The 119498-nt window shown below is 41.9% G+C and overlaps 1 protein-coding gene across 1 annotated transcript; it reads right to left on the bottom strand.

Annotated features, from left to right (window-relative positions):
* Positions 1-9896: 9896 nt before the first annotated feature.
* SLC5A1 (solute carrier family 5 member 1) lies at positions 9897-72651 on the bottom strand. Its single transcript, XM_046639716.1, has 15 exons — positions 72328-72651; positions 66195-66266; positions 46711-46815; positions 46042-46101; positions 44760-44864; positions 34062-34167; positions 32833-32913; positions 31515-31735; positions 31138-31273; positions 29424-29531; positions 25083-25233; positions 22719-22887; positions 19230-19445; positions 17578-17683; positions 9897-14551 (listed from the first exon to the last, which is right to left on the bottom strand). The coding sequence occupies exons 1-15, from the start codon at positions 72460-72462 to the stop codon at positions 14334-14336; spliced, it is 1989 nt and encodes a 662-aa protein (XP_046495672.1). The 5' UTR covers positions 72463-72651; the 3' UTR covers positions 9897-14333.
* Positions 72652-119498: the final 46847 nt, after the last annotated feature.

Raw genomic sequence — 119498 nt, 5'->3', positions numbered from 1 at the left:
TACCTTATGTCTTAAATAAAGCCATCCCTACTAAATGCTAGCATGTCAAGCCATTGATGTTTTAAACCTCTTTATTAAAATATAATTCGCGTACTGTAAAACATGTCTGTTTAAAGTATATAATTCAGTGTATTTTATAATATTCAGAGGTGTACAACAATTACCACAACCTAATTTGAGATGTTAGCATTAACTTGTTTATTGGCATTTTTATTTGAATATACTCATTTCTCTGTATTTATCTCTATTTTATTTTGACATTCTAAATGACAATTATCTGTATGTGGAATTATACATAGGTTTAAAAAACATCTTTTTAGAAGTAAATCAACTAATTAAATTGTTTTTAATAAATTACATAAGAAACACTTATCTATCATATTTGTTATGAAAATTCAAACAATGCTTTGGTCTGTAAAATTAAATATAATACTCTGCACTGACAATTCATCGCTCCCATCTGTTCCCACTCTTTCCAAAGGAATAACTGTTAACAGTTTAAAGCATGTGTTAAAGCAATTTTTCTACTAATTTATATACATATATGAACTTACACATATTTTCACATAATGCAATCTTAGTTTATGTATTGTTCTGTAACTGGCTTTTCCATATAAAATTGATATTGGAGATCTTTGCCTATTAGGACATATAGATATCCCCCATTCTTTTTAATAGTTGCTCATTATTCCATAAAATCATTTACCATAATTTGACTATTTTTCTACCGTGGAACATTCTGTGAGTTTCAATTATTTTCTATGATCAACAATACTTAACTGACATATCTGTATATTCATCTTTTTGCTAATTAGTTTTATTTTCTTTAATGATTGATTCCTACAAATAGACTACTGTTAATAAGTATGAACATTTAATATATTGATAAAAATTAAAAATTTGTGTTCCAAAAAGGTTTCACCAATTTACAGTCTCACCGTCACTGTATGAAAGTTCCTGTTTATTCACATCCTTGATTATAGAGTATATCATCATTCTTAATTAATGTTTGTCAGTTTGATGATTGAAAAATAATTTCATTTTTTAAATTTGTGTTTCTGCGTTTATTAACAAGATTGTATGTACTTACATATATTCAATAGCTATTCATATTTTTTCTTCTGTGAATTTCTTGATATATTTTACCAATTTTCTAATTTATTTATAGATATTCTTTAGATAGTCTATTATTTATTATTTGCAAATATTTTTTCTTGAAGTCTGTGTCTCGCCTTTTAACTTTTTATGCTGTCTGTTGTACAGAAGCTTTAATTTTTATTTAGTCAAATTGTTTCATATATTCCTTATAGTTTCTGAGTTTTGTGATTTACTTTCAATAGTTTGTCCTTTGAGGGTTTTGTTGTCATTATTTTGTTCTGTCTTGTCTTAAAGAATGTGCTCAAATCCTACATTATTTAGCAATTTATTTTTCTCTAGTTATAGCACACGGTGGACATCATTAAGCCCAACTAATGTAGATCACATGAATTCATTTTAATTTCTGACTAATAATTTATAATATTAGGTGTATTTGATTTCCTTAACAATTCCCCTTTAGATAGATATTCAGGTTGTTTAAATATTTTGCCACCACAAGTAATGTTGCAATAGTCATCTTTATATCTAGATCCCCACTAATGGTTCTATTTCTATAGGATAGAATCCTCAAAGTGGTATCACCAAGTCATGGATGCATTTATCTATATTTTTAGTAGATACAGACAGATAACTTTCCAAAAAGTTGGAGCAATTCACATTCCCACCAACATTAGGGAATAAATAAGTCTGTTCCCCTTCAGGCTCAGTACAACTACAAGTTGTTACTTTTTCAAAGATTACTAACCTGATTGGTGAAAAATCTTATAGGAGCTCTAATTAATCATCTATTTTAACTTCACTGAGTTGCCTGTTTATAACTTTTTTAAATTTTTCTATTTGGTGCTTTATGGTGGGAAACATTTTTAAGCAAAGCAGGAAATCACCAAAGGTAAAAATACATATTTAACTAAATAAACTATTGGCATTTTTTATATCAAAACAGAAGTTAAAATATGGAGCCAAAAAGATATTGCAACACAATTAAAAGAGAGAGCTCCCCTAAATAAGTTAGAAAAATATGAGCAAGCCTGATTGTTGCACTGGATCTGGAAGGGAAGGAACAGATTTGGGTTTTCTAGATGCGATGTAACTCTTGTAATCTACAATGTAATGTTGCATGGCCAATAAGCACAAGTCCCAGGAAGCTATCCTCACAAGTTACTCCAAGAGATTTTTTCCTTTGATGCCTGACGTCATTTACCCGTGATTTAAATGGAGTACTTCTAATGTAAAACCATTAAGAATTATTTAAGTTTTTTAAATTTTTCTTATTAGGTTAAGGAAGTTTCTTTTAGTTCCTAATTTACTAAGAGGCTCTTTTAAAATTACAAACAGGTGTTGAACTTTATCAAAAATTTTATTGAGTTAATAATGGGTTTTTTTTCTTGAAATGAATCACTGATTTCTGTCTGGAAATGAACATTGACCCCTGCCTCATACTATATGCAAAACGTAATTTGATTTGAACTACAGCCCTCAATATAAAAGCTAAAACCATAAGGATTCTAGACAAATTATAAAGGAATAACTTCGAGTCCTTGGAATAGACCATGTCTATGTAGAGAGGATGCAAAAAATACTAATCATAAGAGAAAAAATGATGCATTGGATAACATAAAAATTGAAAACTTCTTTTTTCCAGCCTTATTGAGATACAAATGACTTATAACGTTGTGTAAGTTGAAGGTGTATGTTATGATTTGATACATGTATACATTAAGAAACATTTACCATAGTAGCATTAGTTAACAAATCCTTCACCTCACATTATTGCCATTTTGTTGTGGTGGTGGTGGTGAGAACATAAAACTCTATTCTCACAGCAAATTTCAAAGTATATGATACAGTATTGTTAACTGTATCTCCATGCTGTATATTAGTTCACCAGAACTTATTCATTTTATATCTGGAAGTTTGTATCCTTTGACAAACATATCCCTATTCCCCCACCCGACACCATTGGCAACCACCTTCTGTTTCTATGAGTTTGATTTTTTAGATTCCATATATGAGATCAGATGGTATTTGTCCTTCTCCATCTTACTTTTTTCACTTAGCACAATGCCCTCAAGGTCCATCCATGTTGTTACAAATGACAGGATTTCCTTCTCTTTTCTGGCTGAATAATATTCCATTGTGTGTGTGTGTGTATATATATATGTATAATCATTTTCTTTATGCAACCATCCATCAATGGACACAAAGTTTGTTTCTGCGTTTTGGCTGTTGTGAATAATGCTGCCATGAACATGAGAGTGCAGATATCTCTTCAAGATAGTGATTTCATCTTCTTCAAACATATACCCATAAGTTGGATTGCTGGATCATATGGTAGGTCTATTTTTAATTTTTGGAGGAACCTCCATACTGGTTTCCATAGTGGCTATACTGATTTACAACCCCACCAACAGTGCACAAGTGTTCTCTTTTCTCCACGTCTTTGCCAGCCTTTGTTATCTCTCGTCTTTTGATAATAGTCATTCTAATAGGTGTGAGGCAATATCTCATTGTGGTTTTGAATTGTATTTCCCTGATTAGTGATGTTGAGCACCTTTCCATGTACCTGTTGGCCATCTGTATGTCTTCTTTGAAAAAAAGGTCTATTCAAATTGTTTGCTATTTTTTAACTGTTTTGGTTTTTACTATTCAGTTGTACAAGTTCCTTATATTTGTAATATTAACTCATTATCAGATATATGGTTTGCAAATATTTTCTCCCATTCCATAGGGTTGACTTTTCATTTTATCAATTGTTTCTTTTGCTATGCAGAAGATTTTTAGTTTAATGTAGTCCCACATGTTGGTTTTTGCTTTTGTTGCTTGTGCTTTAGGTGTCATCACCAAAAAGATCATTGTGAAGACCAAGGTCTGAGAGCTTTCTCCTCATTTTCTTCCAGGAGTTTTATGGTTTCAGGTCTTACATTTAAGTCCTTAACTCATTTATAGTTAATTTTTATGAGTGGTGTAAGATAGGTGTCCAGTTTCATTCTTTTACATGTGGATATCGAGTTTTCCCAGCACCATTTATTGAAAAGACTATCCCCATTGAGTGCCCTTGGTGTCCTTATCAAATATTAGTTGACCATATATGCATGAGCTTATTTCTGGTCTCTCTATCCATTCCATTGGTCTGTGTGTCTGTTTTTATACCAGTACCATACTGCTTTGATTACTATAGCTCTGTAATATAGCTTGAAATTGGGAAGTGTGAGGCCTCCAGCTTTATTCTTCTTGCTTAATATCGCTTTGGCTATTCAGGGTCTTTTGTGGTTCCCCATGAATTTTAGCACTGTTTTTTCTATTTGTGTGAAAAATGCCATTGGAATTTTGATAGCGATTGCAGTGAATCTATAGATGGCTTTGGGTAGGATGGACATTTAACAATAGTAATTCCTGATCCTTAAACATGGTATATCTTTCCATTTATTTGTGTCTTCTTCAATTTCTTTCATCACAGTCTTATAGTTTTCAGTGTACAGATCTTTCACCTCCTTAGTTAAATTTATTCCTAAGTATTTTATTATTTTTGATGCTATTGTAACCAGTATTTTTTCCTTATTTTCTTTCAGATAGTCCAGTTAATGTGTACAAATTCAACTGATTTTTGTACTTGATTTTCTATACTTAAACTTTAATAAATTCATTTATCAGGTATAACTTTTTTTGATGGAATCTTTTGGATTTTCTTTTGGAAAAGATCATGTTATCATCAAACAGAGATATTTTCACTTCTTCCTTTCCAATTTAGATGACTTTTATTTCTTTTCCTTGACTAACTGCTCTGGCTAGGACTCCCAGTACTATGTTAAATAGAGTGGAGAGAGTAGGTACCCTTGTCTTGTCCCTGATGTTAGAGGAAAAACTTTCAAACTTTCACCGTTGAGTATGATGTTAGCTCTGGGCTTGTCATATATGGCCCTTTATACTCAATTTATTGAGAAATTTTACGATGAAAAGATGTCGAATTTTGTCAAATGCTTTTTCTCCATGTATTGAGTCAATCACATGATTTTCTTTCATTCTGTTGACATGATGTATCGCATTTATTGGTTTGCATATGTTGAACCATTCTTGCATCCTAGGTATAAATCCCACTTAATCATGGCATAGAATCCTTTTGATGAGCTATTGAATTCAGTTTGCAAGCACTTGGTTGAGAATTTTTGCATCTATATTCATCAGGGATATTGGCCTGCAGTTTTCTCTTCTTGTAGTATCCTTATGTGGTTTTAGTATCAGGGTAATGCTGGCTTTATAAAATCATTTTGGGAGTGGTCCTTCCTCTTCAACTTTTTGTAAGAGTTTGAGAAATTGTCGTTAATACTTCTTTAAATGTTTGGTAGAACTCACACATGAAGCCATCTAGTTCTGGGCTTTTCTTTGTTAGGAGGTTTTTGATTACTGATTCAATATCCTTACTTATTATTGTTCAATCTCCTTATGTTACCAATAACAAGTAAATCTTTATGATTCAGACTTAGCAGATGGTATGTTTCTAGAAATTTTTCCATTTCTTCTAGGTTGTCCGATTTGTTGGCATATAATTGTTCATTATAGTCTCATATGATCCTTTGTATTCCTGCAGCAACAGTTGTAATGTCTCATGTTTCAGTTATCATTTTATTTATTTGAGTCTTCTCTTTTTTTCTTGGTAAGTCTAGCTAGAGGTTTGTCAATTTTATCTTTTTAAAAAAACTAACACTGAATTTTGTTGAACTTTTGTATTCTCTATTTCATTTATTTCTGCTCTGATCTTTGTTATTGCCTTCCTTATGCTAAAATTTGGGCTTACTTTGTTCTTGTTTTTCTAGTTCCTTGAGGTGTAAATTTAGGTTGTTTATTTGAGACATTTCTTTCTTTTTTTTTTTTTTTTTTTTTTTTTTGGCTGAGGAAGATTCTCCCTGACCTTACATCTCTATTCTCTTCTATTTTGCACATGGGACACCACCACAGCATTGCCATTGATAAGTGCTGTAGGTCCACACCCAAGAACCGAGCCCAGACCACCAAAGCAGAACACACCAAACTTAACCACTAGACCATGGGGCCAGCCCATTTTTTTTCTTAATATAGGCATTTATTGTTATAAACTTCCCTCTTAGCACTGCTTTTGCTGCATTCCACAAGTTGTGGTATGTTGTATTTCCATTTTCATTTGTTTCAAGATTTTTTTCTTTACCTTTTAATATCCAATCTGACCCATTGGTTGTTCAGGAGCGTGTGGTTTAATTTCCACATATTTGTTAATTTTCCAATTTTCTTCCTGTTATTGGTTTCTACTTTCAAAGAATTATTGTTGGAAAAGATATTTGGTATAATTTCAATATTTTTAAATTTGCTAAAACTTGTTTTGTGACCTTACATAAGGTCTATCCTAGAGAATGTTCCATGCGCACTTGAGAAGAATGTGCCTTCTGTTGCTGTTGGATGGAATGTTCTCTACATGTCGGTTAAGTCCATTTAATCTAAAGTGTAATTAAAGTTCAATATTTCCTTATTGATTTCTGGTCTAGATGATCTATCCATTGTTGAAAGTGAGGTATTGAAATCTTCTACTATTATTGTATTGTTATCTGTCTCTCCTTTTAGATCTGTCAGCATTTCCTTAATATACTTAGGTGCTCTGATGTTGGGTGCATATATATTTACAACTCTTATGTCCTCTTGATGAATTGACACCTTTATCATTATTTACCATGTTATATATAATATGTATATAATCATTATCATTATTATATAATGACTTTATTTGTCTCATGTTACAGGTTATGATTTAAAGTCTATTTGTCTGACAGAAGTATAGCTACCCCTGCCCTCTTTTGGTTCCCATTACATGGAATATATATTACATGGAATATATTTTTCCCTCCCTTCACTTTGAGCCTATGTGTGTCCTTGAAGCTGAAGTGAGTCTCTCGTAGGCAACATATAGTAGGATTTTGTGTTTTTATCCATTCAGCCACTCTGTGCCTTTTGATTGGAGAATTTAATCAATTTATGTTAAAAGTAAAAACCACAGGCTAAGTGGCAGCTGCAAGCGTCCTGGCTGCTGGTGTACTTTACTGTGGCCTCTGGGTCTTGCCACAGTCACGATAGAGAGGAAGCCAGTGTCGGGAGTCATGTTGGGGGCGTAAAGGTGCACAGCTGGAGGGGCTAGCTGCAGGTGAGCCCAGTGGTGTAGGCCAGTGACAGGATACAGGGCCAGGCCCACAATAAGCTGTGGGGGCCCTGGCTGTCAAATGCACTTGTGTGGCTGCAGGAACTTGCCAGGTTCACACATGGCCACAGAGGCAGGTGATGAGCATCAGGCCAGCAGCATACAAGTACATAGCTGGAGGGGCTAGCCCCAGGCACACACACACTGGTGTGGATCAGCTATGGAGATCTAGGCTGGTATCCTGCATTCATGCACCAGCCACAGAAAACTAAGCTTGCTACCAGTGTGGTTCCCGGTCCCTGGCGGGAGTCAGAGGGAGCTGGAAATGACTCAAGTGGCTGACAATAGCAAACATGAACACATGTGGCACAAAAACAGTGAAATCTGCAGGGGTTCCAAGGCAGCTGTGCTGGCTGTTGGTTTCTTCAGTGAGGAAATTTTCTGGGGTCCTCTGCAGAGCAGGTCACTGGGAACCACGGCTACTCCCACAGCATTGCTAAAAGTGGTAGTCTCTGCTTTTTTCTCTTGTTCCTAGCCATCAGGTCTAAGCTTTGCTGGTCTCTAAATGTGGTGAAACTGAAGGAGTTCCTTCATGCAATGCCCCAAAGGCTAGGGAAGCTGGTTACTCTCCCAGCTCTCCCTTTCTGGGGGAGGGAACTCTTTCCAGCTGGAGAGTTTCCTCTTGTCACCGAGCAATGCCAGCTTTTGGGGGTGGGATGGTGCAGGCAAGGTGAACCTGTTCTTCCTTCCCTTGGTGTGCAGTTATTCTCAGGGTTTTCCTTTCTGTTCATTGTGTTGCTGAAGTTTCTTAAGCAGACTCCAGAGCTCTCCCAGAGCTGTTTTCGTTCATGGACAGCTGTCTAACTGTTGATCTTTGTGAGGGACTAGAAGCTGGGGTCTCCTAAGCCACCATCTTCATGATGTCACTCTTTTTCCCTCCTCTGTTCACTTTTCTTCATTCTTTTTTCTTTCTGTTCCTCAGACTTCACAATTTTAATTGTCTTATATTCAAGTTCACTGATTCTTTCTTCTGCCCCCTCAAATATGATGTTGACCCTCTCTCGTGAATTTTTCATCTTGGCTTTCATGCTTTTCAGCTCCAGAATTTCCATCTGGTTCCTTTTTAGAATTCCTATCTCCTAATTGATAGTCCCTGACTTTCTTTAGTTTTTTTGTCCATGTTTTCCTTTAGCTCATTAAGCATGTTTAAGGCAGTTGTTTTAAAGCTTTCATCTATAATTCCAACATATGGACTTCCTCACAATGGTTTCTGTCCATTTATTTTTTTTCTTTGAATAGGCTATATATATGTTCCTGTTTCTTTGCATGTCTTGTGATTTTTTTTTACAAAAACTAGACATTTGACTATTATGTGGTAACTCTAGAAATAAAATTCTCTCCTTTCCCTGAGGTTTGCTCTTTTATTGGTTGCTGAAAGGTATAGAAGTCCATTTTTTTAATTGATTTTCCCAAACTATTATTGCAAAGACCATATTCCTTGTCAAAGTAGTCACAGAAGTCTCTGCTCCTTTGTTCAGCTAGTGTTTTGAAAGAGATTTCCTCAAATGCCCAGAACTCTCCCAATCTTTGAAAATTGACTATGTTCAGGGGCCCACCTTCAATGCTTAGCTAGGCTTTCACTGAGCCTAGGGATCAGACGAAGGTGAAAGCTTAGGGTCTTCTCAGTTCTTTTCTTTTGTGTGTGTGTGTGAGGAAGATTGGCCCTGAGCTACCATCTGTTGCCAATATTCCTCTTTTTGCTTGAGGAAGATTGCCACTGAGATAACATCTGTGCCAATCTTCCTCTATTTTGTATGTGGGATGCTGCCAAAGTGTGGCCTGGCAAGTGATGCTAGGTCTGCGCCCAGGATCTGAACTTGCAAACTCTGGGCCACCGAAGTGGAGTGCTCAAACTTAACCACTACACCACTGGGCCAGCCCATTCTCAGTTCTTTTCTGAGCATACGTCTTGCCCTGATCATGCACTTGGCTTTTGTGTAGGCACAGGAGAAGAGAACAAAGCTTGAAAGGAAGAAAAGTATTATATTCACAGGTCCCAGAGAGGAGGTCACTGCATGCAACGTGGGGCCACTAGGGAAGGACCAATGTTGGTTGAGAGGCAGAAAAGAGCAAGGAGAAGGACTTGGCCAGACTTAAGTGGGGTTTCTGTAGGAAAGGGAAGGAAGGACAGAGTAAACAGCTTAGAATTGGCTAGTTTGAGTAATTCCAGCAGGCTTTGGGCTATTGAGGTGGTCTCCAGTTGCCTAGTACCTGGTCCTGGGAGGATTCAGGGCAGGGGAGAAATTGCCTTGGTGTGTGAGAGTTAGATAAGGAGGTGGTTGGGGCTGTAGACTTGGGATTGATTGGTTTGCATATGAGAGATGTGCTCCCAGCCAAGCCTTTTGCTATCTCTAAGAAAGGGCTAGCCCTGGGAAGGGCAGTCCCTCTGTCTTTAAGACCCCCAAATGCCAGAGCATCAAGAATACAGAAAATAAGAAAAAATAGTTAATATAATTGGCCCTGTGATTAATGGATATCAAACAGACAAATGCAGAATCTAGGAAAACACAGAACAGGATCTAATTCCCTTGCAGACTGTATCAGTTTGCTAGGGCTATCATAACAAAGTACCACAAACTGGCTAGATTAAACAGCAGAAATTTATTTTCTCAGTTCTAGAGGCTAGAAGTCCAACGTCAAGGTATCAGCAGGGTCGCTTTCTTCTGAGGTCTTTCTCCTTGGCTTGTAGATAGCCGTCTTCTCCGTGTCTTATGGTCTTCCCTCTGCATGTGTCTGTGTTCTAATCTCCTCTCATAAGGACAGCAAGCATATTGGAATAGGGCCCACTTTACTAATCTCATATTAATTTAGTTAATTCTTTAAAAACCCTGTGTTCAAATACAGTCACATTCTGAGGTACAGAGGATTAGACTTCAACAAACGAGTGAGTGGGGGAGGAGGACACAATTAAGCCCATAACATAGATAAAGTTAATTATGCATTTTGTGGATTTCCAAGTCACAAGTTCTTGTGGGAAAAATAATCTGAAGTAGATATCATGCAGCAAAAGGACATGGAATTACAAAAAGAACATACACAACCTGTGGGTGAGGGAAGGCAGAAGGGGCAGGGCCTTTGGGTGGTCTGAACCACAGAGTTTTTCAACAATGAATCAGTGAGAAGTCATTTGACTCAGGCACCTTGACTCCTAGACCACGGTGTATCAAAAAATACAAGCAAAGCACAAACATTCTGATTTCCATTTTTGCTGATCTGAAATATCTGTTGTTTAGTTGGAGGATTTGGCCTTTGAGTGTGATCTAGAGGAGCAGGTCCATTCAAGGACCATCTTCTCTCATGCTGGGGGTGAAGTAGAATCAGAAACCATGATTATCCATGTCCTAATAGTCTTGGGAGAGCCCTCATGAAAGAGCAGAAGCTGTCTTGACAGAAAAGATAGGTTCTTATCACTATTTGGTCAGGAGGAGATGTCCACTAGGAGTATAGGCTCTAGAGACAGACCCACCTCAAGCAAAGCAATCAACTTCCCTGAACCTTCATTCTTCCTCTGAAAACAGATATAGGGACACTTAATTCATATAATCAAATGTTATAAATTTATAACATTTATTAATATAAATAAGTGCTCAATAGATGCTAGTCTCCTCATTTGTCTACACTCCTCCCCATTCCAGGGTCTTTGGAATTGTGGGAGAAACATGTATCACTGTTGGAAGCCTGCCCTGGGAAATTCTGTGGCAGGGAGGAGGGACTGTCAACCTCTGGCCATGACCACCAAGGTCCTCATCTTGGGTCCCTGAATCTCTGACCCTTGGTTTCCTCCAAATACAATGCAGGCTTCATGGAACTGTTGTAAAGATTAAGTGAGGTCATTCGATGTGGCCTAAAGGGCCTGGACCATAGAAAATTCCCACTAAATGTTAGTGCTCTCTCCCCTCAACACCATGTCTGCAGAAAATGCCTACCTGTGAGACTGACTTTGAGGGCCATGTATATGGTACATGATGAGTACAAAATATAAAATAAAATAAAAGTTAAACTAGTAAATTGTCAGCCTTGGACATCTACGGGGGATGTCAGAATTAAGTAGATGGGCCCTAAACGTCAAAGGGGGGTGGGGGGATTTTTCATTGTAATGTGCCTTGGCCATCCCTACCTGCCTTTGATTTCAGAAAAGACTTTTTGTCCTAAGACAGCACTAAAAATCTCAAAAGAGCACCTGGGAAAGAGATTCCTCCAGGTCTGCTTGCTTTGGTGATGAAATGAAGACCCTTTGGAAATTAACTCTACATAGTTGTTTTCAAAGTGTGCTTCCCAGACCAGCAGCACCAAAATCGTCTGGGAACTTGTCAGAAATGCAAATTCTCAGGCCCTACTCCAGATCTACTGGTTCAGAAACTCTAGGGGTGGGGCCCAGCAACCCGTGTTTTAACCAGCTCCCCAGGGAATTCTGATACAAGCCATGGTTTGAGAACCACTGCTCTAAGGCCTTGGTCTGATTCTGAAATGCACGTGTATGTGCTGCAGGCACTCGTGTGTAAAGAAGGGTCCTTTATCAGGTGGGCATTTAATACCAGTTTTCAAAGCATGGGGTGAATTTTATCGATTTACCTGTTCTTTGAGTTGCTCTTAGGATGACAAAAGCTGGCTGAGTCAGGGATGCAATGTGGAGCTCTGAGACTGAACAACACTCACCTGAATCCCCCAGAGCCAGTCAAACAAGGCTGCCCTATTAGCCTCATCCACATCTCCCTAGTTCCTTCCCCACTAATCCATCAAGGTAATGGTACCTCATTCAAACAACTTCATTCACTGGAATCCAAGTTGAAGGTTAAAAGGAGTTTTCTTGGGGCTGGGTTGAAGGTAATGTTAAGAAGCCTCTCTCTTCCAACTAAGCACCCATATGTTTTCTCCAAAGGTTTGCTTTGTGAAGCAGGACAAGCTGTAGTGGATCTTTTAGGAGATGGTGATTTCAGAAGGGTGGGCTCCAAACGTTAAAAAAACAATTTTTAAATTGTTAAAATTGTAGATTCTAGTCTTAATTGTCCTGACTCCTGCTTCCCAATCCATATCTTGTACCAACTAAAGCTCAATGCAGACACATTCAGTATTTCTCTAGAATCTCTAGAGAATAGGAAATCAGGATGTCACAGTTTGTAAATGTTTTCATTCTTATCAGAGTAGTATATTTTAATTTATGGGACTAAATGCAGCTTAGTATAACATCTGTATGGCATCCTTCTTGTGTGTATCTCCCATCCCCTTTTCAAAGTGCCCTTGTCACACCCAGAGGAGGTAGGTAGATGCTATAAGCACCAAGGTCCCCAATTTTCCAAAGATAAAAACACAGAGCTGAAACAAAATAATTCACCACAATATACACAGTGAATCATCGGCAAAGCCAGAAAGAGAATCTAGGACAATCTAGGTATGCTAAGCCCGCTCCATCTACTGGCTTTCAATTTGTCTCCTTTTATCCTTTCAAAGCTGAAATATATCAAAAACTCCACACAAAACTGAGAACTCTCAGTAGTGCTAGCCATGTGGAACTCTCCACTTTTCCCTCTTCTCTGCCTAGCTTAAGGGGAATATGAGGGCACATCAAATAGTTTCCTTTCCTTTCATAAGAACAAGCCATCCTTTTACCTGTCGAACCATATTTATACCCAGGAACCACACTCAGCTCCACAGAATCTCAGATCCCAGCTTTGTTCTAAACTAGCCTGAAATCAGTAAACACTTAACATCGTGACTTCAATAGGATTATATTACAATATAATTAATATCTCACAGGTGAAATTAAGAGAATTAAATTAAATTCATTAATTAAATTTAAATTAAATTTTTAAAATTTCCCCCTAGGAAACAAACAGATTCAATAAGAAATAAAAGCACTGAGCACTATCACCTGGAACAGAGACCACCTACCCTAACCTTGGCCAATGGATGAGCACCAATTAAGACATTTAAAAGAGGAAGGCTGTGGTCACATGCACTCAAGGGAAGAAGGATCTCAGGCTAATTGTTTCAATGTTTCAGGAGAGTGCACTGCTTTGAGATGACAGATGCCCCAAAGAGTCACATTTGCTCGACTATGTGAGACAGAGTCAGCTTCTAAGCTCGTAGGTCAACATCAGCACCATGAGAAGAGCAGCCTCTTGAAAATGCACTCCAATTCATTATAGTTGCCAGAGTGTACACTTTGTGCAGCCACAAGGAAAGGTTAACTAAAAATAAATCAAGCGTTTATAAATAAATGCCCATATCATTCATTCACTCCACAAACACTGTTGGGTGGCTAAGACATTCCAGGCACAGCAAATGCCAAAATGAGTGAAGTTCCAAACTTGAAGAACTCACAATGGACATTTTTAAGAAGACCATAAAATCTCCTTGATTCAAGATTATCTGCTTTTTCCACTGGCCTGAGGCTGATGTCTTGGTCCATCTCCTTGGGGTAAGTACTGCCATCTCCAGGCTACTCCTTTAAAAACCAAACACTCAAGACAGGGACCCCAACAGGCCCCCATCTTCAACTTCAATGCCTTCACCAGTTTACCACATTGATTTTTCTTGTGCCAGGAAAAACTTGACAGGGATATCATCGGGGGTGGGGAGAGGGCATTTTAAAGAAAAGAAAAGATGAGGGGAAGGTCAGATAGGGACAGGACCAGGAACAAGGGAGACCAAACTCTTAAAATAATACTCAAGGATCACAAACAATGTTGACACACTGAATCTACCTGAGACAAACTTGCATCAGACATCACAGGGCTCCCATTTCTTAGTCTGCCTTTACCTAGGTAGGACTGAGTGGACTTTCCTTCTGCAGCTCTAATCTGCACAACTGACTGTATCACACTGGCCTAAAATACATAAGTTGACAGCAAGTTAATGATTCTTCTCCGGCAAGCCTGTAATTACGCATGTACAGATTTATCAACTGGGCAAAATTTACAACTGGCTGGTTTCCCTTCAACACCATCCAATGGGGCTAAAGTGAGGCAGAGTAAAGAGTCTGGCCTTCATGAGCACAGTCTGCAGCAGAAGGCAGGACTTAGGCAAAATATGCATGGCAGAAGACGGCCACAGTCAGCAGGATGATGCCATTGATGTTCATTATCGTCCGCCACAGAGGCTTCTCGGAGGTGTCTGTCATCTTCAGCTTCATGGCTTCCTCCTCTTCCTTTGTCATCTTGGGGCCTTTCTGCTGATCCAGACCACAAAACAGGTCATAGGCCCTCCTGAAGTATCCTTTTTTCTTCTCAGGAACTTCTGTGACAGGGGAAAGGCATAAAAGAATTGTCGGATACAGAGGCAAAAGGGACTAGAAAAGGTTTCCAGTGAGTACACATTTTCCAATTTTCTCATTTCAGGAATGGAAATAGTTCAAAATGTTTGAGCAAACAATTAATTACAAGATGATGTTACTAGATGGATTCTACGTTCTTATGATCAGCTAGCTTAAGTTTTCTATCAGGATCAATGCAAATGCATTTTGATATAGAAAAGTTAGAATCAAACAGGACATAATAGTTTATGAGAGATAAATGTTAACAAGGGGATGGGGAACTGGTATATACGAAAGACCTGGAAAACCCACCTCTAAAGCACATAAACTCATGTCTGTTTGTTACATCACTGGAAAGCAACAAAACTGGCATGACTCAGGAGTGCATTGGCTGCACCTGGAAATTCGAAGGCTTCAAAACAGATCTAGACATGTGGTAAAGATTGGTCTGAACAGTCCCTGATACAGGGCAGCAGTGATCAACACTTCTAGGGCTTAAGATCTCACATTGCATATCAACACTGCTGAATCAAACCATCTAACTTGCCATGCCATTCGAAGTGGATGCCCACCTAGGGAACTAATTCTCTCCTCTGAGCCCAGGTGTGGCATCAGAGATAGCCAGATCTGGGTTAGAATCTCAGGTCTGTAACTCGCTAGATAGGAAATCAAGGCCTCTGTGGTTTTCAGTACCATGGTCAGGGACCACTGCTCTCCACTCTGCCATCTTTAAGAAACACAGAATTTTAGAACTGAAAAGAACCGTAGTGGTCAAGCCCATATATGTATCAGAACTGGAACCAAAACCAAGTTTTACGGGCTTGTTAATTCACCTCTTATCTTCCGTATCTGTGATTAGAGAAATAATGTCTTCTTCCTTATAAAAAGGAAAGAGAGAGTACCCAGTACATAGTAGATGTCAAGAAATATTAGTCTCCTTCTATTTTCTCTTTCCTCTCACACAAATGAGAAAGAGAGACAAACCTCCTTGTTTCCATCCACTTTGGACCACTAAACCAAGACAGAAGAATGGGGAAGGAGTAGCAGGAGTTGGGCTCACCGACCAGCCCAAGTGTGAAACGCACAGTTATCTGGATCAATAAAAAGCTAGGTGGACTTGAGAAAGTCTCTATGTCTCATTTTCCTCAACTGTAAAGTTGGAAAAATTATCGTTGCATTATCTGCCTTAATAGTAATGTGGTACCAAGATGAATCGCTAGAATAGAGTAAGGTATTCATAGTTAAAATATGTTATAATCATATTATTATCAATTATGATGATGATGGTGGTGACAATAATGATATGGGGATCATGATGCAGCTGCAACTTTCCTTCTGCTACTGATTCTCAGGGAATGGTGAGACCCATTGTCTACAAAAGCCCTCAAGAGATTTTAGTTTATAATACTTTAAGGGCAGGGTGTTCAGTCTGATTTCACCAGGAGTTCAACAAGATTCAAGTGCTGCCATGAACCTCAGAAGTCACTAAGCTAATTCTCTAGCCCATGTGGGAGTCCCCTATATGGCATCCTTAATAGATGCACACTTGATGCTCACCCCTTCCCAGACCAACTCCATTAGAAAACTCTTCCTTAGTAGCAATCACGATGGTGATAATTATAGACAATTCTTATGGTGGAGCATTATCTCGTTCAATGTTTCCAACGGTGCTATAAGGTATGGGCTATCATTTAGAATACTTTTACATAAGGAACCTAAGCTTCAGAAAAATGGAATCACTTGCCCAGGGTAGTAAGTAGAGAAGTCAGGATTCAATCTAAGTTCTTCCTAAATCCAAATCCTACACTCTGCCCTAACCTGCCTCCTTACTTTGAGTTAAAACTGAATGAGTTCTTTCCATCCATCAGTCTTAAGTCTGCCCTCTGGTATGGGAATAATCTCTTCTCCCATATTAAAACATTCAAAATACACCTTACCCATGTCCCTTTTAAATCTATGATATGCTCACTCAATGTGGAGATATTTTTGGAGGTTGGAAAAGTAGGGGGCATGTGCACTCCTGCCTGCTCCAAGAAAGCAGGAAGGGACTGCCTTTTTCAACACCATGGTCAGCTGCCTATGGCTCCAGGTTCCTTCCAGTACATGCAGAGTCGCAAGTTTCAGAACTGAAAGGTCTTTAGAGATCAAGAGCAGATTGTATCAGGGCTGGAATCATAGGTAAAGCCTCTGCCATCCTGGGCCTCAATTTATGTCTGTAAAATGAGGTGCTAAAACCAAGTGATCTTTAGGGCCCTTCCCAGAGCTCAGATTCTATGATGTTTCTGATGGCCAGATTGAGCACTTGTTCTGCTGCATCTGTGCTCACCTTCAGATGGAGTGATGGGACCTCCAGCACCAGGTAAAGCACCTATGACCTTGAGCTCCCACATGTCTGCACACCACACATCTCCACAACCATCCTCCATGTGTGCAGCCCTCCCACATAGGGAGGAAACGTTTCAACACAGAAGCAAGGAAAGAATTTCTCCATGATCAGGGTAAGTCTCTGAGCATTGACTAAGCACAATCTTACTGGACTTCCAGAGAAATTTGATTTTCTAAATCTGAGGTAGTAAGCCAGAAGACACAAGACCCCAAGAACCTCGATCCCATCTCCCTGATGTCACTAGAAGTGACCATAGCTTTGGTTCCATCTGCCTTCAGTTCACAGAGTATGTTGGAGGAGCTCTGACTCTTCCCTCATCCCTGGCCATGCCCCAAATCACTTCAGGGTGACAAATACCTCATCCACACTCACTCATTGAGCATTGTAAACTGTTGGGGGGGGGGGTTGGGATGATTCCATACCTCCCTCCTCCCCTTGACCAGGCCTCAGAGTGATCTTCCCAAAACCCATTTATCCATCTCATCCCCAGCCGCCCCTCACTGCCCTCTAGGAGAAAGATCTGAGCTTTGATGAAGGCATTTAGTGAAGATGTCAGTAAAATCTTCTGGCTGTTTTAGGAGTAATATTTTAGGGCTTGGAAATAGGCTCTTGGTCATAAATCACCTATTTCAATGCTCTCCTCCAAGGTGTCTTGGATATTCTCTTCTCCTGCATCCAGGTCAATACGTTCCTCTTTGCTGTTGCGCAGGCTCCAACACAGGCGGTAGAGCTGTGAAGAAGGCAGAACAGGTTAGCAGAAAGATCCAAATAGTGTCTTGGGCCAAGAAGTTGGGAAGACATAGAGATATACATCAAGAAAGGAAAAGGAATGTGGCCTCTCAGTATCAACAAGAACATAGATAATAGTTTCCATCTACAGCATTATTTCTAAATATGTGGAGAACTTAGATGTAAATCATACACATGTATACACTAGTCAGGGGCTAAGAGACTACCTTAAATATAGAAACATTTGTTGAATGAATGAACAAACGAATTTATTCCTTTTAGCACTGGTGCTGGGAAACAAGATTAGACACCCATTTGTTCACACCAAAAATCTGTGAGATCAGTTTTTTGCACAATATGTTTGTCATATTATGAGGAGAGAATCTGTAGAATCATGAGTCTTTAGAATAGGGAAGAGCTGGAGGCATAGTTTCTATTGATTTGAAACCAGAAACTTGAAGAAGTCTGTAAATTGATGCAAGGTGTTTGTCCCAACCATGCCCCTTTCAGTGACTACCTTGCTTTCTCTACTTCAAGAGGAAATATAGGGTTAGATGCATTTGGGGCTGCAATATTTTCAAAGACTGAGACATAGAGAAGCAACTGATACAACATATAGAAAGCCAGTGACAGATTCGGCCAATAAACATCATGGTGGTCCTCCTGCTATAAAAAGTAGTCTTTCTTTGACATTAAGGTTGGTCACAGCTTTGAAAATTTGGCAATAAGGTTAAAAGTCTCTTAGGCATTCCATATTTGTATATGTGTGAGTACAGAGTTATCAAAAACTTCTCTCTTTCTCTATGGACAAGTATAACCTTGGGTTAATCTCTAGCTCTGTTCTTAGAAATCTAAAAAAGATATAATGCCCACTGTTTTGGGTTACCAGACTATATTGCTCATGGAAAAGAATGGCCCACAATTGGTCATCTTCATCTGCACTAGGAGGGCTATGAATAAACTCTAAACCAAAGGCGATGTCTAGAGCTAAAGAAGAATACATGCCATTCTTGAAGTCTTGAATCAACTGGACTTTAATATTATTTGAAACATCTTGAATTCTATGGACAACTGTTTGGTGGCTTAATTGGAAAATATATATAAAGGGTAAATCATACTTCAGATTTCCCCAAGTGTGGTGATTTTTTGTAACTAAGTATGTCCCTTGCTGGGACCGCTGGAAGCTCTGACCATGGGACTGTTATAAGAAATAGAAGTTCCTATTTGGGACATGAGCATCTAAGCCATGTGCCCACCCGTGTGATCTCCTTCCCTCGCACCTGAGCTGTCACTTGGGGATCAGGATCCAGAGAACAGCCCCTGGACTGAAACGTGGACTGCTGTGAGGACTCTTGCTGAAGAAACATGCTTGATGCTATCCTGCTGACACACCGTACTTCCTGTCCCATATCCTTCTACAATGGCAATTGTGGACAGTTTTAGTCATATGAGTGTGAGATGTCTAACTGAGCCAAGGCCAACCAAGATGGGTGTTTCAGCAAGAACACGAAACAAAGGCAGAACAGGCTTCCCAAATAGATACTCACATGCACATCTGGAATGGGCTTGGTGAAGAGGGAGACGACCACAATGGTGATGACACAAATGGCAAAGAGGATGATGGCAAAGTACAAGTAGTGCACACCACAGATAATCGTGGGGCAGTTGCTGGGCTCCATGCAGCTCCCAGTTCCATAGGCAAATTCAGTAATCATACGGGCCAACCCAACCAGAAATCCTAAGATTAGTCCCCAAAAGGCTCCCTGTGAAAGAAAACTCTGGGTTAACTGATGCCGAACATGCAAAACAGCTGAGCATTCCTGGGGGGACAGAGGCAAAGGAATACATATAAGAGCAATAACAGCTCCAGGCCATCTGAAGCCAGACACTGGAGTTCAGAATGTGGGGAGGAGCGTTACATCAGGCCTTCAGTGGATGTGTTCATCATATTGCAGTGATACGACTTTCCCTGGGTCATAAAACAAGGACTCATAATACAATGGGGTAAAGTGTCTAATAACCGGTACAGAATGTCAACCCAAAGCCTCAATTCCAAAAATTCCCTTTAACTTTAAAAATATTTTCTTCTGCTTTATCTCCCCAAATCCCCCCTGGTACATAGTTGTATATGTTAGTTGCAGGTCCTTCCCATGTCCGCGCCCAGGATCCGAACCATCAAAACCCTGGGCCGCCACAGCAAAGCGCGTGAAATTAACCACTCGGCCATGGGGCCGGCCCCTAAAAACAATTTTAATCTCTCTCTACCTGCAAGTACTATCACCATCAGTCTCCAGATGTAGGTACATTCAAGTGTAAAGTAATTACTTGTGAAGGAAATTGTATTCCTTGAAGACATGGGAAAAAATTGGGGATGAAAGAGCAAGAAATGAACTTTTCCATCAAAATATAAATAATACTTCCTTCTTTAACTCTTTTATACATCCAAAGTCATTGTTTTCGAGAACAGAAAATTATACTACGTTTTTAAATTAAATTTTGGGTTTGCATATTAGAAATATGGAAAGCCTCTAAAAGACTAGAAATGCAATTCCAAAACAAAGCAAAACAAAAAGACTAGAAATATTGAGGGACAATTTTTCAGCTTTTTAAAAACCCTTTCTTCCTTTATTTCATTCATTCTTTCTTTCTTTTTGCTCAGTCCTCACCTGGAGGACCAGGTTTGAGTCTAGAGGCCACAGTTTAAGAGGACAAAGTAGAGTGAGCATTCATGTCAAGTGTTGATCTGAATAGCCCCTCTGCTAGCCACCAGTGCCTCTACACTTTATATTCCAGGTGTGCTAAATCACCAGCTATTCTTTAAACACGTCATGTAGGTTCACGTCCCATGTCTTTGTGCAGGTAATTTTCCCTATCTGGAAGAACACAGGCTCTTCCCTTTCTGGTAACTTTGTTCTAGCTTAAATGTCCCCTCTCTTCCTTCCCAGACAAAACTGGGTGGGCGCATCCTCCTTGGTGTGGCTGCAGCACTGTGGACACACCTCCACACCAGCACTGACCACAGTGCTGTGTAGTCACTCATTCATTACTCTGTCTCCCCATTGGAGTTGGGAGCCTGCCCAGGAAGGAACCAGGATTCATTCTCGTTGTGTTGCTAGTGCCTGGGCCCAAGTCTGGCATCTGGAAGTGTCTGCTAGATAAATAAAAGAATAAGGAAAAAGAAAAAACTGTTCCCCATTCATCCCCTATACATGTCTTAAGTCAAAAAAAATATTTCTTGACTTTAGTTTGTATGAATAGTATTGATAAAACTTGCTAGAGTTTTCCTTCTCTTTTGGCAATTAGCCTCTTCTTATTACTGTAGACTTTATTCCCAAGAAGCTCTTGAAAAATCTGGGAACCTTTGACATTTTCCTCAAGACTTAGAGTCACCCCTCAGCAAACACAATGCCTGACCAGTCCTGAGAATCACCTTGCAATCTCTAAATGCTATACTCCAGAGACTCAAGGCCAGGGTTTCTCACCCTCAGCACTGTGACAATTGGGCTGGATAATTCTTCGTGGGGAGGGAAGGCGCTGTCCCGTGCATTGTAGAATGTTTGCAGCATCCCTGGCCTCCACCTACTACATACCAATGGCATCCCCTGAGTCATAACACTCAGAAATGTTCCCAGACATTGCCAAATATCCCCTGGGGGAGCTCAAAATCACCCCCAGTGGAGAATCTTCCCAGCCTATCCAGCTCTTAGCCTTATATTTTGAAGGCCCTGGTCCACTGCTGGATTGAATATGCTGATATCCCACTGCAATATCCAACTGGGTTTCTAGCCACACTTTCCTAACTTGTATTTCAGAAATCTCCCAGTGAGCCAGCTTCTGCCAATCCCTACTGAAACATATCCCAAGATGTGTCCTCATTTCTCTAACCAGTTGAGACCACTTTCAGGCTCAATTATGACCTCTCAAGGGCATTTATCTATGCGCCTGGTTTTTGTCACCAGCAAATCTGGACTATCTTCCTAATAGCAAATGGCAAATGAAGAGGGGCACATGTGTTGATTTATGTACCTCAAAGCTGGGTCACTCTAGTGATGTATTTCACTGGTATATGTTTGTTTCAGACCTTTTGGGAGAAAAGAGGTGTTTCCAAACAAAAAAAGTCATGATTTATATTGTTTCAGACAATCAGCTAAATAGTCAACACCCCTGCTCTTTCCCAACCCTCCCCAATCACACAGATGGTCGGATACAGAGACCGCTGAGCAACACCCCAATCAGAAAGTATATCCAAAGATTTTTTTTCATGGTGCTTCAAAATCTGTGATGTCAGCCCACCAATGACCCAAATTCTTTAGACTAGTTTTCAAAGGGACCATTCCTCAACTAACTTTAGCCTGCCTTTCCAGTTGTGTCTTCCATTATACACACACACACACACAAACTTCCTCTCAAGCCAGGAGAGATTCCTCATCCTCACCCTTATCCTTCCACTTCCACGTCTGAGTTCTGGACAGTGCTAGTCTCTCTGCCTTGAACGCCCTCTCTTCCCTCTCAGTTTCATCCCATGCTGATGTAGCCTTTCTGGGAATCCCTCCCTACTTAGATTTTGTGCCTCATTTTACCCCTCAATTGTTATCTACCTTACATTGTTTTATACATAAACTGCTTGAGCACCAGGACTTGGTCCTTCAGTGGGCCCTGAAAAGTGCTGGCTGGAAAGTCTTGCTCACTGCAGAACTGCTGGAAGCAGTCTGTGCTAGGACTTCTTCCAGAGCTGCTCACCCAGGGGCTACAAACGTTCCAGAGAGTGCCATGCAATCGGGTCAAAATCACCAAGTTTGGATGGAAAAATGTACATCATTAGTTTGGAACCTGCAGCAAGGAGGAGAGTCTGACAGAATATGAACTCAGGAGAGTCCCATAGTCCCCAGAGGCTTTCCAATACAAACCCTCTGTGACACACCCATTCCTGCTTAAGAAGTCTGGGAAATAGAATCCTTCCCATAGAGAATACGTAAACCCACATGGGAACTTCTGTGCCAGAATGGCTTTTCTGGACATGCCAGAATGATACCTACTGACTCAGTGGTTCTCTTCCAGAAAATAGCAAGGAGGAATACAGCTGCGATGGGTGGTCCCAAGTAACTGGTGATGGACTGGATGTAATCGAAGAGCTGCCCACTTTGTGCTGACTGCACAATGGGCACCCAGGCGATGCTGACGCCAATCAGCACCAGGATGAACAACCTGAAATCAAAGCCCCCAAAACAGAGTGTCAATAAACGCCTTTACTTGAGTAAATATATTTCACTAGGTATCATATATATATAACTATCAAATATATATACACACATAAATGTATATATTTTAAGATATAATATACATATATAAATTTTACGTGTGTGTGTATATATATATTATATACATATAATATGACCACAGCATGGAAAAATAATGAGCAAATTCATCTTGAGGCTTTTTTCTTCCGCGTTCTGTCTCTTCAGGAAAATCATCTATGCTTATGAGTAAGTGAAATGCCCTTGACTTTCAGTAGCAGTGTGGACCCAGTCACTAGCATAAGAGATTCCCACTCTGAGAGGCAGGAGAGTTTAGGAACAAGGGTATGAGCTTTGGAGTCAGACAGTCCTGGATTCAAATTCTTATTCTCTCCATGTGACACTGGACACGTTGCTTAACCTCTCTGAGTCTCAGTTTCTCCATCTGTAAACTTGGAATAATACGACCAACCTTGCAAAGTTGGAATAAAGATTAGTGAGAGTAAAACACTTAGCAAATAGTAAACACTCAATAAATACTAAAGACTATAATTATTATTTTCTCCTCTTTCTTCTTCTTCATAATAAAGTTAAAAACACAAGCCAAGAAGAGTTTCTAAAGAAACGGTCTAAATAGAAAGGCACACTACCAGGTGTTTTCAGCTCTCCTCCTTTTGAGTTTCACTTCAAGTCCTGAAAAGATTGCAAGGTTCCCTTACAAGCTCTTCTTACTTATCCTTTTGATTTAATTAGAAAGAAGGCTGTGTTTCCCTTACCTCACTGACCTGAATTTAAGGCAAATGAGTCTTAAACTAACCCTCACAAAGCAGTGTTTTCACCCACATATTTCTCCTTCTGGAATGCCCTTCCCATTTCCCCATTGACCCAAATCCTACCCATCACTTTGGACTCAGCTGAGGGTCTCCCTCCCAGAGGAACCTTCCCAACTACCACATGCCACACTTACCTCTCCCTTCTCTGAGCCCCTGACTGCTCTTACAGTCCCCACAGCAAAGGATAGAATTGTTTCATGTAACTGTAGCTTATCCAGGGCAAGGACAAGCCAAGGGCAGCAATTGTGGGATGCACAAAAATGTGAGCCCTGACATAATCTCAGGGCCAAGGAGTCCAGCCCTGAGCCAAGCAACAAAATGGGTCTCTTCTTATGTTGCATCCTGAGCCTTACAAATAACAGAAAAAGCCAATAAACTCCTTTCAAAGGAAAAACCAGTCAGGGTAACAGTGCTGCTTCCTGTGAGGCAGAGTAGTAGACTCTGGCCTGGTCAGACTTCCTCTGGGTGCCAGGAGTCTTGTCACCTGAGAGTGGTCTGTCACTTTTCTTCCACTTCCTTTGCCCTAACTTGCTGATAAGACCCATGAGGTAGCAGCCCATACCCCTCCTGCACTCAGTGGGAACCCTTCCCTTGACTGACATCCCAGGGACATGTCCCACCTGCCGTGAGGAGGTCGGCCTGCCTTGGTCCTATGGAGAGACACAGCAGAGCTTCTGCCAGTCCTCTGTCCAGAGCATCTGCTCCATGGATAACTGTGATCACGAGCACTCCTGACACATGTGTCAATGCTTACTGCTTTCAGGACCCTGTTGTGTCAATTAACCCACATGACAATAACAAATGTGCACATAGCCTAGTGTTTTAGACTTTACAGAGCATGCTCACAAGCACAATATCGCCTGACCCTCACAATGGTCCTGCAAAATGTTGCGGCAAATGGTCAAGGCATTGGAGGCACCTGGGCCTCAAAGATGGCCAGTGTGGAGAGCCACAGTGTGGAAGCTGAGGAGGACAGCATGGGGCAGTGTAAATGGCCTTGGACAAGGACTCAGTTGGCCATGAGTTCCAGTCTTGGCCCTGCCGCTGTCCAGGTTGCCTGGATTTAGGCAGGATAAACCTCATTTTGCTCATTGATAAACTGAGAGTTAGATTCGATGATCTCTGATGTCACTTCTTTCTCCAGAGGGGCATTGTTTGATGATCTCCAAATGAAAGTTAAATGCCATTCAAGGGCAAACATAACCAGCTACAAAGATAACTCTCATTCTATGCAGACATCTACCAATCTTCCCTCGCTTGAGGGCTAACACAGATGGAACCTCTCTGATCATTCAAGCTTTCTTAGTACGTGGTATGAGAATGCTGCATTTACCTTCCTACAAGCATGAGCTCTTTCTCAGATGCTCTCTTCCGGATCTTGGTGTAGATGTCCATGGTGAAGAGGGTGCTAGCACTGTTGAAGATGGAGGTCAGGGAGCTCATGAGGGAGGCCAACATGACTGATAGCATCAGGCCTCGCAATCCTGGAAGAGAAGGAGGTTGTGAGTGGCACACACAGCGCCTCAGCTCTTTTGTGCTCAGAAAGCGTGAAGCCTCAAAGTTTGTTTGCCTTCTGAAACCATGCCATGTTCTCTGATTTATCTCTCCAGAAAAAGTAGAAGTTTTAAAAAAATGGACTATGGCTTCAAATTATATTGTAAGCCCATAGCAGTCAATGAAGAGCTAGAATACAATATATATAAGGTAAATACTTTATAACTGGATGATAATGATCATGGTAGTAGTGGTGGTAGTGATGGTGCCTGTGTGTTTCCATATGAGGGGACTTTTATGAAAAAATAGCCCATAAAATGGGAGAAAATATTTGCAAATCATACATCTAATTAGAGTCTAGTATACAGAATACATATGTAAAGAACTCCTACTACTCAATAATAAAAAGACAAATAACCCAATTAAAATGGGCAAAGGATCTAAATAGACACTTCTCCAAAGAAGATAAATAAATGGCTAATAATCACATGAAAAGATCTTCAATATCAGGGAAATTCAAATCAAAACCACAATGAGATACTACTAGGGGCTGGCCCGGTGGCATAGTGGTTAGGTTCACATGCTTCGCTTCAGCGGCCCAGGGTTCGCAGGTTCAGACCCCAGGCATGGATCTAGCACCGCTCATCAGGCCACACTGTGGTGGCATCTCACATAAAATGAAGGAAAATTGACACAGATGTTAGCTCAGGGCCAATCTTCCTCACCAAAAAACAACAACACACACACAACGAGATACTACTTTGCACCCTCTTGAGTGGCTATAATTAAAAAAAAAAAAAAGACAGATAATAACAAGTGTGGGTGGAGGTGTGAAGACATAGGAACCCTCATACATTGCTGGCAGTAATGTAAAATGATGCAGCTACTGTGTAAAATAGTCTGGCAGGTCCTCAAATAGTTCAACATGGAGTTACTATATGACCCATCAATTTTACTCCTAGGTATGTACCTAAAAGAAATGAAAACATATGTCCACAGAAACATTTGTACATGAATGTTTGCAGCAGTATTATTTATAATAGTAAAAAATCGAAAAAAAACAAATGTCCATCAACTGATGAATGGGTAAACAAAATGTGGTATGTCCATTCAATGGAACGTCATTCATCAATAAAAAGGAACAAAGTACTAAGACCTGTGACAACATGGATGAACTTTGAAAACTATGCTCAGTGAAAGAAGCCAGACTTAAAATAACAACTACTGTATGACCCCACTTATATGAAGTAGCCAGAGTAAACAAATCCATGGAGACAGAGGTAGATCAGTTGTTGCCTAGGTCTGCAGTAGGCCCTAGTGGGGATTGGGGTGAAATACGGGGTGATTACTAGTGGGGACAGGATTTCTTCTGAGGATGAAATTTTCCTCCTCAAAATTTTCTAAATTCGTTGTGATGGTTGCACAACTCTCTGGATATACAAAAACTGTTGAATTGCACACCTTATGGTATGTGACACATAACTCAAAAAGTTGTCAGTGAAAAAACTCTGACCTAAGCAAGTCATGCCAACATCTAGGCCCCATTTTTTGGTTTGTTAAGTGGGGATAATACTACACCTGCCCAAATCAGAATAAGGGATTGTTGCTTTAAAATTTTTCCCAATCATGGCAAGCATGGTTGGCTACAAACTCTATTACTCCTTCTGTACCAAGGCAAGTGCAAGGTCGTCCCTGCTGAAGCTGGAAGGACAGGCCATGATGAGGGCCCGCCATTGAGAGTACAGTCTCAGAAGTAAAAAGAGTAAACTTTGGGGTCACCTAGGCCTACCATCCATCCGATACATGAATCCCGTCCAACCTTTTCCTCTGCTCAAACTCTCCAGAAACAGGAAATCCACTACCCCACAGGGAGTCTGCTCCCTCTTGGACAGTCCTGAGTAGGCTGATGTCTGCCTCGCTACGGCCTCAGACACAGTCCCTATGCTACCCCACAGAAGAGGTCTTACCCTTCATTTATCTTACCATCTTTCATATATTCAAAGACAACTTATGTCCCCTCAACTCTCTCTTCTTCAAGGTAAACATCCTCAGTTTCTTGCAATATTCTGTATAACTGGGTTTGGGGAACCCAAATATATAGAACTCGTATCACTCCATTAACCTTCAGCTTGTTAGATTTGAGTCAACATTGCTGCCTTTGGAGATCTCTTTCACACATGATTCTAACATTTCTCTAGGTTTTGTATCTGTAAATCTTTTCTTAGTTTCATTTTCATCTACAGCTTTGCAAGAAGAAATGAAAAGGCTGCCTATTCCAATTATTTTGTCATTTGTCAAGAGGTTTTTTAAATGATTCCTTCTGAGTTCATATAATGTAGATCACAGCCTATTGGAGCTACAGAAAGAGTTATAAAGATCATCTAGTCCAACCGTCTCACCTTTCAGTTGATAAAACAAAGTTCCATTTCAAAGAGTTAGTAGTTAGGGCTTCAAGCACTAACTCTGTCATTTGCTCAGTGTTACTTCATCTGTTAATTGCTAAGCTGGATGGAGCTCTCCCCTCTGTACTACACTCTTTTCAAACTCTCATTCGTTTATTCACTCAACAAATATTTGTTGAACATAATTTTACAGCAGTCCAGGAAAGAAGTAATGGTATATCAGAGCAGGGTGATGGAGGTGAAAACAGATGGAGGTAGATGAATACAAGAGATATTTAGGAGGCAAATGGACAGAATTTGGTGATGGATTGCTCAAGGAACATTTACTGGCTGAGTGGAGGAGGCTGAATCTGTAAGTGAGACAGAAAGGAGCAGCTGAAAGTATGGGGGGAAGAAACCATAAATAGGAATGTGTTATGGAATCCAAGAGAAGAGAGTCCTCAAAGATGAGTGATCAATAATGCTGAATGCTACTGAGGAGTCCAGTAAAACGAGGAATGGAAAATATCTATTCAATCTAGCACAGGGCAGTCATTAGGGAATCTGGTGTTTACAGAAGCCAGATTTCAGCCAAAAGTGAGAGAATGACAATGGCACATGTAAACAGCAACTCATTGTCCTGCTTCCCACACATCTTTCTGTCATGCACAATCCACTCCAACACAGTGTTCAGAGCTACAGTCCTTACCAGGATCTGCCAATCGAAAGAAATAATATAAACAACCCCACAGAGGCCCATTCAATTCAAGCCAGAATTCTAAAAGAGCCATGGGACTCTTGTTAATTGCAACCTTAATTAATAAGCAGCCTGGTTCAGTGGAATAGTTAACTATTACTCTCATTTTTATAGAATTTGAATGCAAATGGTTTGCCCAAGGTCATGCATCCAGTCTGTGGTTAAAAAAAAAAAAAAAAAAAAAAAAACCACCCCAAATTCCTCAATTCCAGCCGTGAGCCAAGTTAAGCCAGACAATGAGTTGCTGTGTGGCCTTGGAAAAGTCACTTTCTCTCTGTATGCCTCAGTTTCCTCAACTGTAAAATGAACAGGTTTGACTAGATGGTCTCTATATTTCCTTCCAGCAATAAAATTTTATATAAGTTTATTCTAAATTTTCCTGATCGATACCTTTGAATTTTTAGTCTCCTGAGACCCCCTAACCTAATGAGATTTGCATCTCTTGAGATAGAATTAGATTTTTCTTCAACATGAAATATTAACAGTAGCCTCACAGGTCTGCCCCCAAACTCTAATTATTCTGGACTCTGAAGTACTCAATATCCTAGGATAACACAGTCTCTTTTGTGAGAAGCTCCCTTGTATCCCATCCATCGACTGCCTCAAACATCCTCATTCTAGAACTTAAATCACTCCTTGCTCTTCTCTCCATGTTTTTCCTAAGAACAGTCTACAAGTCAATTCATTTTCAGGTAATACCCATTTAGTTCAAGTCTTCATGTTAATGTCTACTGGAGAGCTTCAAAAGACCTCCTAGACGAGCATGGAAAAGCCATGATTTTCCCTAACATGTTTTCACATCATCTCTTTTCCAAGCCCAACTGGTGGACAAGCACCAGGTCTCATGGAGCCCAACCAACTCATGTCTCCTTCCCACTGAAGGAAGAGATGTTCAAAAACTGAGGACACCCGGAATGAGGCTTTCCCTGCCGGCCCCACAGGATCAGAAACGCCTTTGCCCTAGAAGGTCCACAGAAATCTACGTGAAGCCTAAGCCCAATCAGCCTCCCAAGAAAGACCCACCAGCGAGGATGACTCTTACCATCAGGCATGAGCTCTATCACCAAAGTTGGGTAGGCAATGTTGGAACAGCCAACCTTGATGCCGCAATATTTCTCACATTCTGAGGGGAGGACGCAGGCCACTCTTTCTGGTGAGAGATGAAGAGCCATGTCAGCAAGCAAACATCAGGGAAATAGTTCCAAGATTCACTTTCTTGCTTTCTGCTGAGGAAGATTCACCCTGAGCTAACATCTGTTGCCAATCTTCCTCTTTTGTTATGTGAGCCGCAACAGCATGGCCATTGACAGATGAGTGGTGTAGGTCTGCGCCCGGGAAATAAACCCAGGCCGCTGAAGCAGAGTGCCCTGAACTTAACCACTAGGCCATGGGGCTGGGTGAAGATTTACTTTCTTAAAACAAGGCTTCAAACAGGACATTCCTGCCCAAGGCCCTGAAATGGTTCCACAAAGACTAAAGCTGCTGGCTGAGCCCTTCCATGCCATGCCCCTGCCCTGCTGGTCCTGACCATCCCCAAGCTCTGATTGGGGAGAAAAGACAGTTCCTAGGCAGAGGAGGGAGGAAGCAAAGACACACTAGGGTGGGGAGGGAGGGGGCACAATCCTTAGACTTTAGCTAGCTACCCTGCAGCTCAGCAGCGACAATGATTTTGAATACCACAGTGACTTGTGGCTCCTAATCTTGAGGTTTACTTTAAGAAGCTATTGACAGTAGAGTTGAATGCCCAAATAACTAAGGGAATTCCCCAGGAGAAGGGCAGTTGGGTATTACTTCCAAGATGTGGAAAATCTGGAGAGAGAGAGAAAGAAAGTAGCCTGGGAGGGAAAAGGAACATCTAGAAACTTAGATCCAGAGACTTATAGAAAATTCTTGAAACTTCTATAGAATTTAGATCAACAAACGTTCGTGAGGTACCTACTCCAGGTATATCATTTAGTGCTGCCCCATTTAGCACTGATTCGTTACAGCACTAACTATCTCAAGTACCTTAATATGTGTTATATCCCTTATAATATAAACTATTCAATTAGAAATATTTTTCTTGTGACAGGCAAGCTAGAATAAGAGTGTGAGAGCACTATTAGAAGCACTTTCAACAGCTAGTGGCAGCAACTGCCCCCGGGCTGTCCTGTCTTCATTTTGGAGGGCGCTCACCAAACCTTCACTCCGTGGTGCTCTCTTTTCTGTCATTATTTAATGTTCCAGGAAACAGTTTTGACCTATGATGACTGATCAAAGAACACATGCAAATGGCAATGTTGGAGAGGCCACAAAAGGGCCAAGAAAGAATTCTATCACCCTGGATAGCAAAGTACAAAGCTCAGGACTCCTTCAAGGAAATGGTCCAGGAAACAGGGCTCAGAGCAGCAGGCAATTAGAGATTGGCTGGGGGCCGGGGTCCTTTGACACTAAGGACATCATACACACTACTACAGCCTGGGCTGGGAGGGACTGAGCAAGAAGTGAGCAAATATTAGCCTGAAGAAGCTACAGCTGAAGGCATGTTGTGACTTCAGAGAATTTACAGAGAAAAAGGGGAAAAGCAATTGCCAATGTAAGGAACTAGAGAAGACAGCTCCACAGGCTCTGTGACCTCAAGTTGCTAACTTGAGGGGGAACAGAAAGCATAGCAAGAAAAGAAGAAGTGTGTAGAAAAGAAGGAACAGGGCTTTAGAAGTGACTCGGAGCCAGGAAAATGAGAGAGAGTAGCCAGTGAATCCAGCAGGAAGCGTTACCTGTGTACAGGATGCGGCTGACCATTCCCGTCATCACCATGAGGAACATGGGCAGTAGTTTCAGGTACCCACACATGATACAGCCGCCCTTCACATGAGACATGTTTTTGGCTGAGAGGCAGCGTTGCACAATGACCTGCCAGGGAAAGCTTAGTGAGGGAGGGGTGCAGGCCAGAGACCCTAAGACACCCTCCAGGTACCCCAGCTCCTAGAGTACTCCCATGTCACCTGGCACTCCCATGTCACCAAGGCTCAGTGACCCTCAGACCACATGAGCCCTGCCCCACCTTTCCCAACTCCACAAGCCACAGACAGACAGGAGTCCCTGTAGCACCCTGAGGGATACCCTCTCCACCCTGAGCATCCAGCGTGAGTACCTGATCTGTGCACCAGTACCACAGGGTGAGGATGAACAGCCCAAAGATGAGCCCAGGCCATGGCAGGTCTCCCTTGAGGGGATCTCGGAAGATGTGGAAGGAGTCGGCCCTTGGGGTGTAGCATTCTTCTTTGATGGTGATGTTTCCATCAGAAATCATGGTTGGAATAGCTTTCATGTACTTTTCCATGAAGGCTTCATAGCCTCCCACCTCATTAAAAGCTGGAAAATATTGGCAACAAAAATCAACACGCTGACGCTCTCAACTCTGCATAGTGGTTTCTTCCTGTGGATGCCTGAGAAACTGGGAGGACCCAACCCACGGCCAGAACCCTCGCTGTGTGGTCTTGGGCAAGTCATTCTGGATCTCAGCTTTCTCTTCCATAGAATGGGTTTATTAACCCTGCCCAGCCCCCTCAGGGGGCTACAGTGAGGGTCCAAAGCAATAACCTGTGAAAGTGCTCCACCATAAACCTCTTTACAAAGGGAAAGTATTTGAATTATTAAAAGAAAGGCCTTGGTTTTGAACTAGATTCAAAGACTCTGTTCTGCCCCGCACCCCCCGCTGTCAGCAGACACAGAGACACACAGACTGATCCCAGCAGTGGCCTCAGCAGTGGTGGGATGGACAGAGAATGGGAATTTCCAGCTCTTAGAAAACAGAGCATAGAGAGCGGATAAGAGGCTCCACAGAACACACAGAGAGCATGGGCCCCCTTAAAAATAAAACGCATTTTACATCCTCCCCTAACAAGCACATCTACATCTTTAGGATTTCATAGACAAATAAAACTTCAAAATTTAGGTGGAGGGGGCCAACATAGAGTGGCTAATTTTTTAAATTTTGTCAAGTAAGGACATAGACAAGAAAATGATCAATTACTATCACCAATTCATTTTTTAAAAGAACATTTAACGTCAAATTGTAGATAAGACATAATCTGAGATTTAAGATGAAACATATGAATATATTTAGCCTGGGGGATGTCTAGCCTTATCCTCTTCTTTGTCTGGTTTCTCTACAGGGAGAAGACCACATCATCAGAGGCCCGTACTGGCGACCACTGGCCCAGACTGTCTAGAGAAGGCAGCAAGGAATCCAGGTGCCATCTGGTCCAGGCCCCACCTGAAGCCTCGAAGGCTGAGGAAGGTACCACAGCACACTCACAATGATGGCCAGACCACTCCCCTGGGGAGGGCAGAGCATGCCCAGCTCACTGCTTGGGCCAGCGGCAGGCAGGGAGGCTGGACTCACTTTTCTCTCCCCGGGCCACTACCTCTGCCTCCCCACCTCCTCAGCCTACCCCAGCCCCACTTACCAAACCCAGTCAGGATAGCAGACCCCACCAGCATGATCGCAGTCTGCAAGGTGTCCGTGTAAATCACAGCCGCCAGGCCCCCTAAGCAGGCAAGGAGACAACATATCTGACCTCACGTAGGAGGGCAACCTGTCAGCCTGCCTCCTTTCCCCACCCTCTGCCCTTCTGAGCACACCCCTCAGTCCCCCACCTGCCTTTCCTTCCTTCCCTCCCTTGTCCTGTTACAGCAGTCTGCTACCTAGCATGTTCCAACATCTCCACTTGTGACAGAAATGCTGGGAAGGCCTTGGGGAAAGGAGAATGTTTCTCTCTATTTGAAGAGGAAGAGCTTCATGTGACCCTTTTAGCCAAGAGATGGCTCCTCTATGGTAAGAAGAACCATCTTCCACAAATAAAGGCAAGGAAGACCAAAGAGCTGACACCCTACAAGATGTCTTGGTACATTACCAAATTGGCACATTTCAAAGGGCTACTTGTATGTCTACTCTCTCTTTTTTCAGACCATCTAAGTAACTTCTTGTCTCCAAAGCTATGGGGCTCCAGCTGAGCAGTAAGTTCCATCACTGACCCCGGCCCCACTAACGGGGGCAGAGTAACACCTCTGCAAAGGTGTCCCCAATTGTTAGTCGTGTCACCAGCTTCTCCAGTCATGTCTTGAGTCTTCCTCTAAAATCTTTGTATGTGTCACTCACTCTCTTTCTCTCTACAGTGCCTGCCAATCTCTGTCACATCAAATCCAAGGCCTCTGTCTGGCTTCCAAGGCCTTTGCACTGTGACCTCATTTGAACTATCAGGCCTTATCACCCACACATAACTCCCAACTACCTCCCATTGACCACCCTCCTCCAGCCAAGTACATCTGCTTGCTCACCCTGCCTCTGCCCCATACCATACCCATTCCTGCCTACATCCCCTTGCTCTCACCTCTCCTTGTGCCTGGCACTCCCTACCTGCTTCTTCCAACTCAGCCAAGTTCTCTCCACAATCTGCAAGACCAAGCCCTGCCCCACCTCCTATAAGAAGCTGTCCTGACTATTCCAGCCAACACTGGGTTTTCTGGGGCCACTTGTATAACTTATTAGGGTCTGTGAGCTAGGACCAAGCAAATACCCCATCCTGAAACTGTTTCCTGAGTGTATCTCTTCCTCGAGGGGAGAAACCGTCTCCAACTTCCCTTTATCCTTCACAAGTGGCTAACCCTGAGCTGGGCTTGAGCTGAATGGACTCACCTGTGATTGTGTAAATGCCAGTGACTGCCAATAAGAGAATGATGGCCAGGTACAGATCCAGTCCCAAGGCCATGTTGATGAATATGGCCCCAGAGAAGATGTCTGCCTGGAAGGAGAGGATAGGAGGAGTTAGGGATGAGAGAGGCCAGCTGGCTGCCAGGTGTGCCCAGGCCATGGCTGAGTCCCTTCACCTGCAGAGACAGGGAGGTGAACTGGGTGGGGTTAGCAGAAGCCATCTCCTGAGTAGTGTCAATGCCTATGATTTCTGGGGCCCAATGTTGGCCCCCATCCCCCTGTCCTTTGTCTGAATCCTATAATTAGAGATTCACATTTTTATCTCCAGTTAACAATAGGGAAGACAAGCACTGCAAGATTCCACATATATGAGGTATCTAAAATAGTCAAATTCTTAAAATCAAAGACTGGGATGGTGTTTACCAGGGGCTGGGGGCATGGGGATGGGGAGTTATTAATCAACAGGCATAAAGTTTCAGTTAAATAAAACAAATAAGCTCTAGAGATCTGCTGCACAACATTGTACTTACAGTCAATAACAATGTATTTTACACTTAAAATTTGTCAAGAGGGGGCCGGTCTGGTGGCGTGTGGTTAAGTACAGGCACTCTGCTTCAGGGGCCCAGGGCTTGCAGGTTCGGATGCCCAGCGCGGACCTACACGCTGCCCATCAAACCATGCTGTGGCAGCGTCCCACATATAAAATAGAGGAAGACCAGCACAGACGTTAGCTCAGGAACAACTTTCCTCAAGCAAAAAGAGGAAGATTGGCAACAGATGTTAGGTCAGGGTCAATCGTCCTCACCAAAAATAAAAACATTGTCAAGAGGATAGATGGCACGTTGTGTTCTTACTACAATAAAATAAAAGGATACTAACACTTGAAAAAGCATCACACTTTATTCCTAAGTTTCCCAGCAATCTTTTTTTTTTATAAATGACTATTTTCTTTTCTTTTTTTGTTTTTAAGATTTTTATTTTTCCTTTTTCTTCCCAAAGCCCCCTGGTACATAGTTGTATATTCTTAGTTGTGGGTCCTTCTAGTTGTGGGACGCTGCATCAGCATGACCTGATGAGTGGTGCCATGTCTGCACCCAGGATTCAAACCGGTGAAACCCTGGGCAACTGAAGCGGAGCGCGCAACTTAACCACTTGGCCATGGGTCCGGCCCCCCAGCAATCTTTATTCAAGATGATAAGAGATATTCCATGAAAAAAAATGATTCCATGGTCAAAGAGGTCAGTGAAATGCTAGATTATGCAAAGTTAGGCAGTTTCTTTACTACACAGCTTCTCTGAGCCTTTAATATACTGTGAGTCCCCAGGAGGGGAACATGATAAATGAACCTTCACAAACTTATTTAACTATGGAACTCTGTTTGCCAAGCAACAACTATTAACACCATAAGGTTCCTCCCAACCCACACAGTGGACTGCTGTACTAAGCTGTTATCCATCATTTACACCTCAGTGTGCAAAGGTTTATCGGATGTATTCCCAAAAGCAAGTTTGAGTGCTAGAGAGTCCATGAGAGGGAAACACCTTTGAGTGGAGAGTAACTTTACCAACATTATAATTTTATCTTCCCAACCCCAGTGAAGTCCATCTTGACTCAAACACAACCAGAACATCACCAAGAACCTCTTGCACAGCAGGCTTGGTGCTAGGTGGATTTATTTAGATTATCTCATGTAACTTTAGGAAGAATTGTTCCCTCTTCACCCCTGAATTCCCCATTTCTTTTTTTTTCTTTCTCCCCAAAGCTCCAGTATAGAGTTGTATATCCTAGTTGTAAGTCATTCTAGTTCCTCTATGTGGGACACTGCCACAGCATGGCTTGATAAGCAGTGCGCAGGTCCGTGCCCAGGATCCAAACCAGCGAATCCCAGGCTGCTGAAGCAGAGTGCAGGAACTTAACCAGTAGGCCACAGGGCCAGCCCCTAATTTCCTATTTCTTGATGCAGTTCTTTTTTTCCCTCCCTGCCTCATTTAGCCCCATAAAGAAACTTCCACCTGGCTGGATGGGGCAGTTGCATATTTAAACCAACAGAGAGTGCTGGGGTCACCCAAAAAGAATTTTCATGGCATTTCCAAAATACTACCAGGAAGGGTAGTATTAAGGGGTGATCATGGTGAATCTTTTGTTTTCAAATCTCTAGGTGCAAAAGAAACTAGATTTATCCTAGATGCAATGCATGCGCTGTTTACTGCATAAAATCTGCTACATTTCAGGGCACATAAAGGGCTGCCTAGTCAGAGCCCTGGAGAATGGTGCCCTTGCAACTCTTCTCTATTCTTATCTTCCCCTCTCTACTTCTTGGCAGCTTCTCAGGGCCTTCCACTGACTCAGTTCCTTGCCAATCCAATCTCCTGTTCCCTGCCTCTTTTAGTTGGCAGAGAGCTTGTCTTACACTAGGTCCATGTTTTTGTGCTAATGCATGACCCCCTCCCCCAAGATAGGCTTCCCAAAGACCTGGTGCCTTAGCTCCCCTACAAATTCTCTTAGCCACAGGGGACCTAATGTCATCATCTTTCCTGGTAGAGGAGGAGAAGCAGAGCCAGGAGGTGAAGAGAGAGATGGTGACTTAGAAAGAGACTGTCCCTCCCTGCCAGGGTGATTTTCAGCGGCTAGAAGTGGGAAAGTCCTGTAGCCAAGAAAAGCATTCACCTTCCAGGCCCTGGATCTGTTGGACCTTGCCCTCTGCAGTGGCCAAAGAGGAAGAAAGAGTCCTCAGCTGTACATTAGCCTTGCCAAGGGTGAAATGAGCACTCCTTCCTGACTCTGCACACTAGGCCACTTGAAATTGTGATGAGTATTCATATTGCCGGTCCCTCCCCTCCCAAGCCTCTATATCGTCACATAAAGTTATTTTGACTGAAAGGGCCCCATTGATTGTTTACAGTGGAATGCTGTTAAGTGCAGACACTTTCGACTCAGTGGATTAGCTAATAAGCATAAGTGAGCTGTAAAAAGATTCCAAGGTTGCTACTGCCTTAAAAATGCCCTTGGTTCTTTATTTTCCAGAGTAGTTGATTTGTAATGCTTTATGACAACATGCCATAGAAGACAGTGATATCCTCAATAATATTTGCCTTGCTATCTTTAGTTACAAATAAGTAACACGTAACTCCTAAGATAATGCTCTAAATGAAGTCTATAAAGCCTTATGGGAAGCGTTGAGATAATAGAAATCTTGTTTTTATAATACTCTGTTTCCAGATAACAGGGCAGATAAAGAATTTCTAAGAAAATTTCCCTCATGAATTGAAGAAACCTAGGAGAAATTCTTCCTCCCATGAGTCATTCCTAACTTCAGGGATAAATTCTTTCTGCCCTGGGAACCCCAAAAGCCAGCAGGAGTGCCTGGGGACACCACAGCTCAACTCACTTTAGTCCAAGCGCTCTGACATTAATCTTTGGATCCCCTAGGTGCCCAAACTTTATTCTGCTTCACTAGGTGGTTGTTTTCCCCCTCCATAGCCAGAGGATTTTATAGTTTACCAAGAGCTTTCAGATACATGCATTGTTTGGATCCTCAAAACAAGGTAATGGGACAGGTAAATTGGCTCCACCTTACAGATGAGAGAGACAAAGTTAAGGACTTGCTCAAGGGCTAAAATATAGGTTTTCTGTTTCCAAGTTTGATGACCTTTCCACAACATTGAAAGGTAAGGGTCCTCCTTTCTGGAATATTTTCTGCAGAGAGCAAGGTCTTTTTAATCAAGAAAAAATTTAATTACTTTTAAAATAAAATGATTTATGTGTATAGTTAAAAAACAAACAGCACAGAAAGTTGTTCATCAGAAAGTAAAAGTGGCCCCATTCTCATCACTCAACCCAAAGGTGACCACCATCAAGAGCTTTTTGTCCACCAGAGGATTTTTAAATAGCTTGTTGAAAATTGTATATTAACGATTATGTTCCACAGCCCCTAAAAATAATAACTCGGAAGATGAAAACATGGAAAAATGTGTACAGTTTGATGCTAAGAGTGGGGAGAAAGACCACAAAGTGGTACCCATACTCTGATTGCAATTCTGTAAAGGAAAGCACACAATATGAGCAAGACCAAAATATGAAAATGTCTGTATTAGAATTATAGGATTATGCGTGCTTTTTCCCCTGCAGATTTTCTTAAATGCCATTATTACATTTTTCATACAGTTTCACTGGTGCAGGGAACAGAAATTTAAAAACAATATGTTCTTTATGGATATATAAGTACACATATATATGTAGTAAAAATATAAAAACATAGACCAGAAGAATACATACGAAGTTCAAGATAGCATTTACCTTTTAAGAAGGAAGGAAATAGGATCAGGAAGGGTACAGACAAGCCTTCTGTTATATGTGTAATGTTTAATTTCTTTTTTAAAAAAATGATTGTTTATAGAATCTGGGTGGTTGCATTTGCTCTATTATTCTCTGTATTTTTCTGTATGTTGTAAGCATGTCATTACTTTTTTATTTATAAAAATAGGGGACTGGATAGGGAACATACCACCAGCTTTGATATAAAAGAACTCTTCTATAATCCTAGAAGATCATTTGTTTCACAGTTCATCCCAGACTGCTCCTTCTCTAAACTGCTCTTAGCCTTTAACAAAGAAAAAAAAAAGTAAGGAAAGAAGAAAGGAAGGAAGGAACGAAGGAAGGAAGGGAAAGAGAAAAGCAAATTTTCCCATGCTGCTAAGCAAAATCAACTTGAAGTGAAATAGAAAATTATTGTCCTCTAGACCAGCGGTCAGCAAACCTTTCCTGTAAAGGATCAGATAATAAATATTTTAGGCTTTGCAGGCCATACAGTCTTTGTCCAACCTGCTCAACTCTGCCGTGGAAGCATGAAAGCAACCACAGACAATACATCAAGTGAGCGTGGCTGTGTTCCAATAAAACTTCAGTTACAAGAACAGACAGGAAGTTGGATTTAGCCCAACAGCTTTGTTACCATCACTTTGAAAGTCTGGCTGAACAATGTCCATGGGACTCACGGGGAACAATAAAATTATAGAGCCAATTGGAATACCTCTTAGAGTAACTGAGTCTCTAGCCGCGAGCCTTGGGCAGGTTGCTTTGTCTCAACTCTGATGCCTTGAGATCCTGCGATTTTACATGTGTGTGTTTGCTGCCCATTCTGGTCTTAATTGTATCTAAGCACCCAGTAAATCCTGCCTGGCAATGAGGTTTGAGATAGAAAACCCCATTGCTCAAATTTCACTTCCCATTTGTGAAAATGAATGGCCCAAGTGATGAGCATTCAAACCTTAAGCAAAAGCCAAAGTTCTTATTTTCACCCACAGATCCCAAATGGACAGCGGAGTTGCTGTAAAAGTTTATTGCAGTCATGATCTGTGATAACAGCCCCAGGAAACGCAAACAGGGACATTTAGTCATCACATACAATTCATAAAATCTGAGGCTTTATCTCAAGTGATTGTGCACATTTGAATAAGATGTGTGATGCTAAGAAATTTTACAGAGCAGAATACTTCTCAGAATGAGATAAAGCAGGGTGCTCAGGTGGCGCCAATAAAATTCCAAGGCATGCATGGAGAAATAATCAAGTCTGGATCTAAGAGCCCCAAAGGACATGGCCACAAGATGGCAGCCATAGTCAAGACTCCACATTACCGCTGCCCAATGGCCTGGGTCACATCTGGGCACTGCACCTGAAAGGCATTTTGCTTTCTCTCTTCCATCAATTACACACCCATTGGATCCCGACATCCTCCCCCAAGCCTTCCTAGCAGGTCCCTGATTGTTCCCTGTCTGGACATGGATCTCACAAGGCTGCTCTTCTCCTTTTTTCATCCATCACAAACTCTCCCTGTCTCTCCTCACATACAACAAAACTGATTAATCTTTGTGTGCAATATAAAGACCTAACTACCTTACTTCGTTAACTAACAATTCTTTTCTTTTGTCCCCAAACCCTGAACTCAAGTGTGTCTCAATGTGAGCTCCTGGCAGGTACAGTTGACATCAGTGTAATTCGTTTAAAGATTTCATGCTCTATGACCCATGGTGAACCTGAAGTCGGCCAAATTTATAAAGACAGAGGCTTACCTGTCTGACCCTTCCCTGCCCTTCCCCTCTGCCTAAATGTTCCTCCTCCGTATCCTTCATACACCCAGTGTGCACAGACATTCTCTCCTCAGTCTTCTCAAATCCTATTCTCAGAAACTCACATATATTGGAAGGTCATTTAACTGGCTTTCTTAATTTTTCCCAAGGTCTTGAATTTTAACCTACTCTGTACTAGAGGAATGAGAGACTTAGAAGGCAGGGGGAATACAATGTCAAAAGGTTTGGATTCAGCAACAGGGACCTTGCTTCCCATCCTTGTTCTGCTACTGTTTCACCCCACAAAGTCCCCTCCCCAATCTGGACCTCAGCTTCCCCATCTGTAAAATGAGAGCATAAGACATAGGACTAGATGATCTATGCCATTCTATCATCCTATGCTTTCACCCCATCCAAGCACAGAGCAGATATGAAGAGAACACAGAGTTTGGGACTAGAAAGACCTGGGTTCTAATCCTGGCTTTGCCATTACACTAGCCATGTGATTTGGGAAAAATTACCTAACTTCTCCGAGACTCAGTTTTGTTTTCCATGAAGTGGAAAATAAAATTTTAAAAATCCCTACTCCTGCAGTATTCTTAGGAGAACTGGAGACAGAATAAGTAAAGCCCCTATTGGAGACTAAGTGAAGAGACTGGCACTAAATGAAGGGCAGCTATCATCCTTCTTATGCATTATTCAGGGAATCACTGGAGGTGAGCAGCTGGAAAAGGCCTCCAGCAAGGAGCCCCAGAAATCACACAGAGAGGGAGCAGTCCACACCAAGTACTATTCAAAAGCAAAATTCAGAAAAAGCTGACTGCTAGGGAATGGGCTCCATCAGGACCTGAGCTCATCTACCTGGGGGTTCCCAAGTCCAGGGAGGTTTAATCAGTAACCTGAACAATAGGTGAGGTGATCAGGAAGGAAGGGAATACAGTTAGGCACTTAGTTTATTTATATGATTACCCCTACATCAGCTCCAAGGGCAAAGAGTGCCCTTTCCATGGCAACTGCAGTCAACAGACTTTCACTGGCTTGAACTGTGGACTCGGAGAAGGCTTGCTTCCGAAAAATGGAATCCCAGTGCTCTCCTCTACATGCTCATTAGACAGGTGTCACCTCACAAGCTGAACCGAGGAGGAGCGGTTCCCTCACCAACCTTAGGAAGCCTGATTTCTCCATCCCTTCCAGCACTTCCTAGTGCAGATTCTGCACGCTGGTCTCTAATGAAATAGGACTGAAAAGCCCAGGGTTTTCACTTGTAACTTAGAACTAATCCTAAAGGAAGAGAGGAGCAAGTGAAGGAGGAGGCCTCATTACATGGGCAGGGAAATTACAAAGGCACCAATCAAGGGAAGCAGCAGTTTGAGTCAGGAAGCTGGGCAGGAAGAGAACAGTAATCCTGAGTGTCATTCTCAACTCCAAGACAAAGCCCCATGGGCCCATTTGGCTACAGCTTGTTTTCATTGAATTGCATAAAAAAAGGTATGTGCAAGACCATTCAATGGGGAAATGATAGTCCCTTCAACAAACGGTGCTGGGAAAACTGGAGATTCACATGCAGAAGTTGGACCCCTACCTCACATCATATATAAAAATTAAGCCAATATGGCTTGAAGACCTAAATGTAAGAACTAAGACTATAAACCTCTTAGGAGCAAACATAAGAGTCAATCTTCATGACCTTAGATTTGGCAATGGATTCTTAGGAATGGCATCAAAAGCATGAGCAAGAAAAGTAAAAATAGATAAATTGAACTTCATCAAGATTTAAAACTTTTGTGCATCAAAGGAAAACAACCAAGAAAGCAAAAAGACAACCTACAGAATGGGAGAAAATATATGCAAATTATTTATATCTGATAAGGGTTTACTATCCAGAATGCATAAAGAACTCTTTCAACTCAAGAACAAAAAACAAACAACCCAATTTAAAAAAAATGTATGTGAGGTTGGCCCAGTGGCATAGTGGTTAAGTTTTTGCACTCCACTTCAACAGCCCGGGGTTCGTGGCTTTGGATCCCAGGCACAGACCTACACACCGCTCATCAAGCCATGCTGTGGCAGCATCCCACACATAAAATAGAGGAAGACTGGCACAGATGTTAGCTCAGCAACAATCTTCCTCACCAAAAAAAAAAAAAAAATATGTGCATGTAGGCCAGAACTGGAAGGTAATAATATAAAAGGAAAAAATAATTGTGATAAGCTGAAGATAGCTATATAGATATACAGATGTATTCCTTTAAAGAAAGTACAATCAAATGCAATGTGTAGGCATCATTTGGATTCTGATTCAAACAAATCAGCTGTAAGAAGACACTTTTTAGATAATCAGGAAAATTTGGATATGGATCAGATATTAAACTACCTAAATTAAGAAATTACCATAAATTTCATTGTATGATAATTGCATGATGGTTAAGTTTTTAAAAAGTCAAACATGAATTCTGAAGAATTTACAGTGAAATGACATGATGTCTGGGATTTGATTTAAAATACTGCTGGGGGAAAAAAAGTGGAAGGGGATAGATGAACCAAGAATGGAAAAATGTTGATAATTATTAAAGCCCAGTGATGAGTATTAGGTCCATGAGTGTTCATTATACTATTCTATTTCTGCTTGTGCATGTTTGAAATTTTCCAAAATAAAAAAAATTGCAAATGTTATTTAATATTGTTGTTGTGTCAACTTCAAGTAATCAGGAAAACAGAAGCACTAGCAGATATTTTTTCAACACCCTACCTAGCGAGAGCAGAAGGTTCAGTTCAGAGCCAACCCAACTCAGATTTCAGCCAGGGCAGATCTTTTGCAAGATGCTGAGATTGGTCCAATCTCACCTTTGGTGCTGGCTGGGGAAAGACAAGAAAAAGGAGAAAAACTGACCATAACCAACGAGATAGTGCCTCTGATAGAGCAATGAGCACTTTGTAACTGCCAACTAAGGGGAAAAGCTGGAGCCACTCCCTATGTGATCTCAGAAAACGCCACTTCTCTCTTTGCCCTTGGATTTGGCAATGGAGTCTTAGAAATGACCCCAAAAGCATAAGCAACAAGAAAAAAACCACATAATTTAGACTTCATCAAGATTTAAAACTTTTGTGCATCAAAGGACACTACCAAGAAAGCGAAAAGACAACCGACAGACTGGGAGAAAATATCTGCAAATCACATATCTGATAAAGGTCTAGTATCCAGAATATACAGCCTTCTTCTCCAGGTAGGTTAGGGAGCTGAGGCGTCCAGGGAGCTTCTCACAGGGAGGGTCGAGGGCTCTCACGTTCATCATCATATTTTACATTCCACTTACACTTCATGTTGTCAAATAAATCCATTTGATCCTCACCACCAGCCAGTGAGGTAGGCAAGGCAGGAATTGTTATTGTCATCTTACCCATGAAGAAGCTAAGCTCCAGAGAGGTAAAGCAATAAGCCATTTGGGCCAGGCCACCTGCTGGTAAGCAGTGGAGCAGACCAGGAGCCCAGGCTCCTCCGTAACCCCATACTTCCTCCAATTATTCTTCTAGGTAGTTTTCTGAACACGGTCCTATTTTCTCTCTGTTATCTTTATCATTCACATTTTCCTTCTCTTTTTTTTCTCACTGTTGCTTTGACATTTATCAGACTGACAATTACTTTGGGGATTAAAAAAAGATGTCAGGCAAAACCTATAAGCAAACTTTTCTCTTCCCACCATCTTTTGGGCTGTAGAGGAATATCTAGAACTTCAGTGGTTTCCTGGGTATTTGGCTTTGTTTTGTTGTACCATCAAAAGATGTTGACTTGCACACTTTCAAGTGAGGGAAAGTGAAGTGGAGAAGGAATACAAGACTTGCTCCAGTGGGTCAGCCCAGAACTCTGCACAGCTCTCAAGTCGACCCCAACAGCCAGCCAATCTCTGAGAAACCTCAGCTCTGAAAACTGGGGCCTGTAGCCCTCTGCAAATGGCAGGGAGACAGGCTAAATGGTGGGGAGAGCAGCCCCAGTGGTTGGATTCAGAGAGAGTAGAAATCTCCCAGAGGGTTAGCAACCAAGGGACAGGGAGCTCATTCTAAGCAAATATAAGAAGTCTCAGACAGAGAAAAGGACAGTAAACTGGAGCTAGATGTCTGGGGTCTTCTCCTGATTCAGCACCTTGAGCAAGTACTTTCCATCTCCAGGGTTTTCATTTCCCTGTCCATGAAAGAAAAAGGAGAGTCTTTGAGGTCCCTTCAAGAGTTGTCACTGACTTCCCATGTTTAAGTGCATCAGAAATATCAGCTGGAGCCAGGTTCTGACCCTGACAGGGCATAAAGTCCCACAGCTACCTCTAAGGTTGGGGCCAGCCCTCAGACACCCCTAACAGCCTTTTAATCTTCTATTAAGAACAGCTTTCACTGAGCCTTCTTGAACCTGTTTATGTTTTTAACCTTCCCCGCAGTGGAGGATAAGGAGTTCTATGTATTGGCTCCTTGACATGTGAAATAGAACTTCACCCTAAGAAGAAACAGGCCTAAGAGACAAAGTTAATGGAAAGTTATAGACTGCCCCTTGGTGGACCAGCACATGCTGAGGAGTGAGAGTGGGCAGGTTCTGAGACAGCCAGTGCACAGTTCCCAGGGCAGTGGACTCACCGAGATCTTGGTGAAAATGTAGAGCAACAGGGACAGAAGAGAGAGGTAGACCTGAATCCGCTGGCCTCCAAATCGCTTCTTCAGGTACTCTGGCATCGTCACCACCTGCATGGGATGCAAGGGAGGTCACCACCAGCCAGAGTGACCAGAAGGCCCAGAGCAAGCAGAGTAGTGGCATTCACTTGGTGTCAGAAGTGTGATCAAGGCTTAACTCTCATTGGTCAGAGAAGTCTGAGATGTGGACAGATGGCCTCCATCCTCCAGCCATTTGCTCATCTTAATCCCACATGGCCTGACACTGCAGAGGTAGCTGGGTACTATCCCAGGACATAGAAGGTGCCCAATAAACACTTTTTTTTAATGAACACATGACTGCACATAACTAAGAAGGTAGATCTTTGCCTTGGAGGAGGAGGGGATAGATAGATAGATATTCCCATACAAAGCACCTACTGTGAACGAGACATCACAACAACGTTGGCATCTTTTCAGTGCACCTAACAAGGTGGCCAGGCAGGGCATGTGTTTCACCCTGCTCTGCACACATGCCTTGAGAAGGATTGTGGCTACAGACCTGCTGAGCTGTTCCCCCAGTTCCTTTCTGTAAATTCCAAACAACGCTGTCTCATCCCCTCTACCCTGAGCCTGTGTCTCCTGGGATCAGACACGTGTCACCAATAGTCCACGAGCCTCCAGAAGACACAGAGCCTGCCCTGTGTTCCTTCGGTAGTGCTGTCAGCTCCTAATGTACAGACTTACATGTAGTAGGTTCTCATTATATCTCACTGAACAGATGATACTAAAACTGTCGTATGTAAAATGTCAGAGAGACTCAGTCAAGAGACTGAGCAAGCATTTGATAGTTGAGTACCAGCTGCAGGCTCAGCAAACAAGAGCTGCTGATACATGTAAATGGAGGGGAAATATGGGGTTTTTTCTCATGCAGCTTCCCTTCCAGAGGCAGAGGCAGACAATTATATACCATGAGCAGATGCATGGAAGTGCCTTGCAAGTACACACCCAGCATGAAGGGAGGTGGTGCTTCAGAGGGCACTGAACAGAATGAGACTGCTTGGGAAGGCTTCCTAGAGGGACAAGTCGTGGCTGAGTGAATCTGTTTAATGCCCCCGAGAGCAGTCAGGAACTTCAGAACCTGGGAAAGAAACCCAAGCCACAGGCTTTCTCTGCCATTTATCCCATAAAGTCTCTTCTGCCTTCCAGGAGGACCAAGCTCACATGTATATTTGTCAGCAGGAAATAGAATCACAGAGCAGATACTTACCCCAGCCTTAATGTAAATGGGGACAAACACCCAGCCCAGCACAACTACCAAAATCAGGGCCTGAAACCAAAAAAGAGGTGGAGTCAAACAAGGAAGAATCTTAGCCCATCCTGCAGGGTCCTCAGCTGCTGCAGGACAGTCACCCAGCATTTTTTCTTTGGGCTCTGAGGACAACTCCCTCGGTGGCCATGAGAGACTGGAGGAGGCCTTTGCTGCCTGATTGGCCCACAGGAATGGCAGCTGGGTAACGGTGGAGGGAACCCAAGGGGACTGCACCACTGACATCACAGCTCATTTTGCCTCTTCCCTGGCTTACAAGGAGTAAAATACCATTTAGAGAACTTTTAAAAAGGTAAAAATAATAATAATACTGGAAATCTGGTAGTGGGCATCCAAACCTCCAATGTGGCTGAAAGGGTACAGGAGGGCTTGACTTTTTAAGAGAAGAAAGAAACACCATTGCTGTCATGTCAGTGGTCTTCTCATGCTACTTTGGTGTAAAGGGAGCAGGACCCTGGGGCTCCTGAAGCTGTGCCCCTCCTCCATGTGCATCCCAGGGTGGCCCTGAGAGGTTGCCTAACATCTAGAGTATCTCTGAGCATAGATTGAACTGGTCAACTGCTGAAGCTCCTCCCAACTCCAGGATACAACGTCTCTGATGTTACTCACGTTCCATTCAAAGCCCCCCATGGCGATGCCTGAAGCTGCTCCTGACCCCGCCAGCCCCACAAAGTGGCCACTTCCAATGTTACTGGCAAAGAGAGAGGCTCCAATCTGGAAACACAAAGAGAAAGTCAGGTGAAGACTGTGCTTTACCAGGACATTCAGAGTGGGCCAAAGACAGAAGAGACAGTCAGCCGAGAGAAAGATAAGAAAGAACAGAGGCAGGCCAGGAACTTGACTGTGCTGGAGTCTGTCAGGAGCACCGGTTCCGAAAGCTGATGTGGGGACCTGGGTACTAGTGAAGATGAAAAGGGGACATCTGAGGAAGGGGCAGTGGGACCCATCCCCAAATCAGGCCATATGTGGGTCCTTTGTGAGCCCAGTGCACAACGGTGAAGAGGACATGGGAAGCCCCACGGCCCACCAGGCCTCTTCTGGAAGTCTCCTAAGAGGCTGTGGGCTCAGGAACAGGGCCTGTGCCATTCTCCTCTGTGTCCTCCAGCACTCCTGGCTTTGGACCTTAACCAATGCAGGCTCTCAGTATATGTGGACAGTTTCGTTGAAAGAAATCATTTAAAAGGAAGTCTCTGGGCCTCAGTCCTCTCACTTGTCAAAGAAGGCAGGGGGTAGAGCCGATGACTTCCAAGTGACTCCTAGCTGTTAAATTCTGTGATTCCATGTGCTCACAAGTAACAAGAGATGCTATTAATAATAATAACAATGTCTCTAAATTGATATAGTATTTTTATTTTTCACAAAGGTCCCAGAGACCCCACAGACCCATGCACAAAACACTACATTTTTCAAGGCTATACACATGTCTAAAAACAAACGTTAGAAGACAGGTTGGAGTACATATATTAAATATCTAAGAGTGGAAGGCTGGAAGGGGGAAGGAGAGTGGGATCATGAATGGGAGATGAAGGACAAAATATCGGGTGAAACAAGACAGGGATCTTGCAGTGACCAATCACAATACTGTGCCATCAACTCAATTGCATCTGAGGACCAAGAGAAAGTTCTTGAGTCCTTCTATACCTATGAAGAGAAGGCATAGCAGCATCTGATACCAAAGTAATATAATTATTCCCATTCTTGCTGAGCCATGACGGGAGGCTGGTAGTTGTCTAATATCCCTAAGACAGTCCAAATATGGAACAAAACATGTATTTCCCAAAAGAAAGATTACTCCAAGAAACTGTCCTAACCCCAATATAAGGCAGTGGGTGTTTAGTTCCAAATGCTAAGTCAGAGGAGAGGGAGAGATCCCTGAAGCCCAGGCCAGAAGCAGGTCTCCAGAATGAAGAGACAGTGGTATAAGTGCCTTCATTCATTCACTCAACAAATATTAACTTAGCATCTACTCAATGTGTCAAGCACTATTCTAGACAGTGGGGATTCCACTATGAATAGCACAGACAGACTCTTTACTCTCCAGCAGCTTATATTCTAACAGAGGAAACATAAATAAATAAACCAAAAAAAAATCGGAGAGTGATAAGTACTGTGAAGAGATTAGAGTAGGTGTGATGAGTGACTACTTTAGATTGGAGAGTCGGGCAAGGTCCCTCTCTGGGAGGGACCTCTAAGCTGAGATCAGAATGATAAAAGAAGTCAACTATGCCGACATCAGAGGGAAAGCATTCTGGCAAAGCAAAGACCCCCGGGGGGAAGGTCATCATGGTTGAGAAGCAGAAAGAAGGCCAGAGTGGTGGGTGAGGAGATGAGATGGAAAGTTGGGAAAGAATGCATCATGTAGGTCCTAGGAAGTGGATTTGATTCTAAGTGGGATAGGAAGCCACTGGAGAGTTTTAGGTAGTGGAGGGACAGGATCTAATTTCCTTTTAAAGATGGCTTTCAAGTGTGTGGAGAGTGTAGTGTGGGGGGCAAGGGAGAAAACAGAGAAACGTGTGGGAGGCTACTGCTCCATCTAGGTAAGAAAGGACAGAGGCTTGGTCTCAGGTGGTAGCAGTTAAGACAAGGACAAGTGTAAAGATTGGGGGTATGTTTTAGAAACAAAGTTGACAGGGCTTGTAGATGGATCAGATCTGGGAAATGAGGGAAAGAGTAATCAAGGGGAACTCCCAGATTCAGGACTTCAGTAACTGGGAGGATGCCATTCATTAAGAAGGGGAAACTGCAAACTTTGATTGTTGCCACTTAAGAGTTTCAATCTTTTTTTTTATTTTATTTTTTTATTTTTATTTTTTTATTAATTTTATGATAGATTACAACCTTGTGAGATTTCAGTTGTACATTTTTGTTAGTCATGTTGTGGGTACACCACTTCCCCCTCCGTACCCTCCCCCCACCCCCCCTTTTCCCTGGTAACCACCGATCAGATCTCCTTCTCAATATACTAATTTCCACCTATGAGTGGAGTCATATAGAGTTCGTCTTTCTCTGACTGACTCACTTCGCTTAACATAATGCCCTCGAGGTCCATCCACGTTGTTGTGAATGGGCCAATTTCGTCTTTTTTTTTGGCTGAGTAGTATTCCATTGTGTATATATACCACATCTTCCTCATCCAATCATCAGTTTCTGGGCATGTAGGCTGGTTCCACGTCTTGGCTATCGTAAACAATGCTGCGATGAACATAGGGGTGCAACGGACTCTTGAGATATCTGATATCAGGTTCTTAGGATAGATACCCAGTAATGGGATGGCTGGGTCATAGGGTATTTCTATTTTTAACTTTCTGAGAAATCTCCATACTGTTTTCCATAGTGGCTGTACCAGTTTGCATTCCCACCAACAGTGCATGAGGGTTCCTCTTTCTCCACAACCTCTCCAACATTTGTCGTTCTTGGTTTTGGATGTTTTTGCCAATCTAACGGGGGTAAGGTGATATCTTAGTGTAGTTTTGATTTGCATTTCCCTGATGATTAGCGATGATGAACATCTTTTCATGTGTCTATTGGCCATATTCATATCTTCTTTTGAGAAATGTCTGTTCATGTCCTCTGCCCATTTTTTGATCGGGTTGTTTGTTTTTTTGTTGTTAAGCAGTGTGAGTTCTTTGTATATTATGGAGATTAACCCTTTGTCGGATAAGTGGCTTGTAAATATTTTTTCCCAATTAGTGAGCTGTTTTTTTGTTTCAATTCTGTTTTCCCTTGCCTTGAAGAAGCTCTTTAGTCTGATGAAGTCCCATTTGTTTATTCTTTCTATTGTTTCCCTCAACTGAGGAGTTACAGTGTCCGAAAAGATTCTTTTGAAACTGATGTCAAAGAGTGTACTGCCTATATTCTCTTCCAAAAGACTTATTGTCTCAGGCCTAATCTTTAGGTCTTTGATCCATTTTGAGTTTATTTTGGTGTGTGGTGAAAAAGAATGGTCAATTTTCAATCTTTTGCATGTGGCTGTCCAGTTTTCCCAGCACCATTTGTTGAAGAGACTTTCTTTTCTCCATTGTAGGCCCTCTGCTCCTTTGTCGAAGATTAGCTGTCCATAGATGTGTGGTTTTATCTCTGGGCTTTCAATTCTGTTCCATTGATCTGTGGACCTGTTTTTGTACCAGTACCATGCTGTTTAGAGTTTCAATCTTTTGGTATCTGTACTCTAAACTGCCTTGTACAACATAAGGATGTTTGTCTTTGTTAAAAGAATTTGTTGTTAGTGCTGTTGAGTGGATTCTGACTCCCAGCAGCCCTGTGTACAGCAGAGCAGAACCCTGTCCAGTCTTTTTGCACCATCCTCTCATCTTCTGGCGCAATATCAGACAATGCTCCGCTGCAATTCATAAGGTTTTCACGGCCAATTTTTTCAGAAGTGGGTAGCCAGGTCCTTCTTCCTAGTCTGCCTTAGTCTAGAAGCTCCAGTGAAACCTGTCCACCTTGGGTGACCCTGCTGGTATTTGAAATACTAGTGGCATAGCTTTCACAGCCACCACAGTATGACAACCGACAGATGGGTGGTGTGGTTCCCTGACTGAGAAATAAACTCGTCCTGCAGCAATGAGAGCACCAAATCCTAACTGACAGACCACCAGTTAAAAGAATAGGACCCAGCAAACTTTGCATAAAGATGTAAATTACCATGTCTCTGACTATAAGTGGAATTCTCATGGTGTGAAAAGTTCTATTGCTCCAGACTACATCTCGTCCTCATTATAGCATAAACATTAAAATGCTTTGCAAGTTCCAAAAAAAGAAGGGTAAACTGGGAGACAAGCAGGCTGCTTAGAGATATCTATCTCTTTCTCCTCAAAGCTTGGTGGGGATAACAATCCACTTTTAATCAAATTTCTTTTCTGCATGTAGCCTGCCTCTCCTGAGCCGTTATCTTTTCATTTATCATGTCTCACTTGATAAATTATTAAGCCTAATGTTCTACTATTATGGACATAATTACCAGTAATGATTAACCACATTAGATTAACCCTGAAGTTCAAGAGGTCCTCTCCAACATCCCCCCAAATGGGGACATTGGACTTTAAGCAGTTGCAGGCTTTCCTGAGATACCCCCTCACCATCTGATGGAATGAGAGCCAGGAGACCTTTGAGGATTCTAGAATGTCCTTGGCACAGGTTCAATTCCCTTCTGCAGGAGCACTACTGTTCTCCCAGTTGCTCACCTTGGCCACATCTTAGACTCCCTCCCTTAACCCTATGGCCTGCACTCAGTCATTTACCAAAACTGTGACTCCGCCTTCACAATGTCATGGGCATCTAGCACTTTTTATATCGCTCTTGTGCAGACTATCATACCTCTTAACAAGACCATGGCAGCAGGCTTCTAGATGATCTCCAGTCACCCACCACTCACATGGCCTGTTACCTCTCCAAAGCACAACTCTGATTAAGTTACTTCCCTATTCAAAGACCTTCTCGGACCCCCAAAATGGGCCTGCCAACAGTCTTCCTGGCATCTCCAAGTTTAAAGACTTAGTCCTAGGAATTCAGCAAGATTTCAAGTTAAAGTCCCCTCCAGTGAGAAGACAGCATGAGCTTAAAACTTAGACTTTGAATGCTTTCTTGACCGCTTACTATCTGGGTGACCATAACATCTGCAAGCTTCAATCTCCTCTCATGACAGGAGTCAAATGAGATTATGAAGCAGTAATGACTGACACTCAGCTGGCCCTCAACCAGTGTCCTTCCTCTCCTCCAAGAGGACAATCACTTCACCCTCAAAAACAATTCACAAGAACTACCGTGGACGCTATTTTGATCTGAATTGTGTTCCCCGAAAATTCTTATGTCGAAGCCCTAGCCCCCACTGTGATTGTATTTAGAGAGAGGGTCTTTAGGAAGGCAATTAAGGTTAAATTAGGTCACAAGGTTGAGGCCCTAATCTGATAGGACTGGTCCTTATGAGAAGAGAAAGAGACTCCACAGATCTCCCTCTCCCTCCACACGCGCACAGAGTAGAGCTCATGTGAGGACACAGAGAGAAGGCAGCCATCTACAAGCCAGGAAGAGAAAGCTCACAGAAACCAACCCTGACAGCACATTAAACTTGACTTTCTAGCTTCCAGAACTGTGGGAAAATTGATTTCTGTTGTTCAAGCCAGCTAGTCTATACTATTTTGTTATGGCAGCCCAAGCAGGCTAATATAGACACCATTGCTTTATATGACCTACACTGCCCTTCCTCTCCCTGGAGCTCATTAACGATGCTTTCATCGCTCTGATTTCCCAAACACTCTCTCTGTCCACTCCTCACTCCTCACCCACGTTCATACCCATTTGGGAATCATGGCATCTAGGGAGTGACCCAGTGACATGAATCATCATGGCCTTCTCTGTAATTTCCTTCCACATTCCTTCTGAGGTTGGGATTTAGACTTCATCCAAAATTTCCCCTAGCTTGACCTTGCTTCTGACTAACCTCTTTCTAAACCTTCCTCATCCCCTGATGGGGCTCAAGAAGCATGACAACTATTTGGATAGTTTTGCTGTCACTGTGCAAGATGAGCTTTGCACAGCTTGGTCTGACCAAACCCAACAGATTTGATAACATGGTAACTGGGGAAATAACATAATGTCATGTCACAAAGGCAAAAAGATTATGTTTTCCTTTGACTTTAGGGAATTCACAATCACGTTTTCCTGCCTAAACTTCCTATCCTAGAAAGTTAGCAGGAAGGGAAACATATGGAGAAATTATAGAATCATAAAATCCTCCAGAGCTGGAGGGACCCATAGATGTCACAGCTTGAGTCCCCTCTGCAACACGCTCCAAGTGATGGTCAGCTTCTGGATGCATCCCTCTAGTGGCAGAGAATTCCCCACCTTACGAGGCAGCTGAATCCATAAAGGAACAACTCTAACGGTGACAAAGTCCTTCTTTACCTTGAGCTGAAATCTCCCCATTGGTCCTACTTCTGCCGTCTGAAGTGATATAGAACAAGTCAAATCTCTCTCCTGCAAGCCAGCCCTTCCAACATCTGAGGACAGGGACTGCGAACCCAGGCTAAGCTTCCTTTTCTCATGTGTCTGCTCCTCACGGGCCATGGACTTGAATCTCACCATCCTTGCTGCTCTCTGCCGCCCTCAGCCCGCTCTGTGTCCTCAAGTGGGCCTCAGAGTGAAGCAGGGCTTTCCAGAGTGAAGCAGGCAGGCAGTCCTTCTTGATTTCTCATCTGGTTTTAACATCAAGTGGCTTCAAATTCTTTTTTTTTTTTTTTTTTGGTGAGGAAGATTAGCCCTGAGCTAACATCTGTGCCAATCCTCCCCTACTGTATACGTGGGATGCCTCCATAGCATGGCTGATGAGTGGAGTAGGTCCACACCCAGGATCCGAACCCACGAACCCCAGGCCACCAAAGCAGAGAGTGCAGAACTTTAACCATAGCGACAGGGCCAGCCCCCCAAATTGTCTTTTAAACCTGCCACTCATCTATGGGTCCTTGGCAGTGGTGAGAACTAAGCCAGTCCCTCTAATTCCTGTCACCACAAGAGAATGAGCCTCTAAATTATTTGGACTATTAAATAAGGACAGATTTCCTCTCATTGCAATTTGGATTTCTGATAATACCAATTTGGTTTGCCTTAACAATACAGTGGCTCTATCACTTAAAATTTTTTTACTTCAATTCTTCCAGGGTTTGGCACAAATTTGATGTTTTCCCACAAGCCTTCTCTAAAGGGAAAACTACTAAAACCACAAATGAAAACATCTGGCTGAATTCATTTCTTCCTACCACCTATTAAAGTCAGAAGTCAGAAGCTAGCAAGGATGGGATCTAACTCTCGAATGAAAGGCGGACATTAGTCTATTTAATGATCACTCCTTCAGCGCTTAACTTGGCCTTAGAAATGGGCTCCGTGATCCAATGCTACTCACAGAGTGTTCAGTGAGCCAGGAGCATCAGCTTCACCGGGGAGCTTGTGAGAAACGCAAATCCTCTGTCCCGCCCCAGCTCCTCCCCAGACCTTCTGAATTAGAGTAACAAGCTCTCCAGGTGATTCTTATGCACAATAAAGTTTTACAGGCCTGCCCTAGACTATACTGAAAGTCACTATTTCCTCCTTAAACTTATTTTGACCTCAGGAATAGAAGCGTAGTGACTAACTACAAAATTGGGATGCTAAGATGTGGAGGACAAAAAGTTTAGGCGAAAGAGGTTCTCTCTCCGAAGTCCCCTACTTCATCTCCTGAGTTTTAAAGGTCCATTACCATGGCACTCCTGCTACCGAGTAGGAGACACTGTCACTTCAACCACATGCCAACATGCAGCACATGGACTGCAAGAAGTTTTGACCAATCTCACCGATGAATCCCTGGAACTGCTGGGCTCAGTCGAATAAAGACTTCCAGAATATCCTCACGCCATAGCAAACTGATTGAGACGTTTCAAATGGAAATCCACAGAAGCCAAAGGCATTGTGGGAAATCCTTCCACAGACACTTTATCTCCAGAGATGGGGTTATAAGAGTTCCCAGAAGGTGACCTCAACCAGCAGAGGCAATAAATCTTGATGACAAGAGGATTCCTCTGCCATAGCCTGAAACTAGGAAGAGGAATTACATGCCCTCAAGGGTCTCCACAATCCAGCCCCCTCCTCCTTCTCCACACCCAGCAGTATCTCGAAGCCCTTTCAGGTCCCCTGTGCTCCGGCTAAACCACACTGACTCAGTCTTCTAGATATGCTCTGGCTTTTCTGCCTCCTGCTTTTATTTATGCCATTTCTACCTGCTTGGAACTCCCTCTCCATCAAGCTCTGCCTACAAAATCACTGCCCCAGTCTTCAAAAGGAAGCCAGTCCCATCTCTCCACTGACATCATCCAGAACTGACCTCCTCCTCCTGTGATCTCCCACCTGTGTCATCTGTTTCACTCTCCTGGTGCATGTCATGCCCCATGCTGTTAACTGTTTCTGCACAAGTGCGCAGATAGATATCTTCTAGCCCTCAAAGAGCATTTCTGCTTCCACTTAGCACAGGACTTTCTTTGCACACGGGAAGCACGCAATAAAAGTTTGCTGAGTGGGTGAGTGAGTGAGTGATACCAAATCCTTAGACTCTCCTCTTGGAGAAACAACAGGAACCATGGTTACTGAATGCCTCAGCGTTGCATTTGTTCCTCCCGGCTGCATGGAGTCAGCACTCTTCACGGAGACACACCAAGGACCACTATTTCCTGAGCAAGAGGCAATAAAGCCGGCTAGCCAGGCCAAGAAGGGGCCCATAAGAACAGTGGAGCACCCTAGAGACTATGAACTGCTCTGAGATGTCAATATGGTGACCTGTACATTCAGTGTTAGTAAGAACAAGACCTCAAGGGGGATCAGACTTTGTGGGTTAGTCCATCACACAGGCAAAACTTTTTAAGTGATAATACTTGGTGATGGCAAGTAAATAGTCTCTCCCATATATTTCTGATAGAAAAGTAATTCTGGAAAGCAGTTTCTTGGTACATATCAAAATCTCCTCTCCTTCCACCATACTATCCTACTTTTAGGACTCTCTTAAGCAAAGTATCAGAAAAGAAGACAAAGTTTTATATACAAGGATTTCACTAGAATGTTCATTGCCATATTACTTACAACATAGGAAAGTTGGAAATAACATAAATGTCCAATAATAGGAAAATGACTGAATAAATTAAGGCACATACTTAAGATTGAATATTATACAGCCATTAAAATTATACCTTTGAAGAGCTTGTTATGACATGAGGAGGTGACCATGATAAAATGCCAAATAAAAAAATAGCATACAAGCTTATTTATCATATGATCCCCCAAAATTTTATATATAAGTATACATATTGGATATATATCTCTCCAAATTTAACAGTGGTTATCTTTGGAAGAGAAAACAGTGAGTGTGTTTTTGTATTTTTTATACTTTTCCAATTTTTCCAAATGAGTTTGTGTAATTTATAAGCAGAATACAATTCTTTAAAACCTTTAACAATAAAGAGCAACAATTCCAGAGCTGTCTCAGATTCACTCGCAGAGCCTGAGATCTGAGAATAAAGCATGCAGGGAAGTTAAGTGTTTATTGTGAGGAGATGTAGAAAAAGACATGAAAGTGTCATTGAATGCTAACTAAAAATTATGTTTTGTGTAACAGAAATTAGAAACAGACATCTTAACCCAGTCATCTGATGTTAGAACTGGAATTACCTGGAAAATGATTACAGTCAACCACGTCATTTTCAAATGAAAACAAAATTATAGTTCAGAGGAAGAAAGTGATTCAAGTGTACACATTAATTTTATCTTTACTGCCACACCCTTAGGAAAGTAAGATAGCATGTGGACACTCAGGACACTGATCCAGGAGTCAAGAATTGCCTAAGGCAACAGACAATTGCTGTGTGTGTCTTTCTAGCTTCACCATCAGATGCAGATAATGTATTTGGAAAAGGCACTCTGTATCAATAATTGTATCTGAAAGCATGATTGAATGGTGTCTACCTCACTCTCTTCTCCTCCTTCTAAGCAAACTGGGAGACTTTCGACCTGGTTCTAATCTTTGCTCTGCCAGAGCAAATTACGTGAACTTGAGCCCGTCAATTTACTGCCTTGAGACTCAATTTCCTCCGCTATAAACCAAAGAGTCCTTCTTCACCTACCTCACAAGGGGTAAATGAGGTGACAAATGTGAGAAACCTCTAAGAAAGTTTTGCCCCACAAAGGCACGCTATCCTGAAGAAATATCAATGACGCTTTTACACAGCCCATGTTTTTACGGAGTGCCCTGAATTTCCTGAAAGAGACAGTGTGGTTGTTTTCTCTTGGAGGGAGCAAGATCTTCACAGCTCAAAGAGAAAATGTATTTCAGAAAGCCACTTTCTTTGTTAATGGACCATAATTCCCAGAATGTCCGGAGCTCTAGAGGTGGCTTTCTGCTCCCAGCTTCTGTCTTCCTTTAAGGAATGACACCAAGATATCCCAGGGTCTCCTCTCCATTCTTTCTCTGTGCTAGATGCCTCCCTTGAGATATCCTCACACGGTGGTTCTCAAACTTTAGCAGGCATCAGAATCTGGAGTTAAAATACAGGATGCCCAGCTAAATCTGAATTTCAAATAAACAAATACATTTTTAGTAAAAGTATGTCCCAATATCACATGAGACGTATTCATTCTAAAGAAGTGTTCACTGTCTGAAATTCAGATTTAACTGGCCATCCTGTAGTTTCATTTGCTAAATTGGTCCACCCTGATTAGAATCACCTGCAGGGCTTGTTAAACCACAGATTGCTGAGCCCCATCCCTTCAAGTTTCTGATGCAGTAGGTCTGGACTGGGGCTGGAAATTTTGCGCGTCTAACAAGATCCCCTGTCTTGGTGATCCTACTGGTGTGGGCAGCACACTTTGAGAGCCCCATCCTGGAAGAATAAGGGAAGGAGAGAGAATGATTGATTTTTACAGTGCCTCCTTTAAGCCAAGTGTGGGGCCAGGCATTTCATTCACTTTATCTTATTTTGTGTTCACAACAGTCTGTGAGGTAGGTATCATTCTCATCTTTATTTTATGGATGAGAAGACTGAGGACCAGAGCAGTGATGTGATCTGCCCAAGGTCCCAGAGCCAAACATGACTGACATCCACAGGACAGAAGGGGAAGCCACAGCACCACACTTCCCTGAAGGGGCACAGTGGGGTCAGAGCCCCCTACCCATCTCACTGTAAATTCATGAACAGCATGTGCACCTCTGCATCACACTCGTATTTTAGATTCCTCCCTCATCCTCTGGGGACTCAGTCTCTAATCTGAATAGGGATCTTGATTCCCTTCATAAAGTAGCTTTCCATTGGGGAAGCTTGGAAAGGTTTAATCTTTGACCCTTGCCATCTCTCAGGGATCATAGTTCCTGGCTGGGGACAGAAGAGAAGGTAGGGCTCATATATTCAGAATATTTTATTTCTGAGACTCTGTTAATATTTAGACACAGGCCTTGCTCCAGAGTCATCATAATCTCTGTTTACGTCAGCTCACGTCCTCCATGGACAATGGGTGCCTTTCATTCATTATCTTCATGAACATCTCTTTTTGCCCCAAGAACCAAAAGGGCAGGAAATCAGGAAATAACTGCCAAAGCTGGCATTTCCCCACAGGTTGTTGGCACAAAGGGCAGATGAGGTCTTCTGTCAGCATTTATAGGTCAAGAAGACTGGAGACCGACCCTCCCAGCAATTCAGATGGGCTCATCCTTGGGATCCTCAACAACTCAGGGCCCTTACCCAAAGGACCTGATCGATATGTACAATCTCTCCCCCATGCTGGCCCCCTTTTAGTACCCCTCAAGTACCCCAAGCTTCTCCTTGCCTCAGGCCTTTGACCATTCTGTTCCTTCTGCTTGGATTGTTCTTCCCCCAATCTTCACGTGGATGCCTCCCTCTGGTCCTTTAGGTCTCAATCTAAATGCTCAATCCTCAGAAACGCTTTCCCTGATTCTCTTAGGTAGATTAAGAAAGACCCCTCTCCATCCCTCCCACCCTTGACTCAAATACATTTCCTGCTTAACACTTACCAATATTTGTAATTTTAGATATATTTTGTAAGAATGTGTGTGTCACACACACACACACACACAAATATATGCCAGCACCTAACACAGAATATGGCACATAGTAGGTCATCAACATGTAGATGTAGAATGAAAGAAGAGAAATGCATAAATAGATAAATTATCAAATTCACAGTTTAAGGAGGAGGATCTGGAGATGAGATACAATAATAATGATGATGATGATGATGATAAGAAGAATAGCCAACTTGGGTGGTACTAACTATATACTGTTCTAAGAGATTCACACGTATTAAGTAAATTAATCCTCAAAACAACTCTGTGAGACAGGTGCTATGATCTCTATTTTTCAACTGAGGAAACTGAGGCACAGAGAGATTAAGTAACTCACCCAAGGCCACAAAACTAGGAATGAGTGAAGCTGAGGTTCAAACCATGGCAGCCTGGCTCCAGAGTCCATGCTCTTAACCCCAACTCTAAAACACCTCCCTAATACAAAATTAACCCAAAAAGACACATATGGCTGCAGCTGACTTAAAATGTGTCGTGCCAATGGTAGACAGGAAAGGCCCAGAAACATTTCTAACATGAATAATCCAAGGACTTCATCTTAACCAGTCATTTCAGCACTCTTCTGACTTCAACCAACTAGAAATATTGAGCATAATTTACTTTCTCCTTTCTCTGCCTGCAGAAGTGCTAATGTGTTAGAAAATACTAGGAAGAAAGCCAGAGGGAAAGGAGCAGGCAGGAACTTAGGTACAAGCTAGATGACAGGAACTTGGCTACATACCAATCAACTGATGCCTAGGAACACACAGAATACATGGATGGGGTGGTGAGTGGCTACACATTAATCAGAGAAACTCCTCAGAGGAGACTAAGCCATGAAGAATGGGAGGGAAATGGCCCCACCAAAAAGAAATAGAGAAAAGAATGAGGGGGAGAGGGAGAAAGGAGGAGAGCAGAGAGGAGGAAGAGGAGAAGGAGGAAGGAGAGAAGAAAGAGGAGGAAGAAGGAAGAGGAAAGGGAGGAGACGAGGAGAGGGAATGGGTCGTTTAAGAGCAAGGCAGCAACTGGCATACTAAGCAAAAAAAACTCTCACCAGAAAGGAGATACACATCTAAGGGAACTGCCAAGTTTTGCAAAATCTTGACTCAAACTGAGAAAAACCAAATGTTTGAGATAGTGAAGAAGCATGGCAACCCCAGACTTCACCAAGGAGTCTAATATGGGCTGTAATTGGGCACTCTGATTGAGCCCAGGCTTGCTTTCCCGGTTTTACTACCATGAGTCTGAAAAAGAAACCTAAAGAAAAAAAATTTTCTCTGTACCTAGAAATAAGAAAAATGGACCACTGCTGGAGGCAGGCTTTTACTCAGACCCAGCACCCTCCTAACCTCCTGAACTCTTACCACTACCTACACTGTGAGGACACTGCAGAATAACAGATTGACGTCCCAGGTGACATCAACAAGGCAGTGTAGCATGAGGGTCTAGGGACATGTCCCTCTTCTCCCTCCCATTTCTTTAATTCAGCACGTATTTGTCAAGTGCCTACTAGATGCAAGGCCCTGTACTAGATGTTAGAAGAGATTTTTTAAAAAAGATTAAGAAAAACACAGACTCAGCCCTCATCACTGGACACTGGGATAAAGGAGAGCACAGATAGATACATGCAGGTGGAAAGCAATCAGAGCAGGAAGAGAGGGCCAATGGACCTGACGGTCACTTTCACCCAGGCTGTGCATCTTCCGTCTGACTTCTTTCTAAGCCTTGCTCCCTTGGGGAGCTCTCTGCCTCTCCTGTGTCCATTCACCCAGTTCACGTTCTTCCTCTCTCATTCATGAGTTCCCACTGAGGTCTCAGGCCTGCCAGGCTTTTCCAGGACTCCCGTGGGCCACTCTGGTAGCATCCTAAGTGGCTGAACTTTGATCTGATCATTGGGTTTTAGAGACTTAAAGATAAAATCAGAAGATTTTACTCAAGATAGCTTGAGAAGTATGAGAAGCTGCCCTCTTTCCTCGGGGAAAATTTCTATCAGGGTCTCTGGTCAGCCCTAAAAAAGAATTTCTTGGTTTTCAGATAAACCTTTAGACCATACCCATTGGTCTCATAAATTTCCGTCTCAAAGGATAAGGAGAAAGAGATCTGAATAACCGGAAGAACAGAGAGAGTCCTAGCTCTGTCATTATCTTGTGTGAACTTGGGCAACCCATGGGGTTAATCATCATTCTTGCTGGATCACTGAAGATTCAATCAGATAAGTGATGTGATAGTCCTGCAAAAGATTCCAGCTGAAAAAAGGAGAAGAAGACCTAAACCTGAGAGTTTACTGTGTGACAGGCACTGTTCTGAGATTGTATGTATCCTCACAACAACCTTGGGTAAGTACTGTTATCCCCATTATAGAGATAACAAATGTAAAGCAAAGAGATGTTTAGTAACTCAAATAGGGTTACACAGCTAGTAAGGGGCAGAGGCCGGATTCGAACCCAAGCAGCCCAACTCTAGAGACCAGGCCTGAACAAGGGGTCAACAAACTAGGGCCTCCAGGCCAAATCTGGCCCTCTGCCTGTTTCTGTAAAAAAAGTTTTATTGAAACACAGCCACACCCATCCATTTATGTATTGTCCACAGCTGATTTCATGCGACTACAACAGAGTTGAGTAGTTGTAACAAAGATCAGATAGCCTGTGAAGCCAAAAATACTTATTATCTGGCCCTTTACAGAGAAAGTTTGTCAACCCTTGCCCTAAACCACTATGATATACTCCTCTCTGATGATTCTCTAATATTAGAGAAAGGAAAGGAACTGTGGCTATTGAGAGAACACAGTGGTTCCATTTTCAAGACCCTCATTGGCGATGGACTGGCTAGCACGCCCACACTCATTTCGTCCTATTTCTTCCTTCCTCTGTGGTGTGGAATCTTAGAATTTTAGTTCTGGAAGAGCCTTTCAGATCCTCCATCTGACTGTCTCCCATTACAGAGGAGACTCTCTGAGGCTCCTAGAGGTTAATGATGTGCCCAATGTCACAAAACTGGGACAAGCCAAGTCCTTAGGTTCCTTGTGGGGTTCCCAGTTCCCACTCCTTTTGGAATGCTAACTTCTGCATTACAGGGGTTTGTGGAAGGGTTGGCTCAGCTCCATTGCACCCCGCTGCTCCCACAGAGCTAGCTCTGGCAGGTGTGACCAAACTCTACTCCAAAACAAGAGTCCTCCACTGGACGGTGTACCTGGGACCCTGCCTCCCTAAGTAATTTCTGCTACCACTAGCCAGGGAGTGGGGGATTTCCCCCTCAAACCTCACATTCCTGCTTTCTCATCTCCCATATCCCCAAATAATCATTACAACACAGCTCATAGGCAGCTGCTTGTTAAAGATGCCAAACCACGGTGCCATACAAAAGGGAATTCTGGGCCACCAAGCAACCCACAGTTATGAAAGGTATAGCTTCATGGTTTCACGTTACTCAGTTGGCTTGGCTTGCCTCCTCCATGACTCAGGCTTCTGGAGGCCTCTCTCCTGCCTACCTATGTAAGCTGACTCCTCTTGTAACCCAGCCCTGGAGTCCTGGCTCCTCCTCTCCAATTGTCGCTCACTTCTCTCCCCAGCCCAAGGCACAAACTATTTCCCTCTCTTGGCCTCATTAACCTTTTAGGAATGGAGTCTTTTTCCAGAGCTCCTGGATCTTCACCTGTTACAGGTAACAACTGCTCCTGTCAAAGTCCCCAAAGTCTCCAGGAATGCCCCCAACTGGCCTCTCCTCTGTCCAATCTCCTTTTAGACCTTACAAGCTCTGATTTCCTCCTGCTTTTCTCATTGGTGACTACTCAACCCTCCAGGCCTCAGGCGGATCAACCCAAGGTCAACACAAGTCCTCCCCTCCTAAAATCCATTACCACTCGCTTCCCAAAGCCTCTCTGGTGGCTCACTCCTCCTACAGCACAAAGAAAAGGGACTAAAGGAAGATGGAGGGAGTAAAGGGGCCCACTGGAGGGTTTCTGCTGCAGTCAACAGGCTGAGAGAAACGTCAGCTCTGAAGAGCCTGTGACCCTGTGATGTTCTACTGGGGCCAGCACATTTGAGAACTGATATTCCAGTTATGAACTTCCTGGTGGACAGGCCTGAAATGACTTTGTATTTTAATACAAAGGGAAATTTAGAAATGTTTGATACAGTTTAAACTATTTTCCAATTTTGGAAAGTACTGAGATTTGCATTTTCTTGCATGCCATGTTTTCCTTCAACTCTTTCTTTCAAGGGTGAATTGCAGTAGTGTTTTAAAACCATTTTAAATTTTAGAATGGAAATCATCATGCTTATTTTTCTTTTAAGTTAGCAGTTTTTTAAACTTTGTAAGTCAGCAGAATCTTGTTCTCAAACAAAATCTCGGCAGACTGTCCTTATATAAAATAAATAAAGGTTGAGTTGCTGAGAAGGAGGACGAGGGCAGCCCCAGAGCATTTCTGCAGCATCTAAGGGTCATAGTGAACACATTTTCAAAAACCGCTATTTTATAACCATACTTTACTGAGTCTAAAATACCAACTACATAGCACGATGAATGAAAAAACATTGCCATTTAAACTATAGCATGCCCCTGTTTGACTATAACACACAAGCCAATTTCAGAGATGTTAAAAAGGGGTCAATGTGTAGCTGGAATTGATGATTTACAGTAGTATAAATAAATATACATATAAATCATGTTCATTTATTCACACAGTCAATCTGAAAGTTAAATTAAGTGAAGCGGCCGCAACAGCATCACGGAAAGGCTAGCTTCCATTTACTGGGCACGACTGGGTGCTGTGCACCAGACAGACGCCAACAGGAGGTTCCTTGGTACTCCTGACCTTCCCTCCATTCCTTAACGTTCCCATTTATTGAGCACTTGCCAAGCACAGTGCTGAGTGCTGTACACGCATTTTCTCATTTAATGCCGACAAGAACCCTCAAGAGTAGGGATTATTCTCCCTTTTTATAGACGTAGAAATTGGAGCTCAGGGACATTCAGTAACTTGCTCAGAGTCACACAACTAGTAAATGGGGCAGGTCAGGTATGCTGACTTCAAAGCCCATGCTCATTCTGCCATAGAATCTTCTTGAATTAGAGCATTCTCAGAGTTGAGAGAAACCTAGAGATTGTTGTTTCCCCATTCAACAATCCCTCTTTCCAGCATCCCTAACAGATGGTGATGTTTTCAATAAATCTGACCAGAGGGATAAGAGTCTACCCAAACCAGTAATTATCAAACCTGCCTGATCCTCAAAAGCATCTGGGAAGCTTTTTAAAAATGCAGATTCCTAGGTCCCTCTTCCAAGGTTTTTTCATTTAGTAGGGCTAGAGTGAGGCCCAGGAATCTATATTTTCAGAAAGCACACCCAGGTGATTCTCACACATAGGCAGGTTTAGAAACCATGAATGTAATCTCATGAAGCCTTGGATGGAAACTACTGGAGGAAGAAAAGTCAAATTTCAGCCTCATCAAGGAAGCAGTGACTTCTGCATAAAAGAGTGATGCCATGTTTCTCTGCTGCTTATAATAATCCAACACTGAGACATGAGTAAGAAAAACACCACTCACAGGAAACCCCACATGAACCACTGAATCCTACCTGCTTTGGGTGGAGCTAATTCCTCTCATCAACCAACTCTCAGCCCAGTCTCAGACCTGGGCGCCATCAGGAAGACAGGCATTATCGCTGATTAAGATGTGATGTGTTCCCAGGCCTAGCCCAAAATGCATGTCTCCTAAGGGTGGTTCTGCCCTATGCCTCCCCCTCTTGCAGGTTTCTCCACCCCACCCCCCGAGATTAGAAGCTGAGGTCTTACCCCTAGTAAATCAGCCTTAGAAATTTTACATGAAGAGATATGAATTTCTTGTCATAGTGATGTGGAGAGGGAGAGACAAGGCGGCTGGGTGCAAACTGAGGCCAGACGAGCACTTGGCAGGTTTACTGTAGGGGGCACTGGAGCATTAAATGGGGTGGAGGGCGGGTTGTTTTCAAAACAACTAAAGTAAACTTCAAGGTCCTATTCAGTTCTCCAGTTCAGCAAATCTCAAATCCACTGAGATTTCATGACAGCCTTGGCTCTGAAATCTGTACAGCAGTACTGCCCAAGAGAACTTTCTATGATGATGGAAATGTTCTAGATCTGCACTGTTCAATATGTTAGCCACTATCCACATGTAGCTATTAAGCACTTGAAATATGACTAGCACGTCTGAGGAAAGAAATTTTTAATTTATCTAACTTTAATTTCAACTTAAATAGCCAGTGTGATTAGTGGCTATCATATTGCATAGTGCAGTTCTAGAGGGACCACCCCAGCCTTACCTTGAACTTTGTGATCAGAGCTGTCTATTCAATACCAGCTTTTAGGACAGCACCAAAATCAAAAGCATGAGAAGATAAAATGTATCAGGAGAGATCACCATGAGGGACCCACTATGGAAATCAGCATCTACCCAGTATTCTTGGCCACCTTAAAGATAAAGCAGAAATGACTTCAGGGATAACCCAAGCAACTATGAAGATTCCGGTTACTAAAATCCGTCCCAAAATAGCTGATCAAAGGCCAACTGCAGGAGGTGGCGTGATTTCCTCATAACTTCTCCCTGTGATATGTATATGACAGCGACAGTCTTTACTTTCTTGCTTCCTCCAATCAACTCATAGCTGTCACTGTTTTCTCATTGTATGTATGCTTCATTACCCACCTCTTTCACCAGCCTGTCTTGCTTGGATCTTAAGCCCAAGGAATTGCACAATTTGGTCAGTTTGGTCAACCAGTTGTTTCCGTGAGAACTCTGGATAGAAATGGTCATTGAACCGAACTGATAAACCAGCCAGAACCCTGTGCTGACAGGATGAAAGAGACCTCCCAGCTTCTCATCCCCCCATGCACATGTCCTTTGATTGGGATAGTGCTGCCCATGTACAAGGGTCAGGGGAAACACCTCTCAAATATACAAAATACAAAGTCTACCAAGACATGAGGAGAACTGTAATTGGGAACAGTAGAAGCCTCTTCCTCCATCCAGTCTACAGGCATCTATTGAGGGCCTCCTGAGTGTCAGGCACTGCATTAGGCTCCCGAGGTAGGACAGATAGTCTTCCGTGGGACTTAAAGTAGCAAAAAGGTAGCAAAAGAGCTACTGTTTATTGAGTTTCCACCCCATAAGTGGTCTCCACTTCTCATAACACTCTGGAAGGTAAATATTACCATCTCCACTTTGCAAAAGCTCAAGTTCGCCCAGACCACGTCGGTCCAGGTGGGTTTTTTTTTTTTGCCTCTCCATACTGCCCGCCTTGTGTAGTCTTTTCCTCTATTTATCCCTTAAAGGATTCCAAGCATTATTTATTTAAAGGCTATTTCCTTATCACAAGAGATTAAAGGGGCCCAGGAGACCTAGTGAGCAGGAGACCCACTATCAGGGATCTAAGGCAAGAGGGAAGAATCACCACCACCCAAAACCGAGAAGAAAATGGCCTCCTGTGGGGAATATCACAGTTAAGCAAATAGTATTTCAGAGAAAACTTACCGGCCACCACACCATATTTCGTCCTGCGAGGAAGAAGCCTCCAACAGTCCCACGGTTGGTGGAAAACATAGCCTGAGGAGGAAGAGGCAAAAATTTAATAGAAAACGGGAACAGAGTGACCTTGCCTGCCAACAGAATGTACCCACACACACCGTACCCACACTTTCTTCTATCTACTTCACTTTCCGAAACACTTCCCATTCCTTACTCCCCTGGAGCTCCAGTATACTCAGATGCCCTAGTGTTAGCTCTGCAATGAGCTTAAGGCATGGCTTTGAGCAAGTCACTCCTCCTACATCTGTTCATCTGATAAATAAAGGGAAAAGGAACTTTTTATGCCTTTTTTACAAGCATACTGAAGGTACCTAGGGAAATATCATGCTTTTTAAAAGCCTCATACAGTACATGAATTATATCTAAAACAAAAAGAAGAAAAATACTATAGTGCACAGCCTTGGTACTAAATATTACATAAAAGACTGAACATGAAACTCAACTCAAAACTTTCTTGGGATATAGGTAGGAGCTTGAGGTAAAAATTACTTTTCAATATATTATGAATACTGAGGAATGATTATGATGATGAAGACAGAAGAAGGAGAGGATTCTTTCTGACTAGGGTGTCAGGAAAGGCTTCACAGAGGGGGCAGTATTTTAGCAAGTCTTAAAGAAAGAGTGGGATTTATTAGTTGGAGAAAAGAAGGACAGGATACTTCAGACTGCATGAACAGCAGGAGCGATGACCCAGAAGTGGAACTTCACCGGTCTGGGGAGGGAAGGAACCGTGAACAGTATTACCTGGTGACCTGGCTGAGAGGTATAAATGGGGAGAGTAGTTAGAAGTGGGGGCTGACTACAGACCCTCAAATGCCAGGCTAAAAAGTATAGGCTTTATTCTATAGGCAGTAGGGAACCACCGAAGGCTTATGAGAAGAAGGACATATATTTTCAATAAATGACCACCAGCCCTTGGAATGTTGCCTCTGAACCTTGAGCTTATTCCTGGTCCAGCTCAGGCCCAGGTCCAGTCCTCTACCAAAAAACACGGACAGTATCTCTGCCCCCCCGCCTCCTTCCCCCTTCCTCTCTCTAACGATGGCCTTCCCTTAGCTGATGCTTACTAATCTCCCTGAAAATGCTAATGGCTGATAAAGGCTTAGCCCTGTCAGAGGTGTCTGTGTTTTCATAGGTGACCCCTGAGGGTGAAGAGCATCACTGGTCCAAAGGACTTAACCTCTGATGGTGACATTTCAGGCATTTAGAAACTCACCATTCATTCAGCAAACATGTCTGCTACAGAGAGCACACTGCTGGGTGCTCAGACAGCACAGATGTACTGGACTTAGTCCTTTAGGAAGCAGGGCCATTCACGCATCCAAACAATCAACAGAGATTTGCTGAGCACCCCTGTGTGCTAGGGAGTGCCAAGGAGAGTGTGGCTAGGATCTTTCTGGACTCTTGGCAGGGTCCTCCCTCCCATAGGACATACTCTGAGGATCTCTGTAGTGGTTTTTCTGGGAATAACAAGAGGACCAACAGACCCAAGGAGCAGACAAGGTAGCCAGGGCTGAAACAGAAATAAGTCCCAAGGACTCAGGCTCCAGCAGCTAGCCAGGGAGAGGCCATTCTGAAGGTCATTCTGAAGTTGAAGCAGGATGACACCCCCAGGAGGGTTGGAGGGACAGGAAAAGTGGGTTTGGAGCCCAGATACAACATTTCCAAATTGGTTTCAGAAATGAAGAGCTTGGAGGAAGAAGTGAGGACAGAGACTAGAGAGGGAAGCTGGATAATTCAGGAATGATGTCCGTGATGGACAAAAGGTGAGGAGAGGTGTGTCTACACTGGGCCTTTTCCTCTTCCGCATATTGATCCCCTCATCTCTGCAAGCCCAGACACTGCATACCCATCCTTCAAGGCCACTCAAATGCCACCTTCCTCCTGAAACCTCACCTGACACTCCGCGACGGAAGCTCCCTCCTCACCGATGGCCTCCTTCTGCGCCCCCCAACAAAATTATCCATCTCTCCTTTGAACAACCAGTGAACTTGGTCTATACCTCATTCACAGCCCTTACAAATTTTTTACTTTGCATTACCATATTACAAATTTTTTCCAGCTTTGTTAAGGTATATTTGACAAATAAAAATTATATACGTTTAAGGTATATATGTGATGTTTTCAAATACATATTCATTCTTTTATTGAAGTCACATTGGTTTATAGCATTGTGTAAATTTCAGGTGCACATCATTATATTTTTGGCTTCTGTTCTGTTAGACTGCATCGTGTTCTCTGCCGGGGGCTGGGGGTTGCCGGAAATAGATGTTGGTTAAAAGGTACAAAGTTTCCATTATGAGAGGAATAAAATCTAAAGATCTAATGTATGGCATGGTGACTGTAGTTCATAATACTGTATTGTTAAATTTGCTAAGAGAATAGATGTTAAGTGTTCTCATCACAAAAAGAAAAACTGTAACCATGTGAGGTGATGGAAATGTTAATCAGCTTGATTGTGGTAATCGTTTTACAAATTTTTAATCCCTCATAATAATGCTGAGTATAATGCCTTATGCATGGTGCACATTTAATAAAAAGTCAGATGAATGCGTTTCACAGTGCCCTCTGCCTCCACTTCTCGCCCATGTCCCACCCTGAACACTCCTGGAAATGAGCAGTACCCCTCCAGGCAGGCACTCTGCAGTCTGTCAGCAACACTCAATACGTGCTGTCTGAGGCATGCATTGCAGCTCATGTACCCTGCCTCCTCCTTCCCTGCTGTTCACACTCTACAAATAGAAAGACACTATCTCCATGAGCAAGGGATGCTCAGAAAAAAGGAAAGTTCCAGAGCCCACCTTGTGAACCAAGGCATTAAATTTGCCTGTCCACCCTGCAACTAGAAGAGAATGATTTCACAATTGTAAGCCGCAGAGGCAAAAGAAGCACAATTACTGACCCACATATTTTTTTCTCAACGGAATAAAAATATTGAGCAAAAGGAAGGCACTTCAGACCTTGGTTTGAAGCTTAAGAAACTGGGGATGTTGGGCCTGGAGAAGAGAAGACTCAGGTGTGGCATATCGTGTTCTGATATGTAAAGGGGGGACAGACTTGCTCAGTGTGGTCTGCATAAGGCACAACCAGACACAACGGGAGAAGCTCCGGGATGTCAGCTCTGAGCTCAGTACCAGGAAGAATTTCCTCACTACTGGAGCTGTCCAGAGATGGAAATCCACTGGGGAGAGTTTCTGCTGGAAGTATTCAAGTGAAGGCTGTTGACAACTTGTCAAGATGATTTTGTCAAGTGGTATAAAGATAAGACTCAAGCATAGGGTGAAGAGGGTTGAACTTGATAAACTTTAGGCCCTCACTTTATGAAAACATGTGAGGAATTCGGCACCAGCAGGACACTGTCACAGCAACGCAGGTCAGGGGAAAGACCTTGGAGAGGGTATTCCCAGAAAGGACAGTGTGTTAGGGAGGGAGAAAGGTAAGATAGTGGAAAGAGCATTGTCTTTGGTATCATGAGACCTGGGTTCTAGTCCAGCTCTGGTGCTGATGCATCTGAGTGACTTCCGGACACCATTTCTGATCCTAATCTGTAAAATGGGAAGGTTGGGCTATCCCATCAGCCATTCCTACTCAGGCATCCAATGATGCTCTTAGTGCAAAGATTACAGAAGGCAGGGTCAGTAAATTTTTCCTGTAAAGAAAAAGGACCAGATAATAAGTACTTTTAGGTTTTGTGGGATACATACAATCTCTGCCTCATGCTTTTCTTGTTTATTTTCTTTTTCACTACCCCTTAAAATTGTAAAAAACATTCTTAACTCGTGGGCCATACAAAAACAGGCTTGGGCCAGATTTGGCCATGGCCGTAGTTTAACAAGCCCTGGCATACAGGGTTTCAGATTAGCTTAATGAAATCTTCCAGAAAGAATAAAGTCATAGATTAGCCTAAAGGGAGATGAAACCCCTAAGAAGCAAACTGAGAGGCAGTGAATGAAAAATGGAAACAGACTCTGAAGAAGTTATAAACTCAATGCAAATGTGATTGGATGAGGCAGCATTAGAAAAGGGTGAAACAGAACAAAATAATGTTGGAAGAGATGGGGATGGTGACAGGCGGCCATTGGCTGTGGATGTTTTTTCTAAGTTGGGGAAGCCCAGTGAGCCTAGACCGTGTTCTCTGTGCAGCCCAGAGATCATGCAGAGGTCAGGATGCCTGACCCTGAACCAAGCCACTCTTGATGCTCCAATAGAAAAAAGAGGAATGTCAACTGGAAGAAATCCAGCCCCTTGAATGATCAGGGTGCAGAGGCACTGACTAATGGGGGAAGATTAAATCTAGACAAATACTAGCAGGCTCATTAAGTAGCATTTAACAGGACAAGTGATACTGATTCACAGATATTTGAAAAGTGTAAACACCATAATCGGCAAGGCTAGAATGAGATTGGATAAGGGTACAGAGATTATCAGCGATTGTCTGGGAAACAGGCAGTACAGCGCAGCTTGCAAATGATGGATTCACATCTCAGCTCCAGCACTTATAAGCTGGAGTGGGGCCGGGGGAGGAAGGCGGGCAAGGTGGCAAAGCTCCTGGTATTGTGGAAGAGTCCAGAGACCCGAGTCCCAGGAACGATCCATGAGTTGTAAGCTTAGGCAAACCACAACCGTACGAGGCTTCAGGTTCCTCTTCTGTAAAATGGGGACTAGCACTCCTGCCTTCTCTGTCTTGTGGCTTTTTGCGACGATGTCCTACCCAGCTGACCACTTTTGCCCGTTTTACTTAAAAGGACAAAAATAACTCAGGGCCTGGCTCATACCCTGGAGGGCAAATGATAATAGTATAAAAAAAGATTCCTAAAGTCCATAAAGAGCTTTCAAATTCATCTCTGCCCATCCTCACAACCTTGGGGAGTCATAAATATAGGTAAGATTGTACCTATTTCACACCTGAGTAAACTGAGGCTGAGGAGAATTACCCAAGGTCGCATGGCCGGAACCACGTCAAAGCCTGTACTAAACTCGAGAATCCCGGCTCCTGGTTGGACAATTTCCACTACATGTGGGAAGCTGAGAGTATTGAGAAAGAAGCAGCCACACCAATCTCTTGTGACACTTGAGGAAACTTTCAATCACATCTGGTTTCTACAATTCCTTAAAAAAACAAAAATGGACACTTCCTTTTACCCTTGAAAAAACTCTGTGGCCATGGAAGGGTTAATGTCCACTCTCCTCTCCACTAAGTCAAAAGAGTTCGATACAACCATCTGTTGGCACCGCAGCCTCCTGGCTGGTCACCCCAACAACAGCCTTTGAGAGTGGCTGGAATATTTGCACATTTAAAACATCTCTTCCAGTTGCTGGGTGTGCCAGAGTCTGTCATAAGTGAAATTTCCAAATTCCAGGCTGCTAAGAACAAGTTCCTCTGGTTTGGTGTGTCCCCAGAGTCCCAAAGGGGAGCCATAGGCATTTCCCTCTTCCCAGCACCAGGCCACGCTCCAGTCTTCCTCCTCCTCCTTCATGACCCAGCTTTCCCAACTCTAACTCGCTCCAGCCCCTGTGATCCCAGGACACAAGGCCTTCAGGTCAGCATTTCCCAGGAAGGGGACACCGGGCATTGCCCCCACCTTGGGCTGCCCCACAGCACCTGCAGCTGGCAGAGGCTTCTGCTTCTCCCATTCTACACTGTTTCTTTTCCATCCACAACTGGATGACAAAGAGGCGGGACAGTAGTCACCTCTTCAGGGCTCATCTCTCAAACCGGGGGACCCTCCCTGCAGCTCCAAGCTGGCCCTCTGCTGCCCCTCACACCCTGCCGCAGTCTCTGCACTCTCCCGCTCTCCTCTGCTTACAGGTCCGAGGTACCCTCCGTGGGCCTAGCTAGCCGGCTCCCTTCGGCGCCCCTCACACTTCTGCTTGTCGTTGCTTGCCCACCCCGCATCTCACACTGTGCCCCCTGAACTCCTCTCAAGCGCTTCCAAGTCATTTCCACTCTTATCCACAGACCCTTAAGCCCGCTCTCCCCTCCTCGCAGCTCACTGAGGCTCCCGGTCCTCCGTGCGCCCCCCTCGTCCCTCCCGGTAGCTCTCGCCCCCTCAGCCCGCGTCCCAGGAGCCCCACATACCCACAGCCCGACAGCCATCACCACCACGAAGTAGATGACGATGACAGAGATGTCGGCCGCATTACGGATGCGCTCATAGGACGCGAGGGGCGCGGCGGTGGTGGCGGTCCCGGGGCTCCAGGTGCTGCTGTCCATGGCGGCGGCGGCGATGCGTCCCTCCCGCCCAGGCCACTTGTTCCTTATACGGCCTCCTGGTTAATGATCAGCCCCGGGGGAGGGGACCCGCGAAGTCCGGACAGCTGGGCTGCGATGCGGGGCCCCTGCGCTGCGCCGTCGGGGGGCAGCTCCGGACGCAGAGCGCTGAACGAGGAGCACGCCGACCTGTTGGCGCGGCGGCCGCGGGCCAGCAGGTAAGGACTGTCCCGTGAGCGGGGAGGGGCCGGCCAGGGGGTGGTGCCCGCCTGGCACAAAGGCCCGCTGTGCTCCCGCAACGGGCACCCTGCCAGGCAGCCACGACAGCCAGGCCACACCCTGGACGGACGGAGCAGGGGCGGCTCCATTGAGGAACCAGGCTGCCTGGGGCCAGCGGCCTAGAGGCTTCAGGTCACTTGCCCTTGGACCAATCCCACTCCCAATCCACTCCCTCTGTGGACTTGGCTTCTCCGTGTGCAGAATGGGCTCAGGGCTGTTCTCAGGAATCAGCCAAGTTCTTGGTCTCCACGGAGAACACTCTGGGGAAGGCCTGAAGTTGTTGGATGTTGCCGGCAAAATTCAGCACCTTCCTCGAAAGGGCTCCAAATCACAGCTAGGTGGTAGGCAAGAATCCTTCCAAGGAGCTCGTCAGACCCCGACCCCTCCTAGGGACTCGGTGGCCCATCTGGAAACGCGTCTAAGCTGAAAGTTGGGGTTCAGAACAGAGAAGGCTGAGAGAGGAGGCCTGACTCACCCAAGGTCCCACAGTGAGCCAGTGCCAGAGGTGGCCCTGCAGCCTGGGCCAGCACAGACCCAGCTCAGGGAGGGTTAGGGGATGCGCTAGGGGGCTGGGGCCAGAGGCCACAGAACTGCTTTTGGAGAGGGGAGCCTTGTTTGAGTGATGAGGTGCAGGGAGGGGGAAGGACCACACAAACGCTGCTGGGAGGCTGTTCTGCCTCACGCCCTCCCTGCCCACCACCAGACAACCCTCCACAGCCCGAATGCCCCCAGCCTATTCCCTTTACACCCTGCTGCCTCTGAGGTCCAATCCCCTCCTGCCTCTTCAGTGCTGAGGTCTTGTCCATTTCCCCCCACCCATCCCAGGACTATAAACTGTAGTAAGGCTATGTCCAGGGCCGGTAATAATCCCTGCCCAGAGAGAGCGGGAATTCCTCTTCTGGGGAACCTGGAAGCAGGGGCTCTTTGCTGTGGATGCCTCCCAAGCCTTAGAGTTCAGCCGTTAGCCACAGCTTGGAGCAACTCGCCTTTCATCCATGACCATTCATTCCCACATCCAGCAAAGCATTTTCACCTGGCTCTGGGCCAAGCAGAGTCCCTGCCTTCAGGGAACTTCTGGTATGGTCTAGAAGTGAGCCCACCCACAGGAAAAAAGTTCAGCCCTGATCGCCCAGCTGCAGGCAGCCAGCCCGTGCCAAGTTCCAAAAGTGAAGTCTGTGGAAACAAGCAAACCCAAAAAGTGAGCAGGAGGGAGGACTGGAAGTGCTAAAGGACTTCAAAGAGGGACAGAGCTGTCCTTTGATCTTTCTAGGACAGCAGAACCTCAGTGGCCAGAGAAGGGAAGGGATGGCAGGCAGGGAGAGACCAAAAAAGTCCATTCATTCATTCATTCATTCATTCTTGCAACAAAAGAGCAGTTTCTCTTTTTTTTCTCAAGAGCATAGCAATTCATTGTTTTAATGCACTTTTATATACAGGGAGTTGTTTGTCATCTTTGCTCTGGTGAGTGTTGAGTCTGAAGTTTTCTTTTTGCTGTGAACACAGTGCTACCAAATTTGTCTTTTCCTGCAAAAGCTCTGCCTTAATGGGGTCCAATTTAGGGAGGCATGCTTTGCCCCGGTCCACGTTCTTTCCTCATAGAACATGCTGGTATCTCTATTCTTGAAAACTGAGGTGGAAAATAAAGGAACTCAGAATCTCTGGCAGCTCCCTGTTGTCCTTGTTACAGAAGTTGAAAGCATCAATTTTCATTTCATGCTTTGAATTGCTCGTAATATGGGTTTTTAGCGAGTCTTTGGTAGCAGATGAGCCAGAGCTCTGGAGCTGTTCACAAAAGGAGCCTCTAAGGAAAGCAAGAAATAGACTCTCGAGCTCCTGGGAGAGAAGCAAATGTGTGCTGGAGAATTGAGACCCAGATATATCGCTCTCCCAACACTGCCAAGTTGAGCTTCTCTCCGGCTTGCCAGACACCTTGTAAAATTAGTCTGATTGAGTGCTTCTGTAAGACGTCATGCAAAAAGTGAGATGGAGGGCGTGGGTAACATTCCAGTGACAGTAAAAGAGCAGCACGGTAAGGAGAGACTTTTGGGCCCAGGATATCTTATTGGGGAGTGACAAAATATGTCAAAAGGACTTTAACCACAACTTTGATAGCAAAGCAGTTACCCAGCAGATTAGGATAGAAACTCCCCGGGGAATTGACCATGTTATTCTTACGGTGTGTCTTCCTCAATGGGAAACCAGCAAGCCTTTGGAAAATTACAGCTTCTTGGCACTTTCTCCTCTGTAAAGACCAACATTAGCTACAGCAGATTTTGTACCTTATTACAGGCTGAGGAGAAACCTTCATTCCCCCATTCCAGAAGCTCCCCTGCACTGTTTGCATTTTCCAGCATGCAGAGTGAAGGTGTTGGAGCAAGCTGTTCCCTTTGCCAACCGGAGAGAAGGTGTTAAAACAAAAAAAAAGTCTGTTACTTGCCAGTTTGAAAATATGTATGTTCCAACATTTTGTCATTAAGAAAATGACTTGAGAAAATGTCATTAAGAAAACTACTTCTTAATAGTTGGAGATGGCTTTAATCTAGATGAGTTTTCAAAACAGCAGCTTCTATGTGCCAGGCCATGTGCGCCAACCCTGGGGATACAGCTGTGAACAAGACTCACAGGGTTCTTGCCCTCCCAGGGCTCCCAAGCCAGTGGAGGAGAGAGACCATCAACAAAGATGAGACAGATACCTATAAAATTGTGATATGCACTTTGAAAGAGAAGCACGGATACTCCAAACGGCTAGCAAGGATTTTGACCTGGGGATGAGATAAGGTTGAGGGAAGGCCCGGGGAAGGTCTAGTTTGAGCAGGGCCCTGAAAGAGAAGGAGTGAGCCAGTGGGAGTGGGACATACCAGGAGAGGGCACCCATGGAGGAGGGAGGGTGTCTACAGTGTATAGAGAGCGACCAGCTGGGGCTAAAAATAAACAAAAAGCATGTCATCAGCAAGTAATTCTCCACTGTGGACATCCCCAGGCTGCCTGAGACCCTTTTGCAATTTCTTTTCATCATTGGTCTCTTCTAAAAGTAAAATTTTAACCCACAAAAAGAGTATGGAGGTTCCTCAGAAAATTAAAAATAGAACTACCATATGATCCAGCAATCCACTTCTGGGTATGTATCCAAAGGAAATGAAATCAGTGTCTCAAAGACATATCAGCACTCTCATGTTCATTGAAACATCATTCACAATAGTGAAGATAGAGAAACAACTTAAGTGTCCATCGACAGATAAATGGATTGAAAAAATGTGATATATTTGTGATAAATGTGATATATATATATATACATACACACACAATGGAATATTATTTAGCCATAAAAAGAAGGCAATCCTGCCATTTGCGACACCATGGATGAACCTGGTGGACATTATGCTAAGTGAAATAAGCCAGGTATGGAACAACAAATGCTGTATGATCTTACTCATATGTGGAATCTAAAAAAATGGAACTCATAAACCAGAGAGTAGAACGGTGGTTGCCAGGGGCTGGGGGGTGGGGGAAATGGGGAGCTGCTGGTCAAGGGGTACAAACTTTCAGTTTTCAGATGAATAAGTTCTGGGAATCTAATGACAGCATGGTGATCATAGTTAACAATACTGTATGGTATACTTGAACATTGCTAAGTAAATGTTGTGTTCTCACCACAAAAAAAAAGACACCTGAAACGATAACTATGTGAGGTGATGGACATGTTAGTTAATTTGTGGTAATCATTTCACACTGTATTGGATATATTAAATCATCACGTTGTACATCTTTTTAAAAATCATGCTGTGCAACATAATTTTTTTAAAAAACTGATTTTCCTTGAACAGATGCTTCCAGGGGAACATGGTGTGATGTACTGCCTGCCCCCCACAGCTGGTCAGAGCTGCCAGGTCACTGCTCATTGGTAAGGATCCTGTTGGCCTCTCTCTGGCCCTCACTGGTACCAACCAAAACCAGGGTCTGATCACTAAAAGGGACCTTATCGCCAGAACCCCAGAGAAAGAAGAAAGCTGGCCAAACAGCCAGGCCGTGAGAGAACATGAGGCTGATGAGGAAAGACAGGTCTGAGAGCAAGGAGACCCCACCTGAGTCCACACAGGTTCACAATCCGTGATCAGTTTACCGTCCTAAGTTTGACAGGCCAGGCACCCACAGATGCACAGCTAAACCTGACTGTTAGGAGAAGAATAAATATTCCAATGACTCTGAGGTCGCTAAGCTAATATCTACAGATGGCAGGGGAGGGACCCAGGATTTGGACGGTAGTGACTCATCACCAAGTGGGTATTGTCCTGACTCCTCTTTTCTGCCTGCCTCCACACTACTCACCTGTCCAGATTCCACAGGAGTCCCACCTGCTCCTGCCACCCTGGGAACTCCTCCCCAGCAGGCCCCAAATATGCAGTGTCCACCTCTCACTGGCCAAACTGTGCTTCCTGGCAAGGGACCCTGTGGTGGGATGGCCAGCTCCTGAACTCTTGTCACACGGCAAAATCCACAGCCTAGCTGCAGGGGTGGTGAGTTTGGGGAGGTGCCTGGGGAAGGGACCCACATGACTAGCTTGAATCTCAGTTCAGTCATCAACCAGAGGCGGACCATGGACGCCTCACTTGACATCCATGATCTTCCCCTTTGAACATCTGTAAAATGATATAAACAAGTACTGTCTCACCGTATGAGATGATGACATGAAAGGAACTCGTGACAATGAGAAGGCGAAGGTGAGGGACTGAGAGTGCTGCTGGGGTTTCCTCTCCTTTTCCCTTTCCTTTTCCCTGTTGCAAGCTCAGGGGTAGAAAGCCCAGGGAAGCAGGCTGTTGATCAGTGTATTAGCTTCTTCGTGTGGCTGCCATGTCGACACCCAGGATCCGAACCAGTAAAACCCTGGGCTGTGGAAGCGGAGCGCGTGAACTTAATCACTCCCCAACCTGTTGGCTGGTCCCGAGGTTTTCATGAGTTTCATTCATTTGTTCAAGTCATTCGAGGAAAATGACAAGGTGAATTTATTTCACCATCCAAAGCATACTCTCTCCCATCTAATGACTGGTCCTTATAACTCTACATTGAGAAACTTCACTCATTCACTCATTCATTCATTCATTCAGAGTATCCACTCCATTCCAGGCACTGGGGTGTGTCTTGAATAAGACACAATCTCTGCAATGAACATGGGAATGCAGATATTACTTCAAGATACTTACTTCATTTCCTTAGGATATATACCCAGAAGTAGAATTGCTGGATCATATAGTAGTTCTATTTTTAATTTTTTGAGGACCCTCCATACTGCTTTCCATAGTGGTTGCACCAATTTACATTCCCACAAATAGTGCACAAGGGTTCCCTTTTCACTACATCCTCACCAACACTTGTTATCTCTTGTCTTTTTTGATGATAGCCATTCTAACAAGTATAACATGATATTTCACTGTGGTTTTGATTTGCATTTCCCTGACCGTCAGTGATGTTGAGCATCTTTTCATGTGCCTGTTGGTTCCTCATATATTGTATGAGTTCTTTATATTTTTTGGATATTAAAAAATGGATGTGTTAACTTGATTGTGGTAATCATTTTACAATGTATATATGTATAAATCATCACATTGTACACCCTAAATAGATACAATTTTGTCAATTACACCTCAATAAATTGAGGTGGGGAGAAAGAAAATACACACTAGCCAAAAAAGAAGACGACGCAATCTCTGCCTTGGGGCCCTGCTAGTCCATTAAGGAAAGTATACATCTGATACTCACGTGCTGTTCCCTATGCAAGCATGCTTTCACCCCGGCTCTTCACCTAACTCTCATAATCCTTAAACTCTTCTTAAATTTCTTTCAAGAGGCTTACTGACCTACACTCCACACCTAGCCTAAAAGCTGAGAACCCTATTCTCATCCTTCCTATGCTTGTCTCAATTTTCAATTCACATTTAGTTGTATAACTATGCATTTAATGTCTATAATCTCCACTAGACTATAAGCTTCATGAGGGTAGTGCCAGTGTCTCTTAGTCATCACTGTGCTTAGGGCTGGGGCTGGCATATAGTAGATGCTCAATAAATACTAGGTGGGTGAGTAAATGAATTAAATAATGAAGACAACAATTATAATGTGATAGATGCTCTGATGGTGAGGCAGAACATGTCTAACTTTGTCTCGCTAAGGGATATAGAGAGAGAGGCAAAATGAATAATCACTAAGAGGGGATATTTGCACTGAGTCTTTAGGGATAAGTAGGAGTTCCTGAGGCAACACAATTGGGGAAAGGTTTTGAGATGTGAGGGCACACAGGATGCATACTCAGGGAAGGGTAAGTGCTTGTGGTCTGCATGGCTGGGCAGAACAGCAGGAGATAAGGTCAGAGTTGTGGGCAGAAATTGGACCACAGGGGACCTCATGCAGCATACTAAGAATCCTGGAATCCATCCCATAGAAGACCGGGGAGCCAGAAAAGTAGGGGTTCCTGACTTTAAACTCATGGAGCCTCTCGAGGTGGGTTTTGAACATCCATGGACTCCCTAAAATTGCATACACAATCATGATCAGATTATTGTTTTCTTGGAGAGAGGGCCCATGGCTTTCATCAGATTCTCAGAAAGATCAGCAGCTCAAAAACAGGTTCCCTTCCCTGACCCACCTAACTACCAACCCCCCCCCCCCAGTCTGTGACTTTCATAGTACTCAGAACAAAATGTAAATATCCTGTTGACGTCTTTGCTTCTTTATTTAGTGCCTGTCTTCCTCACTAGAAGGCAAGCCCCACCTCTTTCTTCTTTGAGGGTCTATCTCCAGTGCCTGCCACACATGGCCTGGAACATATAGCACTCAATAAATATTTGTTGCCTAAGTAAATCTTAATGTAGGTATTTTTTTTAACTGTGTTAAAGTACACATAACATAAAATTTACCATCTTAACCATTTTAAAGTGTACAGTCAGTGGCATTAAATATATTCACATTGTTGTGCTACTTTCTTCTTGCAAAACTGAAACTCTGTAGCCATTAAACAATAACTTCCCATCCTCCCACCCTTACCCAGCCCATGGCAGCCACCATTCTACTTTCTGTCTCTATGACTTTACTCTAGGGACCTCATATAAGTAGAATCATATAGCATTTGTTCTTTTGTGACTGGCTTAGTTAACTTAGCATAATGTCCTCAAGGTTCATCCATGTTGTATCATGTGTCAGAATTTTCTTCCTTTTTTAAGGCCGAATAATTTCATTCTATGTATATGCCACATTTTGTTCATCCATTTATTCATAGATGGATTCTTGGGTTGCTTCCACCGTTTAGCCATTGCAAATAATGCTACTATGAACATGGATGTGTAAGTATTTTTTTAGTCCTTTTTGAAATAAAGAGTAGTCACAGGATGGTTAGGTGGATTAATGGATGGCTGGATATATAAATGATGGATAGACAAATGAAAGAGCTCTGGACTGAGAGTTAGGAGATCTGCTTCCTGTCCTGGCTGTGACACTTTCCATCTGCATGACACACCAGACATCAGAGATACTGTGAAGTAACAGTGACCCCATTATAACAATGGCAGTGGTATTGAGTTAAAGGAAATTTCAAAATATTCATAAAGATGAGTAACTCTGTGCTATTTCATGATCACACTTGGCATGCATCACGAAAGGATTATGTACTAGACCTTAATGTGTTGCTGACTAAGAAGAATAGGGTTTCCCAGAGTGTAACCCTGGGAAAGAAGGGAGTGATTCAAGTTGGGTAAAAACCACATTCAGTATCAAATATGGAACAATCATAACATCAGTCAAAACAGCAAAAACAGAGTCACTAAAAATTCAAGACCTTGAGCCACAGAGGATGCTGGCAGTGAATGGGTCCAAATGCCAAAGAAGTATGAATGAAGAGTGCAGAGAGAGGAGACTTTGAGGATATTGAGCTTTGCTCTGAACTAGCCCACAAGATTTGCTCACCCATAATCTCACCATCCATAGCAACTGTAAGAACTAGTTTCAACAGAAACATGAACAAAAAATATAAACAGTTTATATCAAAGAAAATAGAAGTGGTACATAAATACATTAAAAGATATTAAATCTCTCCCTTATAAGATAAATGCAAAGTAAAACTTCAGTGAGATACTATTTTTTACCTATCAGACGAGAAAAGATCACAAACAAATTGGTAATACGTTGTCTTATAAGAGGAAACATGTACTCTCACACATTACAGGTGGGAGCATAAATTGGTACCACTTCTAACAGAGTAATTTGAGGATATAAATCAAATTCTATCAAGAAAATGAGAAGACAAGCCAAAGACTAGGAGAAAATATTTGCAAAAGACATATCTGATAAAGGACTGTTAACCAAACCATATAAAGAACTCTTAAAACTCAACAATAAGAAAATGAACAATCTGATCAAAATATGGGCGAAAGATCTGAACAGACACCTCATCAAAGAAGTATGTAGATATCTTCTGATATGTAAGTAAATATGTGCAGATAAGCATATGAAAAGATGCTCAACATCACATGTCATTAGGGAATTGCAAATTAAAGCAACAATGAGATACCACTACACACCTATTAGAATGACCAAAATCCAAAACACTAACACTAAATGCCGACAAGGAAGTGGAACAACAGAAACCCTCATTTATGGCTGGTGAGAATGTAAAATGATGCAGCCACTTTGGAAGACAGTTTAGTGGTTTCTTACAAAACTAAGTGTACTTACACCATACAATCTAGCACTTCTGCTCCTTGGTATTTACCCAAAGGAGCTGAAGACATGTTTGCACAAAAACCTGCACACAGATGTTTATAGCAGCTTTATTCTTAATTTCCAAAACTTGGAAGCAACTGAGATGTCCTTCAGTAAATGAACGGATAAACGGTGGTAATCCAGACAATGGAATATCATTCAGTGATAAAAAGGAATAAGCTATCAAGTCATGAAAAGACATGGAGGAATGTTAAATGAATAGTAACAAGTGAAAGAAGCCAATCTGAAAAGGCTATATACTGTATAATTTCAACTATATGACATTCTAGAAAAGGCAAAACTATGGAGACAGTAAAAAGACCAGTGGTTTCCAGGGGTTGAGGGTGAAGGGACAGAAAAATAAGTGGAGCACTGAGGACTTTTAGGGCAGTGCAATTATTCTATGTGATACTATAATGGTGGATACACGTCATTATACATTTGTCTTACTTATAGAATGTGCAATGCCACGAGTGAGCCCTAAGGTAAACTATGGACTTTGGATAATGATGTGTCAATGCAGGTTCCTTGATTGTAACAAATGTATCATGTGTCGCTCTGGTGCAGCATGTTGATGGTGAGGGAGACTGTGCATGTGTGTGTGTTGCGGGGGAGACCCAGATATGGGAATTCTCTGTACTTTCTGCTCAGTTTTGCTGTGAACTTAAAACTGCTCTAAAAAAATAAAGCCTAATTTAGAATTATACATGCACATACCCTTTGACCCAACAATTTTACTCCTAAGAATTTATGCTTATGTAAGGGCAAAATGACGTACATTCCAAGTTATTTATTACAGCATTATCTGTAATGGGAAAAGATTAGAATCAACTTAAATATCCATCCATAAAGGACAGGTTAAATATAGTACAGTTTATCCACTTAACGGAATGATACTATAAAGCCATTAAAAGCAAGCAAGCAAGAAAGAAAGCACTTGTGTATCAATATGGATTGACCTCAAAGATATTTTGTTAGGTTAAAAAAGCAAAATGTGGAGAACATATACTATACTAAAATTAGTGTAAAATATCAGGGGGTGGGGTAAGAATATAGCTTACATGTACATTTAAAAGAATCTCTTAGACACACAAGAAACTGGCAAAATTGATAGCCTTCAGGGAGAAAATTTGGATGACTGGGAGGCTTTCTCTATATATACTTATGTCCTTTATTAACTGTGAGAATATATTATCTACTAGATCAACAGATAAGGGGAAGGGAGAGGAGGAGGTAAAGAGGGAGAGAATGAAGATGGACACTACCCTAGGATCACTGAATATCCAAACAGTTAGGGATCTCAGAAATCTTTAAACTTCACTCCATAATATATTTACTGACTTAACAAATATATCTCGAGTGTCTTATATATGCCTGGCTATTTTCCAGGTTCTGTTAGATAGCAAGATGCAAAGATACAGGGGTACATAATCTAATGGGGAAAGATCGTAGGGTTTACCAGTGAGAAACTGAGACCCAGAGAAAAGACAGACCTTTCTGAAAGGTCACCCAGGGAGCTGGTGGGAGAGCTAAGGCTGAAACCAAGGACTGCGGGCTCCTGTTTGGTTTTATTACCCACCCTGGGCTTAAAGTACAGTGAAGGAAATGGACCTGATTACACAGGCAATGTTTATGAGTGTAAAGACAACTGAACCACAAAACTGGCTTCCCAGAAAGAGCTTTCCTGCCCTACACATGCTTTCTAATAGTCTTGCTCACTGCCAGCCAATGGAAAGATCTCCCAATGCTTTCCTATCTGCATCCTCCACTCACACCAACAATTATTTAGGAGATTCTAACTAAATAAATACTATTAATATACACACACACACACATATACACACCTTTCGAAATGATGGCTCATCTGTCCCTGTTGAGACACGAAAGATGCTAACACAAAGCCATAAAGCAGAGACTCAGCTAAGGATGATCTTCTGACTGAGCAAGAGGAAAAAAACCTAATCCACGGTCAAGTGTCCCTGATCCCTTGGATTTTCTATGGATCTTGGCAAACTTCTCAACAGAGTTTTTCGAAGTTTGGGAAATCCTACCAGGAAGCAAGAAAAGAAAAGAGGAGTGTCATTCTCACTACCTTGAATGACAAAGGTGCAACAACAAACAGCCTGGCACTTAGCCTAATGTTTTCATCTGACTTTGATTAAAGTATTATATAACATGTACAAAAACGAAACCATATATACACAAACACATATAAACATTCCACATAGAAATACATAGAAACAACTCACATAGACATACACACAAATATCAACCCCAAAGCACAAAATGAACGTCTGAGGTGAGGAATTATCAATTCTAAATTGGTTATACTTAAGAGAAAGAACTACTATGACACTCCAAAATGCAAAATCCTAAAACCTCTGTCTTTGGAGTGATTCTGTGATTGGAGGAGGGCCTGCTGGTTGACCTTCCAGCTTTAGTTTGGCTTGACTGGTAGGTAGAACAAGGAATTGATCCTTGCTGAGACTGCAATTGCTGATGGGAGAGAAGAGATGGTTCAGGGTTGTGTTTGAAAAGAGTGAAGAAGCCAAACTGAGACTTTTTTATATGGGTGTGGGCCTTGGGTTCAACCACAGGGCCTCATTTCTAATGGAAGGCCAATGCAAGCCCCATTTGCTCTGCTCTCCAGCCAGCAGTCATCCACATCCCAGTTTCATCTCTTGTTTTGGCTCATCCTGAGTCACTCCCCACTTGTTTCCCACTTCTACTCCTTGAGAGAGCGCTTGAGCTGGGAGAGCTTCCTTCAGTATTCTCCAAAGTCATTGCTCCATGGGAAAGAGTTGTGAGCTCTTTGGGGCAAAGTTCTCTTTAAACTACAGCTATCATTAACGTTGTGATTATGCCCGCATAGCCCTGATATGGGAGGGCTGCTTGTGTCTTCTTGAGCACAGGGAGCTGCTGGTGAGTGACTTTGAGGGCCAGTTCTTTTAATGCCTGAATCAGTCATGTGTCAGGTTTTTGATTTCCACAACCTCTAAGAATAATAGACTCTTCGATCTGAAAAGGGTTAAGAGCACTCAACCCGTCCCCTCATTCTATGGTGGAAATTGAGACCCAAAAATGAAAGGTGACTTGTCCAAGGTCGTGGCATGGTCTCTGAGCTCCTAATCCAATGCTCTTTCTCCAAGAACATTGTTCAAAACAAACTCTTACAATTTCTTATAAGGTTAAAATTACACCTACCCTATGATCCAGCAATTGCACTTCTACGTGTTTACTCAAGAGACATGAACACATATGCTGTGGTCTGAATGTGTCCCCCCAAAAGTCGTATGTTGAATCCTAACCCCCAAAGGTGATGGTATTAGGACATCGGGCCTTCAGAAGGTGATTAGGTCATGAGGGAAGAGCCCTCATGGATAAGGTTAGTGTTCTTATAAAACAGGCTCCAGAGAGATCCTCTAGCCCCTTCTACCACGTGAGGACACAGAGAGAAGGTGCCAGTTATAAACCAGGAAGAGGGTCCTCACTGAAACTCGACCATGCTGGCACCTTGATCTTTCCAGCCTCTTAATCTCTTTCCAGCCTCCAGAACTGTGAGAAATAACTTTCTGTTGTTTATAAGCTACCCAGTCTGTGGTATTTTGTTATAGCAGCCCAATCAGACTAAGACAACATATATCCACAAAAAGAGCTGTACATGACTGTTCCTAGCAGCTTTATCTATTATAGCCAGAAACTAGATACAACCGAAATGGCCACTAACAGCATAAACAAATTGTGGTATATCCATTCAATGAAATACTACTCATCAATAAAAAAGAACATACTACTGATACACAGAACCATATGGATGAATCTCATAGATGGTGAATTGAGAAAAGAGGGTAAACATAAGAGAGGACATACTGTGTTATTCCAACTGTATGTACTTCGAGAAGAGCCAAAGCTAGTCTATGGTGATAGAAAATAGAACATAGTTGTCTAGGACACGAGAGTGGTGATTGACTGCAGAGGGGTATGAGAGAATTTTCTGGGGCGCTGGCAATGTTCTATATCTTGATCAAGATGGTGGTTTACCTGGATGTAAACATTTGTCAAAACTCAAAACTGTACACTTAAAATCTATGTATTTTATTGTACATAATTTGTCCCTTAATAAAGAATAAGAAAGAAAAAGACCAGCCCTTACATTTGCATTGCTGTTTTCTGTTCACAGGGCACTTTCCCACCTCTCATCTCACAACAGCCTCACAATAGCCCTGTGAGGGCAGCAAGGTGAAGCAGGGGACACTGTCTCCATTTTACAGGAGAAAAAACTGAGGCTGAGAGGCAGCAGCCTCAGCCACCTGGGGCAGGTCCTGGGAGTGTTTCTGTGATCATAGGACCTGGAAGGCATGCAGTCCACCCCTCACTTGTCAGACAGACACACTGTGGCTCAGAGAGTCAGGGACTTAATGAGTCCTACAGTGAATCAGTGGCAGGATTGGAACTAAGGCACTGGACTCTTGGCCCCTGGCTCAGTGTGTTCCCTCCGCCCACAGGGCCGCTGAGCCTCCCCGCTGCACCTTGCTCCCCTCTCTCCTTTCTCAGCCCAAAGCCTGCTGCTGTTACGTGGGCTGCCTTCAGATCCCCCTGGGGACCCCAAGCCTGACTTCCCCAGGCTAAGCCAAAAATCCCAGTTCTACACTCTTCTTTCCCCATGTAAATTCTGGGCTCCTCAGATCCTGCTGTCAGCTAGTTGTCAGGCCTCCAAGGTTCTAAAGAATCCATCCACAGGATGGCTGCTTATGAAACAAGTCCCAGCATTATTCTACCCAAGGGCATCTGCCACCGCTGAAAAAGTAAGATCTTAGTAATCAAAAAAATTAAAATATCATTTTCTACCTGCGAGATTGTCAGATGTCTAGATTAATAATATCCACTGTTGGTGAGAGTAAGAGAAAATGGGCACCCTTGTACATTGTTAGTAGGAGTGTATATTTTTGTGGTAATTTAGCAATATCTATCAAATGTTTAAGTGTCTCTTATCCAGCCAAGCAATTCCAACTTTAAGGCGTCTATCCTGTAGAAATACTCACATAGGTCAACAAAAACATTTACCCATTAGAGTGAAAACCTAGAAACAATCTAAATATTCACTATAGGGGATTGGTTAGAATATGGAATCCTATAGTGCTTTTTTCACATAATAATATATTGAGGAAATTTTTCTTATATATTAATAACTGCCTTATTTTTTCAATGGGTGCTAGTATTCCATAGTGCGTATGTGCAATAATTGATTGGGTCATTCCCCTACTAATGGGTATCCAAGATGTCTCCAAATGTTCTTTGCTTTACAAGAGTGACCACTCTCTAGGAAAGGGGATGAAAATACATGTGAATTAAATTAAATGTGAATTAAAGTGAACTGAACTGAACTGAACCATGAACTGAACCACTGAGATATGGGCCAGATTGGCAAATTTTAAAATAATTCTAATAATCATATGGAAAGATGCTAGCATCACTAATCATTAGGGAAATGTGAATCATAATCATAATCTGGTACCTCTTCACACCCATTAGGATAACTATTATCAAAAAAAAAAAAGAAGAAAATAACAATTGTTGGGAGGATGTAGAGAGATTAGAATCCTTTTGCACTGCTGCTGGTATTGTAAAATAGTGCTGCCACTATGGGAAATAGTATTGTGTGTCTCAAAAAATAAAAATGGAATTACCATACGATCCAGAAATTCCACTTCTGGATATATACCCAAAGAATTGAAAGCAGGGACTTGAACAGATATCTGTACAGCAATGTTCATAGCAGCATTATTCATAATAACCAAAAGATAGAAGCAACCCAAGTGTCCATCGACAGATGAATGGAAAAGCAAAATGTGATATATCCACGCAGTTAAGTATTCAGCCTTAAGAAAGGAAGGAAATTCTGCCATATGCTATGATATGGATGAATCTTGAAGACATTATGCTAAGTGAAATAAGCCACTCACAAAAAGAATAATACTTTATTATTTCACTTATATGAGGTACTTAGAGGAGTCAAAATCATAGAGGCAGAAAGTAGACTAGTGGTTACAGGAGCTAGGGGCGGGGGTGGTGGGGAGTTACTGTTTAATGGGTATAGAGTTTCGGTTTTACAAGATGAAAAGAGTTCTGGAGATGGACGGTGGTGATGATTGCACAACATTATGAATGTGGTTAATACCACTGAACTTTACACTTAAAAATGGTTACGATTGCAAATTTTAAGATACGTGCATTTTTCCACAATAAAAGTTTGGGGAAAAAAAACGAAAAGAAAAGAAATGTGGGACTTCCTTGCTGGCTTTGCTCTGGAAAGCTATAAAAAAGAAAAATATTGTATGATTCTACTTATATGAGGTACCAAGAATAGGCGAATTCACAGAGACTGAAAGTGGAATAAAAGATACCAGGGGCTGGGGGCAGGATAAATAGGGAGCTAGTATTGATGTGTACAGAATCTCAGTTTGGGATTACAGAAAAAGTTCTAAAGATGGAAGCAGTTATGGCTGCTCAACAGTGTGAATGTACTTAATGCCACCGAACTTAAAATGGTGAAAATGGCAAATTTTGTGTTACATATACCCTACCAATAGAAAAGAAAAATTCTAGCAAAAAAATAGTAATAAGTAGACATGGTATTCGAAAAGATACTGCTAAGACTGATATCAAAGAGCATACTGCCTGTATTTTCTAGTAGGAGTTTTATGGCTTCAGGTCTTACATTCAAGTCTTTAATCCATTTTGAGTTAATTTTTGTGTATGGTGTAAGATAATAGTCTACATTCATTCTTTTGCACTTGGCTGTCTGGTTTTCCCAACACAATTTATTGAAGAGACTTTCCTTTCTCCATTGTATTTTCTTGGCTCCTTTATTGAAGATTAGCTGCCCATAGATGTGTGGTTTTATTTCTGGGCTTTCAATTCTGTTCCACTGATCTGTGTGTCTGTTTTCCTGCCAGTACTATGCTGTTTCGATTACTATAGGTTTGCAGTATAATTTAAACTCAGGGATCGTGAGATCTTTATGTTCTTTCTTTTTTCTCAGGACTGCTTTGGCTATCTGGGATCTTTTGTTGCTCCATATAAATTTTAGGATCCGTTGTTCTATTTCCATGAAGAATGTCATTGGGATTCTGACTTACAAAATAAAAAATAAACAATTAGGACTATATCAGACTAAAAAGGCTTTGCAAGGCAAAGGAAACCATCAACAAAATGAAAAGACAACCCACCAACTGGGACAAAATATTTACAAATCAGATATCTGACAAGGAGGTAGTTTCCAAAATATATAAAGAACACATACAACTCAACAACAACAACAAAAGAAAACCCAATCAAAAAATGAGCAGGGGGTGCTGGCCCAGTGGGATAGTGGTTAAGTTCACACACTCTGCTTCTGTGGCCCAGGGTTCACTGGTTCAGATCCCAGGCATGGACCTACACACCACTTATCAAGCCATGCTGTGGCAGGCATCCCACATATAAAGTAGAGGAAGATGGGCATGGATGTTAGCTCAGGGCCAGTCTTCCTCAGCAAAAAGAGGAGGATTGGCAGCAGATGTTAGCTCAGGTCTAATCTTCCTCAAAAAAAAAAAAAATGGGCAGAGGATATGAACAGATATTTTTCCAAAGAAGATATACAGATGGGCAACAAGTACATGAAAAGATGTTCAACTTCACTAATTATTAGGGAAATGCAAATTAAAACCACAATGAGATATCACCTTACACCCATCAGAATGGCTATAATTAACAAGACAAGAAATACCAAGTGTTGGAGAGGATGTGGAGAAAAGGGAACCCTCATACACTGCTGGTGGGAATGCAAACTGGTGCAGCCACTATGGAAAACAGTATGGAGATTTCTCAAAAAATTAAAAATACAAATACCATATGATCCAGCTATCTCACTGTTGGGTATTTATCCAAAGAACATGGAATCAACAATTCAAAGAGATTTATGCATCTCTATGTTCATTTCAGCATTATTCACAATAGCCAAGATGTAGAAGCAATCCAAGTGCTCATCAATGGATGAATGGATAGAGAAGATGTGGTATATATGTACAACGGAATACTGCTCAGCCATAAAAAAAGATGAAATCGCACCATTTGTGACAACATGGATGAACCTTGAGGGTATTATGCTGAGCAAAATAAGTCAGATAGAGAAAGACAAATACTGTATGATTTCATTCATATGTGGAAGGTAAACAAACAAATACACAGATAAGGAGAGCAGATTAGGGGTTGCTAGAGGGGAAGGGGGTGGGGAGAGGATGAGAGGGATAAAGAGGCACATATATATGGTGACGGATTAGAACTAGACTATTGGTGGTGAACACGATGCAGTCTATACAGAAACTGAAATATAATAATGTACACCTGAAATTTACACAATGTTATAAGCCAATATGACCTCAATAATTTTTTTAAAAAAGAACAAAAAGATGATGATAATTCTAAATCCCACTATGGTGAGAATATGGGTAAAGCCACAATTTCACTCTCTACCGAGGGAACTGTCATCTGCAGACAAGCTCAGCAACACATATGAAAGTCTTGAACATATAAAAGTCTTAAAAATAATCAAGGCTTTGGGGCTGGCCCCGTGGCCGAGTGGTTAAGTTCGCGCGCTCTGCTGCAGGCGGCCCAGTGTTTCGTTGGTTCGAATCCTGGGCGCGGACATGGCACTGCTCATCAAACCACGCTGAGGCGGCATCCCACATATCACAACTAGAAGGACCCACAACGAAGAATATATAACTATGTACCGGGGGGGCTTTGGGGAGAGAAAGGAAAAAATAAAAAATCTTTAAAAAAAAAATAATCAAGGCTTTGACTAACAAGTCCTGTCCCAGGAATTTATCCTAAGAAAATAATCAGACAAGTATGAGAGAGACATTGATCTCAGGAATATCTACAATGATAACAACTCTAAATGGCCTAAATATCCAAAAATAGGAGATTCATTAAATAAACAAATATTTCAATATGCTAGAATAATTTGTGGTCATAAAAAGGATGTTGTAGATCTGCAGAATATTGTTTATAGTACAATCCCATTTTGTAAGCATGTGATGCTTATTTATAAATAGATAATATTAATATATTTAATACATAACTGTATTGCATTTAAAACATACTTTAATGTCTAAATGTTAATAGTGGCAATTTATAGAATATGGGCTTAAGAATAAGACATTTGGGGGGGCAGTTAAGTGCAGGCGCTCCACTTGGGCAGCCAGGGGTTCACACGTTTGGATCCTGGGTGCAGACTTAGCGCCACTCATCAAGCCACACTGTGGTGTCATCCCACATAAAATAGAAGAACATTGACACAGATGTTAGCTCAGAAACAATCTTCCTCAGCAAAAAGGAGAAGATTGGCAATAGATGTTAGCTCAGGGCCAATTTTCCTCACCAGAAAAAAAAGAATAAGACATTTTTTCTTTTGGCCCATTTATATTGCCTTTTTTTCCAAATAAAATAATGTATTGCAGGCATAATTAGAAAAAAACAAATTATTATAGGCAGGACTCACATCTAACGTGTTCTCACATTGCTGGATGTCAAGTGGCTATCTATGGAACAGGAGGTGACTATGCTGGCAAGTTTTGCTTTGTTTTGTTGCAATCAACAAGTGGGAAGCCTGACGTTTTGGCTCACGAGTCCAAGCTTGCAATTTTTATAAGGCCTTACATAGATAAAGGTGTACATAAGTGGATACCTACAGAAGTACAGGTGTTAGCAGAAGACAATCCCAGCAGGTGATTTTCTATTCTGAATTTAACATAGATTTACTAACATCTTTGAAGAGCCAAGAAAGGCTTTAGAGAGAAGGCAACATAATAATACCTATTGAAAAGTCAGAGGGAGAAAGACAAATACCAAAAGATCTCACTTATATGTGGGATCTAAAAAAATAAAAACAAAAAAAAACGAACTCATAGATACAGAGAACACATTGGTGGTTGCCAGAGGCAGGGGATGGGGAGTAGGTGAAACGGATGAAGGGGGTCAAAAGGTACCAAATTCCAGTTATAAAATAAATAAGTCCTGGGAATGTAATGTACAGCTTGGTGACAATAGTTAATAACACTGTACTGTATATTTGAAAGTTGCTATGAGAGTAGATCTTATAAATTCTCATCACAAGAAAAAAACTTTGTAACTTTGTATGGTGACGGATGTCAACTAGACTTGTGGTGATCATTTTGCAACATATACAAATGTCAAATCATTATGTTGTATACCTGAAACTAATATAATGTTATATGTCAATTATACCTCAATTAAAAAAAAAAGAAAGAAAGAAACCTACTAGGTATTCCTGTGGAGAAAAAAATACCTATTTAATGTATAAAGCTTTTCCAGCATGACAGGTAGAGGAATCACATGGGCAAAGGCCAGGAACATGAATAGTTCAGTTTGGATGCGTATTTACTGTATCTGTTCTTATAATTCAATAAATAGTTACTGAACACTTTCTATGTGCCACATACACTGCTCTAGGCATTAGAGGTACTAAGTTGAAGAAGATAGTCCTTATTCTCATTCTAGTTGTGGAAGATAAATTTTGAAGAAACAAGCAAATAGTGTATATAATATATCAGGCTATGATAAACTAGAATGGAAAATAAAGCAGAATAAGAAGATAAAGAGGGCCGGGAAGGGACAGGGTGATCAAAGAGTGCCTCTCCTGAATGGTGTAGGAGGAAAGAGGGACTGAGCCACGTGGATGTCTGGGGCAAGGGCCTCTCAGGTAGAGAGAACAGCCAGTGCAAAGGCCCTGAGGGGCAAGCGTGAAGAGAACGGAATGCAGGTTAGAGTGACAGCCTCAGGATTATGTTATCAAAGGCCTTGGCTGCTGTTTAATCCAGCAGCAGGCGTTCTTCCAGGAATTTAACATAAAGGCAAGAACACTGGACTAGGAATCAAGATTTCTGTATTCAAATCCTGAGTCTGCTACTAACCTGCTTTTTGACCTTGGGCTAGTCACCTCAGCTCTCTGGGACTCAGTCTCCCCATGCATCAAATGCAAGCAATAATGTTTAGCTCTCCATCTTCAGGTGAGGCTCAAAGGAAGGGGGAAGGTGTGGAAGTGTTTAGAACAGGTACAGTTCTCTTCCAAGAGGGGAGGGGTGTGACTGTTATACCCGTAGAAGGGCTGAGAGAACAAGGGGTCCTCACCATTTGGAAGGAAGCTCTCTAAAAGGCAGGTATTCAACAAGGAAGTCGGTTGTCCTAAAAGTTGGAGAGAAGAAGTAGTATGAGTTATCCCAAAAATCACTTTGGAGCACGCCCCCTCTAAGCCAGGGTGCAGGAACCAGGGAGTATGAGGGTGACTGTCTTTGTAAACCACCTGCAAAAATTGCCTACATGACCTACAGGCAGCCTAAAGCCCTGTGGATTTCTGACACTATGTGTGCATGCATCAGGGGATGGTCACAGCCAAGACAAGTCCTAAGCTGTAGGAGAAGGGAGAGAACGTAAACAGAACAGGGGAGCACGGCTAGAGAAGAAGGTGAAGTTCAAGGCCTTGCACCAAACCCCCACTCCCTAGACCCAGGCAATGGTTCTCTGGGAAACCATTGTCAGAATGAGAACAAAAGAGCTATCATTAGGGGGCTGGCCCAGTGGCATAATGGTTAAGTTCCCATGCTCCGCTTTGGCGGCCCACAGCCATGTTGTGGCAGCATCCCATATACAAAATAGAGGAAGATTGGCATGGGTGTTAACTCAGGGACAATCTTCCTCACCAAAAAATAAAAATCAATTAATTAATTAAAATGAAAACTAAAGAGCTATCATTGTGATGGCTTGCTATCATTTACTGACCACTCTAGTAAGTGCTTTACAAACGTTATTTACTTTAATCCTCACATCATCCCTATGGGATAGGCACTCTTATCCTCAATTTGTAAATAAGGAAACTGAGACTTAGAAAAATTAAGTAACTCATGAAGGACAGAACTAGAATTTTAACCCATTGCTCTTAACCACACTTTAAAAATGTGTCCCAAAAGAATACACATATCAAATCATCTGATTGTACACTTTAAATATATGCAATTTTATTTGTCAATTATACCTAAATAAATTGGGGTAAAAATGGGCCCAGAGAGGGTGTCCTGGGAAGAAAAAAAAAACCCTGAGAAGGAACTTAAAATGCTGACCTCCAGTCCCTGCTCCCCCTCCCCCCGACTCACCATGTCAGCCTGACAAATCCCTTCGTCTCTCTGACCCGCTGCTCCTCTGTGAAACCACGAGATCCTCAGGAACCCACCTCCACCAGCGCCCCCTCATACCTCGGCCCACTGGCCTCCTGCATCCTTTAGGGGACCCCAGGGGACCCCAGCATCATGCACTGACCCCTCTTCCCATATTTCCAGCTGTGCCAGACTCAGGTTCTAACTGGGACCCAAAGCCTTGATGGCCTGTGTGTGGAGGGACGGAGAGGAGATTCCAGGGAGCTCCACCGGCTCGAGACCCTTGCCTCTTTCTCTGTGACCTTCAGCAAGGCCCATAATTTGAGTCTTATCGCATAATGAGTCTGGTACTTTCAGAGGCCAATAAATCAAACACTTCCCTCTCAGAAGAGACACAATTTAGGCGATAACCTAAGTCATGCCAACATACCCCCACTGCAAAAATGTTTGAGGGAGCAGAGTATCTGATACTGTTATCGCAGCTCCCTGATTACACATGTGTAACAAAGCCGTCACCACTCCTCAGCTACCGCACCAGGGAGCCCAGAGCTGAAGTCTTGCCAAAGTCAGTTCACTACCCACAGGAAGCCAACTTGTCTGCCTTTCCAAATCTGCTCACCTCGCTTGCAACTTGTTCAGCTTCTTTCAAAGACCTGGAAATTATATAGCTTGACTGTGAGCCCTGGAAAGTCCACCAGAGATGGTATAACTTATCCTCCACTATTTGAAAATGGGATGCTGAGGCCCAGTGAGGCTGCATGGCTCAGCTGGATCCAGAACTCAGGCCTTCTGCCCCCACATTGCTTCCGTGATACTTGCCCCAGTTTCATCCTTCAGCCAGTACTGGACCCCATGGAGCCTTCCTTTGAAATGCCTCTCCTAGTGTTTTTTCACCCTTCTCCCTGGCAGCCTCCCAGACAGGCCACATCATGTCTGCCTGGATTGTTGCAACAGACTCCTATGGTCTCCCTCCTCCAGGTCTCCCCCTCCTGCAGTCCTTCCTGGGCAAAGTACCATGTCATTTTTTGACCCAAACATTGTCAGGGGCTCCCCACAACTGCCAAAGAAAACCCAAAAGCCTTGACCTGGTGTTCAAGGCCTTCCACCATCTGGTGCCAGCTTGCTAACAGCTTCCCACGTCCTCTACCTCCCCTCCCCACAGACCTCAAGTATAGCCCAACTCAACTGGTGGCTGTTCCCAGGACCTCCCTTTTGCTTCTGCATTTGATCAGTGCTGTTTCCTCTGCCCGAGTGTGCAGGACCACCCTGCCAACCACCCCATCTATCCAAAATCTACTGTCCAACAAGGCTCAGTTCAAATGCCCTCTCACCCCGTGAAGCTTTTCCATACTCCACTCCCAAGAGAAGTAAGTGCTCCCTCCTCTGGTGGATCTACTCGTAGACCTTAGGTATTTATATTCCTGTTTTCTCTCCTAAGGGATACAAACCTCCTCAAAAGAAGAATACATATCAACTTGTCTGTACGTTTCCCATAGGCCCAGCATGGTGCCTTTTATTCATTGATTAATTCTTTCTTTCATTAATAATTTATCAAACAGTTTTGGAGTCCAACAGACCTTAGTATGAGTCCAAGCTCTATCACTTGCTAGTACCGTGATCTTCAGCCAAGTACTTAACCATTCTGAGCCCCAGTTTTCTCCTCTGCAAAATGGGGATGATAATACCTAGTTCACAAAGTTATTGTAATGATTAATGAGATAACACACAATCCCTGGCACATAATAAGTGTTCAATTAATAAGGCGATATTACCAAAAATAAAAATAAACATGGCTCCTGCTATGCACCTGGAATTGTCAAGAATACTGAGGATACCGAGATAAATAAAACTAGGCCCCTAGCTTTGAAGACTCAGAGACTAGTGGGGAGACAAATGTCAAGGAAAGAACTGACCTCCATGTCATACAGGGTGATAAGTGCTATGACAAAGACACCCCCGTGGTGGTCTAGGACTTCCAGAAAGGGCACCAAATGGGGCTGTGTCCTGGGAGGCAGGGGCTCAGGGAAAGCTCCCCAAAAGAGTGATGTGAGTGGTCCCTGAAAAGACCAGTGATAATGATCCAGGAGAAAAGGGGCAAGTGGACAGAAGGCACAGCACAAGGCAAGGTGCACAGAGGCAAGTCAGAGCACCACCGCACCCTGCACAGAGCCGGTGCTTGATAAGTACCTGCCAAATGAGAGGCAGCCTAGGGTGGACAGAGTCCTGGGATTCTCTGCCACAGTCATTGCGTGTGACCTTGGGTAAGTCTCACTCCTGCGCTGAGCTCAGTGTCTTCAGATGATCCATGAGGTCAGCCCCAATTCCATGATGTCAAGATCTGGGAAGGAACGCTGGGCCCTCGCATGGTACTCCTTCATTCCTCCAGCTGAGTCAGGCAGGGGCATGTTTTCACCTGCTCACTTCAGGTGGAGGAGGTGTTTGGCCTAAGAGGCTGGTGCCAGCTCTTCAGGTTACACCTGTCTCTGAAGCAAGAAACACTAATCACCTTACGAGCATTGTCACACCCTCCTCTTGGGAAACCTTCCTTTTCACAGCTGGGGTGGGGAGCCCAGAGACTCCAGGGAGCTACCCGGCTTCAGATTCTTTCTACAGATCCCTGGGGTGGAACAGGGACAATCACTAAATTCAGGGCAAAAATAAGCAACTTCAGTGAGTGTAAATTTGGTTAATTTGCTGAGAGACAAATACATTGCCTTTTAAAACAATCATTTTGAAGGGAAAAATACTGAATTATATAAAACTAGTCAACTTTGTCAATTCAGTATTTTTTTCCAGTTTTACTGATAATTGACATCTAACATTTTGTAAGTTTAAGATGTACGTTTGATTTCATACACATATATATTGCAAAATGATTACCACAACAAAGTTAAACACCTCCATCACATAATTAACATTTTTGGGTGTGAGAACATTTAAGATCTACTCTCTTAGCAACTTGCAAGTATATCATACAGTATTGTTAACTATAGTTCAATTCAACATTAAATTAGCTGCTTAGTAAAAAAAAGTCATAATTGATGAAAAATCCATCTGAATTATTTACATCATGTAACCCAAAAGATTTGGTTTATTCTTTCCATTTTTTAATTGTTTCAGTATTGTGTATAGTCCTACAGAGAGGGTTATAAACCAGGTCTCAACCACAGCCCACGTTATGATTGACAAATGCAAGAGCAGCATCTTGAACATCCAGATGCTCCAAGAAGAGGGTGGGGTGAAGAGGGGAGGAGAACAGGTGTGTTAGTTTCCTATAGCTGCTCTAACAAATTATCACAAACTTGGTGGCTTAAAACAACACACAGGGGCCGGCCCCGTGGCCTAGTGGTTAAGTTCTCGCACTCCGCTGAAGCGGCCCAGGGTTTCTCCGGTTCGGATCCTGGGCACAGACATGGCACCACTTGTCAGGCCACGTTGAGGCAGCATCCCACATGCCACAACTAGAAGGACCTGCAATTAAGATATACAACTATGTACCGGGGGGATTTGGGGAGATAAAGCAGAGAAAACAAAAAAGATTGGTAACAGTTGTTAGCTCAGGTGCCAATCTTAAATAAATAAATAAATAGATAAATACACAAATTTGATTCGTGATAGAAACCCAGTTTAAACCTACACGAGGCAAAACAAGCAAAACGCAAAATATGAGTAATGTATTTCTATATTTGGTGAAATTGTGGGAAGGGCAATGGGGAGCTGGATTTATACGTTTCTGGATCCAGAAACCCAAATAATGTCAACTCTCTTGTTCTAACTTTGTATCTCATCTCTACTTCTATGTTGTCTGTCAAACTGTACCTGAGTGTTCCCATATGCTGTGGAACATGATTACTATTAAAAAGTATTTTAAGACCTCCAGCATCCAGAGATAACCACCACTAACAGTTTTCCTTCTAAGTTTTATGTATGTGATTGTATGCACATACAACAGCCCCTAATTCATGTGCTCGCGCACACACACGCACGCACACATAAGCATACATAATTATTTGTGGAGCAAATTATGTATGTATAGTTTTATAGCCTGCTTTTGTTACTTAGCACTTTTTTAATGAAGATTATCTTGTTATTGATTTTGTTTGAAAATGAAAAACACACACATCTATTCTCTTACAGTTCTGACTCCAAGGTCAGAAGTGTGAAATCAGTTTCACTGGGCCAAAATCAAAGTGTCAGCAAGGTCACGCTCCCTGCAAAGGCTCTAGGAGAGAATCCCTTTGCTTGCCTTTTCCAGCTTCTAGAACTGCATTTCTTGCAGCTCATGGCCCCTTTTTCCATCTTCAAAGCCAACAGCTTTGAGCATCTTTCTTCAGTGGTCACATTGCCTCCTTCTGTGTCAAATCTCCTTCTATTTCTCTCTTGTAAGAACACCTGTGATGACACTGGGCCCGCTCAGATAATCAAGGATAATCTCCTCATCTCAAGATGCTTAATGTAATCACATCTGCAAAGTCCCACGAAAGGTAATATTCACAGGTTCCTGGGATTTGCATGTAAGTGTCTTTGGGGACCATTATTCAGCCTCTCACGGCAGGGAAGCCACCAGCAGGTGACAGTAGATGTGTCTCATACCCAGGCCCAGCAAGGAGGCAGCCAAGCCAGCTGCTGGACCAGTCACATCCCACAGGCTTGTGGAAAGTCGTGAGCTGAAAAGGAAACTCTTGGCCACCACCTAATCTTGTGGATTCTTAATTTAAATAAACTCCCTCATGGATCCCCAGTATATATTTAAAGCAGAAACAAGTGGAAGGGAGTCCCAGAGTCTGATACACTTTGCTGACCCTCACTCCTGCAAAGGGCCCCAGGCTCCTCCTGGGGGCCTCACAACACCAGCTGAAAACCATCCATGAAGCCCATTCCCCCTTGATTTTAGACACTACTCATCTGGTAGAGTGTTCTTCCCCTGCCCAGCCCTTAGCTGACTCTAACCAGCCTGGCCTGAACAACACTCCTCACATAGCTGAGCACCCAAGTATGAGTCAGATACGGTCCTCGAACTCATCAGAGAGATGTCACTTACATAATTCACTGTTCCTTTCTCAACAGTTTTACTTTACTTCTGCCCAGAATGCCCTGCCCTTTAATAATAATATGAATGACAATACTAACACTGCTATACTAATATTATGGCAGCTACTCACTATGTGCTAGGCCCTGAGCTAGGCATTTTTCAATATATCGGTTAGTTTAATTTTCACAAGAATCTTATATAAAGTGAGATTTATTACTAGGTTTTACAGGTAAAGAAACGGGGACTCATAGAAGTGAGGTAAATGGTCCAAAAACCACAGGTAGTGAGAGGCAAAGCTGGCATCTGAATTATATCTGAGTCCATGCCTTTGGCCTAACCAACCACCATTCAAGGCCCAGCCGAAGTCCCCCCTTCCCTGATTAGCCCCACCCGCAGGGATTTTACCCTATTCTGAAGTCCCGGAACCAGGAGTTTCTCAACCCTGGCTGTCCATTAGAACCAACTGGAGAGTTCTTGTTATAATGACTGTAGTTTTTAAAATATCAATGTGCAAGCCTCACCTTTAACCAGTTAAACAGAAAAGCATGGAGTGAGGCCCCAGAGGTAGTTTTTAAAACTCTCCCAGGTCAAAACAATTGGCCTGTACTTTCCAAAAATACCAATGTCATGCAATACTAAGAAAGATTGAAGAAATGCTTGAAATGAAAAGAAACTAAAGAGACATGAGAATTGAATGTAACACATGATCTGGGGTTTTCTTTTCATTGGGATGCTTGAAAAAATTTGAATAAAATCTGTAGATTAGATAATAGTATTATATCAATGTTAACTCCCTGAGTTGTAGTTTTGTATGATGTCGTCCTCGTTTTTAGAAAATCACACTGAAGTATTTAGGGGTAAAGAGGTGTCATGTTTACGACTGATTCTCAAATAGTTCAGAAAAGTAATATTACATTATGTGTGTGTGCGTGTGTATATGGAGAGAGAGGAAAGAAAGAGCTAGAGATAGTTAAAAGCTAATATGATAAAATGTTACATTTGGGAAACCTGGGTGAGGGTTATAAGGAAATTCTTTGTATTATTCTTGCAACTTTTCTATAAGTTTAAAATTATGTAAAAATTAGAAATTCAAAGAAAATGAACCTTGAAAACATTATGCTAAGTGAAATAAGCCAGACACACAAAGATAAACATCATTTGATTCCACTTATATGAGGTACCTGGAATAGGCAAATTCAGAGACAGAAAGTAAAACAGAGGTTCCCAGGGGTTGGGAATAGAGCAGAATTGGGAGTGATTGTTTAATGGGTACAGAGTTTCTGTTCGGGATGATGAAAAAGTTCCTGAAGTGGATAGTGGGGAGGGTGGCACAACACTGTAAATGTGCTTAATGCCGCTGAATTGTACATTAAAAATTATTTAAATGGAAAATTTTGTCTTATGTATATGTTACCAATAAAAAAGTTTTTAAAAAATTGTCCAACAATGGGTTTTAGTGGGCATCTGACCCCATTTGTTGAAAATATAAGAATACAAAGTTTGTGAGAACAACTGACTAATGTTATTAAAAAACAGAATGCAACTGAGTAAATCTGAAGATCTAACTGGCTTTATTAAACAATTCATGAATCAGGCAGCATCTCATCTGGGAAGCAGAGAGATACTCCAAGGGGTTACACAACATGGAAGCCTTAAATAGTAAGGGGGATGGGACAAAGAAAGGAAGTCATCAGCAAGGAAAAAAGGAAAGTTCATTGGAGGAAAATAAAAGTTCAGGTGACAATGTCTTCTCATTGGCTGAGTGGCAGTGTTTTCCATTGGCTGGACTTGTTGCTGGGCAAGAGGAAAGTCTTCCTTCCTCCTGCTGGAATAGTAAAGCAGTTGCACTTCCTGTTTGGGAATGTAAGATATGTCTCTTCCCACTGTGGTCAGTAACTGATGCTTCTTGCTGGGGTCTGTAATTGATGTCTTCTTGTTTGGGGTAATTGACTGTGAGTGGGAGGGCATGAGAGCTCCCTCTACATGCTTTCTGGACTCCAATTTTAATTGAGTTTCCTTTGTTAATTTTAACAATGTCAAGTGCACATAAGGCAGAACAAAGCAACGGACTGACTGCTTCGATCAGTAAAGACACAGTGAGCCACTCTTAGATTCAGACAATTTATTGCTTACACAAATAGGAAAAGGAAGACTCAGCAAAGGTGCCAGTTCACCCACAGTTCTTGTCCTACACACCAAAAGATGACAGTGAAATAAAAGGGGCTGGATGACTGCAATGTGAGTTGTGGGATATCCCATTGCTGAGGAGCCAATTCTAGACCACAGCTATGTAGTTTTATATTCTGCAGCTCTATTCTGAGGGTGGTAGGGCAGAAAGTCCCATATCTTATTAGAATCTGGGAGGCAGTGAGAAACTGTTTCATGACAGCTTCCCAGGGGAGATAAGAAGATGAGTTGGAGATGGTCTCATAGCAGCATCTTACATCCTCTAGTGTCCCAGGAGGATCACTAGGTGTTCTGTAGAGATTCAAATAAGCTGTGTTTCAAGTCATTCCTGTATCTATTAATATTTTTAAAGTTCAAAGAAAAATTCTCAAATCTTCTGGGTTTTGTTGGTTTTTTTTTTTTTAAGGAAGATCAGCCCTGAGCTAATATCTGCTGCCAATCCTCCTCTTTTTGCTGAGGAAGACTGGCCCTGAGCTAACATCCGTGCCCATCTTCCTCTACTTTATATGTGGGACGCCTACCACAGCATGGCTTTGGAAAAGCTTCTTGACATTGGTCTCAGCAATGATTTCTTGGAGATGACACTAAAGGCACAGGCAACAAAAGTAAAAGTAGATAAATGGGACTACATCAAACTAAAAAGCTTTTGCACAGCAAAAGAAACAATCAACAGAGCGAAAAGGCAACCTATGGAATGGGAGAAAATATTTATAAATAAAACATCTGATAAGGGGCTTATTTCCAAAACATATAAGGAACTCCTACAACTCAATAGCAAAAAGCAAAACAAAACCAATTTTTAAAATGGGCAAAGGACCTGAATAGATATTTTTCTGAAGAATCTGTATAAATCACCAACAGCTATATGAAATGATGCTCAATATCACTTATCACCAGGGAAATGCAAATCAAAACCATAATGAGACATCACCTCACACCTATTAGGGTGGCTATTATCACAAAAAAAAGATAAGTGTTGGGAGGTTGTGGAGAAATCGAAACCCTTGGACACTGGTGATGGAAATGTACATTGGTGCAGCCACTATGAAAAACAGTATGGAGGTTCTTCAAAACATTTTTAAAAGAACTACCATATGATCCAACAATTCCGCTTATGGGTATATATCCAAAAGAAATCAGGGTCTCAAAGAGATATCTTCATTTGCATGTTGATTGTAGCATTATTCACAATAGCCAACAATCCAAATGTCCATTGACAGATGAATAAAGAAAATGTGATATATATATATATATATGTATAATATATTTGTAATACACACATACATATACACACACAAAATGGAATATTATTCTACCTTTAAAAGGAAGGAAAATCCTGCCATTTGGGGTAACATGAATGAACCTGGAGGACATTATACTAAGTGAAATAAAGTCAGTCGCAGAAGGACAAATACTGCATGATTCCTCTTATATGAGGCATCTAAAATAGTCAAAGATACAGCAGTAGATAATGGAATGGTAGTTACCAGGAGAGGGAAGGCGGGTATGGGGAATTGTTCAACGAATATAGAGTTACAGTCATACAAGATGAGTAATTTCCATGCTGTACAATATCATGCCTATAGTTTAAAAGGTATTGTGTAGTTAAAATTTTGTTAAGAGAGTAGATCTCATGTTAAGTATTTTCTTACCACAAAAAAAGGGAAGGACACAAGGAAACTTTTGGGGGTGATGGATATGTTTATCACCTGGATTGTGGTGATGGTAACATGAGTGTATATGTCCATACTCACCAAATTGTTTACATTAATTATGTGCAGTTTTTTGTATACCAATTATACCTCAACAAATTGAGTGTGGGGGTGGAGGGAGAAGCAACCACCTGAGGACTCTAAAAAGCAAAGCAAGCAGATTGTGGAAGGAAGTCAAAATCTGAAGAATGACTGATATGGTAGCAGTGAATTTCCTTGGATTTTTCTCTTTCCTTATCTTCTGGCTTCAACACAGGGCAAGTGAAACTGGGACACTGCACAGTGGGCACAAAGAGAAAAAAGTTCAAGAAAAAAATCATCTTTCTGATCAGAGGACTGGAAAAAAAGGGACTTTGTAAGTTGGAGAATATGGGAAGAATCCTTGTTATTTGTGGTTTTCCTTTATTCTCTTCTGGCTCTGCCTCAAGCATAGCCCTAGTTGGTAGCTGCACTCTGCTTCGGTATCAACCTGGGAACTTTAGAAGGGAAAACCTGTCCCTCTGGGTAGATGAACCAGAGAAAGTGCCCCTGTTGTATGGAAGAGCGTATAGGAAAGCCCTGTTATTTTATCTCTCACTTTTCCTGCCACTTTGCCCTGAGGGTGGGCCTCAGTGCACAGAATTGCATGGTACAAGTCCAAGAGAAATACCTATATTTTTGGCCAAATGACTGAGAAGAGAGCCTCCTGGGATCTGGGCAGTGTGGGGGAAAATCAACAGAAGAGAGAACAGGAAAAGGGGATCCCCTAGTTCCATGTATAAGACAAAAACAAGTCTGTGGCTCACCCTCAAGCTGCGCATGAACAAACAAAGAAGGATTTGAGAACTGAACTCCCATATAAATGACCACTCAAGTCCCAAACCACTCCTGCATGGAGCATGCAAGGAGCAGATCAAAACAACCAGAATAGACTTCAAAAACTGAACTGACATTGGAATCACCACCCATAGAAAGTGAAATAGAACTTGTGTTCTGAACCTAACTAGGGTTAATTGCCAGCTAAAATAAACAAAATTAATATTCTCCAGAATATTTTAAGAAGACCCAGAGTCTCACAACATAATATAGAAAAAAACTAGGCTACAACCCAAATATACTTGACATATTAAGAACCAAGAAAATCTGACCAATTTCTAAAGGAAAAGACAATCAACAGATCCAACCCTGAGATGAACTAAACATTAAAATTATAAGACAAAGATTTTAAAACAACTATTATAACCATCATCTATGAGGTAAAGATGAACACTCTTTTTTTTCAAGTAATTTTATTGGGATTATAATGGTTTATAATGCTGTATAATTTGGAGTGTACATTATTTTTTATCAGTTTCTGAATACACTTCATCATACTCAACCCCAGTAGTCTAATTTTTATCCATCACCGTACATATGTGCCCCTTTATCCCTTTTAACGACCCCCCAACCTCCTTCCAATCTGGTAACCACTAATCTTGAACAGTCTTGAAATAAATGTAAAGACAGAAATTCTCAGTAGAGAATTAGAGAAATAGAAATTCTCAGTAAAGAAATAGAAATTATTATAATAGAACAAGCCAAATGGAAATTTTAGAACTGAGAAATACAATATCTGTAATTCTAAAAAAAAATATTGGATGGCCTCAATAACAGATTGGAGATGTAGAGAAAATAGTCAGCAAATTTGAAGACTGATCAATAAAAATTATCCTACCTGAAAAACAAAGAGAAAAAAGATTGAAAAATATTAAAGGGGATTTGTGAGGTGATATCATAATGTCTGGCATTCAAGTTGTTGGAGCTGGTGAAGGAAAGGAAAAAAAGGTTGATTCAGGAAAAAAAATACTTGGAGAAAGAATGGCTGAAACTTCCCCCAAATGGGGGGAAAAACATAAATTTGCAGCTCCAAGAACATCAGTAACTTCCAAACAGGATAAACTCCAAGAAAACCAAGTCCAAATACATAATGACAAACTGAAAACCAAGAATAAAGAAAAGATCTTGAAAGCAGCCAGAGTAAAACACATTGCATATGGGGGAAACACAGTTTGAGTGACAACAGGTTTCTCATCAGAAATTGCAGAGGCCAGAAGACAGTGGAACAACATTTTAAATTGTTGAAAGAAAAGAACCATCAACCTAGAATTCTATATCCAGTGAAAATATCCTTTAGGAAGAAGATAAAATAAGACATTCTCAGATTAAGGACAACTAAAAGAAATTTGACAGCAGACACACCTGCTCTAAAAGAAATGCTAAGGGAAATTCTTCAAGCTGAAGAGAAGTAATCCCAGAGGGAAACTTGAAAACTTCAAGAATAAAGAAAAAGCAACAGAAATGGCAAACATTTTGGTAAATGTAATAGAACATTGTTCCTCTCTTAAGTTCTTTAAAATATCTATGACTTTTGAAAGCAAAAATTATCACATTGTTTGAGGGACTTTCAATGTATATATATTTAATATATATTACATCTATAATATAAAGGAGAGAGAGTAAAAGAATCTATACGATGATCAAGTTTCTATCTTTTACTAAAATAAAACAGACTGTGAAGAGTTTTGTATGTATATTACAAGCTCTAGAACAACCCATAAAAAATACAAGGAGATAAAGCCAAAGAGCCAATAGATAAATTAAAATCTGTGTTCAGAAATTGGAAGACTCAACAGTAATAGTTGAATAGACGTCAATAGTAAACACGTCAGTTCTCCCAAAATTTAACCATAGGTTTAATGTACTTCCTACCAAAATCCCTGCAAGGTTTTTCGTAGACATAAACAAGTTTATTCTAAAATTCATATGGAAGGGCATAGATCCTTGAATAGCTAATACAATCTGGAAAGAAAAGAATAAAAAGTGGGAGCCATAACTCTACCTGATATGAAGAATTACTGTATAGCTATAGTAATCAGGAGAGTGTGGTACTGGCAGAGGGATAGTACATGGGTCAATGGAATAAGATAGAGAACCCAGAAATAGACCCACACGAATATACCCAACTGATTTTTTACAAAGGTGCAAAAGGAGGAAAGATAGCCTTTTGCACCTTTTCAACAAATGATGCTGGAGGAAATAATAAGTGATTACAGCAAGGTTGCGGGATACAAGGTTAATATACAAAAGTCAATGGATTTCCTATATACCAACAATAGACAAGTGGAATTTGAAATTAAAAACACAACACCATTTACATTCACACCCCAAAAAATGAAATACTTAGGTATAAATCTAACAAAATATATGCAAGATCTATATGAGGAAAACTACAAAACCGTGATGAAAGAAATGAAAGAAGAACTAAATAAATGGAAAAATATTCCATGTTCATGGATAGAAAGATACAATATTGTCCAGTTGTCCATCCTTTCCAGCTTTACCTATAGATTCAATTCAATCTTGATCAAAATCCCAGTAAATTATTTTGTGAATATTGACTGAGTCTAAAGTTGATATGGAGACAAAGACCCAGAATAGCCAACACAACATCGAAGATGAAGAACAAAGTTGGAGGACTGACACTACCTGACTGCAGGACTTACTATAAAGCTACAATAATCAAGACAGTGTGATATTGGCAAAAGAATAGACAAATAGATCAATGAAACAGACTAGAGAACCCAGAAATAGACTCACATAAACATAATCAACAGATCTTTGACAAAGGAGCAAAGGCAATACTATAGAGAAAAATGGTCTTTTCAACAAATGGTGCTGGAACAACTGGATGTCCACATGCAAAAAAACAAATTTAGGCACAAAGCTTACAACCTTCACAAAAATTAACTCTAAATGGATCATAGACCTCTATATAAATTGCAAAACTGTAAAACTCCTGGAAAACATAGGAAAAAAATCTAAGTGTCTTGGGTGTGGTGATGACTTTTTAGATACAACACTAAAGGCACAATCCATGAAAGAAATAGTTGATTTATTATTGGCTGGACTTCATTAAAATTTAAAACTTCTGCTTTGCAAAATACAGTGTCAAGAGAATGAGAAGACAAGCCACAGACTAGGAGAAAATATTTGCAAAAGATACATCTGATAAAAGACTGTTATCCAAAATACACAAAGAGGAGTGGGCGGAGCAAAATGGCAGGGTGAGCAAAATACACAAAGAATTCTTAAAACTCAACAATAAGAGGGGCCAGCCCAGTGGCATAGTGGTTAAGTTTGCACTCCACTTCAGCAGCCAAGGGTTTGCACGTTCAGATCTGGGGCACAGACCTATGCACTGCTCATCAAGCCATGCAGTGGTGGTGTCCCTCATACAAAACAGAGGAAGATGGGCACAGCTGTTAGCTCAGGGCTAATCTTCCTCGGCAAAAAAAAAAAAAAAAAACTCAACAATAAGAAACTAACAACTCAATTTAAAAATGATCCAAAGATATGAACAGATACCTCACCAAAGAAGATGTACAGGTGGAAAATAGCATACGACAAGATGCTCAACATCATATACCATTAGGGAATCGCAAATTAAAACAAATAGTACTTGGAGAAAAAAAAGGAAGGCAGGGTCTCAGTCCCACCCCAGACCTGCTGGATCAGAAACTTCTTTAATAGATCCCCAGGTGACACGTGCTCATGAATGTCTGGAAAGCATCGAGTTAGAGGAGGACACAAGTGGGACACTGGCACTGCTCCCTACTCATGAGACTAATAAAAGTTACTTCTGCTTAACTAAAAAGATTTAATTAAATTTAAAAATAATAAAACAAATGGTGCTGGAGAAATTAAACATTCATATGCAAAAAAAATCAACTTCAACCTAAACCTCACACCTCGTATAAAAACTCAAACAGATTGTAGATGTAAATGTAAAATAAACTTTAAAACATAGGAGAAACTTTTCAGGATCTGGAGCTAGGCAAGGAGTTCTTATACTTGACACCAAAAGCACGATTTCATAAAAAGAAAAATTGATAAATTGGACCTCATTAAAATTTAAAACTTGGCTCTAAAAGACATCTGTTAAAAGATGAAAGATAAGCGACTGGGAGAAAATTTTTACAAACCACATATCTGACAAAAGACCAGTATCTAGAATATATAAACTCTCAAAACTCAACAATAAAATAAAGTCAGTTAGAAAAATGGGCAAAATACAGGAAGACACATTTTATCAGGATGTAGCTTGCAAATAAGCACATAAAAAGATGTTCAACTGCATTAGCCATTAAGGAAGTGCAATTTGAAACCACAATGATATATCACTACATACTATCAGAATGGCTAAAATTAAAAATAGTGACAACATTGAACAATGGCAAGAATGCAGAGAAACTGGATCAACATACATTGCTGTTGGTAATGTAAAATGGTGCAGTCAGCCCTCCATATCTGCAAGTTCCACACCTGTGGATAGCGAGGACCAGGTAAGGGAATTGAGCATCCCTGGATTTTGGTGTCTGCAGGGTTCCTGGAACCAATCCCCCACAGATACTGAGGGATGACTGCACGTACATTCTAGAAAACAGTTTATTTTCTTTTTAAGAAAAATACTAAAATAAATATTCAACTACCATACTACCCAGCAATTCACTCTCAGGATTTATCCCAAAGAAATGGAAACTTATGTTCACAGAAAACCCTATACATGAATGTTCACAGCAACTTTATTCATAATAGCCAAAAAGGGTAAACAACCCAAATGTCCTTTAATGGCTGAATGGTTAAACAAATGTGGTATATCCATACTATGGAATACTATTCAGCAATAAAAAGGAACAAATTATTGATATACACAACTTGGGTGAATATCAAGAGAATTATGCTACATGAAAAAAGCCAATCCCAAAGATTAAATACTGTATGATTTCATTTATATAATATTCTTGAAAAGACAAAATTATAGAAATGGAGAATAGATTAGTAATTGCCAGTAGTTAGGGCCAGGGATGGGGAGGAGGGAGATGTGCCTATAAAAAGGCAACATAAGGTATCCTTGTGGTGATGAAACTGTTCTGTAGCTTGACTGTGTCAATGTCAATATCCTGATTTTGTGATATTGTACTATAGTTTTGCAAGATGACACCATTGGGAGAAACTGAGTAAAGGGCATATGGGATCTCTGCATTGTTTCTTACAACTACATGTGAATCTACAATTATATAAAAATTAAAGTTTAATTTAAAAATTTGTGAGATGCAGGTAAATTTCTAGACTAAGTCTTTGTATTAGAAAAGAAGAAAGGTCTAAAATCAATAATCAAAGTTTCCACCTTAAGAAACTAGAAAAAGAAGAGAAAATTAAACCCCCACAAAAAAGTAAAAGAAAGGAAATAACAAAGATAGGAGCAAAAAAATGAAATTGAATACAGAAAAATAGAGAAAAACAATGAAAACAAAAGCTGGGGTTTTTTTAAGATAAACGAAATTAAACATCTAGCTACACTGACCAAGAAAAAGAGAGAAGACACAAATTACCAATTCCGGGAATAAAAGAGGAGCTATCACTACAGACCCTTCAGACATTAAAGGAGTAATAACAGACTACTATTAACAATTCTACATACACACATTTGACAATTGTGATGAAATAGAACATTTCTTTGAAAAACAAAAACTCACACAAGAAGAAATCAATAACCTGAATAGTCCTTTATTTATTGAAGAAATTGAATTCATAGTTTTAAAACCTTCCAACAAAAAAAAACCCTGCAGGTCCAGATGGTTTCACTGGTGAATTCCACCAAACTAATTTAAGGAAGAAATAGTACCAATTCTACAAATCTTTTCCAGAAAACTGAAGAGACAGGAACACTTTCTATTTCATTTTATGAAGCCAGCAGTATCTTAACTCCAAAACCAGACGAAGACATTACAACAAAAGAAAACTACAGACCAATATCCCACATGAACATAGATACAAAAATCCTCTGCAAAATATAAACTAATCCAATCCGCCAACATATAAAAGGGATATAACATCACACAAAGTATGGTTTATACTGGGAAGACTGGTTCCACTTTTAAAATCAATCAATGTCATTCATCATATTACCAGACTAGAAAAGAAAAGCCACGTGATGACCTCAGTAGATGCAGAAAAAACATTTGACAAAATTCAACGTTTGTTCACAATTTTTTTAAAAACCCTAAGCAAACCAGCAATAGAAAGGAACATCCTTATAAAAGGCATCTGCCAAAAACCTACAGCTAACAACTTATTTAATGGAGAAAGACTGAAGCCTTTCCTCTAAGATCAGAAAAAAGACAAGGATGTGCACTCTCACTACTCCTATTGAACATTGTCCTAGCAAGCACAATAAGGGCAGTGGGAAGAAGGGAGAGAAAAGAGGGGGTGGAGGAGTAGAAGAAAAGGAAGGGAAAAGGGGAGAGAGACAGGCAAGGAGGGAGGAAAATTATACAGATTGGCTGAAAAGGGAGAAATAGAAATGTCTCTACTCTTAGATAACATGATTCTCAACATATATAATCTCATGGAATCTACGAAAAAAGTTCCTAGAACTAATAAATTTGGTTACCAAGGTCACAGGATACAAGATCAATACACAAAAATCAGTTATATTTCTATATACTCTCAACGAACAAATTGAATTTTTTATAGTGTTGTTTACAATAGCATTGAAAAAATGAAATGCTAAGATATAAATCTAACAAAATATGTGCAGGATCTGTATGCTGAAAACTACAAAATACCAATGAAAGAAATCAAAGGCCTAAATAAGTGGAGAAATATATCAGGTTCATGGATTAGAAGACTCAATATTGTTAAAAAGTCAATTCTCCCCAAACTGATCTATAGATTCAACACAATCCCAATCAAAATCTCAGCAAGATATTGGCAAGATGATTCTAAAATTTACAAAGGGAAAAGAACATGAATAACCAAAACAATTTTGAAAGAGAATAACAAAGTTGGAGGATGCACATTGTCTGATTTCAAGACTTACCATAAAGCGATAGTAATCAAGACAGTGTGGTATTTGTGAAAGGATATATCCATAGATCAACAGAAGAAAAAAGCTCAGAAATGGACCCACACAAATGTGGTCAATTGATTTTTTCATTAATAGACTTTATTTCTTAGAGAAGTGTTAGGTTTATGGAAAAATTGAACAGAAAATACAGAGTTCCCATTATACTCCCTCTCCCCTTCTCTCAGTTTCCCCTATTATTAGCATTTTGCATTAATGTTATATATTTGTTACAGTTTATGAACCAATATTGATACATTATTATTAACTAAAGTCCATAGTTACATCAGGGTTCACCCTTTGTCTTGTACAATTCTATGGGTTTTGCAAAATGTGTAATTTCATATATCCACATGGCATTACAGTATCATACAGAATAGTTTCACTGCCCTAAAAATCCTCTGTGCTCCACCTATTCACTCCTGTGCCACCACCTAACCCTTGACAACTACTGATCTTTTTACTGTCACTATAGTTTTGCCTCATCCAGAATGTCATATAGTTGAAATCATTCAGTATGTAGCATTTGCAGACTGACTTTTTCACTTAGCAAAATGTATTTGTTTCATCCATGTCTTTTCATGACTTGATAGGTCATTTCCTTTTATCACTGAGTAATATTCCATTGTATGGATGTACCACAGTTTATCTATTCACCTATTGAAGGATGACATCTTGGCTGCTTCCAATTTTCGGCAATTTTGAGTAAAGCTGATATAGATATTTGTGTGCAAGTTTTTGTGTGGACATAAACTTTCAACTTATTTGGATAAATATCTAGGAGCATGATTGATGGATCTTATGGAAAGACTATGTTTAGTTTTATAAGAAAATTCTAAATTGTCATCCAAATTGTCTGTACCATTTTGCATTCCCACGAGCAATGAATGAGTGTGCCTGTTGCTCCACATCCTCACTAGCATTTGTTGTTGCCGTGTCAAATTGATTTTTTTCCAACTGACTTTTTAACAAAGAGGCAAAGGCAATTTAATAAAGAATAGTATTTTCAAAAAACAGTGCTGGAAAAATTGGCCATCCATATGCAGAAGAATGAACTTCCACTTACACCTTACACCCTAGCTCTAAATGGATCACAGACTTAAATGTAAAACTATAATAGCTTCAAAAGAAATCATAGAAGAAAACATTTGTGACCTTATGTTAGGCAAAGAGTTCTTGGATATGACAGCAAAAGCACAATCCATAAGAGGAAAAGTTGATAAAATGGGATTTATCAAAATTAAAAATTTTGCTCTGTAAAGACACCACTACGAGAATGAAAAGACCAGCTACAATTTAGGAGAAAATATTTGCAAATCACATTGTCTAACAAAGGATTTGGTGGTACCAAAAATATATAACTCTCTGAATTCAAGAATAAGAGAACAAACTCAATTTTTTTAATGGGCAAAAGATTTCAACAGACACTTCATCAGAGAAGATATTTGGACAGCAAATTAGTACATGAAAAGATGCTCAACATCACTAGTCATTAGAGAGATGCAAAATAAAATCATAAGGAGATACCGCTACAAACCTGTTAGAATGATTTTTTTTAAAACTGACAATACCAAATGTTGGAGAGGATGTAGAGCAAACGGAACTCTCCTGGGATGATGGGGATGTAAAGTGGCACAGCCACTCAGGAAAACAGTTTGGCAGTTTCCTGTAAAATGTAATATATAATAAGCATGCGCCCCAGCAATTCCATTCACAGCTATTTACCCAAAGGAAATGAAAACCCATGTTCACACAAAAACCTGCACAAGCCAAAAACTGGAAACAATGTCCCTCAACTGGGGAATGGATAAGCAAACAATAGTATATCCATAAAATGGATTCCTATTCATCAATAAAAAGTAACTACTGATACGTGCAACAATATCAGTGAATCTCAAATCTATTACGCTAAGTGAAAGAAGTCAGAGTCAAAAGACTATATGCTATATTATTTCATTATCACATTCTGGAAAACACAAAACTATAGTAATAGGTCAGTGGTTGCCAGGAGTTAAGGATGAGGGGAGGGTTTTACTACTCATGGACAGCAGGAGGGAATTTGGGAGGATGCTGGAAGCTTTCTGTCTCTTGATTGTGGTGGTGGTTACATGTCTCCATGCATTTGTCAAAACTCATAGAACTAAGCACCAAAAAAGAGTGAATTTTATTGTATGTAAATTAAAAATAAACTTGAAAACTGAAATGAAAGATCTTTGATTTGCAACAAAATATGAACTAATAAACTATCATTTCTTCACAGAGTAATAAAAGAAAAACTCCCCAGGTGGTTCTAATGTGCAATCAAAGTTAAGAACCATCGCCCAAGGCAACTGTGTTCCCACACGTGTGTGCAGATCCCCTAGGGCTACCTTTTCTTCCCAGGCTCCTCAAGAGAAGTCAGGTCTCCCCTGCCACCCCAGTGGGTCGGCAACAAAGACTCACCGAGTTGGAAAAGGTGATCCATGAATGCCTCAGAATACGAGCGGAGGTTGACTGGACTAGGAAAGTTTCATTCGGAGAAAAGGAAACTCAAAACACACGAGGTTATTGTCTTTAGGTGTTTGAAGGATGATCAGTTGAAGACAACAGACATTTTTTGTGTTTCTAGAGGGCAGACAGGAAACAATGGGTGGAAAGGGCAGAGAGCCCAATTTAAGAAAGAGATTTCTAACAACCAGTTAATCTGCAAATAGAATGGGATGCCTCCTGAAGGAGCGAGCTTCTCAGCCTCGGGGACTCAACAGCAGAAGCAGGTTACCACCTACCTAAGATTTTATACAGGGAATTCCTGCACTGGGTGAAAGATTAGATTCAATGGCCTCTTAGGTCTAGATCAATTCTAAACTTCATGGAGTCTCAAGCACTGCAGAGAGGAAGCCAAATTCCCGCTAGACTCTTCAGCTAAGTAAAATTTGAGAGATACTACAAGGTCCTACCTGCCCAAAATCTCTCCTCTGCCTGAAATTCCAATTCACTTCCACCAACACTAAATAATGCTCAACAAGTGGAAGGCACTGTGAAGAAAAAGTGTTTTGGGGAGAGAAAAAGAGGAAGAAGATATGGCTCAGTTCCCCACCTGGCTACTTCATCCCCCTGGATCTCAGATTAAATGTCACTTCTGAGAAGACTCCACTCCCCCTAAAATCTGGCCTAAGTACCTTTCCCATGCCCCTTTAGCTCTGTTCACTTCTCACAGCACCCATCATACTCCATTGCCTGTTATTATGAAGTCTGTGAGGACAGGGAATAAATGTATACATAAAAATAAACATCCACAAAGAGTTCTCAGAATTCAATAAGAAAAAAAATGACCCAATAGGAAGGAAAAGGTGGTAAAGGATATGAACAGGCAATTCAACGTGAGGAAACCCAAAGAGCCAATAATATGTAAAAAGATGTTTCACCTCAATAATAAAATGGAAATATACATTTTAAATTTTTAATTCTATACTTATCAGCTTGGCCAATATGAAAAAAGACTGAAAATAGCAGATGTTAGGATGTGAAAAAGTGTGAATTTTAATGCATTACTGATGGGAGTATAAATTAGTACAAATACTTTGGATAAAATTTGGTCATACCTAGTAAAGGTAGAGACTATGCATGCAGCTTTAAGTACTTCCACTTCTAGTACCTACCCTAAAGAAACTCTTACACCTTATACATACACACAAAGGGACAGATAAAACAATGGTCACTGCAGCAGTTTGTAACACACAAAAAAAGGAAGGGAATAATGTAACTGTACATCAGGTAAGAACTTATTCTTTGAAAGGAATTTCAAATAACCATAACATGTGTCAACATGGATAAATCTCAAAAACAAAATATTGAGTGAGAAAGACAAGTTGCAAAGAATGGTTACAGTATGCTTCCATGTATGTGCATTTTTAAAGCACCCAAAACTCTGCGCGCGTGTGTGTGTGTGGAGAGAGACTGAGAGACAGAGAGAGAAGGCTCATGAGTACATACACAGGTAGAAAAGAAGTATAAAAATAAACACAGGAATGATAAATGACAACTTCAAGATAGTAGTTACTTCTGGAGAGGCAGAAAGAAAATTGAAGGGCAGAGCTTGAGCTGAAGCTACACAATTTAATTATTTTTTAAAATGACAAATCTGAACCAAAAGGCACACACATAAATAAGTATAAGACAAAGAGAGACTGTGATAATATCAGAACAAGCAAAGAGCTATGAGAAAAGAAAGATTCATGAGCCTGGGAAGTACTAGGAAGACTTCAAGGCGGAGGCGGCTTAGAGCTGGGCCTTGAAGAGTGGGCAGGATTCCACAACCTGGGATAGGATGAGGGAGAGCATGCACAAAGACCTAGAGATGTGAACCAGGGAGGAGACTTGGGAAACTCAGGTCACCCCATGCAGCTGAGTGAAGGAGTGAAGGAGGGAGGGGATGATAGGGCTCCTCCAGTAAGTGAGGGGAGTGTTTATACGATTTTTTTGCTGGAAAGCTCCCCAGAAGCCTTTATGAGCAACCTGAAGGCAAGCCCCGCCTTTCGCTGGCCCCACACGTGTGATAGTATGGTGCATGTACCAAACACTTAGCCAATAAAAGGATAGCATGAAGGCAACCTCATCCAAGGGGAAAGAGAGGCCTAGGGATCCTAGAGTTTTGCAAGAGGAAGGAAAGACTAGATTATTTTCTCCATTTTGCCTCTTTTTCAAAGAACTTATAAGAAGGAACCTAGGGTATAGCAGAAAGTTCTAGAAGGTTCATATATGTAAGGTTAGGGTTAGGGTTTAGAGCCCCCATTCTTTCTAATGTAACACACTGCCATTATATTAGAAGCACAGAAGGGAAACAAAATTATTTATAACTGAAACCTAATGAAACCTGAGATAGTCGATTAAATCATCTATTTAAATTGTGAAGCCACACATTAGTCACAGTTCTATTGGGGAGGGAGGAGCAGCAACTGTTGAGCAACAGTGTGCAAATTTAGACATTTTGTGTCAAGACGGAAACTAAAAGCAAAGGAGGCTACAGCGCCACCTAGCGGTGATACCCAGAGCTGCACTGAGATGGTTGCCCAAAGGCCGTTCGGTGGCGCTGGTGCCTTGTCTAGGTCTGGAAGCTGGAATGGGGGTGGGGGTTAGCAGAAACGAAGAATTAAAGTAAACAACAGACACGTCCAGGAATCGGGAAGGCCAGTTCTGGGACTCCCAGGAAGTACTGGAGACCTCCGTTCTTCCTAACATACTTGAGGCGAGATCAGGACAGCCAAGACCAGAAAGCGGGAAAGGTGAATGAAAGGGGGAGACAGGAGGAGGAAGACACCACCACTGATGTTCCCAGGTGGTGGAGTGAGCTGGTATTAACTATCTATGAGCCTCAGACCTTCTTGAAAAAGAAATTAACCTTTTTTTTCTATAAAACTTCCTGATAGGAGAAACAGGGATCACCAGCCACAGATAGTAAATAGTCTTCACCAGATAGTAAATAGTCTTCAACTCAAGTGTCAACTTCAACTAATTGGTGATAGCTAACTAGAATATTGTGTTGAGTAGGATTCTGAGGCAGAGTTTGAGTTCAGTGGAAAGAAAGCCATTTATGATTAACTTCTCTGTCGTGTATTGGAGGGAGGAGCAGCGACACACCTATCCTAGGCAAGGGGATGTTACTCTAGACCTCTATGTAGCTCTAACTTCTCTGAGTCTCAGTTTTTCTCATTATAAAATGAGGATAATTATGCCTTCTGAGCCTACCTCACAAGAAGACGACCATAGATTTGAAGGATCGTAAAGTTTTTAAGAACATATCAGATGGTACAAGTATTTCCATTGACTTTTCTGGATCAGCAATAGATCTGATGACTCCAGAATCGCTAGTTGCCTTTCCCAACCCAAACACTGCTGAAGGAGCTGAAGCACATTGTTTAAAAAAATCAGGGACTCAACCAGATCATAACGCTGAGTTAAACAAATTGGGGAAGCTGAGGTCTAAAGAGTTTAAATCGTTGGTGTAAGGCTGGAGTCCTGGCTCAGTGGTGCAGTTTTTTCAGGGCCAGAGAACGGACCAAAATGGAATCAAACAGCATCACTGAAGGACCCTTAGATTAATTCATTCAACAATTACTTATTAAGCATCCACTCATTTACTGATTTTATAGATATTTATTGAGCACCTACTGTGTGCCAGTTCTGTGCTAAGGCTAGGGATAGAGTTGAGAATAAGACGGTCGGGTTTCTGCCCAAATGGAGTTTACAATCTAATAGGAAGGGCTGTAATAAACAAATAATTACCATAAAAATTATGTGTTATGAAAAACGAAATGTGGGGTGCCCGGAGGGCATCCAGAAGGGGCTTTACATGTCTGTAGGCCAAAGCTTGCAAATTCATGGTGCCTGGGACAAATTCAACCACAGACAACTTTTTTGGCCAGCACCGTGTTTGAAAAGCACCTGAATAGCTTCAGTGGGACATGTGCTCTCCAGTTTTCCAAAGTCCCCACCACTCTGTATTGTATTCTGCTCGGTACTCTCTCATATCTGAATCCTGAAAGACATGCCATGAAGGAAAGAGTCAGGTGAGTGGGGGAGGAGATGGGGTGACGGAGTGTTCCAAACGGACAAATGCCTAGAAGAGAGAGAGATTGTGGGTGGTGCATCCGAGGAATTGGAAGGTCCAAGTGGCCAAAGCCTGGAAGGAGACTATAGGGTTCAGTTCCTTTATGTTATATATGAGGAGACTGATGCCCAGAGAGAAGAGACTTTGCTCAAGTCACACAACTAGCCAAGCAAGTGCCAGACTCAGGACTAAACCTCAATCCTCCTGCTCTCCAATGACCAATTCTTTCCACGCAACCCCTTCCTCTTACCCATTAGGCCTACTAAGCCCTGGTGAAGTCCCAGGGAATGTCCAGGAATCCAGGCTCATTCCTACCAGCTGCCCTCTGGGATTCAGACCAGTGAGGCATTGGGCCCTGTTCCCAGGGATTGCTCCACTGCCTCCTCCGCCACTCCCTTGAGTGTGAGTCAGGGCTGAACTCAGGAGCTGGCAAGTTTCAGGGGCTGGGTTCAGGACCCACCTCATCTGTACTTTCCTAGGTGGTGTGATGACAGGGAAATAGCTCTCCCAGCCACATGAGAAAGCCTACCATCCCACCATCAGCCCTTCCTTCCTCTCGCCTAAGGCCCGTGATTAAATGCAAATACCCTTGCAAGAAGTAACACTGCCATCTTAGTGTGGGTGTAGCATCAAATCTGGGAAGCCAAAACTGGAACAAAACCTAAAGAAGCCAAGTCAACCCTCTCACGTACTAATGAGGAACATGAGCCCAGAGAGAAGAGACTGACCAACAAGGATTCAGTGTCAAAGCAGAGGTGAACCCTCGGTCTCCTGATTCCTGGTCCAGGGCTCTTTCTACTGTCCCACAGTGTTTTTCATTAGGTCCTGCCCTAAGAATGTTTTCCTGGAGGAACATAGGAGGGAAAGAAATGGAGGCAGCACACAGGTGGGAAAAGACATCAGAAAAAAAATAGAAAAAAAAATTGACTTGACTTTATAATTTTTTAACTCTGGTTTAGTTCATTCTTTGATTCAACTACTGTTTCTTGAGGGTCCTCTATGTTCCAGGCACTGTGCTGGATGCTGAGGGTAAGGCAAGTCCCTGCCCTTGAGAAGTTCCAGGCTAGTGCCTGCAGCTGACCTACTTGCTCAGGTTCTTCCCCCACCCCACCCCTAGTCCCTTTGCTAAGCCAATCAGCAAGCTCTTAATAATCGCTTAACTTGGTGCCTTTTTCTCTTACAGGGCACTTGATATTCATTATCTTATTAATTCTCTCTCTCTCTCACACAAACACACACACACACACACACACAAAACATTATCACCCATTTTACAGATGAGGACACTAAAGCTCAGTCTTTCCTTGATTCAAGTTTCCTTGCTTCTCTCTCACTCGAACCACCTTCCCCCAAACTCCTGGGTGGTATGAAAAAGAAGGAGGGAAGAAAGGATCTCATTACCTCCTCCCCCAAACCTCTCCCCAACAAGTCTGAGGCAAGAGGGACAATATCATCCCATACAGTTTCTAGGAAAATGTGGAACCTGGTGCCTGAGTATGGGTGCCCTCAGCAAATAAAGCTAGGGGGTTGGAAAAAAAGGCATTTGCTATTTGGTCAGAAAATGTAGTCCCTATAGAAACACAGGTAATCTCCATGTGTATAGAAAAAGCTCGTTTCACGTCTCCGATTTCATCTTGATGCACACTGCCCTCTCTGTGTCCTCAGATGGAAACCAGGCCTCAATGACCAATGGGAAGTGTCTTGTAGATCAGACAGTGAGAAATGTGGGGGCCAGACTGAAGCCCTCCTCTCCTGACGCTGTTTCCACTACATCACATTGACTTCTTTGTAACTTCAGGCAAACTGAGGCAAGAGTCAAGTTCTTGACCAGACCCTCCCAACAGCTAAGAGAAGCCTACCAGGTTTGGAGCAAAGAACAGTACAGCGGCTGTCTGGGGTGAAGACCCTGAGCCAGGGCCTGGGGAAAACCTGGCTTTCCTTAGGACCATCCTTATTTGTGATGCCTTCCCCAAACCTCCTGAATTCCTCTTTCTGTCCTGTTCAAGAATGCTCATCTAGGCTGTGTCTAAACCCACATTTAATCTGGATTTTCCAAAGATAGCACCACTTTGGGATAGTGTTCTCCATATGAACTCTTTGCCCTGTGAAAGAAGACATCTTCCTGGATTTTGTTTATCTTAAAACTGCTCCTTCTAATTCTGATACATGCTACAACATGGGTGAATCTCAAAAACATTCAACATTATATAAGGTACCTAGAATAGGCAAAGTCACAGAGACGCAAGGTAGAATAGTGGTTAGCAAGGGGTTAGGGGAAAGGAGTAAAGGGGAGTTTAATTGCTTCATGGGTACAGAGTTTCTGTTTGGGATAAAGAAAAAGTTCTGGAAATAGATAGTAGTA

Source organism: Equus quagga, chromosome 15 (assembly GCF_021613505.1).
Source record: "Equus quagga isolate Etosha38 chromosome 15, UCLA_HA_Equagga_1.0, whole genome shotgun sequence".
Classification (NCBI taxonomy): domain Eukaryota; kingdom Metazoa; phylum Chordata; class Mammalia; order Perissodactyla; family Equidae; genus Equus; species Equus quagga.
The sequence above is the reverse complement of the archived record's forward strand: the minus strand, read 5'-3'. Positions and strand labels throughout refer to the sequence as shown.

Excerpts from the sequence above, each read along its gene's own strand:
- SLC5A1 (XM_046639716.1), bottom strand. The coding sequence starts at position 72,462 with ATGGACAGCAGCACCTGGAGCCCCGGGACCGCCACCACCGCCGCGCCC. Across the intron at positions 22,888-25,082 it reads GAGCTCATGCTTGTAGGAAG|GTTGTTCATCCTGGTGCTGA; the intron begins GTAAATGCAGCA and ends CTTTGATTTCAG. Across the intron at positions 14,552-17,577 it reads GGAGGAGAGCATTGAAATAG|AAGTTCCTGAGAAGAAAAAA; the intron begins GTGATTTATGAC and ends CCCCTGTCACAG.